At 42.5% G+C, this 144179-nt stretch overlaps 2 protein-coding genes across 6 annotated transcripts; one reads left to right on the forward strand and one right to left on the reverse strand.

Moving 5' to 3' along the window:
- Positions 1–2045: 2045 nt before the first annotated feature.
- COX10 (cytochrome c oxidase assembly factor heme A:farnesyltransferase COX10) lies at positions 2046–114419 on the reverse strand. The gene is made up of 7 exons (XM_070392942.1): positions 114296–114419; positions 109826–109959; positions 107603–107924; positions 82709–82833; positions 34909–34979; positions 12975–13207; positions 2046–3812 (listed from the first exon to the last, which is right to left on the reverse strand). Exons 1-7 carry the CDS (start codon positions 114336–114338, stop codon positions 3409–3411), a joined length of 1332 nt encoding a protein of 443 aa, XP_070249043.1. The 5' UTR covers positions 114339–114419; the 3' UTR covers positions 2046–3408.
- On the forward strand, positions 113979–120721 carry LOC138993675 (uncharacterized). Of its 5 annotated transcripts, XR_011468333.1 has the most exons (3): positions 113979–115259; positions 119543–119794; positions 120286–120721. XR_011468333.1 is itself a non-coding variant. In XM_070392943.1 (2 exons), exons 1-2 carry the CDS (start codon positions 114017–114019, stop codon positions 120402–120404), a joined length of 1014 nt encoding a protein of 337 aa, XP_070249044.1. In that variant the 5' UTR covers positions 113979–114016; the 3' UTR covers positions 120405–120721. The 5 variants fall into 5 exon arrangements, 2 of the variants coding, with proteins under 2 accessions (XP_070249044.1, XP_070249045.1); XR_011468332.1 differs by having other exon boundaries at positions 119543–120721; XR_011468334.1 differs by lacking the exon at positions 119543–119794.
- The last annotated feature ends 23458 nt before the right edge of the window (positions 120722–144179 follow it).

A 144179-nucleotide genomic window follows, 5' to 3' on the forward strand; every position in this document is an offset into this window, starting at 1 on the left:
AGGCCTGGGTGGCCGGATGCTGTCAGATGCCGGTCCTCCGGACGGGCTGTGACGTGCAGGGCGAGGCCCAGCAGCTGTGTGACCAGAATTAGGAACTGGAGTTAGGAAGTGAGGTCCAGGGCTCTTTGACCCAGAACATCTCTTTACATGTTCTATTTGGTTAGAAATTGGGGCCAAAAGACGCCGGGAACTGCAATCTGTCCAGCATGAGGGACGTTATACTTGGATTTCCAACAGAGCAGCCGGTAGACTGCTCCTGCGTAGCTTCTCTCCAGGCACGTTAGTAGATACTCTTATCTGGGAAGTTGCACAGCTGATGGGTTGGCCACAGGCAGCATGGGACACCCAAGCGGATTGCTGGACCGTTTGCCGTCCGTTTGCCTTTCCTTTGGTTGCTTGGGTGGCTGACACCACTGAGCCTAGGGCAGGGTGAGGAGCTTCGTGGTGGCCACACCTGGGCTCTGATTCCAGGGAAGGACCAAGGCTACACCCCCATCTGGTTCCTCACCCCATCAGATGAGGCGCTCTCCTGGCGGTGAGCATAATTAGGGGGTCGAGTGGGCATTGTCAAGCCCTCCTGTCGAGTCCTGCTCAGCTCCATACAGCCTACCACTTGGAGCGTGTTGGGAAGGGGAGGGCAGGGAGGTGGACGGACAGAGACCCTCGCTCCGGCTGAACTCAGGAGTGTCCCGGCACCAGAGTCGGCAAGCAGAACAAGCTTTGCTCTGCGCCTGGCACTGCCACCGGGCACCAGTGCTGAGTCCCAGCTGCTCCTGTAGCAGAGCAAAGGGCCAGGGAGGGTGCTGGGCAGAACGGACCGTGGAGAATGTGCTTCAGAGGGAAACCCCATCCTGCAGGAACCCAGAGCAAAGCGGTTGCCAGTGTCCTCCCCCCCCCCCCCCCCCCCCCCCCACCCAGCGCTGGGGTGGGCCAGCCCGGCAGGCTTGCCACGCTCCCACAGGGCAGCACAGACAGCCCTGTGGGGACGTGTGCTTTTATCCTTCACTGACCCAGTGGCTTCACTGAATGGAAAGGGAGCTGGTAGAGTACTCCCAGCATCAGAGGAATTCAAGGTTAAAATCCATGTTTTAAAGGAGCTAAGGGCCCAGACGTGTCCCTCTTCCTGTTCCTTAGCTGGTTTATTTAGAATAACCAAACTCCAAGCGGAGTCCTGTTCCAAAGCTCAAGCCCTTTTCCTGCAGGCATGGCCCCCACGGAGCCGGGCCTCCAGGCCGCGTCTGCACTCACAGCCCAGAGGCCGGAGGACAGAGCAAGCTGGGGAGGGAGAGGAGGTGCAGACAGCATCCCAGGCTGTGCTCCGACCACCAACCCCCACGCGTTGCACGGGGGAGGGGCTGGCAGGTCTGGGAACTCCAAGGTGAGCAAACTCAGATTTCCCATTTCTAACCTTGAGACTAAGGCCTTACTATGGACCTGTGCCTAGCGATCCCCCGAGAGCAGTGGCGGCCAACGTCTTTGGAAGATGCTCACCCCATGGGAATGCTGATGGGCATGGGGTCCGTGGGAAAGGCGGTCAAAGTAGAGCCTTTAGGCGGGTCTGGGGGATCGAGCAACTGTCCTTGCTGGGGCTGTTGGGGTCCACCCTGGGACACAGAGGACGGGGGTCAGGGACCATGGGAAGCAGCGAGAAGGCGTGAAGGGCCTCACCTTGCAGTGTCCCCGAGAGAAATCGGAGTGTCGGGTCTGAGGGCCGGGAGGCTCGGTCCTCCGATGTTGGGGGACAGCAACCCCGGGAATTTCCTGAGCAGAAGGACAAGCCAGAGTCCCCAAGGAGGGTTTCTTCGGTGATGGATTGGAAAGGAGAAGGGAAGACTCAAATGAGTCTGAGAAGGTGGGGCGGGGCAGCGGGTCACGGCCTTTTGTTACTATTCTTTTGGGTGCACAGGGGGCTCCTTCCCTCCCTGCAGAGAACTGCCCATGTGCCCACCTCTACTCTGCTCGCTCATGAAAATGAGCCAAATGCTATCAATTCTACCAGAAACCGTCCACACTCGGCCCAGGATGACAAATAAAACCAGCACAGCTCCCGTTCTCATAGTCGTTTACTCAGCAGAAAGGAGAACCGAGGCATTTTACACATTTCAGGGCTGCAACAGGTTGCAGACGTTCTTCCCAGTCACCCCTGGGCCACGTCCCCCGCAGAAGATGACCTGGCTGCGGCCAGGAGGGAACATTTCAGATGCACAGAGACAGGGCCAGACGCTGAGTGTAACCGCTTTAGAAATCTCGGAGAACAGGCCTATTGCAACGGCTGTTTCCATGCCACTGGGCCTTGTGGAGGTGGCTCAGTTGTTGAGCATCGACCTATGAACCAGGAGGTCGAGGTTCGATTCCTGGTCAGGGCACATGCTTGGGGTGTGGTTTCGATCCCCAGTGGGGGGCGTGTAGGAGGCAGCCGATCAATGATTCTCTAATCATTGATGTTTCTCTCCCTTCCTCTCTGAAATCAATAAAAATTTAAAAAAATAAGTAAATGCTGTTTAAACTTTCCACATGAATCCTTGCCCTGGAGACTGGGCAATTAAAACACCGTTAAGCTTCAAGACTTTCAGGCAAATGGAACTGGACAGGGGAAGGGGGCGCACGGGAAGGACTGTGAACCCACAGTTGATGAGGTCACACCTGGCTACATGGATGTGTGGGGTAATTTCTGAATTCGGAAGGAGGAAGAAATGTGTTTCTCGCTGAGGGGACAAGAATGTGAGCAGGACAAGCCAGAGTCCTAAGTTCACTCCTTCTGATTCCTTCCCTACGGGCCTGAGCGGGCCCCCAGCAAAGTTGGGGGGGGGGGGGGCTGTGCACACTGGCTGAGGGACAGCGTGGAGCGAGCTGGGGGGTTCGGGTGTTAAGTCTAGCACTCCCCTTCCAGAAGGAAATGCTCTGACCCTCCTGTAAGGAGGCCTTGGATTCCCGGGGTTTTGCAAATGCTGAGGTGCTGATGAGGGGAGGGTGGGGCTGGCAGTCCAGTCTGGGACCCCAGGCAACCGTTTGGGATTCTTCCTCGTGTCAGTGTCGCTGGAGGGACTATGCGGCTCAGTGGGTGGGCAGAGAAGGTGGGGGTGGCGGAAGAGGCGCACTTGCTCATGGAAGTGAGGAAGGACAGAATGGGGTGGAGGTGCAGGAAGAGATATGTAAAGGCCCTCGAAGGGAAATATAGTCTTTCTTTGTATTAACCTACTGAGCCAGCCCAATTCCTATTTGGGAGGATTTTGTATATCATCACTAAAAATTTTGTTGCAGGATCATGAGCACCAAATCGCTTTGCACCTTGTACTGAATCCAGCGACTTCTTTTCTCCTCCTCCGGAATCCTGAACGATTCTTGCCTCACAGCAGAGGGAAAAAGGTGTGCGTCTCCCTGTTGTGTTTCCCACAGGCCAGTGTGATTTCAGCTTTGAGGCTCCCCGCTGTCCCTGTCCGCGCCCCGCCGCTTGCAGGTGAGCATGAGCAGCAGGAGCAAGGGCAGGTGCCAGAGGCTGCAGAAGAACAGCTTCCTGGAGCTCTTCCTGTCCGCGTCCCTGTAGAACCGGAAGCCGAGGTAGGAAATGTACAGGTTGATGGGGAGCGCGATGACGGGGAAGGTCCACGTGGTGACCCCCAGGGCGGGGGCTGCGGCGGACAGCGCGAGCAGCGCCAGGCAGTGGCGCAGGGCGACCCGCCGGCACAGGGCGGGGTGCGTGACCGACATCATGCAGTAGCCCCCGCGGGAGTAGTCCTCCCGGAGGCCCCAGCTCAGCGCATTGAAGTGCGGGAACTGCCAGGAGTAGAGGATTCCGCCCAGAAGAAAGGCTCCTGTGGAGACAGGGAAGCAGAGAGCGTTGGAATTTTACCAGGGCACCACCTCCCACCCGAAGGCCTCCGGCCCCAAAGGGCTCTGCCCGATTCCACCTTCAGGGGGGCCCTAGGCCCTGCCAGCTGGGTTCTCACCTCCGCTCAGCCTGCCCAGCCTGCTCTCCACAATCTCCCTGCCCCAGCTCTCATCTGGGTGGGCAGGGCGCTGGCATTGGGGGGCGGGGTGCCCTGCTGCAGGGCTTAGAGTGACACACTTTGAGGCTCTTGCCCCCCCCCCCCCCCCAAGAGAAGCCCCTACAGCACAAGCAAACGCCTTGGGAGGGGCTGCCCTGGGCGCTCTGTGCTGGGCTCCCGGCTGTGCCCACACGCTGGCCAACAGAGCATCTTTAAAAGAAGGGATGTGCATTGCTTAGTAGACATAATGCCAGTGGGCGCTCAACAGACTGAAGTATTTCTGTGGCCAGTGAGTACCTTTGGGGAACCAGGAGGCACAGAAGGGCAGGTTGGACCGTCCGGGTACAACTGAGTCACACACGGGGGAGAGAAGAAGACTTCTCCTCGAAGTTTGATGGGAAAACAGAATGATCTCTGGGCTTTAAAGGGACCAGTGAAGAGAACGTGTTCTAAGCGGTTCTCAGGGCCGGGCCGCTTGGAGGCTTCTGAGCACGAAGTCCGTGGACTGGCCATCCCAGCGACTGCGCAGCCTCCGGCCAGGAGGTCTGAGCGCAGGACGGTGTGCAGCTACGCAGCCATGCACAGGGGACAGAACGTCAGCGATGACTTAGAAGCCGGGAGGGAAAAGAAGTCAGAGCCCAGGATCTGTTTATCGAAGTGGCCGAGAAAGGGCAACTCCGCCTGGAAACCAGACCCGAAAGGGTTAAAATCAGATCCAGATGGATTTCTCTCCTCCTTCTCGAAAGCCCCCTTCTTAGTGTGCCAACTGCAGGATTCTGCTGTGCTCAATACACACTTCTCAGTTATGCTTCTCCTTAAAATAACAACTTAAAAAATCATTTTCCTAAGAGTAGCTCGCTGCTTTCTATGTGAGAGGAAATGGGTATGGGTTTGGCTCATGTCACAAATGAAAGCGCTTTAGAAATCACAGCGCAGCCTTAATGGACTAATCAGAAAACCACTGCCCCCACAGTTCTCCTCGGCTGCAACTGCCGCTGCTCATCCACAGGACGGAAGACAAATTCCTCTCATCAAGATAAGGAGCTGCAACCAGAAGACTTGAATTAGTCCGGGGCTGTGGGGACCCACCGTCCCTGTGCGGTGAACACAAAGCACTCAGTTACTAATTCAAAGGCCTCCCCTCAGCCTCACGCCCACAGAGTGGTCTAGTTTTATTGGGCCGATCTGCTGTAGCAACAAATATTCATGTGCGCCCACTACACCTTAGGTGCAGTCTGTCCCCAAGGCCTCCGCTGGCGCGGGGAAGGGATTACAGCCCAGAGGCGGTGCTGTGGTGAGCACCCGGCAGGAAGACCAAGGTCAGCCTGGGAGAGGTCAGGGAAGGCTTCCTGGAAGAAGCAATGTGTAAAGCGGACCTGAGGATGGTCTTGGAGGTTCAATGCATTCACACACACGGTGTGTCTTCTGCGACTATTAAATGTATTTTCTCATTTTCCTATCTAACTGCAGAATCTTTGTACCTACTTGCTTTAACGTTATCTGGAAGAAAAGTCTGCTTCCTTCATTTTAATTGGGTATTTGCTGGTCTGTGAATATATGAAATACTGAGAATCTGAAATGGTGGCACGTCTGTGGGGAAGGTTCTCCCAAGGACAGCAGCTTCCTGAGACCACGGTGCCAGAGTCCCAGCCACAGGCCACACCAGAGACGATGCGGGAGTCCGGGCATGCTCACTGCCCTCCACACTGAGAGGACTCAGGAGCATGCCTGCAGGGCTGTGGTCAGCAGCTGGGGGACCCTGACCTCGGGCACCCGGCTCTGACCAGGGGACAAGGCTCAGAGCGTCTTCCTGGTGACTGAACACACACGGTCTTCTGAACTCCGAGCACCTGTCAGTCATGCCCCCACTCTGCCGGGAGAACCTCCGTGGCCACCTCTGCTCCAACATGGAATGCTGCCGGGCGTGCTCCTGGCATTCTGCTGGCAGACAGGCCCAGGCAACCCAGCTGACTCTTTCCTAAGAGGATGGAGCTCTGACTCGTTCTTCCCAGAAGCGTTCCTCTGGCAGCTTCAGCTCTACTCTCTGCTGCCTGGGGGCTTACACTCACCCTTCCTCCCAGGCCACTCACTGTCACTCACTGTCCGAGCATGGCCTTGAAGAGGATAAAGAATGGGGCTCCAGCGAGTCTGGTGCTGGGTTCGGGGGTCTTGCCTTCCATACAGTAGGCTCCCTCTCCTCATGGCCCTCACAGCCTCTGGTCCATGACTGGCTACCGGGTGTGGTCATGTAAATGGGGGTGGGGCAGCTGGGAAGCAGCGCCACACCCAGAGCTTGGTGCTCAGGGATCTGGAAGCCTTTCCTTTGAGGGGAGCACAAAGGGGCCCTGAAAGAGACCTCAGTGTTGCAACAGGTGGGAGGGCAGGCGTGGCAGGTAAAGGGGAGAGGACGTGGGCCGGTTTATCAGCTGCACAGCCACTAGGCAAGGCCCCCCGTCCTCTGCAATGAAACAGTTTGCAGGGCCTGCTCCCTCCGACGGCTTCTGGGAAGCTGCCGAGGCCCAAGAGGGGCCTCGCCTATTGCACACCCTACGCCCAGCGGGCACCCGGTTTCCTTGGAAGGGAAAGACGAGAATAAGGGAGTCACCAAGCTCTGACTCTGAACAAAGTGCTCCTCTCCTTCCCCATCTTACCCCTGGAGGGCAGTTTCGAGCACCTGTGGGTCCAACACACTCAGGTGGTCCCGAGGGACACCCACTAGCCTGTTCCTGAGCCGCGCGGCCACAGCAAAGCCACCGGGCTGCCACCAGGCACCCGCTGCCACTTCCTTCAGGAGGCACTGGCCCTGCGCCCTAAACGCTCCCCCTAAAGGCTCTGTCAACTGACAAGACGAGCACACCTCGGCCCCAAGCCGGCCTCCTTACACCGCCAGCCTCGGCTCCAGCAACGCATTTCCAAACACCCTTTTCCAGCCTCTGTGCTTTCGCCTTTGAGGAGAACAGGGCTCTGAATACTGTTTGCTGTGCTAACACTCCCATGAAAACATCCCTTGTTCCCTCTGTCTTTAAAATATCATTTGTCTTAATTAATCTGAGCTCTAAGGCTAGTTATGAAAAAATTCTCACACAAAATGAACACACTCATTTTTGAGTTTGATTTTAACAGGCAGTATTTTAAAGAAAGTCTTTAAAAGTGCTTGGGTTCAACAGTGCCTGGTAAGCCTGCAAATATTTGCTGGGAGAATGAGTGAATAAATTCTCTCCATTCTATTTTCTTATCCTGGAGGGAAGGAGGTAAATAAAGTGAAATAGGACTGAACATTTTGTAGTTTACCAGCTGAGGCTAAAAACACTCATTCTCTTTTTGTTCTAAAACCATCCATCTGTAAATATCACTTCCTGATAAGCGCCCACGCCTAAGTCCTCATTTGTAACTGAATGTTGTCTGACATAATGTTTACCACACAACATCTGAGTGACAAACCAAAGGCAATTTAGGAATCAGCTCCACAAGACTGTCACCCAGGCCCACGCCACAAACGCCCAAGACTGGGATTTACTCAAATTCAGGAAAATTATAAAATAGAATCTGAGCCTTTTTAAGAAATGGGGCTGATGGAAGGAGAGGTGGGCTTGGCAAGGAGGAGGGATGAGATTTTAATCTGAAGCCACGGGGAACTAGACAGCCTCTCGAGATAAACACTATGAAGAGGCCTGCCACACGTGGTCCAGGCCCTCAGGGAGCTGGGCTGCCTGCTGCCCGCACTTGTCTGCAGAGCCCCCTACCCCCACAGACCCTTTGCTAGGGCCCTGGCAGGCCACTCCCTTCTCTGCTGTCCGCTGAGAGCAGAATCAAACCCAGTACCTCCACCCCTAAGGCACCAGCTGGCCAGACCAGGGACCAGAACAGTCCCCTGCGGTGGCCTTCCTGAGTTTTACTTGGTAAGCATTTTTAATATTTTCTAGTAACAGCAGTTTAAGTTAAAAATATAAAATGCAAAGCAATTAGGCAAGTGGGAGGCCAAGGCCGAGCCTTGGAGGGAAAGGGACGCAGGTAGAATACCAGTCTAATGATGACCTTGACCTATTCTAACAATGACCTTGACCGGCAGGATAGCCACGGAGCGCGCTCCCTGTGCTGGGCCGGCACCTGAAAACGTAGCCCTCTCCAACCTAACTCCACAGACAGCTGTCTGTGCTGCACCTGGGAGGGAAAGCAGTGCTCATAGCTCCTGAGCAGCTATTAAGTAGCAAATACCAAGAGACACTAACATTTATCCACGCTCACCATTCCCACGCCAGCCGTAACTGCCTTGCTCCCCCTGAGTTGGACGCCCCGCCGGGCAGACCCAGGGAGCACAGGCTCTGGACCCACCTGACTGGGGCATCTAAGACAAGGAGAGACCGTCTTTCACTGTCTGACAGGGAAACAACAAGAGCAATGAGGTAGCTGTGGGGAAAAATCAGGGCCCGAAAGACCATCGGGCCCTACTGGTGTTTTATGGAGGCAGCAGGCCCTTCAGTGCTCAGTGCTCTGCAGCTTCACTGGCCCAGCAGCCACCACTTCCTATCTCGACAAACCCCTGGGTGCGCTGTTTTCTATAGCGACTGACCTCGCGTTTATCTCTGCCAACTGGATAGTCAGTTCTGCAAGGAGGACCGTCCACAGGAGGGCTGAGCTGCCTCCTCCCCATCCTGCCGCCATCTGCTGACCCTGGGAGAGGGCTTCTGCAGGCCCAAGGGACCAAGTGGCAAAAGCGACGTTGCTGGGCCTCTGATGCCCTGGCTGAGAGCCAGGGAGGCAGGGCAAAGGAATGGGACGTGCTCAGGGAATCGCTGCCCTTCGTTTATCCTTCCCTCCCACCTGCGCATTCACTGGTGTTCACCAGCTGCTCTTTCAGCGGCCAGGTTGAGGCCTCAGGAGGGTGGGGCAGCCTCGAATACGGGGAGCCCTAACTGGAGAGGGGAGGAGCGGCAGGGGCAGGAGGAGAAGACGCAACTTCAGCGACAGGCTTCAGGGACAGATGCCCAACCCCATGGAGAACCAGCTGCTGCACACGGTGAACTAACCCTCCAGTGGAAACCCGCTGCTTCCTGGGAAAGCCTCCAGGGGGTCTCTACCTCCTTCCGATAACGTATCAGCTCCTCAGGCGGCAGCTCCTCAGATCATGTCCCTGCTTGTTCTGGTTCCATGGCTACATGCTCTGTGTACCTGCTCTTTCCTCTCCTTGGAAAGCACGTCCCCTTTGCAGGTGAGCTCATCATGACTTAATCCAGAACCCGCTGTGCTCCAAGGCCGCCTCAGACCAGCTCGCAGCCCTCTGCAGACCCCTTTCCTGCTACGCCTTCGCTCAATTGTCTGGTTACCCGCCTGCCTCGCCCTGAAGATGAAGTGAGGCATGGTTTCTGTGAGGACTGGATTGTAGTAATATTTGTGTCTCTCAGTGCCCAGCACACAGTAGGTCCTCAACTGATCCCTGCACAATGAAGCTGCATAAGAAGGTGGAGGCCCCAGCAATTCCTAGCCCAGGCTAGTCCACTGAGAGGTGATCACCCAGCCTCCTCACACCCTCCTCTTCCTCACTATCAGGGTAGCTAAACACAGTATTCCTCACAGGCTTCTCCTAAGTGATCCGTCTTGGGAGGCTCAAAGATAACAAGGCTTGGAGATACCACTGAAGAAGGGCTTTTTCAAGCAAACAAGTCCCCTAAGATAGGAACTCAGATGAGAGATGTAACCTCTGTGGCTAATACAAATGACACCACTGGTGCATCTCAAGTAATGCCATCTGCCCATGCCCTCTGCCTAACCCCTGGGTATTTCCAGGTATTCTAACAGCTGGAGCCCTCCGGGTCCTGTCTCAGTGTGGTCTCCGCATGGGGCACCAGCAGCAGCACCACCTGGGGACTTGTTAGAAATGCACATTCCCAGACCCTGGGCCCAAATGGGAAGTCCTGATCCAGGCCCAGGACCCATCTCAGCAAACCCTCCAGGGGTTCCCCGGACACTGAGGTGTGAGGACCACTGTGTTCGACTTTGGCGAGACCACAGTACAGACCCCACAGTGCCTATTATTACAGTGCAAACTCGCCTGAGGAATGGAGCGCAGGTTCACAGGACATCCACCCGTCCTTCCGGGCGGAACTGTCCGGAGGGTGAGCATGCTCCAGGCCTGCGCTGTCACACGGCAGCTGTCAGCCACACGTGGCTGTGGGCGTTTGGAACAGGGACAAAGGGACTGAACGGACTTCTTACGTTTAAATTGAAAAGTAAAGAGCACATGTGGCTAGTGGATGCCATATTAGACAGTGCAGTCCTAGAAGATGGCAAAATGACCTGAAAATCGCATTCCACCTCACTCCTAAAATCCTAGTAACAAAGATCTTTAAATGAGATCCCTCGGGTGCCTACTTCTTCGTATCGCTTCCTCCTGTGTGGTGCCTTTACACAGCTCATGCTCAGTAAATATTGGCAATTGCCTGTGGGTTAACCTAGTTTTGTCATCTGTTAAATAGAAGGCATTTACGCACCGATTCATTCATTCAAGGATCTCCTGCTTATCTCAAGTTTGCTCTATCAATATAGTGCTTTGAAACACTTTTTGAAGCTGTTTGAAGCATGATGTAAAGTAGCATTATTCTTTCTGTGCCAACTTGATAGGCTTTAGGTGCACAGTGTGACCCCTGGTGCATTAGAACTGGGGGCAGTAACCCCCGCAGTGCTGCGGCATCCGCACGCATCATTAAGAATTATAGAAAAAGGGTGACAGACGTCAACCTCACACGCTGCTGAGGAATTGCTCTGTGGTTGCACAGCCCTCTCGTGCATGCCGGGGTCACTTCAGGTAGATGAAGGGTCTCCTTTTTCAAGATAAATATGCATTTTCATCTTGCTACTTGAAACAAGGCATAGCCTGGCTCTTAGCTGTCCCTCATTAATGAGTTTGTATGTAAATGATTAAATCTGGGTCACAGAAAGACCATACCCCAAGTTTTATTTAAAATATGTCTATTCGCAGCTTAGCCAAGTCCAGACCGTCCCTGAACAACAAGGGCTCCTGCGGAAGGTGTGCACTGAAGCGGGAGGGAGGGCTTTTGCAAAGCTCTCTCTTTCTCTGGCCGACTCTGCTGAGGCTCCCACTCTCACAGGAAGCTGCCTGGGAGTGTGACAGGGGCACCGAGCCCTCAGCAAGAACCTGGGTCCAAAACCCCACACAACCGAGCGACCCAGTTCTCCTGACCTGGATTCGACTGCCTCCTGTCTCCAATGATACCTGTCCTGCAGCTGTCATACCTGACCCTGGTGCCACCTGGCCTGGGATTTCCAAGACCGAAAAGGCAGCTGTGGGTGCCTTGCTCCTTCGTGCAGGTGAGAGGAAACTGAGGAGGGCCTGGCATCCCTGGCTGGCCAGGCAGGTGGCTTGGCGCCGGGCATCTAAGTGGCAAGCAGCACTGCCTGGTGTGGATGGGGTGGCACGGGAGGCTGAGAGCCTGCGAGTGGCTGACTTTCTTTTCTGGCCCCACCTGACATGACTGGGAAACCACTTGAAAGGTATGGAGGGCACAGGAGGGGAGCTGGGTTAGGGGGCCGAGGGAGTCTGGACCAAGTCAAGGTTGAGACTCCAGGCAGAACTGAGGAGGAGGAATCTGACCAGGAGTTTGGTGTATGCAGGTTACCCTTTACATTTAAATTGTAACCTGGGGGGAACTCGGATGTCATCTAGTCCATGCGGTCTCCCCTTGCCCGCCTTACCCCAGGCAGACATGACGATGCACCCCACCAGGCCAGGAGCCCCTCACAGGCTTCAAACAGCAGCCAGGCGACAACTGTCGCTCTGTTTGCATCCCAATAAGATCTCATGACCTTTCGTGGTCTGTATGAACCTGCCCACTGGATGAATGAGGAACACAAACATAATTCATTTAATCCTCACAACGCAATGAGAAGGGACCATTATTGGCCCCATGTGGGGGAGATGAGGAGACACCAGCATAAAGGGGTCAAGTACGTTCTGAGGGCCCAGCTGTCAGGTGGAGCTGGGCTCCCCCCGCGCCCCGCTCCAGGCACGGTGCTCTGTGGGGAGGAGACTGGCCGGCTCAGCCCAGACCAAACAAGCGCGTGCCTCTTGGAATGCTGCATCTGTAGATTCATGGAAGCCCGACATCTACAGGATATTAAAACCATCCTAAGAGACAATCATGGCAAAGGTGTAAGCATCTTTGTAAGCTTGCCAAATCCGAGCCTCAGAGCTTTTATAAAGTTTCAGAAATGTGGCTTATGGGGCAACGGTTTATGGTCAATTGCCTTTTGATCTCTCATGTGAAAAATATGTACTTACATATATTGCAGGAAACCTCACCACTTCCTAAGTGTCGGGCAAAAACACTAATTACTTGACTAATTAGACTGTGAAACTTCCCTTACAGATGGTAAAAATGGGCTATTCACCCCACAAATTTAGTTGTGACATACCACCAAAAAAATGTGGAAATGTCTCAATGGTTTTACTGTAGACAGCATGAACAATTTAAGCAAACCATATAAAAATAAATGAGAAACTAATGGAAATAGTCTGTTCTTTCAGAGGGGAAACACCGGGTCTGTGGGAGGAAGGAGCTAGTGCCGCAGGCCTGCCAGCGAGGGGCGGTGGTCCCGGCGAGCAGAGGCCTGCCAGGCACCTCCTGGTAGGACGCCCCCAGTGAGTCCCCGGGCCAACCCGACTCGTGCTCCGTGGGCACTTTCTTTCCACTGCACTTGCTGCCGCAGGCTGAGGCGCTCGCCTCCGGTTTCCTCCCCGCTCTTCCAGTTGAGAGAGAAGTCAGGACAGTCTCCGTGAGCTGTGCGCACACTATTTCAGCCTGCCCCTGCGCGCACTACCCACAGGGCCCAGTGAAATGGACTCTAGCACCAAGTCCTGCCATCTGGGGCAGGAAGCGCCTCTGACCGGTGCCTGCGAATGATGCAGAGAGAGCCTGAGTGCCTGCCCCCGCACCTGCCCACGAGCCCGCTGAGCAGGCGGGACACACTCACCAGCATCTAGGCTGCCAGTAGCTGCTGTCCAGCCCATGACAGGAGGGATGGCACCCACCACGGCTCCGACCCACGTGTTGGCAATGCTGACCCTCTTCAGCGGGGTGTAGCAGCAGGTGTACAGGAAAATGTTGAAGAGCCCCAGGGCTCCTGTGAGGGGGTTCACCCCCCAGGTCAGAAGGGCGACTCCTGGGACAGCACAGCAAGCGGCAAAGGTCACAGCGAGCAGCGGGCTGCAAGAGAGCAGAGCATAGTGGTCACTTTCAGTGTGAACCCAGCAGGGACTGGAGCTGATGGGCAGCACCCACCCATCCGAGGAAGCCAGCTGGGAGCAGGGCTGGCTCCTTCCTGTCTGGGCATCTTCTTCACGAAACTGGAAAATGTAAGGAAAACTGCCAAGTGAAGCTGCAATGGCAATGATGACCGCAAGCCTCATTCTCAACAGTCTACTTTTTCAGAGTACACTTTGTGCAGAATCTTGTAGAAGACTCTGAAGTGAACATAAATTGGATGTACTAGTTTCTGATAATATGCATGTTCATTTATTCTTTAAGAAACCTGAGGTCACTCCACCGCCCCCTCTCCCTACAGAAGTCAGGCCGGGGCCTCTGAGGACACCACCCGGCAGGGTCCACACTGCGCCCACTGGGAGGCGGGAGTCACGGTGTGCAGCTTCTCGGGGGCTCAGGTCTGGCAACAGCTAGTTCCCCAGGAAGACAACCTTTCTCCCCCATGGGAGGCATCACCCTCCATTCCCAGGGCTGCAGGTTCCCACGGCTGGAGGGAAGCCCTGTGCTCCCAACCCTGCCCCTTGAGGAAAAAGACTATGACAAGTCAGGACTGGGAAGGGGGTTGGGAGATGAGGAGAGCGCCAGCTGGAATGCCAGGTGAGTCAGGGAAACAGAACCGAGAGCTGGGAGGGGCTTGGAGAAGTCCAGCTCCCACTGGTGTGCTGAGCGCTGGGCCTGGAGGCAGCTCCCAGCAGATGGGAGTCTGAATGGAGCTGAGAGCCAACCAGGGATGCGCTGCTGTCCAGATGCTTGAGATGGAAGGCCCGTGAGCTACCCCGAGACTCCTCGGCACATGCAGTCGGAGGGAGAACTTTCTCTGTCCCGGCCACCGCTCCTAAATCTTGCCAGCTACTTCCTCAGCCCTCACTCGGCACCCTCAGTCTTTATTCTGTTCCCCACCCCCCAAAACCACTCCCACTCTGGGTGCCATTTCTGAATCCGCCTTCTGGCCCACTGTCTCCACTCCTGCTAGAGAAAGTCCTATAACCGACCAATTCCTCTCCCCTTTCTCAAGTCTCCAGATTCATCCTGGCCCCTAATGCCCTCAGCAGTGGCAAATATCCTCATCTTTACTGCCTGACCCTTCTCCCATTTTGGGGGGGAGGGGACACCATCTCCATTTTTAAAGATAAACTCTATTTTTGCTCTAATTTAATCTCCTCCCAAACCTGTCTTTATCTTCTACCTCCACTATTGGCCTTTTGCATCCTCTGAACAATTACTTTGTTCATATTTCCCCCAAAGTTCTTACTGTCCCTCTTCAAACCCACACACGCTGATGAAGCGACTGCACAGGGCTCATGCCTCCAGCCTGGTTTCCTACCTGCCCACACCCCACCCCACCTCTCCCACCCTCTGCACAGGGCTCATGCCTCCAGCCTGGCTTCCTACCTGCCCGCACCCCTCCTCTCCCATCCCCTGAAACGACTTCTCACTTGGTTTTCAGATATGGTGGGCGACATAATTTCTCAGAGTCAAGTTTAGGACGGTGCCTGTGTTGTTCCACCTCAAGTGTGCCCAGACTGAGATGGCTAAAAAGCAGTGCAAATATTTTAACTGTTGTTATTCTTTCATAATGTGTTTTATAGCTTATAAGGACAGATTTCCCCCTTCCTATGGGATTCTACAAAGCAGGTTTTATTTTGGGTGGGAGAAAAATGTGGATCATAAACACTTTTATTTTTCCTCAGTTGGACCTTGTGTGAAAAAAAAGGTTGTTCCTTCTTTCTCCAAGGTCTGTGGGAGCCAGTTGTATTCAAATTGTGAAAAGCACCCTTAGAAAAGCACACCTGAATCTAATTTATCGTGATGGGCAACTGTATGTGGAAGCTTAATTTCTGACCCTCCTGGACATCACAGGAAATCATGGGGCTTACTTTTGGTGTGTAAACCAGTGTGCTCAGGGATACGAATAAGAAGAGAGGAGGTTGGCGAGGCCTGCGGAGGACATGAGCACACCTCCCAGGGAGCAGGTCACTCCAGCACCAGCCCCTCACAGACCACCGCCCCCTGGCCGGCCCGACCCTGGAACCTCAGGGCTTCCGCACGTTATGGGCAAAGGTGCGCCAGTTCAAACTCTGTGAAGTTTATTTCCATGATGCTTTATTTTTCCTAAAACATGGATTATAAAAGCAATATATGTTCATCTTGGAAACACTGAAACTATAAAAAAATCACAAAGAAGAAATTCTAAATTGGTTATTCAGGGAAACATATTGGTTTCTTTCTTTCTAGCCTTTTCTTAATAACATATCTACCTAAAAAAGAACCGAGAACATACTGAATTGTGGTTTTGTTACTTACTTAATTTCAATATATCTTAATAATTTCCCCATGCCATTAAGAATTCTTTTACATCATCATCATTAGTTACACAGTGGCCTATTCTATGGCTATACCACAATTAATTCCATCTCTAGACTCTGTTTGGATACTTGGTATTTTTCCATTTCTTTACATAGAAAAAATGTTGGGAGGAATACCTTACAGACAGACTGCTATTCACAGAGCCGATCAGGATACATTCTGAGGGTAAGTTTCTAGATGTGCGATTGTTAAGCCAGACTTTAGGCATTTTGCACGTTTTAGGGGTTCGGACTTGCACCACCCATCTATACTCCGGAGTGTACACCGGTTTATACTCCACGGGCGGCATCACAGGGAGCCTGTTCCCAGGACCCGTATCAACACTGAGAATGGCATTAAACACAAAACAAAAAGGAACCAAGTGAAGCCTGTGTATTGAGACAGTCTTGCCCTCATTTTATAGATGAGACATTGAGACTCACTAAGGAATAGCTCAGGAGCAGGACCTGGACTCAGGTCACTCGCTGGGTCCCTCATTTTGTCCAAGCTCCCCCAGTGGGGGGCACTGGTGCAACAGGACTCGCTGGCTCCCTCATTTAGTCCAGAGCTCCCCGAGTTGGGGGGCACTGGTGCAACAGGACTTGCTGATTCACTTATTTTTTGGGTCTGCTGTGAGCTGGGACCTTCACCCAGCTGCCTTTAGCTGGGAGCAGACTCCTGTTGGGTTTGAAAGTTCCTTCAGCACTAGCTGGTTCGGCTCAGTGGATAGAGCATCGGCCTGCAGACTGAAGCGTCCCAGGTTTGATTCTGGTCAAAGGCACATGCCTGGGTTGCAGGCTCGATCCCCAGTAGGGGATGTGCAAGAGGCAGCCGATCAATGATTCTCTCTCATCATTGATGTTTCTCTCTCTCTCCTTCTCCCTTCTTCTCTAAAATCAATAAAAGTATGTTATAAAGAAAATTCCTTCAGTTCACCCCATTGTACCGATAGCCTGACTTTCTACTGCGTTCCCTGAGATAAAAATGATTGGAAAGCACTAAAAAAGCCCGGATAGAATATGGGAGCTGGCAGACAGGTACCAGGCAGCAACAGTCGGGAGTGTCAGCAGAGGACATGGCAGCCTGGGAGACCGATGGACAGAGTGGGCGGAGGGTGCACAGGGAAGGGTTCCAGGAAACTGACCTGCAAACTGAGACCTAGCGGATGGGTGGGTGGGAGATGGGCAACAAGGGCAGAGAGGCGGGGTCCAGGCAGGGAGTCAGCAGGGCAGGGTCCACCCGCCTGGAGTGCAGTGTGGGGTGGGGAGGGGCAGAGAGCAGAGGTCAGGAAGGCCAGGTCAGACACCTAACATTGCCTCTGGGCACAGGCAGAGCCAGCAGTTTTAACGAGGGGAAGAAAAGAGCAGACCTGCTTTTCAGAAGGATCGCTCCACCTGCCAGCACGGCCAGCAATGGACATGCATTGTCCGCCTCACAAGGGAAATCACATCAGACATTTTGAGGAGAATCATGGACACACTGCCATGCAGTGTTTATCAAATGCTAGCTGACAGGAGCAGAATTTGCCTAGCCAGCTCTCTAATCTGCCATCTGATATTCCCAAATATGCTGGTGGCACAGAGCAAGGCAGCAGAGCAGGCGCCCTTCCCCGGAGGCTCTTAGGTAGAATCACAGGTGGTGGCCCTGGTTTGCATTTTTAGATTGATTATTTTTGGCTCTATTTTATCTCTCCCAAGTCTTTTTATGAGGTGGTTTTTAAAAAAATATACATATATTTTTAATTGATTTCAGAGAGGAGGGGAGAGAGGGAGAGAGGGAGAGAGAGAGAGAGAAACATCAGTGATGAGAGAGAATCATTCATTGGCTGCCTCCTGCACACCCCACACTGGGGATTGAGCCTGCAACCCCAGTATGTGCCCTGACTGGGAATTGAACTGTGACCCCCTGGTTCATAGGTCAACACTCAACCACTGAGCCACGTCTGCTGGGCTTTTGAACAATTTTGTCATATTTTACATAACTTTACAAGTTAACTGAAGCTCTGTCTAAAATAAGGTAGAGTACAAGAGTTAGATAAACAAAGGGCTTATCTTGATAAATGGCAGGATTTGTACATAATGAAAATATGTCAGTAATAGAAGCAAATTCTTTATGAAACTGTAAGTGGGAGGAGGACTTGCAGTAATAATGGTTCTGGGACAAAGAGAAATGATATGGATTATTTTTTCAAGTTTGATTTACCATGAAATCTTTGAATAAGGTGGTGATTAAGGTTAAGTTTAACTGTTTTAAAAGAAATCTATTCCTGATACAGAGACGAATGAGAAATGCTCATTTCTTCCCTCAGTCCAATACAACTGACTCACCAAAGTCAGGGACAGAGCGCAAGGGACTGATGGTGATTTCATCAATGACTGATGTGGTATTTTAGCTCAACTACCCAACATGTATTCTTCCTCCCAATCACACTGCTCAGCCCTTGATCAAAAACGTATTTGCTCCTCTATTCCTAAATGGGTAAGGGAAGTATCCCAAACCTGTGGAGAAAGAGAGGAAGACAGACTAGACTGACAGACAGACAGACTTATCCAGTTATTTCTCCATTTATTTATTTTTTTAAATTCTCACATGAGGATTTTTTCCCAATTGCTTTTCAGAGGGTGGAAGGGAGGGAGAGAAACATAGATGTGAAAGACACACATCAACTGGTTGCTTCCAGCACGTGCCCCCACTGGGGGCAGGGGCAACCCGAAACCCAGGTATGTGCCCTTGACCGGGAATCGAACCCCTTTGGTGCTTGGCCTGACGCTCCAACCACTCGGCCACACCGGCTATGGCATTTATTCTTCATTTAAAATTAAAAAAAATTTTTTTCATTAGCCTTTTTGTTCCTTTTACCATTTTAATTCCTTTTGCTCCTTTTACCATGTAAATTCACTTCCCTTTTCAGATGCTACTCAAAGGTCTGATTTCTAGAGCAAGACATGAAGGCAGGCTAAGCAGGCTACCTGTGTTTCCTGGGCTGAGGGGAGAGGACTGAGCACAAACTTCCTGGTAGAACCCATGGTTCTAGCTAAGCGTGGTCCCTGGACCCACAGTGTAGCATCGCCTGGGAACCTGCTAGGAATCCAGGCGATGGTGAGGCTTGCTGAAGTCGGAGACCCACTGCACCCCATTACCAGTGTGATGCTGGTTTCAGCTGCCACTTCTGATGAGCTGAGCCCTCCACTGTCACTCCACTTCAATGCTGACTATGGCTGGCCTGGTAGGTCACCCACTTTCAGTTGTCTTTTGACATATTCCAAGTGGGAAGAACACAGGGCAGCAAACTAGTTCTGTTATCAGCTGAGGGACAACAGGTGTCCCCCCCCCACTTCTTTGCTTCATCTGCCCTAATTTAATGTGGCCATACAGCTCAAAGTGCTGGGGCCATTCAAGGGTGAGATGAAGCAAGTGTGGCAAACCGTTGACAACTGCAGACCCTGGGTGGTGGGATATGGGGTTCATTGTACTATGGTCACCATGTGTCTCCTGGAACACTTTCGTAACAACAACATTCCGAAATGCTTTCATGTTCTTCATTAGCATTGCTATGTTGGGGTTGGCACGCAGTAGCCTAAATAAGCATGCTCAATAGGAAGTAGATTGCTGGGGCCACGTTCTGACTCTGATGTTAGCTGGGTATGTAGAACCGGGCCACTTATCGAACCTCTCTGATTCTCGGGTTCCTCAATTAAAAAGTAAGGGATATATTAGGGCTCTGCTATTTGTCAAGACTGAAACCCAAATCAAACTGGCTTACACAAACAACTCAGTGACAAGACCACAGGGGAGGCGGGGTTCTACCCTATTTAGCTGTTTAATGTTAACAAGTTGGCGTTAGTTTCTTTATTTGTAAAATAGGAACAACTTACTACATAGTTAAAAATCAAATACAATAATGTAAATAAAGCAACGTAGTGTTCATTTGTTCATTCCTTCAAATTTCTCATTGCTTATATACTAGTTAGCCATAATGCTAAGTGTGGGTATACAGCTGATAACAAGATAGACAGCAAGGTTTAGTCTAGAAAGGAAGATAGACATTAAACAAATAAACACAAGTACTACAAACTCTCAAATGATAAACTCATCTATAAGAAAAAGAACAGGTGAAATAATACAGAATTATGTATTTAAATAGGGTGGGCCTATTTAAAGTTGGAAGGAAGTAGGGGCAGACAAACTTGAAATAAATTGTTTCCACTGATTTATTTTTTTAAATTCAAAAAGACTTATGAATAGATGTTAGAATATGAAAAAATATATATACACTCAAGAATGTAATTTCTCAGTTATAAATTATAAATGATGGCTGTGAATTAAAATGGCAAAACTATTTTTATTTTCAATTATAACTTTAAATTAAGAATTTAATTTTATTATATCAAATTACAGAAAAATACACCAGCACGAGAACAGATAGATTGTCACATGCAAACTGTTCTTAAGAACACGGCTGCTCCTGCGTACCTGCAGCAGTTGCTGTGATGGCCTTCATTAAGAACAGAGAAGTTAATGTCTCTGAGTGATTCTCCCTGGAGTTCCACTGGAGGAAATGTATAGAGGAAAGATCAGAAAAGCAGGTGAATGGGGCATGATGACATTGCAAAAATATTCTAATTTTTAATAAAATAGAATAAATGTGTGAATAAAGAAAACAGTTCTATTTGGTGGGGGGTGGGAAATGGCAGAAAAAATATCTAATAATTTTCTTGAAGTAAAAAAACAATTTATATTCATTCACTCACTCATGCAAATAGGTTTATGGCTCATGCTGAGGGTTGAGTGATGACCTATTTCCAACTCATATCCAAAACGGAATTACTTTTTAAATTGCGGTATCTTCCCACCGAGCATCAATGCCCGAGATCCTTCCCCGTCCGCCTTTCCTGCCCAAGGCGACTGCGGGAAAGAAACTAATAGACTATGAGGGAGGAGAAATTTGTCAACACATTTCTATGAATTATTTATTCCTCTTTTAAAACATAATATTTCTTTGCTTACTAAACACCAATCCTTAGTAGCCTGATCAAAGTGGAATTTTCTATAAAAATTAGGAACAAATGAGAATAAACATACAAGTTTTTAAATTTGATTTCTATTTATTGCACTTAATAAATGTAATTTAAATTACCTGACTTTTAAAATAACTTGCTGGGGAAATATGGCCTTTCCGTTTAAGCAACGTGTCAGAGAGGGCTAGGAAATGTTATGTTAAACCAATAAAGCTTTATATTGTAAGCAGCTCTGCAGGTAATTAGTTTACACAAAAATTAATCTCATACTTCTGGCTCATTATTTCAGCACAAATGATTTTTTAATTACAAAATAAAATTTCCTTTCTTCAAAAACAAAAGAAAACCCTAAACCTTAATCAAACCGAGCTAACTGAACTTTAATTTCATGTGTAAATTTGACATTTGAGTTTTGGCTTGAGTTTTTGGGGAAAGTCTCTAAAGATAACTATTCTAAAAACATCTCCCCAGACTCTTACTTAGGAATCTTCTATTTCTGAAGAAGTCTCAAGTGATAGGTACTGCAGGCAGCAGAGGACTGATGGAAATTTGTAATTTAAGGAATGTAGGAAGAAAGAGAGGACATGAAATATATTTTAAAAGAAAATTGATTACAGCAATGCTTGAAAAGCTATCAATTACATAAAAAATGATGGCAACCTGCTTAGAAATTAAATTAAACGTCTAAACATGTTAAAAGGAAATTCAAGAATAAGGAAGTATTTTGGGCATTATTATATTCAGAACATGGGGACTGTGCATTATATTAGAAAAACTTTCTTCAAGGAAAAAAACAAAGCAGGCTGAGCTGATGAGTTTTTTTTTTTAATTACAAGCATCTTATTACTCTAAGAGGGAGATAAAAAAAATAGCTATGATGACACCCCGCTGCTGACCTCCGAGGTCCAGCCTTCTAATTCAGGAGGAAGCGATGGTGACTCTTGACGTCTATGACATCAATTCAGTTTAGATTTTGGGTCAGCAATGCACAAAGACTCTGGGATTCTCAGAGGGGACTCCCATCATTCGATCCACCCATGACAGTCGTCTCCAGCCAGCGGTCCAGTCTCAGGGATTCCTCCCAGCGCCTGGCACTTGCTCAGGACCACCTCCGGAGGCCTCTACTGTCCCAGCTCCGTGACACCTGCCCCAGGGAAGCACATTCGTTTCCATTTCCTGGCTGAGCCAGATGGTTTAATTCTCTAGCTCTCTCCCTTTTAATTTACAAGATTCTATGTAAAAAAGAAAGCAGATCAGTTCACCTACATAAAATGTTGGTACAGTAACTCCATCTCCTGCACCCACTCAGAACTGGGCCTTGGTGTAGGGCAATGTGTGCAAACACAGATATCACAGGGCCCAGGCTGGCGATAGAAAGGAGTAAAAAGTGGGCCTACTGAAAAAAATTAGAGTGCTGAGGACTGTGGGAACTGCTATTCAGGTTTGGCTGGCAGATACCATGGAGGAATGTGCCAAGAAACCCAGAAATCTGGGGTTTTATGTTAAACTTTTCTATTTTTAAATGTTGGCAAATGTAGAACAGCACAGCAGGCCAAACAAAAAGTGCCTCTTCAGGACTTGGCCTGCTGCTGCGCCCTGCAGCCCTGGTCCAGGTGCCAGAGCTCCCTGCGCCCTGCACCAGCCCCTCTGCCCCAGAACTCACGCAGCCTCCCCACCTCACCCCCCAACAGTCCCCTGTCTTTCCTGGGAGCATTTCCTCCTCATCCTCTAAGAATCAGACTAGATATCCAAACAAGACCTCCCAGAATGTTTTCCCTGGGCCATTCTCCTCCCCACCCTCCACACACCACCTCTTTAGCGCCTGTACTGTGCACATCTCTCAGTCCCTGTACCCAACACGGGCCTGGAATGTTGCTGAAACAAACCTTAACCAACCATGCAAATGAAAGCACTGTCTTCAGACTCACCAGCTCACATAACACGGGTCAATGAGAAGAGCATTTGATCATCATGTTACTGAAAAGAGAAGGAACTAAAGTGATAGGACATTAGACCAAATAGCTCTGGATTAGTAAAAGGTGTTTCTGCTACAACTTGTTTCTCAAGTGGTTACAAATGATCAATTTAGTTACTTTGATATGATAGGTAATTCTTTATATTTATTAAAATACCTGACTATTTTATGGTTATAAAAAGGGTCATGAGAATTGAAGAACCTCCATCTCAGTATTACTGTCAACAAATGCTCACAAGTCACGATGCTTCAGAATAATCACACATGCTCTCTCTTCTCTGATCTGAGAGGGAGATGCCGTTCGGTGCTCCTCTCCTTCACCCCCCATGACAACTAGGCCCAGCTGACGTGCACAAAACCTTCTCGTTGACTCTTCATATTGTGGCTCATAGCCTTGAAAGATTTCACTTTAAGGACAAAGTTCTCTATGTCAGCACCACTATGATTTAAGTCGAGATCAAATTTGTTCTTCCTGCCACTTCAAATGACTGGCTACCAGTAAAAACAGAAATTCCTATACTTATAAAATGTTTATGTTCTTATTACATTTGCAACATATCCACACCAGGAGACTAATCACAACAACCTCAGGAGCGGTGCCGAGCAGCAGCCTGGCCCAGCACGTCTGCGAGGCCAGTGTGACTGCCGATGACTAATGTTCACGGCTCCCCTGCAGCCCGCAAAACGTTTACATTTGCTTAAGTGCTTACTGGTAAAACCTTCAGTAAATTTGAAAAATGTCTCCTGCAAATCCCTATAATACTTAGGCTAAACCCTATGCTTTGCGTTAATAATGCCAGCTAAATAATCCATTTCATTTTGAAAACTCAATCTTCGTCACTCATTGAAACTCCAGGTAGTGGGCGACCCCAATTCCAAGTGTTTAAATTTCTCCTCTAAGTAACCTTTCACTCTGCCTTATCGCTCTATCTCCTGCTTACAGCCCACACCCAAAGCTCAGAAGTTATGCATCACTCCCATCTGATCCATTAAGTTGGAAAAACTAATGCTGACATGTATTATTTCCCTGTCAACATCACCAGGCTGAAAAATAGCTAATCAAAGGAGACGTAATCAAAATAAAGATGTTTTAAAATAACAAGGAAGATGGCCCAGCGCAGGCCCCTCCTCGGGAAGCTTTCCCTGGCCAGGCTGTCCTGGCCTGCCGTCTCTTTCTGACCTCCCAGAGAACTCCGTGTTTGTGCCAACTCGTTCATTTCATTCACTACGTGTTTATGGGCTCCTCTGTTCTGTCTGCTAAGCATTTTATGCATCTGGCTAATTTTTTCACTGCGATTATGAGCCTTCTGAGCATTATAAAAACAGAACTGACAGTGCTGGTAACATTATAGGTAATCAATACATTCTTAATGAATTGAATTAGACAAGGGAATTATTAATTCTAAAATATATAGGAGACATTAAGCCTTGACATTCTTAAGAAAGATTAATATTAATTAGGATAGACCAGAAAAAAGGTTATTACTTAAAAAAAATACATGTGTAAAATACATTACAAATTTAAGTCTGAGGGACCTCAATTCAGATAAAGATGACAGACCAAAAACAGAGACACAAAACAGAAAATTTCCACTTTGAAAGAACCAGGACATAGTCCAAATTTCCCACGAACTGCAGGGAAGGCTGAGAGAGGACACATACCTCTGTATGTCCGAGGCAAAAGAGGACTCAGTTAATTTAAGAATTTCTACCTTTGACTGCAAACCACGGAAGAACTGGATGTAAAGTGTGTGTACTGGGGTGGAAGCTGGGTCGTAGCTGGAAATATGGGGATAAATAAGTGAGTCAGGGCCTGAGACCACACCTGGCTGAGGGCGAGCTCCCCTCCGCAGAAGCAGCCCTGGGAGGGGCAGGGGCAGCACCCTGTCCCCACACCCTTTCCACTGCCACAGGGACTGACTGCACCGGGATGAAATGTCTGGCCTGAGCCCGAGCCATCCCATTTTCTCTCACAGGCTTTGGGACGGGACAGAGGACTCAGCTGGAAGACCTTGGAACTATGGCCGAGGCCACCATGTTGATGATGCGTCAGTTCAAGTGAAAGTGGGTCAGAAGAGCCAGACAGAGAGAGAAGAATGAAGGGCAAGTACAGAGAGAAGCAGAGGTGCACAGTGAGCGGGAGGCTAAACTGGAATCAAGGAATGGTGCGCAGGCCATTCCTTCCAGTAGCCTGCCTACGAAGAGAGGAGAATAGGAGAAAGCTAATTAGTAGACGTTTCTCAGGACAGGGGACCACTTGTTTAAATACTGTCTGAAGAAAAGGACCCACTGGGGCTGTGGGGCTGAAGAGGCACCGAGAGACCCCAGGGTGAGGCTGAGCTGCACACCTGCTCCAGGCAAGCTGGGCCCAGGTCTCAGGCACACAGAACGTAAGGCAAAAACGGGCTCCACAGGCCCATGGGCCCCCACAACTTCCAAAACAGGTGTTAGATTCTTGCAGCTATAATCTTAGGGAGAACTAATGGGGACATTCACTTGTACCTACACCTCGTTCTCACCCGTCCCCACGGCCACCCTAAAACTACTAAATCCTTCTTATCCCATTAGCCAAAGCTGCGAGTACCACAGAGCTTCCTGAGGTGGAGCAGTTAGAGGAATCGGGTGCCGGCGTGATACAGGGTGAAAGGAAGGAAGTTACTGGTGAGGATGTAAAAACGGCAGAGAAATGTGAGGTGTCAGACAAACCACATCTGGATTTTGCCCGTGACTAGTCCTACTACCATGCACACGTCCATTCTGCCAGCAGCGGGGCCCTCCGGCTAGGCTGCTGTGGCGCTTACGCTCAGCCGCAGGGTCCTGGCAGTGGTTTGGCTCCAAGTGTACAGGATCAGACCTGGGGTGAGGAGCCAGGCCAGAGGCAGAGCAGCGCCACCCTGAGTCTCTGGGGCCCTTCTCTCCAGACATCCTCAGCTGCAGACGCTGGAGCTAGTGGTGCCGAATGTGCCTGACTGACTCCGAGCTTCTCCCCGTGCACCCGGGGGCTTCCGGAGTGATGTGAGGGGCATGAGCTCCAATCCACCAAGTGGCCCCAAGCCATTAAAGGCTGATAAATAATTCTACCACCCAGGCCCAGAGCTGACGTAAAAAGCAGAAAGCCATGGGGTCAAGTGTTTCCATAGGAATCCCATTTGGTAAATGGAAGCTGCAGAAGGATGTTTCTATTAACCACCTGCAATCATAGTAAAACCCTAGACTAGACAGAGTAACTGATAACTTCGTGTCCCTGCAAAGTCAGGATGAGTTAAAATCTGAAAAAGCAGTATTTCCCCAGGTAATTGATAAGGGAGACCATTTATTTTTTCCTTCCTCCCTCCCTCCCTCCCTCCCTCCCTCCCTCCCTCCCTCCCTCCCTCCCTCCCTCTCCTTCTATTTTCCTTATACTGTGATACTTTATTTTTTTAAATATATTTTTATTGATTTCAGAGAGGAAGGGAGAGGGAGAGAGAGATAGAAACATCAATGATGAGAGAGAATCATTAATTGGCTGCCTCCTGAATGGCCCACACTGGGAATAGAGCCCACAACTGGGACTTGTGCCCTGACCGGGAATCAAACTGTGATCTCCTGGTTCATAGGTAGACGCTCAACCACTGAGCCATGCAAGCCGGGCTACTGTGATACTTTAGACATACAGAATTGGCATTTTATGTAGGCAATAAAGAGATAAAGTACTGCCCTCTGAATTCTCCTTGGGAAAATGAAACAAATTACAATGTAATTTCATAGATTTTATTCTCATTAAATGGCATTTTAGTTGTAAAGATTTTCCCCTTTGAGTCTCAAAAAATTATAGAAAATTTATGTTGCCTAAATATAAAAGGTATGTTTATATTGTAATTGACTATTTCAAAAACAGTCAATGACCTTACTATTCCTTTATTATATACTAGAGGCCCGGTGCACAAAAATTTGTGCACTTGCGGGGGAGGGGGTCCCTCAGCCCGGCCTGTGCCCTCTCGCAGTCTGGGACCCCTCGGGGGATGACCACCTGCTGGCTTAGGCCTGCTCCCCGGGGGATTGGGCCTAAGCTGGCAATCAGACATCCCTCTGGCAGCCTGGCATCCCTCGGGGGATGTCCACTTGCCAGCAGGGAGCAGGCCTAAGCTGCAGTCGGACATCCTTAGCACTGCTGAGGAGGCAGGAGAGGCTCCCACCACCACCGCTGTACTGGCAGCCATCAGCCTGGTTTGTGGCTGAGCAGAGCTCCCCCATGTGGGAGCGCACTGACCACCAGAAGGCAGCTCCTGCATTGAGCGTCTGCTCCCTGGTGGTCAGTGTATGTCATATTGACCAGTCATTCCCAGTCTTTCTGCTGTTAGGGTCAGTTTGCATATTACCTTTTTACTATATAGGATAGAGGCCTGGTGCACGGGTGGGGGCTGGCTGGTTTGCCCTGAAGGGTGTCCCAGATCAGGGTGGGGGTCCCACTTGGGTGCCTGGCCAGCCTGGGTGAGGGGCTGATGGCTGTCTGCAGCTGGTCACACCCCTTTCAGGGTGGGGGTCCCCACTGGTGTGCCTGGCCAGTCTGGGTGAGGGGCTGAGGGCCGTTTTCAGGTTGGCCAGCGACTGAAGCTCCCAGCCTCTCCTTTTCTTCTTTTTTTTTATTCTGGGATTTATTTACCTTCTATAATTAAAACTTTGTTGCCATCACTGGAGCTGAGAGCTGGCTCTTGCTCGCTCCAGCTCTGAGGCCACGGCCTGCTGGAAGGAGGTATCTGGGGTTTGTTTAGCTTCTATAATTGAAACTTTGTTGCTTTCGGAGCTCAGAGCCGGCCTCGGCAGGCGGGGAACCTTGGCTTCCTCCATCACTGGAGCAAGCAAGCCTCTTGCTCGCTTCAGCTGCGTGGCTGCCGGCTGCCATCTTTGTTGGCGGTTAATTTGCATATCACCCTGATTAGCCAATGGGAAGCGTAGTGAAGGTACGGTCAATTACCCTTTTTGTCTTTTATGAGATAGGACTAGAGGCCCGGTGCACGAATTCGTGCACGGGTGGGGTCCCTCTGGGTGGCCTGCAGGGATCAGGCTGAAACCCGCTGCCCAACGCCACCTGCAGCTCCTACCTGCCGCTCCTGCTCATCCCGGCCCACTGTGCCTGCCGCAGGCTCACGCCCAATCAGTCCCGATCGGGAGAGGCTCATGCTGCCACAGCAGCTCTAGCCAGCCATGAGCCCTACGCCTGGCACCCTCCAAAGGGATGTAGCCTGTGGGATCGGGCTGAAACCGGCTCTCTGACATCCCCTAAGGGGTCCCAGATTGCGAGAGGGTACAGGCCAGACTGAGGGACCACACCGGTGCACAACAGGGTTGGGGAGGGACCAAGGGAGGACTCCAGGCGTGTCCAGCCCATCTCGCTCAGTCCCAATTGGCTAGACCCCAACAGCAAGCTAACCTACCGGTCAGAGCATCTGCCGTTCGGTCTATTTGCATATTACCTTTTTATTATATAGGATATTCAATGTCAGTTTCTCCATCATCTGAAACAATATAGACAAATGGCAGCAGCCCCATCTAAGGAGAGGCAGGCAGCCCAAGACTGGCAATCAAACGTGATGGGCCAGATGCACATGCACCTTCTGAAGAGCTGCAGTCCATGGAGTTTGTTTAGGTTGGTCCTAAGGTGGATGTGTATTATATTCAACATTTCCTACAGTCTCCTGATGTCATCCATAAAGGACACATAAGGTTATGTGTATACAATTCCAGAAAGGAAGAAAAAAAAAAACTGCATCCACTAAAGTTTGAGAATCATTGAGTTACGTAAATAGGGGGAACAAAAGGAAAGTCTATATTTAGTGGCTGGGCATTCACAGCTCCTGCTGTTGGCCTGACTCTTAGGAGGAGATGGAGAATTCTAAAGGGTGCATCCCTGCAGGGTTCTCGCCATTTTGCCTGATTAACCTCGAGTACTTCTGCTGTGTTGGTTGTGAGGATTCGACTGGCTTGGGCTGTGTCTCCTCGGGGTCAGTTTCTTGTGTCCCCTTTGCTGTTCTGCCCTATTATGAATTTTGTGATCCCTATATAAAGAGCTGCAGAATTTAAGGAAGGTGGACATACATGCAGATGGTACAGAAATACTCTCTAAGGAACAAATGTTGCAGAGGAAGGAAAAGGCAGAGGCTGGGGGAGGCGGGGGGGGGGGGGGGCAGAGTTCATTTGTGGAGACTGGTGATCCATGGGAAAGGTGTTGGAAAGCAGACACAATTTAACTGAACTTGTAGGCATCAGGAGCCAGCCTCGGTTCTGAACTGATGGACTGCAAGACTTCACCTCTGCCGTGTCCACCTGGTCCAAGCTGTCATGAGCTCCCGCTGGACCTGAGGCAGATCTCTGCTCACTCCTGGGGCCCCACAGTCCCCGGTGCAGAGCACGCGCTCTCTGCCTTGGCAGAGCTCCTGCAGTGTGGTGATCAGAGCAGAGGACACAGACGGGACCAGTGCGCTCAGGGGTGCTCCGACATGGCGCTCAAGGATCAGAGACAAACACCCACCGCCACCTCACCCGAGTATGGAGACAGCTGTCCCTTTAGAGGAAGGAGCACTCGGCATAAAAGGGCAGGTGAAAGGGCAGGTGAGCACACCTGGCGGAGACGAGAGAAAGCATGGCCCTTCCGTGACAACACCAGCAGTTCCACAGAGTCACAACGTAAGGAAGAGGATGAATGAGAAAGGTGAGCAGAGTGGGGATGAGGTGGGAAGGACGGGAAGGATCAGACCCTGAAAGGCCTGCTATGATACGGTGAAGAATTTAAAATAAGTATTTTTCTTAAATATATTAAGGAAACCCCAAAAGTTTTAAGACAGAAATGTGATCGTTTAAGGAACCCCTATCTGCCAGCTGAGTGGGAGGGAGGAGAAGGGTTCGAGAGAAGGAGAGGCCGGCTGCGATGCTGTTGTAACAACCAGCAGAGAACTGCTGATGGTCCGAGACTGCAGCACCGGCCAGGGCGCAGACTGCGGGTGACAGAGGGGCTGAAAAGACACGGCTGTGGGATAATCAGGTGAAGGGAATAAACAGAAAAAACATCCAGAATGACTTACAGGCGCTCGACTTTCTAATGTAAATTAACAAGAATATAAGGAAAAAGTCTGGGGGAGAACATGATGAATTGGGATCTATATCATGGAATCTGAGATGCTGACAGGGGCTTCCCCAAAGAGATTTTCACAGGGTCCGGGCGGTCTGGGCTGGAGGTTCAGCAGACAGAATGTAGTGTCTGGAGGGAGTGAGATGAGAAGGAGGCCGAGGACCAACAGCAAAGGAACAGGAAGAGGAGGAACAGAAAGGAGTCTGGGAAGGCATGGCCAGGGCGGCTCATTCTTCCTCATCCTTTGGTTCAAGTTTTAAGACATCACGCCCTCCCAGCTACCCCTGACGACTCCTCAGTCTGGGTTAAGTTCTGCGTCTGTGTCCCCCGTCACTTGGCATCCCCCTATCCTGGTATTCACCACCTCACCGCTGGTGTCTCGCGCAGGCCTGGCTGGCAGGCGCACTAAAAACACACACTGCTGAGTGGAGGAACCTTTGCAGGCACTCAGGGTCCTCAAGCATGCGCACTGCCGCCTCCTCAGGTAATGCTAAGAGGATGGAGGCCGTCTCCTTTACCTCTGAGGAAGCTTAGCAACTAGCACACTTCTCTACAGGGACAACACCCTCCGTAAGCGCCTGCTGAGGATAGCAGGAATGAAGACTCAGGAACCGTCTACTTGCCACTGCGTGGCTGGGCCCACTCAAGCATGACAATGCAAACATGTAACTTTTCCTCTCCAAGCTCTCTGGTTTGCCAAGTGTTTTGCTTTCTTCCCCCTCTCCCTTGAAAGTAATCTGAATTGCCTGATAAACATGGAAATATTTATTTTAAAGCAAATTTTGAAAACAGATAACAGTTCTGCAAACAACGCTACATTTCTCTGGAGTTTGAAACCCATTCTTCAACAATGAACTTTTATTTACAGGATTTTATTGCTCTTACTGTTATCCCTACAATAATGTTATGTATGAGAGAAACATGGTTGGAATTTTGACCCTTATATGTGAGAAAGTGGTGGTGTGGAAAGATTAATTCAATGGCTTGCCCATGCTTAGAGTCACATAACATTTTTAGTTACCATATGAAGAATATCTGAAGACAGATGTTTTCTAGTACATACATTTTTAAAAGTCCCTAATTAACTTCCTCCAGGCACCAAGTTAAAATTGGATTACACCAAATCTGACTGTCTGATAAGAAGGTGAGCTTCTCTGATACTCATCCTCATTACATTACACGAATGCGATTTCTTCAGTGGGTTTCCTCACCTTCAATGTAAGTTCTCGAAATGTGACATAAGCAATCTCAGGTGTGTTCTTTGCCAGAGAATAAAAGGGAGCTCTAAGCCCAACTTTTCTCAAAACAATCATTCAGAGCCATGACATTTTTGCCAGAAACGTCCAAACAAGTCAGTTGATCTTATTCATCTCTTCCAATTTATAAGAAAACATAAAGATATTTATTGAGTGTCACTTTTAAAAAGCAATTTAAAGACGTCTGCATTGCATTGTCTACCTACAAATTGATTTAGATACATCATACTTTCCATTTATGTATTTCTTCCTCTTTTGTGCAAAATAAGCAATTGGAGTTTGTATGAACAAGCCTTAAAAATAAGAAAGTCTATGATTATAATCATCACCATCAGGTGGCATATAGTTATTATCTAAACTGGACACTGCTGAGAGGGAGGGGGACGCTATCAATAATCCTGCTGGGCCCAGCTGGCGTGGATCAGTGGATGAGTGTCGACCTATGAACCAGGAGGTTACTGTTTGATTCCTGGTCAGGGCACATGCCCAGGTTGTGGACTTGATTCCCGCTGTAGGGTGTGTAGGAGGCAGCCGATCAATGACTCTCTCATCATTGATGTTTCTGTTTGTCTGTCTGTCTGTCTGTTTTCTCTCTCTCTCTCTCTTCTTCTCTGAAATCAATAAAAATATTAAAAAATAATAATAATTCTGCTGGGACAACAGGTGTAAACCAGGACTCTCCTGAGCAAATGCAAATGTATGGCCAATAGATTGAGCACATTTTACAATCACATCATGTGGCACAGCACTCATCCTACATCATCTTTTAGATTCCAGCCGTCACCTGATACACATGTAACACTGCACCTCCTCTTCCTTCCACTGTCTCACTTTGACCTGAGACCAGCTGCTTGAGATGCATTCTTGGGCTGCTATGCTTGGCCAATAGCCTCCTATTCCTCCACTGTTTCAGGGCCATAGATGGTTCTCACTAGGAGCTGTTTGCTCTTTGATATTTTGTCTCTGGCTTGCACCAGGATGGCTTAGAAATCTGCTATTTCATTGGTCTACGGAATTCAGGAGGACATTCTTCTAATATCCTCACCAAGTGTCCCTTATTTTTAAGAAGAGGTAGAAGTTGGGTCTCCCTTGAATGCTGTTTTCTTCTCAGGGACAAGACACTTTTAGAGAAAGTTTTGTGTAGTCATTAGGAACTCAGGGTGAGCAGTCAAATGGACTAGGCCAAATTTTTGTTCTGTCAGTTATTCATAATTCTTGGACCCGCAGTTTTCTCACTTGAATATCTCACTTGAATATTGGGGGAAATTGAACATCATCTATCTTAGGACTAGCAATAGGATGTATGTAGCTGTGATGTTACCAGGAAATGCACAATGAAATGGGCAGTCCAACCTTATTAACTATTAGAGGCCTGGTGCACGAAATTGATGTACGGGTAGGGTCCCTAGGCCTGCCCAGTGATCAGGGCCGATCAGGGTTTTCCGGCTGCTGACCAGGGCCTTCCATCTGGCTGCCAGCCAGGGCCTCCCTTCCCCGGCTGCTGGCTGCCGGCCAGGGCCTCCCTTCATTCCATGCCGCCACCTGGTGGTCAGCGCACATCATAGCAAGCGAGCGAACTCCTGGACAATTTGCATATTAGGTATATATATATATATATATATATATATGCATTTGATAAGCTTTTATTGTGACCTTATTATTTATCCCAAATTCAAAACTTTGTATCCCTTATTGCCTACTTAAGAGAATAATCCCTTATTCTCTATTTAACTATTACAGTGTTATGATCCCTCAAATCCTTTCTGGAGTAAAGAATAAACTAAACAAGCAAACAAAAGCACTGACTTCTGTGTCAGCTCTGGAAGGCGTTCAGTGTGTGCCCACGTGCCACGTCTTTCCAGAAGAGAGGACCGAGAGCTCAGAGAAGGGACGTGCCAAATGGGTCCACATGTGCAAAGGGGCATTTCCCCGGGGCTTCAGGAAATCTCAGACCAACTAGTCCAGGCACATGTTTCTTAAATAAAAATTTTCAAAGTAAATTGCAATCACTTGAAAAAGTTAATGAAATATATTTTCTCCATAAATGTTTATAGATGTCTTTAGAATGAATAGAAACCAAGCTATGTACAAAGTTTGAAATAGTTTGCAATGGCAAAAGACTTTCAAAGATTTCTTTCCCAGACCTACTATACTACTGCCCATCAAAATGACAGGGACTCACATTTTACATGCCAGATTGTAAATGACGTCTGTGAAGTTGTATAGATTCAACAGGCATACCAGCCCAAGTGAAATGGGGCCATAAACACCAAAAAATAAAAATAAAAATAAAAAAATTGAAAACAAACTGGCTATCCTGTGCGCTTAAATGTTCAATAGCCACTGTGAATGTGAGAGCCACCAAAGCTGAGAAATAAATGTTAACAGATAGACTGCAAGACTTTCTAGTGCACCCCTACAGTCATCTACTCTGTGTAGTGACAGTAATTCACTGTTTTATAATACACACTAATATAAAGTCTTCAGTTAGTGTAAGACTTCCGCCCCAGACTCTTAACATCTCCTTGTACATATTTAATAAAATACATCCTACATATGAAAGTAAGTTTGAGTCTGTTTCCCAGGCCTATAGTTTGCTCTATAAAACAGCAATTAAGGTTATCATGCAAACAAAAAGGTGAAGTTTAGGAGACTAACAATTGTACTGTAGCCTCGTCTTTGACCATCCCCAGGCCACATGCTGCCCTAGAAGTGCTGTGCACTCTGCTCTCCTGTGGGCAGGAAAGGACCACTGGGCAAAGTAAGGTGAGCTCTTAGGAGTACGGCTGGCTTTCATCTGATCATGCTATATGCCTATGGACCTCTTGCTGGGTCTATCCCGTAATCCCACTGGTTCTAAAGAAGAGGACAATGTGACTGAGGAAAAGTCACTGAAAAGAATTTCCAAAGAAGTAAGAACCTACTCGTGACTTAACCTGTGGCGAGAGCAGCTTTTGGCATTTGAGATGGGTTACAGAATTTGCATTCTCCCACCTAAAACAACTTGTCTCAAATAAAAGTACTGTGACATTTTCTAACTACAATCACAGCAGGAAGTGTTATTATATTCCGAAAGGGAAATAAAACCTAAGTAGATGAGATTTCTGTTCTTACATATTTTCATCTGGCTTTATTGCTCTTTTCAATAAAATGGTATTTTAAATTCATTTAAGAACTGTATGGCTAAAAACAGTTAATATTAAGAACTATTTTTACAGACTTACTGACTATACCTGCATTTGTTTCCTGTATTGTGTTAGTTAACATGTGTGATTGTTTGATCCCCAATAGATGGGACGCTCCATGAGGGCATTGCCTGGACACAGGAAGAAAGGCCTCACTGACTTAGTATAAACCACTTAGCTCTTTTTATTCTTCTCAGCTTATAATAATCTATTAGATTAAAAATATTTTAAATGCCAGCTTCAAGGCCTCCAGAAAGTAAAGGATTTAATTATTAATCATTAGTGATATTAAAATATTTATATGCCTTTTAGTTCTACGTAATTGAATTCAGTGAAAAGGAGAGTAATGGAGGCAGTAATTTACTTGGTATATAACAGCATTATCGGTTTATGTGAAAACATAAGGCTTCAGACATTACTTTCTTCTGTGACCCCATATGGACGTGTTGGAAATCACTTGTGTTAACGGAATGATTTTACTTACAGCCACTATAAGTGAAAGCAGTTCATGTCTCAAATTTGAACTGAATAAGAAGTCTACTGCATGAGTTACCCCCACAACAAAACTGTAAATCTTAGATCCACTCTAAGTGCTCTATACATTTTGGTTAGAGTTAAGAGTACTATGTATCCAAACCGATATGTCCCTTTGGGGTGTGTTATTTTCAATTCCCGACTCAAGGCAAAGACCGGGGAATGATTTGGGATGAATAAGCAAAGGGATGTTCTGCAATGTGAGACTTGAATTCATGATTTTACCTGATCTGCCCACGAACCAGAGGTCTGTTCTTTGTCCTATTCATGTTTGAATCAAACGGCACCTCAAAAAACTGCAAAGAAGTTGAAAAAAGATAAAAAGTATTAACTATAAAGTGAAACAATTCTCTTCTGCTTTAGTTCTATAAATTTCCCACAGCAAATATCCACAGTGAATTCCACTTAACTTTGATGGGACACATTAACCCTCTTGGTACTGTTTGGAGGAAAAGTTCCCGGAGAGACGCATGTAAACATTATCTGCATTAATTGTCAGGAATACACACAGGTCCTTGTTATCTACTTTAAAACCATGTAAACATACAGTTGCATGCCTCAAAGCCACTGTTTCAGGTTGGGAGAGGTATACTTGCATCTGTTTGACATAAGCATGGTTTTACTACTGCTCTATTTGGAAGTTAAATATGACTGAAAGATGTATCCACGTGCCAAGCCTACACGGGTGAACCATGATGGCCACGTTGTGTCAGGTTAGCTAAGCCGGACTACGCTGCCCAGAATGCCGTTCCTGTTTACCTGTAGCTCAGGGACAGCCACAGGGGATGCTGCATGAGACCTGGCAGGTGGGAAGCAAGTGGCAGCCGTGTTTACACAGGGAAACTGGGGTAAGGTCAGGCACTATTGCAGCTCACACACACGCGTGGGTCTGCTGTGTCGCCTGCAGCACTGAGGCTGCAGCCTCCCCAGCTCTGGCCAGATCTCAGGCTTCCAACAATCCCTGCTCGTCCACGTCTCCCTATCTTGGGCCGAGTCCCCGTGCTGCTCCATGAAGTGCACCAGCTCTTCTGCAGTCCCTGTATCATCCAAGGTGCAGGCTTGGAAGCTTGAGAGACACACGGTTTCATTTGTTCTCACGAGGTTCAGCTCACCCTGGCAGACTGCAGTCGCTCTCGCTTTCCTCTGCTTTCCTGATGATGGCTCTGCTGATGTCAGACCAGCACCAGGTACAGGTCCAACAACATTGCAGAGACCGCCCGCCTCTCAGGACCACATCCCTCACACCACTCCTCGTGGTCCTGACCCTCTCATCAAACCCTAACGGATACAGGCTTCTCCCCATACTTTCAATAAGGCCACTATTTAAACATATTTAACTTCTCAATATGTTCATCTTATATAATGATCTAAATGGCAGGCTTCCTGAGATATGTGAATTTATATTCTTTTTTTAAAAATATGTTTTTATTGACTTCAGAGAGAGAAAGGGAGAGATAGAAATATCAATGATGAGAGAGAATCATTGACTGGCTGCTTCCTGCACACCCCCTGACTGGGGATCGAGCCTGCAACCTGGGCATGTATCCTGACCAGGAATCGAATCATGGCCTCCTGGTTCATAGGTCAATGCTCAACCACTGAGCCATGCCAGTCGGGCTGAATTTATATATTCTTGTTAAAGAGAGCTATGCAAATAGTTACTCAAGAAGTAATTTGTTAAATAAATCATCAGTGCAAAAATATGTATGTTTGAAAATCGCCTTACCTTCATTTAAAAATAATACATAATTTATGTGTTAAAACATTCTTTGCCTGTAAGAATATTTATTCCTTACTGAATTAGTTCAAGTTACATGTAATTAAAATGTTCTGTCTGCTGACACTCCCTCCCTTCCCAATATTTAAACACATTCTATACGTATTTCAAATCATCTTTCCTTCCTGAACATTAACTCAATTTCACAGAACTAATGAGGATTGCAATGAAAAATAACATTATTTAAATGCTGGTAAGATGTTACTTATATAACACAGAACCTCTTGTATTAATAGCTATCTTGGCAATTCTCAAGTCAGTGTGTGTGTGTACATGCAAGTTCCTAGTTCAGGAATTCTAATGAATTATTTCATCTGGATGAAGAAATATATTATTTTTTTCTACATTTCTGGCAAATCAGCCACCCAAAGATGGGAACTAAGGGCTCGACTGTGTCAACTGACCTGCAGGGCGCATCACTTGGCAGCTGCTTCTGACTTCACGAATGCTTACATTTATTCGGACAAGCAACCTCGGGGCAGAAAGACCATGCAACCGAGACTGAGGACTCATTCCAGCGAGGGCTGGGCAGTGCTTCCTGGCACTGAGGGGCCAGAGCTCGCCACGTTACTGCATCTGTCTCTCAGGTGTTCTCTGTAATGCCTTCTAACAGTTAGTTTACTGCTTTGGTTTGGATATTTAAACCACACAGCTCCCAATGTCCTTATCTGACTTTAGCATAAGGTGAGCATTTGCAAAAGAGAGAAAACAGCTGCATCTCTTAATATACATGAAGTTTGGGGCCCACATCTTAGCCAGCATGTTCAGTAAAACAGGGTGTCCAAGGTGAAGTTAAGAGCCTTCTGAAAATTTCCAAATAAGCTCAAGGGAATTTCCTCTCTAACAGCTGCCAAGGGCTATCCTTCCATTTTTGCAAACAGTATTTTAAAAGGTTAATTCTGAAGGCCACTTTTAAGAACACATAAATGCATTAAAGCCCATTAAAGGGTACTCACATAAACAGACTTTTTAAATTGCAAAATAGAAAAGATCTTTTAAACTAGGGCTTAAAAAATTAGAGAATCTTTCTTCAACTAGTGCTCTGTCATCATAATATAATGTGGACACAAGACCATCATACACATAAATTCTTGTGGGTCCCTCCACAACTATAAAACAAACAGGCATGCTGGCTGACAACCTTTACAGTGATAAAATAATGACAACAGTCTCACTCTGAAACAGTTCCCTAAAATACTACAAAGAGTTTAAATGCCACTATTGAAAAAAAAAAATCAGAACATCAACATTTGTAAAAAGCAAGAAATAAGTAAGATCATCCCTGTCTAGGCCTCCATGGCAGAAGAGGGACCCGACACTCATAAAGAAAAGGTTATGCCATATGTTGAGCAGTAAAACTGGCAAATCGAGAGGTTCAAATGCTGCTATTACGTACATCTGGTCCCGATGCAGTGGGGGTAGAGGCTCGAAAATCATTAAGCAATCTGAGAACTCCCAAACAAAGAAACTGTAAAATTCTGAACTATAAAGCAAAGGAAACACACTTAATCCCTCAGGAGCTGCAGTGTGTGTTTCACTGGGCGCCCCTCCCTGTGAGGACACAGCAATCCACCAGGGCTGAGTGACACAGTATCGCTGCTGCCGCCCCCTGTGGCACACAGCCAGCTCGCTCCAGCACTCCAGGCACCTGTTGCTTTAATCAACACATTTCTCTACATGGCAGAGAGAAACAGAGAGGGGAGCAATGAGGAGGCGGCTGGAAGGAACCGGGAAAAAATAAGTCTCATTCATTTTGTCTATCAGAGAATATACACTTAAAATAAAGTTACATGTGTAATACTTTCATCAATAGAGTTTAAAAAAATAAAGTTACACATGCTTTCTGTAGGCCTTTAATATTAAAAGATTAACATATTTCTTCTAAGATTAGTTAATTCTTTTTAATATATTTTATTGATTTTTTACAGAGAGGAAGGGAGAGAGATAGTTAGAAACATCGATGAGAGAGAAACATCGATCAGCTGCCTCCTGCACATCTCCTCTACTGGGGATGTGCCCGCAACCCAGGTACATGCCCTTGACTGGGATCGAACCTGGGACCCTTCAGTCCGCAGGCCAACGCTCTATCCACTGAGCCAAACCGGTTTCGGCAAGATTAGTTAATTTTTGAACTTCAGATACCAACAATCGAAAGGAAAATAAGATTAGATTTATTAAGATACACCAACTTTCTACTATATTGTCTCAGCAAAGTGATTTGCAACCTCCCCTTAATGAACCTGAGTTTCTGTGATGGGGTTACAATTGTGTGTTTCAACTTTAGTTAAATTTTCTCTGTTGCCCATTTCCCCCACAATCCTAATATACTCCCTTCTTGATTCCCTAAAATTATTTTAAGATAACTTTATGACAATCTCCATGTTTAAAGCAAGTAGTCTATTACAAAATGTTCTTTATGAATTTAAGTGGAAAAAAATGGAATGTAAATGAAAACAATGACTATTACATGAAACAACAATGAATACATAATAATAGAAAGAATAATACTTGCATCAAAGGATAAAAATAGCACAGAAATATACTGTATTGGGACATTTTTAAAGAGTCAGAAGGAAACACAGGTGCTAGACAGTAGACGTTAATTGGAGTACTTTTCACAGCTTTTTACAATTGTTTCTGTTCCTATATCCCCAATGCTTTCCTTTCATCTCGCTTACTAAGAACACCTTATTCCTGTGTCTGCTACATTCAGAATATGTATCTAAGCACAGAGTTGGGCCATCCACGAGAGAGGAGGGCCTACAGTTCCTTTGCTTAAAGGTAAGAAACAGCTGAAAATCCTTTTAGTAGGGCAAGACACTGGTCATGCACAATAGATAGGATATCGGGTAATTTCCCAGCAACCTCAGAGGTTTACACTTCTTCCTGAGAATCCAAACCACACCCTGGAGTGTGCTCTGAACACAGCCACTGTGTGCTGAGGGCAGGACGCGCACTCGCCCACCTTCCAGAATGGCCCGTAAAGAACACAGTGGGCAATCCATACACACAATCTTTTCAGTCTTGTTGAGAGCAAACTGGGAGGAAATGGGCCCTTTGCTAGAATATATGTCTTAATTATGTATTTATGATTTTCTATGTTTCCACAAGTTATCCATGTAAAGCAGCAATGTAGTTTCCTGACAGATATGAGTTAAGAGTGTTAATGTCTCAATGAAGTACTTCCAGAAAAAAAAGGCTTTAATTTTACTGACTAAATTTCTTTTGAGCTTCTTTTTAAATACAGGCTAGTGGGAGGAAGGGCAGGTCTTCTCAGGGAGCCCCTCACTCCCTTTCTTACTTTCGTTAGAGGGAAACAGTAAACGCACAGAAGAGCAGAGTAAAGTAAAAGCACAGGAGAGCGAAGGGCTGATATTAGTCATGGGTTTGGTAAAATAACAAATGATGACAAGCTGGTGCCAGACTAAATTCCACACAACACAAAGTCAGATTTTTCATACAAAACATTAAAAAAACTTAGAGTGTATTTCTAATCAGATATTTTACTTCATAAATGTCAAATGGATCACAATTCTCAATTTAACATAATCATCTATTTAAAATATCTCCCAGACCATGTGCTCCTTCTCTTATGTGAGGCAGAAAATTCTAAATTACATGTACCAGCATAAAACACAAAGTAATACGAACCATTTCCACCCCCACAAATCCATAACAAATAAAAAGGTAAACAGACCTTTTATAATTAAATCTGTACTAATATAAAACAATGTTAGATAATAAATGTCTTTATAAGAAAATAATCTGGCCCTAGCCGGTTTGGCTCAGTGGAAAGAGCGTCAGCCTGTGGACTGAAGGGTCCTGGGTTCAATTCCGGTCAAGGGCATGTTACTTGGTTGTAGGCTGGATCCTCGGCCCTTGTCGGGGCATGTGGGAAGGCAACCAATCGCTGTATCTCTTTCACATCGATGTTTCTCTCTCTATCTCTCTTCTACTCTCTCTAAAAATTAATGGAAGAATATCCTCAGGTGAGGATTAAAAAAAAACCAAGAAAACAGTCTGCAATGCTGACTATTACTACATTTATTTTAGCCTATCCACTTCACAGTGACTTTTATTCCCTAATAAGAATAGTCTAAAATATTCCCCATTTTACAAAAGGCAGTCTTTATAGGTACAATGCAAATTAATAAGACCAGTCACATTGGGGAAAGGGATTGGGATTTTTTTCAACTGATTTTTAACAGACAAATAAATTAGCACTTTAATTTATAGTTAGGCTTAGAAATCCTAGACGTTATCTGTGTATAAATTTTTGAAAGAGGAACAGCAATAAAGCAGCATCTAATTTATGTCAATATAATTTTTCAAAATGATAGCTCTAATAATTAAGTATATTTGAGGCATCATTTCCTTCATTTATCATAATGTGATGACTTAAAAATTAATTTGATTAAAAGTATTTTTAAAAAAAATTACCACAACTAGTCAAGATTTTGAAAGCTATGCAACCAAGAAATCAGATATAACACTGCGATTAATGAAGAACAGGCTCACGGAATAATATTAATCACAAACATTACATGATATTTAATAATCTAAATATTTCACTGCCTCATAATCAATGGGATTACCACTAAGAATGTAAAATGTTTAAAATTAAACACAAAAACATAAAGACCATGAAAATAGAATACAGTATTTCAATATCATTTACAAATAAAGAGGGAAAATGTTTTGTTTTGTTTTTAAATTTGTTTTTATTGATTTCAGAGAGGAAGGGAGAGGAAGAAAAAGATAGAAACATCAATGATGAGAGAGAATCATTGATCAGCTGCCTCCTGCACACCTCCTACTGGGAATTGAGCCCGCAACCAGGTATGTGCCCTTGACTAGAATGGAACCTGGGACCCCTCAGTCTGCAGGTTGATGCTCTATCCACTAAGCCAAACTGGTAGGGCAGAAAATGTTCTTATAAAGAACAATAAGGAACTCTAAATTTAATGGGTTTAGTTCATTTCTAATAAATTCCACTTCTGAAACTACATATTAAGGAAATAATCCATAAGTAGAGGAGAAAACGACAAGCGAAAAATAAGAAACATACCTGCTATAGCGCTGCTTTTAAAGAGATAAGAACTGGAAGGAGCACTAGAGGAATGGTTAAGAGGAATGGCTAAAATGTGGTAAAACACCTTGAGGGAATATCAGGCAGTCATTAAAAACAGAAGACTAGCCCTAGCTGGTTTGGCTCAGTGGATAGAGTGTTGGGCCTGTGGACTGAACGGTCCCAGGTTCGATTCTGGTCAAGGGCACATGCCTGGGTTGCGGGCTCCATCCCATTTAGGTGTGTGCAGGAGGCAGTTGATCAATGATTCTCATCATTGATGTTTCTATCTCTCTCTCCCTCTCTCTTCCACTCTGAAATCAATACAAATATATTTAAAAAAATAGAAGACTAAAAATATGGAAAATGCTCCAAACACTAATATTGTAATTTGTTTGTTTCAGAGTAGTGGGTCTATGTTTTTTTTTAATCTTTTCAGAATTTTATTTTATTGTAATAATAATAAGAAAAATAAACAAAAAGTATACATTATACAGATAGATGTGGCTACTACATTCTTTATAAACGATTTGCACCCAGTTTGCAAATATTTTAAAAATTAAATGTTACATCACATTTTCCAAACCACATTAAAACTTTCAGGGTTTCTAAAACACATTAAAAATGTAAGTTTTTCATCACCAATGTTTTTGAAGGTTAGTCTGAGGGAGGGAAGCCCTTTTGAAGATGGCAGGTCAAACAGACTTATAGAAGAAGCTCCTTTTAGAAAAGGTGTCTTCACTTTTAAGAAGAACTCTTTTCAAAATGCTATTTTCCACAGCTTTATTTGTTTATGCAGAGCGGCAGCTCACTAAGCCCAGGTTTCTCAGGATTTTTCTTTTCTGGGACTATTTTTCTAGCATACTCTAATTTGCTCAAGCACTCACAGGCATTCCTCCGGCAAGCGATGTGGCGATCCAATAACTACAAGCTGAGACCATTTGACACTAAGTTTGGAAGCAACAGAAGGATCCTCCTAGGTATAAAGACTCTGATATGCACATCTGCAGCTTTCCGCTTTGAGCTATCATGTCGATGAACAAAATATCTAAGTGTGCAATCATCATGAAATTTTATTTTATTGCCAAAAAATCCCATTTACTTACCCAGGCAAAAGCAATTTAACAAAAATCTTTTAGCTAGGTTACTTCATTTGAAATTTCCTAATGAAAACTTCAGTAATAAAATAAAAAAACACACGTTTATTTTGATCAGCTTTCCACTTGTACATGTTCTTAGCTATAGCTTTAGTAATTAAGAGAATATATTTCCTAGGAGGTAAGCAAAATTTGTTATGAACAGGTAACTGACAGATCCTGGCTAGTGTTGTGAGGATTTGTTAAAATGGGAGTCTCTCGTGACAACCATTCACAACTTTATCAAAGCAGGTAAAAATCTATAGTTAGTCTAGTAACTGAATGAATATAATAGACAAGCAGAATATAGAACACCATGGGACAGTGCCTTTTTTAATACTGGTGAGACTATAGCAATGCAGTGATTTCTTTTTAAAAAATCAGGAACAAGGTCCTTGTGACTGAAGGCTTAGTGACTGAAAGCTTACTATTACCAAGCTGGGCTGTTTTGGGCATAAAGCATTATCTCATTGAGTAATCCTCACCATAGCTCCATTAGGTATGTATCATCATTACCTTCACTTGAAAGATGAGGAAACTGAGACCTGGAAATGTAATTAACCAAAGTTGTAAGGCTTGGATTTGAACCCAGGCTGTTTGATTTCAGAGTCCGTGTGCTTAATCACTGCCCTGTACACCACACAGCTTCAACAAGAGACGATGGCTAGGATGAGAATATGACGAGGCAGAGCGAGATGAAGACCCTGGCTCCAGCTCACAGTCCAGCTCAGGTTATAATACTTATAAAAAGAGGCAGTATGATAAGCTTCACAGAAATGCAAATAATAACTGCCAATAAGTTCAGAGGAAGGACAGGTTATGACTCTCAATACTGATACACCCCAAATTTGGCCCACCAGGCACTTGAGAACTTTTAGCAAAAGTCTACCTTTACTTCTGCAGCTATTTAAGGGTTGGGGGAACCCTTCACAAGAAGAATTGTGAACTTAAAAAACAAGTTTTGCCACCAATGCAGCAATTATCATTAGGAGGGTAATATGAAGGCTAGGTTTCAAATGATTTTATTATTTTCAAAAAGAACCACCGGTATGATTACCTGTGGTGGAAAAACTTATAAATTATTACACCTAATTCCAATGTCCAACAATATGGACTTAATGGCAAAATATTCAAAATTTTAAAAGCTCTTTAAAAGCAAATAATATTTAGTAACCTGGGAAGTTCATGACTTGCTATGAAGATAAAAAAGTCATATTATACTATGTGATGTACAGTACAATGCCTATTTGTGTGTGTGTGTGTGTGTGTGTGTGTGTGTATTGCAAAAGATTGGACAAGAGTTATTCCTCTTAAGGAAATTTTATTCATGTGTGTCCCATTACCACTTTATGAAATGGTTGAAAGAAAGAGAACCAATACTTAGTTTATTTTAAAGTAGCAAGATTGCTAGGTTGTGGAAATGTTAAAGACATGTATTGAATTGGCTCTGCCATTAAGGAACATTTTGGAATTAAAGAGGTCTGAACGAATCACAAAACTGAATCCACATAGAAAAAAACAGGAATACAGGCAATGTGTTCAAGGACATGCCAATTAATCTAGATGTATAAATTAATTGCACTTGACAACTGCAAACATTTTCCCCAATACTGAAGTGAAGATATTTTTGCCCCCCAAAATGTTAGCACTCAGATCCTTCCATCCTTTTGACAGCCAATATAGTAGCCTTTCTAGTCGACATTAGTGCTATTTATTTTTCCTCCATTCACTCATTTGTTATTTTAAATGATTTGTTTAGAACGTCCTTCTAGTCCGTAGATAAACATGAACTGGAATGCCAAACCATACACATTTAACACTATCCTTAAAAGTTTCAGTATTAAAACATTAAATATGTAATAATTCTCACAGGGAGAATTATTTTTACTCTCCTCGTCTTTGTTTAGTGTTTAAAAAAGCGGTATAAATAGTTATTTACTTTCACTTTAGACACACTGATTTCCAAAAGGAGAATCGCTGGTTTAAAAGGTATAAATAGTTTTGGATCTACCAATTAGATATGTATGTATTATATACACTGTTATAATTTGATATATTTTCATTTAACACTCACAAACTTGTGTCATTATCTGGAAATGTGATTTTTATGATATTGTACAGTATTCCATTATATAGATAAAACATAATTTTCTTTAACTGAGTTTGTATGTTGAAATTATACTTCACGTATTTATAATATATAAATACTCCCATATATTTTGATAACTTATATAGAAAAAAATTTCTAGAAATCGTATGCTGGGTTGAAGGGAACATACATTTTTAAGAATTTTACACTACACTTCCAAAATTTCCCTTAAGAAATATTGTTCCAATATACATCCTCACTAACTTTAGGTACAACAACTAAAAAAAAAAAAAAAAAAAAAAAGAGAGAACCTAAAAACTTCTTTACCCATCTAATTGCTCATCATCTTACAAAACTTCATCTAGCCTTCTTATTGATTTAACAGCAAAAAAAACAGAAAACAAAATTCTTAGGATACTCTAAGTAAACTTGAAGTTCAAACAATTTTAAGTGAAAAATATCAACAAACAAGCAAAAAGATTCCAACATAGGATATAGACTAAACCCTACAACTTTATAAAAACCTTTAGGTGAATAAAGTGTTGGTTTTTAAAATAAAGCAATGAGCACACATATGAACAAATTGCAATCACCCATGTCTTTTCCTGTCTCTTTTTGCTGTACTTTCTATCATCGAGAGTCAGGCTGTTCTTGTTCTGCTAATCTCATAAATAAGGTGATTTAAAAAGAAACACCCTAACAGAAAAATGTATTTTGAGGTAAGAGACTGTAAGTTTTGACATGTGCATATCAAGAAAACAAATAAGCAGAGAATCCAAGTAATCAGTGTCTCAACTGTGCTTTATAGTGAGAACGTCCTGAAACTTCAGGATGTCACAGCCAAATCAAATGTAAAAGGTTAAGCTGACTGGAAATAAGCAAAAGCAAATGTAGACTTCTTTGTTAATAGCAAGATAAAAGTCTTTTTTAAAAGGTATATATAATCACCCATCTTTTTCTTAGAAATGCCTATTATTCAGAAGTCAAGCGAATAATAAAAAGCTGCACACAAGTGAACTTTGCAGATTAACGAAGTTATTTTCCACTTTGAATACACATATTTGTAAAATTCAGATCAGTTTTTGATGAAAATGTTTTCAAATTTTTATTTCTCAATTTTCAAAAGAATTTACTGAGCACCATTTCACCTTGTTTTCGATGACTGGGATGGGAAGCCTGCCTTCACATTAGACTGCTCTAACTCCTCAGCTTTTAAAAATAAATCTCCTTTTTATTTCCTTTACTTTGTTCTTTGCCAATGTTTTCTTCCTCTCTACCTTCATCTCTAATTCTCAGCTTATTACTTTTAGTTTTTTGTCATTACTTAAAAAGCTTGATGGAAAGATAAAACCCAACCAACCTAAAGGGAGGCAGCGCTTTTAGGGTGATTCTCGACCTCTCTCCCAAGGTCTTCCCTCTACTATGCCAATGCCTTCGCTTCCCTTGAGTTCCTGGCCATACGTTTGAAAAAGATCTGAATTGGAGGACAGAGGCGTTACTGAATTGCAATGCTAAAATGTAAAAATTCTAAGAGCTTAAGTAATAAGGTTATAAAAATACAGTAATTCCACATTTGTATAAAAATCTGGAAAATAAGAACAATGTCCTTTATACACACTTAGAGAAAATTATAAACACTCTTTTGCTTCTACAGTATAATGCTGGATAGCCTCAATATGTAATAAAATCAGTGGTGTGCTTGCTACATACCAACACATTTTTGTTCCACTGAAATAGTTTCAGTAACTCCAAAGAAATGTTATCATTCCAATTATCAAAATTATCCAAAGCTTTCCACTTAGCATAATCTGTATACTATGTACTCTAATAAAAAAAAAACAAAACAAAATTTGGCAATGGAACGAATACATTAAACTGCATAGAAAAAACAAAAAACAGTCCATATAAGATTTATTAAGATCCAACTATTCAAAAATGAATATCTTCATAGTATGAATCTTTGTGCCCACACAGTAATAGAAGAAATCTCTAAAGTGTGAAACTTTAAATATAATGTACAGGTATGCACCGTTGTCCTTTATTAAGAATAAGAGAGAATATAGTATAGTGCTATACTTTGGCCATGTGGAAAGACTCAAAAAAGACTATAATTCTGTAAGATGTTATCACTGGAGGAAACTGGGTAAAGGATAGGGAACATGGGCTCTCTCTGAATTTTTTCTCAGAACTGCATGTAAACCCACGATGATGTCAAAATAAAGAGTTTAATTAAAAACACACCAAGAACATTTGATTTACCCAGGTCCAGTAAAGGAACTACTACTTTGGAAGGCATACTTTCTGCTATGAAGTTAAATGGCATTGCTGTTTGTTGGTTTTTTTAGATTATTAAGCTTCTTGATTTCAAAATCCTATCCCATAGTGTGCTACAATACACATTTTTTTGGGGGAGCAGGTTTAATCTTCTTTTTACGTGCTTGCTATCCCTTTTTGGAGGTGAAAACATCTGTGTCCCACATTCAAAGCAAAATTAGGCATCTTAACAGTCTTTACTCCGTGCTCTCTGAAACACTATCTGGCAAAGGCAGATGCTTTCATCTTCCGCTATGAGCAACCATTAAGGTAGTTCTAAGACCCAGTTAATTTTTTCCAGAAAACAAACATTTTCTAACATATAAGTTGTTTACTACAGCAAACAGAGAAGGCATCTGTGCGTTTCTCTCTCTTCAGATTCCTTAAGAATATGTTAACAAGCATGGAAGTGCATCATTAATAATATTCCTAAAGGTCATGAGTGTCAGAGACAACTTGATGAAATGTGGAAAACTATATTCTTTAAAGATCTATCTATGATGGATTATGAAGAATCATTGCTTTTTCTTTCCTGCACTAACATTTGTTAAATCTAAAGATATTATGAAATCTACATCACAAAACCTTATCATTACAAGTAACCGAAAAACTATTAATAATATTTATGGGATAAAAAGAAATTCTTTAACACCAAAACAAGGAAGAACCAAAGAGAGTTTGGAAACACTGACTCAAGGAACTGCTATGAGGACCAGGCTCCTCTCGGTAAAAGTCAAGTCATTCAGCACTGATGCTATTATACGTATTTTACCAAAAAAGAAAAAGGATTTCTACATGGTAACATATAGTCTCACTTGTGCCCTAAAACTTCACTAATTAAGATTACAATAGAACTAATAAAAATCTAGAATTAAAAACTAATTTTAAAAAAGAATGTTTCTTAATTTCATTTACTGGTATGATAAAAGTTTCATGAATTTAAACTTTATTAGTCAGTCTTTTTTTTTTTTTTTTTTCCATCAACCATATTGGAATCAGGATGAAATAAATGATCTCCATTCAGGAAACCTTTTCATTGTACACAGTGTCATTCTATAGTTTTAACACTACTTGCTATTTGGTTTGGTACTGCTAGTGACAGCAGGCATTTAAAATGCTTGATAACCAACTGTTTTCACGCATATTTAATCAAGTATTTTATGTCACACACTGAGTATAATTACAAATAATGTTTGTTAATTCCATGAATTATACTACTAGCTCCTATGGGGCACACAAAAACAGATACAATAACCACACTCAAAGATTACTCTTAAGTCTAGGAAACCCTTCAAGGACTTTATTATCCTAATTTAATTGGAAAAATAACAATATTGGATTTCTTCAGAAATATTCCATAATTTGAACCTTTCCCAAATCCAGTTAGTACAAATTAGCGTAATTTAACTTTTGCTACAATAATACAGAGTACAAATTAGTGTAATTTAACTTTAGCTACAATAATACAGATTAATGGATAACCAGAGGCTCCCTCGATGCTTTCTTCAATGTCTGATTTACAAAAGTATTCATTAGCAATTCTCCTGTTTAGATGTAAATATGCATTTCTAAAATACATTCAATTATTAAAAAATACATTCAATAAACTACAAACAGTTACTACTTGTTTTCATAAAAAGTGCAAAAGTACACTTCAGCCCAATCCAATTAAAATACAAAGTCTAATAGCTAAAAGACAAAGTGTCAAAGTTTTACTAAATCATTTCTAAAAAAACAAACAAAAAAACAAACAAAAAACCCCTATTGACTAAATGACTTATTTTCCATAAATTCCAAGGAAATTCTAGGGCATTTTATTAAACCCTTCGCTTTCTTAGTTACTTTGTAAAGAACTTTACAAACACCGTACATCATCTCTATAAATAAGCTACAAAGGTTACATTACAAATTTTTAATTTAAAATTTCAACAAACTCTCCATATTGATTGTTGTACTGTTTCATTTATGAATTAAATAAATCTAAAATGAGCTAAACTTAAAATAAGAACCACTAAAGTTCTAATTACACAATTCTTTAATAATGATTTACTAGATTAAAATTCTACAGTAACAACGCATAATTTTTCTTTAATTCTACCTAAATATTGCTTATGCAATGATATAGTTATCATCATAAACACAAAACATAACTGGATTATTCTCTGGTATAGATGTTTCTTAATACAACAAACATTTATTTTTCTCCTCAAATAATTTAGTAGGTCAAACTATTGTATATGTTTTATGGAAAAGTTAACACTTTATAAAAATATTCTGCAAGAGGCCAATATGTTTGTTAATACTGAAAAATACATACAATTTTATTTTTTAAGATTAGGGGAAAAATGAATAGAAAATATAAAAACACAAATTATTGTGATCACATACTGCTATCCCACCATTCATTAAATTGCTTATAAACCCAAAGTGATAAAAAACAGAGAATCAAGGGAAGAAATATTTAGCAATAAAAGCATCATACCTCATGTTGTAACAATGGATATACCAGTTGTTCAGATGAAATTATTTTAGGTAACAGATTTGACCATCTATGCTTACCCTCCTTCAGAACTTAAAAATAACAAAACTGCAGAACCAGGTTTCACATACATATCCTAGGACAAGTGATCGCACAGCTGTGGAAATCTACGTCTCAAGTATCAAAAATTCCTGATATAATAAAATGGTGTAAACTTAAACCACCCATTTCTAATCTAATTACTTTATCTCCTCACCTCATCTGCAATGATTTCATGATGTTGGATAAGGAATGATGTGGCATTTTGCTATGATTAAATTCTAACAGAATGTACAAGTATTGTGGAAAATGAAACCCAAACAAAAGCAAATTTAAGTATTTTTAACATAATGAAAATGCACATATTATTAAGGAAATGTCTAGTTAGCAGGAAATCATTCCATAAACAACCAGTTGTTCATCATTTTATAATTTAATCCTTAAATTTTGTTAAGTCAGAAAATCCTCTATATCAGTGGTTCTCAACCTCCTGGCCCTTTAAATACAGTTCCTCATGTTGTGACCCAACCATAAAATTATTTTCGTTGCTACTTCATAACTGTAATGTTGCTACTGTTATGAATCGTAATGTAAACATCTGATATGCAGGATGGTCTTAGGCGACCCCTGTGAAAGGGTCGTTCGACCGCCAAAGGGGTCGCGACCCACAGGTTGAGAACCACTGCTCTAAATGAAAGAGAATTTTGTCAAAAAGCTACTGACTTGAGGTTTCAGAATCTCCATGTATGATGAACGGCAGTATGGTGACATCCATATCAACATTCATTATTACACTGAGTTGGTCTCATCATACTCCTATACATTTGCTACTAACACATGGTAACAATATTGGCTGTAGTATAATAATTTATTTAAAGGGAAATATTTTATAATATTTTTGAAGTGCTTTCTAAATTATTGCCATTAGAATACCTGAAATGGCATGTTTTGTCTGTCTTATTTGCTCTATCCAGTATATTTTATGGTACAGTGATCAGCTGATCACATTCAGCTATCTAAAACTACTTCACCCCGCAAAGCCCAGGCCAGAACAAATCCCCTCATGGGGGCCTTACCTTCCACAGTGAAAATAAGTTGAGAATCGGAACTTTCCCTTTCCCACTCCTGGGTTTTTGCTAAGGGGCCCTGGCAGACATGGAGGTAGCTTAACATCCTATCATCCCAGTGTCCTCAAAGAGGAAAAAGTCAGAGGCAGAAGCCCCTTTGTGTATAAGAATCCACCAGGGAACAGAGGAAACAAGCTAAGGCGGGTGTTTTGTGTTTCCTTTAATTGTTTCATTGCGTCTGTAACAGGATTATCATACCTGCCTCCCAAAGTTGTTATAAGGATTAAAGAACCCAGTAGGTAAATCATCTAAATCTGGCACATACTAAGTGCTCAATGAAAGACTGCTTCCTTATTTATTACCATCCTGTAATCACCAACAGTTTTTTAGTTGCAATCAACCTATTATCATGTAACATTTTAAATCTTTCAGCCTCACAGACTTAATAAATTACCCTTAAATAGCATTTCACAAGCTACATGATATTTTCACGTATATTGTTTCACTTGAAAGTGTTTTCTCATAGACATATTTTTGTAAAACCTCAGGTAAAATGAGAGGGGTAGGGTTGTGCTACTTGTTTCTGTGTATATTATCATTTAGTTACTTCTAGATTTTCTCTTGGGCTAAGATTTAACTGCATAAAACTGAAGTCTTTTTTTTGCTAAAATGATTGTTGATGCAATCTTTTAACTACAACATGTAAGTGATACATAGCATGGACGATTCAAAATTTAACAACAAATAAAGCATGGACATGGGACCAATCCAAAGGGGTACTGACACCTTGCCATCACCGCTGTTCGGGAAGTCTAGGGAGTCCTGGGGACAAGGGGGGTGGACTGCCTAGGGGTAGCAGTTATTGACCAACTCATATTTTAACACCCAGTCACTGCTGACTATCAGCCCTGCCCAGAGCTTTTTGTCCCTGTGTTTAAACTGTTCACTGTACAGAAGAGATGTGAGAATGGGTCCTAGGAACTCATTCTTTAAATTTCATACACACAGTCCTCACTTTCTATATCTTCCTTCTTGTACACTGTACATTTTACTTGTAAATATCTCTAAAATGGCTCTGGCTGGATAGTTCAGTTGGTTGGAGCATTGTCGAAAGAGTTGTGGATTCAATTCCCAGTCAGGGCACATACCTAGGTCGTGGTTTGATCCCCGGTCGGTGCATATGTATGGAAGGCAACTGATTGATGTTTCTCTCTCTCCCTTTCTCTCTAAAATCAACAACCTTTGGTGAGGATTAAAAATAAATAAATAAATACCCCTAAAATGGTCTCTTGTGATATGAGTTCTGACTTGTACATCAGCTGACAATTTAGAAATCTGAGCTGTTATAAAGTAGGGTTTCTACCTCATCACATTTAAGTTTTACAGAACTGCTATTTTTGTTTCAACAGTAGTATTAGTGGAATTAAAAACTGTATTGAATCTTCTCCTATATTTACAAGATGAGTAGAAAATAAAACAACACAAGCACTAATACTAGGGATCAGAGCACTGAGAAGGAAGGCCCGTGTCTGGTGTGCACCTTTCAGCATCACTTACGGGGATGAGCCGAGAGATGGTCTACTCCATTGTGAAGGAAATACTCAAAATTTTAAAGCACTGAGAGAAAATTTCTAGAAATGGATCACTAAAGATTGTGTTTAATTAGAAACTAAAACAAATGATAATTTTAAGCTTGATGGGCATATTCATAACCCCTCTAACAATAGGCAAGTCAATCTGTTTACATATTATTTGATATATAAAACAGTTTTCTTACGCTTTAAAAGAGTTTCACTCTTTGTTTGCTGACTATAAAATCAGCAGGTATAGAATAACAGATAAGCCATAGTATCAATACCCATATATGTAAAAGGTTAATATTTTTATCTACATCTTTATATATATATTGCTTTGTAACATTCTCTTTTACTTACTGACATACAGTGAACATCATTTGTGTTAAAAATAGAGACAGACAGACAGACAGACAGATAGACACACATAGGCCTGCTCCAGCACCTGCAATGGCTGCAGAGTACTTCCTTCAATGGACACATCAAAATGTACTTAAACAATCTCGTTTTGGTTTTTCTTAAGCTGCTTTGTGTTTATTCTTCTAAGTTATAGTAACTACTTAAGAAATGCCCTTTGACTTTCTCTTTAATAAACTGTCCTTTTAAGAAGTCTAGACACCAATGACCAGTTGGCCATTCATTTATATTACTTGAATGTATCCAAATTACATATCACAACAAAAATTCAATTACTCATTTAAGAAAAATGTTATTAAGCTTCTACTATGTGCTGCTGGAGACACAATAGAGAAGTAGGCTCCTGACCCTGTGGTGCTACTACATAACGAGGACACAGTCATAGAATAGCCCGACTCAGGGGTTTCCCAGGAGTATTTGGAGAGGCCCAAGGTACTGGCAAGTTCCTGAAGCTCTTACATTACAGGGGCTGCTGGGCTGCTCTGTGAGGAAGAGGAGGAGCAAAGGGAAGGGAGAGATGGGGAACAGGAAGATGGGTAAGAAGTAAAGCACAGAAGAGAGAGAAAACCAGATGAGGATGACAAAGAGGAAGATGCGCATGAGGATGGGTCATGGCAAAGGCAGTGGTGACCACAGGATGACAGCCAGGAAACAAAGGCAATGCCAAAGGAGAAAGTTTTAAAATGAACAGACCTAATTTAATTCTTACACACAAAAATTCTATGGGATAGGTGGTGTAGGCCGTAGTTTCTATATGAAAAAGCGGTGGTTCAATGAGAGTAAGTGGTTAGATACTCAACACACCTAGAAAATGGAGCTAGAATCAATGCTAGGCCTGTTAGACTCCCAATCTGGAATCTTAAACAGACATAATTATATAGATTTCTATCTATTATAGATACTGGATCAGAAGTTCTTCGTAAATTTTAACTGCCTATGAAGCTGCATTTCAGAGGCAGTAATTAGACTTCAAATCTTCCAGTCATTGCACAGATTTTACCTTAAAGTACAGTGGGGCCTTGACTTATGAGTGTCCCGACTAACGAGTTTTTCGAGATACGAGCTGGCTCTCAGCCGATTTTTTGCTTTGAGTTGCGAGCTAAAATTCAGGTTACGAGCCAGCTTCAGATACCCCACCGCTAGTTGGCGCAGCGAACGTCACAGTGAATGCCACAACATCAGCCCAGCATCACGTGTCTCACTTGTTCACTTTTTGATTTGACATACGAGTAATTTGAGTTATGAGGTCCGTCACAGAACGAATTAAACTTGTAAGTCAAGGCCCCACTGTAGTAAAATTACTTAAAACAATCCAGTGCCTTTACTGGTCAAAATATATTACAAATCTGGGAACAATGTTTTCTAGGGAGGGAGGAGTTATTCCGAGGGACGCAAGATACACTCACCACCAGGGTACTTAGTTCTCTAGTGTCATTTAATTGGGGATAAAAAACTCAGCATTTATGTCCCAAGGATTTCATTTCCTTGACTCGTTGCAACTCCAGGCTGGCACTGCAGACTCCAGCTCTTCCACATTCTCCCAGAAGAGGACACGTGGGAAGATGGTGGGGCTCACAGGTATACTAGGCTGCCATTAAGGAGTGTCACAAGCTAATTTATGTGTTTCTTAATATGTGGCTGTAGTGTTTCCCAGACAAGCTGATGCAGAGGCTGAAAAAGGAGAAGCAGGCTTGCAATCTTGATTTTTCAATAAATAAAAAAAACTACCAACCAGATTTGGCCATATTCATCCCGAGTGTCCCGTCTTTTGCTAGCCTCCCTCTGCAAACGCTGACTTTGACAGGCATGCTTTCCAGGTAAAGAGGTCTGGTTTCCTTGAGCACAAAGAGCCTGCAGCTTCACACCTTTTGTCAGAGGGACACATGGATTACAGTGCTTACAGTGCATGATGAAAATCAGGGTGATTATGAGTTTTCTCAAGGGGCCTTCAAGAAACAGTGAAAGCAAGCAAAATTAGAGAAGGATAAAGAGCTGGTTTTCCCATATAACATGAAATAAAAACGGCTCTACTACATAAGCCCTCAGCACAACGTCCTGGTGAAGATGGGAAAGATGTACACACCACCAGAAGTGTGAAGCTGCTCCGGACAGTATGCACATTACTAAAACCAAACGATGGGGCTCAGGTAGGAGAAACTAAACTTGAGTCAATAGTTCTTAGTGGCAAGGGGCTCAACAGCTGAGGAAAGTTTACATTATTTAGACACTGATGTAGAAATATAAAGTGCTATTTCATCAAAGAGAAGAAATTTCATTTCTGCAAACAAAAATTAAAACATAATGTACCTAGCAGTATCTTAAACAGAAAGAAAAAGATTTATTTTCACTAATGCAAAACGGATGTCTAAAGAAAATAAATGTAGAAATAGAGGTTTTAGAAATGTACCTTGAGGTATGCTCTCTTAAAGTGAAACGCTTTGTTTAGGTTCTGTCCTCCGCTGTAACTCAGTGCAGCTGTACAATCACAAATCCACCCATAACGCATTTCACTCCCCATCTCAAAGCTTCCTGCTCCCTCCTCCAATACCCTTTTTATTTAATTACCTAAATATTTGAGGTGGAATCATTTTTACAAGAATTCATGCATGCAAAAAACCATAGCAGCGAACCCCTACTCTATTAGGAGAAATCTGGATAATTTGCACTGTAAGTCACTGAATTTTGATAGTTTATTATGATCAAATGAATATTAAAAAAGTTACTTTCTGTCCAGAAATATAAAATAGACTACAAATAACACAGATGTTATAATCAAGTCATAACTAAGAACTTACATATTTGATAGTTAGCATTTTCGGACAATGCTGGGATAGCCTTTGTTATATACCTATGGCTCCCTTGTAAGGTTCAGAACTAATATTCTTTATCTCATAAGTACATGACAACATAAAACACAACAGGTTACAGCTGAAAATGCAAATGCTCATTTTATCTACCATTGAACTGTAGATAAAAGACATAATTCTATAATCACTGTGAATTAAAATCTATTAGCATAAGGTAGTTTACATTTTTAAAAAAATACAAATTCAGTTCAGTGAAATTTGCTTATTAAATTGTTAGAGAGGTTGCAATAAAAAGTAAAATTAAATGTAAAATGTCTATACTGTAAAAAAGATAAATCAGATTCATATACAGCATCTGCAACAAATTTGAGGTACTGGCCAAGCCTTCAAGGTTCTATGCTGTAATTTAGAAACCACACACACACACACACACACACACACAGATTCAAATTACTATTAAAAATGCAACTTTTGACGAAACTAAAAACACTTCTGAAGGTGGTTCTAACTCTGATGTGGCCATGTTACCAGACTGTTTTGGTACTTGAGGGAAAAATAATCACTTCTCAGTGGCATGTAATTAATAGAAGAACATCTTAGTGTGCAAAAAAATACTACTTTTTATTTTTAAATATAGAACAACAGAGTAATAATATTAATATTTAACAGGGCAAAATATATAAATCCTCAATACAGCATATTCACATACATATGCAGAATGTCCAAAAAGAGTGTATATACACTTTAACAGCTGATAGCTCAATTTTGAAAATGAAATGTATTTTAATAAACACTGCCTTTATAAATTATTCAAAGTATGTGCATACATTTTTGGGGACACCCTATGTAAAATTTTTATTTAACAGAACTCACTAGTGCCATATTATTTTTTGGTTTTGACATACATAAACATTATGAGCAGAATGAATTTATTACATTTGAATTCTTGGAAGTGATCTTAAAACTTCTTATAGGTACAGAAAATGTTTATTTATAAACACTGAGACTTCACATGAGGATGTCTCTTACCTCCACTCCCCTGCCGCCAGCATGTAAATGTATGAGGAAGCTGAGGTAAGAATAATAAAGGACTGAAATATGCTTATTATGGTGCAGCTGTCACCAACCCTGTCAGAATTTCTCAGTGCATAACTTTACTTAGTAGTAGCACCAAGAAAGTAGACACAGGAAAAATATTCTTCCATAAATAATCTATTCAAAACATTAAATTAAAAACAAACAAACATACAACTATAGTGAAGTTGGTTTAGTAAAGAAAGTACATAGCATAAATTTACACACTGCTCCATAATCTGCCTTAAAATTAACTCTCTTTAAAAGAGCTAACGTTAATCCAAATGTTATACCACAATCTTGGTCAAATTAAGCTCTTTTCTTTCAAGATTATATTTCAAAGATTTAACTATGAAGCCTAGGACTTTCAGTTCTCTGCACCAAATCTATGATTCTATTATTCAAAGAAGCATGAATTATAGTTTTTAACAATCTATTTTTTCTAAAGTTAAAAACAACTCAGAGACCAAATCGATATAATTTAGCATATTTCAATAATTCTCACACTGATTGATACTTAAAGTATTTCTCCATAATGCCTAAACACCAATAAAACATTTCATGGAGCAAAAAATAAATAGATTGTAATATTGCAAGAGCTTGAGAGAATTAAATAAAACACCAAGTTAGCAAAAGCACAGCACCAAGTCCTCCCATTACATTATGCTCCACTGCACGTCTCACCAACAGACACCCCAACACCCTTAGATCAATGAGTTCCCAAAGATTATTTTCATCCAAATAAGAAAAACAGAATTGTGACTACTGTCACTATTAAACAAACACAGTTCTATTAGATGGTTTAAAAAATGAATAAACATAAAAGTAAAAAATACCATATTGAAATGTATAAAGTTATAAAGACAACTATATAAAGTCTGAAAATTGCAAAGAGAAAAGAGTTCTAGTTTCAGTTAATTAGCTATGGTAACAGGATGTTTACTGAAGCTGGACTTATTTAAAAAATACATTATATATCTTCAAAACTAAGAAGAGGATTAAAGAAATCAGAAACTTTTAAAAGTGTGTTTGAATGCAGTAATTCAAGAGTTTATACTGAACCTTTTATTCAATGGTTTGCCTAAAAGAATTTAAATTAGTGAGACCCAAATGGTTTAAGTTTAAATGGATATTGATGGAGAAGTAAACATTTGGGTACATTTTAAAATAAAGATGAAATGGTAAAGTGCTTTCAAACTAAACATATTTAAAATAATAAATAGAAAGTAATGAAAGATGTATCCTTATAAGGAATTAGAAAAAAAAATCCCAGCAATGAATCAACACAAGTACCCCTTATTAATCGCAGTGTTTTGTTAGAAGCATTTTTCTAATTGACACTGAATTAGCATTTACTACCCCAGAGAGAATTCTCCATGGCAAACACTTTAATGGAGGTTGTCTGATGGCTTTGGCTCATATTAGAGGTGCAGCAAAATAGATTTAGTGAGCAGGGCTAGCCATGGTGGTACAAATGGCACCGTGGAATAATTCTCCTCCCTCACAGAACGAACTATGCACGAAGCTCCTGCCCTGACTAACATACTAGGTCCTCTAAAACAATACATTAATTATGCATTCACTGTGAGTTCAGACACTGTGCTTAATATGATTAGTGCTGCTGTCTACCCTACTTAAGTCCTGACATGTATTTTAAAGACTGAAAGTGAACTGGATGCCTTCTACTACCCAGAACATTAGCTGTGAAGTCTTCTCAGGGAACATACAATAAAGATGAATGCACACATGCCTCAACTACTAATACTTGTAGGAGTCTGCTTTAGTTCTTAAAACTCATAGGCATTTCCCTTTGTAATCCACTCACAAATTTATTGGCCTCCCCAAAGAGCTGCATTTCATTGTCTGGCTCTGAACACTGGCCTCTGAATATGTTTTAAATTTTACAATGTGGTTTTTGGTATTTAAGTAAAAATTTATTTTTCAATAGCCCACATTTTTTTTTCCTCTCAGTGGCAATGAAGCCCCTTGATACAAGGCTAACTCAGCAAAGAATGAATGTAACACTGCAAAAATGAGAAATAACACCTAAACATCCATTCTAGAGGCCGCAGGACTGTTATATTTTTATTAATAAGACGACAGTGTTGTGCAAGAAGTGCATGCTGTCACTTCCTATCAGCTACAGGAGGCAGCCTCCTATTTTCAGGGCACGCTGAAAACCACAGCCTCCATGAAACGTTTCAACTGGAGGTGACAGGATCAAAACATTCCCGCAGTTACTTTACTGATGTGCATTCATCAGTGACAACCTGTGTAAATACATTTAAAGACGAAGTTCACATTTCAGAAGGGAAAACCCAACCAGCATCTCATAAATCAATTTGTCACCTGCTTTTACTGGCCCTTTTCAATTGGATTTCAACCCAAAGTGAAAGCTGATAATGCAATACAAAAGAAGAATAAGATTTAAATAATTTTACACACAAAAATAACTTCCAAAATTGGAGACTATTTGTTTAAAAAATAACTTGTAAAATGGTTGTGACCCAACATTAAACAAATAATACCCAACGTCTGCCACATTCACATAGCATTAAAGCACCCCGTCACAAGTCCTCCGTACAGTGGGAAGGAAGACGCCACGTCCGATAGAGAAGCTGAAGTGCGGAGCGGGGAGGAGAGGGAGCAGGGTGCGCCGAGGCAGAGGGTTCTCTGCACCGGATCACCAAAGGCAAGAACATGACAGGTCATTTTTCCCTGCTTAATGTAATTCCCACAAGTAATCACCTAACAACAGGGTGTTATGAAATGAAAATACCATCATAATTATCAAGAGGCCCATTAACAAATGACATGTGCAGCGTGAACTGTGAGGACAAATATCCATCAACAAAGGACAGTGGGACTAGCAATAGCAAGATCAAACTCTAACACTGTGAATGGAGTAAGAAAAAACAACTTTGAATTGTTCTGTGGAAATTTTAACTTCTTAATTTTATGTAATGGGAATTAGGAAATAGCCAAATATGGATTAATTTCACTAAAACTCCCTACTACTCTATCTTCGATGAAATGGCAATAAAGTGCATAAACTCTCTAACTACAAATCTCTCTAAAGTGGTTGTTAACCATTCACAAGTGTTGTGCCAAGTTAAAGAGATGAACTGCTTCTTTCCATCACTAGAAAAGAGTTGTACACATCTAACAGAGTGGTCGCCCTGCAATATTTGATGCAACAACTAACCTATTTATAGCCGAGCTGAGCAGAAAACAAGAATCAGGTAGCTGATTTATTCTTTAGAGACCCACTGTCACACTGACAGGAGTGAGAAATGTGAAACTAACCACCATGCAATCGACTGTAACTGTTGTAAACATTTTATCTGCTTTTAAGTAACAAAAGGCAAACCTAGTTTCACAGCTGGATACTACTAATATGGAGCACCAAGAGAAGGGAAAAGTACTTGATACTGAAAGAAAAAAGACTGTGTTTGAACATCATATGGTTTGACTTAAAACGGACTGATTAAAGATGCTTAAACTACTCTTGAACATAAATTGCATGCACCTGTTGTTCTCAGATTGGTAGCCCTTCCACGCCCCTGTGAGCATGAGAAAGCTGCTCGTGGACAGAAAGCCCCTGCTCCTCCATCTCATGTTGCCTAACACGGGAGGAGAGTGGATTTATTAATCAATTTCACAGATTCTTTGGGATACATTATTTACATTAAAATGTAATACTGAATAGGCCACAGAAATAACATTTACATTCTCTATTTAATGCCTTTCATTATAAACTGCCTTTCTAATTTTATGATTTGTATACATTTTCCTTTTTAATCAGACAAATTAGTTTCATGTGTTTCCATCATGCTCTAGGCTACTTTATCCACACTGGGAAGAATCCCGAATTTGTAAAAAAGTTTTAACTTTCACAGCTCATGCATCGATAATGTGCCTATGTAAGTCTATTCCATTCAAGTAGTCTTCAGAAAGCTACTGAGTTAATGCTGGTGAGAAGCAATTCAAGATTCTGGGATCCAGATTCAGTATGATGTACTGTGAATCTGCAGCTTAAAGGAAAATTCTGAAGCAATCACATCCCCAGGTCAAAAGCTGATACAGGAGTTGGCAGAACTCCAGCTTAGGGATAGAAGAAAGTGGAACTTTGAGTTTGAACTTTGGCACTCAAGGCAAGGGAGTTTATCTCTGAGCCTCCGTTTCCCAACCTGTGGTCATATAGTGACCCCTCTTCCATGTGCCTCAAAGAATTGTGGGGAAGATCCGGCCTATGAAACAGCTCCATGAACTGTAAGGTGCTGCTCTAAACATGAAGGCACCACAGCACCATTCTCGCTTCTAGCCCTCTCACGGCATCCAATTGGCACATTCTCTCCGCTGCTCTTTGGTTCTAGTGCTCAATGGCCTTGGCTTCTGCTCTCACCCTTTTTGAAGAGGCAGGTGACATGTAGAGGCCACTCTCCAAAGGCACGAACTGGGAACACCATCTCAGTATTTTGGGTACAGGCGGGACGTACCTGGTTTCTGGCTGATGCATAATTATGAAAGACATGGATGTGGTTTAATGAAATAATGGTGTTTTAGCTAAAGAACGGTTTAGTACCTTGGCTTTCGTGACGCCTGAGAGACAGTGAGATGTATTTGGTGGCAGTGAGGAGGCCAGGCCTGAGATCACAGCACCATTTGCCAACTGGAGGGCATTGTTCAGTCAGTCAAGGGCATTTTCCCCTCAGAGATTCCCAACCATCATGGCCACCAACAGTCAGCCCTGCACCTAGCAAACATCAGAGAGCTGGGTGAGGAGCTGGAGCAGAGAGAGGTAAGGCAAAGCTTCAGTCACCAAGCAGAACACATCACAGGAGCAGGTCAGATCCAGAAATCTACTGCTGGCAAAAGGAAGGTAAAAACCTGGAAGAGGTGCATTGTACGTTGATGTTTGGTCAAAGCAAAGTTAGCAATCAGCCTCAAGACATAAAGAGCTCAGGAGCCAAGGTAAAACTGGCATGACTTCTAGCTGTCATTTGGCCAATAACCTCAGGCACATCGCTTAACTTCTCTGAGCATCCATTTTCTTACCTGTCAGGTGCTAAAAACAATCCCAGGTTTACAGGGTTGCTATGAAGATAAAATCAGGTGATGTATGTAAAGTGCCTGGAGAGCTAAAGCGATGCTATTATTATTATCACTGCCACCATCATCATGATTAAAGTGATTTGCAGAGTAGCCAAGCTACAGACAGAGGAAGCCAAGGCACAGGCCTAGAGGGCTTGCATCTTTCCCGCAGAGCAAAATGGGAAGTTCAAAGTATAACCAGGAGACACAGGAATTTAGGGGTAGAGGGCCACCAGCCAGTGGGCAGATGTAGAATTCTGGTGATGGCCTATAGCAGTGATGGTGAACCTTTTGAGCTCGGCGTGTCAGCATTTTGAAAAACCCTAACTTAACTCTGGTGCCGTGTCACATATAGAAATTTTTTGATATTTGCAACCATAGTAAAATGAAGATTTATATTTTTGATATTTATTTTATATATTTAAATGCCATTTAACAAAGAAAAATCAACCAAAAAAAATGAGTTCGCGTGTCACCTCTGGCACGTGTATCATAGGTTCGCCATCACTGGCCTATAGCATTAATATGGTTCCAGTCAAGGCAGGAACCAACCCAATAAACTCATTATACTAACAGATTAGAGAGAAGATGAGAGCAGATTATTGGGAATGCAGGGTGTGGAATGCAGGGTGTGGATCAGAAGCGGATTGAGAACAGGAGCAGCCTCTAGCAGTTAAATTTCAGCCCTACATTTACACTGATAAAGGTAAGATTCCTACTGGGAGATTAGTTTTCATAATATCTCAAGGATACTCACAATCACACAAATTTTCTCTTACAAGAGACAGACCTCACCCTATCCCATCCTCACCAAATTTGGACAAGTGCAAATAAAAATCATCTCCAGAAAGAACTAAATCCAAATAGGGAAGCAGCAGGTTAGGTTGACTCTCTACTGATATGGCCCACAGTCCTCAGGTCAGCAACTGTTCATGGTGCCCTAATAGCCCTCTTATAGCTTCAAATAAGAATAAGAATTTATAAGAAATGATTTTTAGCCAGACAAGTCTGTTTCACTTATAATACAACCAAATTTTAACATTCTTGAAATTTTCCATGTAGCAAAAGTTAGGGAATTAACTAAAGAAATAAGCGAGAACTAAAGATTTAAGTAAAAAGGCTGGCATTTCTTAAAAGTTTTTTCCCAATTTCATGAAAAAGCACTGCCAATCATTTATTTGCAAATAAAAATAAAGAAAAAATATTTTTTTCTCTCATCATAGTCTTATTTACAATTGTATTAAACTTCTCTTGATTTTCACTATTTGTTTAATTTAACCAAAGAAACTATGATAAACTATAAGAAGCAGGCAACAAAGGATTTGGAAAGAGCACAGTTGAACACCAACATGTTTCACTGGTGGACAGTGACTTCACTTGGAAGATAGAAACTTCACTTCACTTGGCGGACAGAAATTTCACTTCACTTGGCGGACAGAGATTTTTTCACTTTACTTGGTGGATAGAAACTTCACTTGGTGGACAGTGACTTCACTTCACTTGGTGGACAGTGACTTCACTTCACTTGGTGGGCAGAAATTTCACTTCACTTGGACAGTGACTTCACTTCACTTGGCGGAAAAAGATGTCACTTCACTTGGGGGACAGAGACTTCACCTCCCTTGGTGGACAGTGATGGCCAAAGCATGTGAATGTTCTTCAGCTTCTATGAGGAAGAGGACTTGAATCACAAAGCAGTGTCCACCACCAGGCCATCTGTGCATCTGCACACTATAAAGTCATAACTCAAAGTAAATAATTCTCAGAAAAAAAGCACCTTTTCCTTCCTCAGATCCATCTTCTGTTCTGTATTATTACCATCATTTATGAATTCACATTTCCCATAGTTGCTGGGGCTGTAGTAATAATATCCTAACTGGTCAACATGCCTGTAGGCTTTTTCCATGCCAATGGCTCTTAATTTCCCATTGAATGAAATCTAAATTCTTTTGCCTTGCAATTTTGACACTAAACAATATGGCCTTAATTTTATGGCCAACTACTTCCTTTCTGTAATCTGACATTCCAGCCCCTCCACACACCATACACCACACACACACACACACACACACACGCACACATGCTTTCCAGCTCCCTGTTTTGGCTCAGGTTATTTCTTCTGACTAGAACCATCTTCTCATCTTCAAATCATGCACACTCTACCAAGCTAAAATGTGCTCCTTCTAGACTCCGTCCGTGCCCAGCTCCCCGCCTTACCAGCGATAATCTTTCCTCTATCACAGTGATGGCGAACCTATGACACGCGAACTCATTTTTTGGGTTGATTTTTCTTTGTTAAATGGCATTTAAATATATAAAATAAATATCAAAAATATAAATCTTCGTTTTACTATGGTTGCAAATATCAAAAAATTTCTATATGTGACACGGCACCAGAGTTAAGTTAGGGTTTTTCAAAATGCTGATACACCGAGCTCAAAAGGTTCGCCATTACTACTCTATCACATCCTATACCACTTTATTTCTTACTCATTTTCTACCCTCAACTGCAGTTATCTATGTTTATATCTTATACTTCCCACTAGGCTGTGAAAGCAGAAATAATGTTTAGTTTCTCTGTCTCCAAAGTCACTACATGGTACAGGTAGATACTATTATTGTTCTCCATTTTACAGATGAAGAAATCAAAACATATAAAGGTTAAGGATTTTGCCTCATGTCCCACAACTATTATCAGCCAGGATTCAAACCCATGCTCTTAACTATCATGCCTTGTAGCCTATCAGGGCACTGCAACTGTTGGCACTTACGATTATTTTCCTGTTCTCTTTGATTACCAGGTTGCTTAAAGCTTAAGTGGCTAAGTTGTTGCTACTATAGCAGCAGGATAATAGACATACATCTCTAAGCATTAACCTTACTTCTAACTTTTTCAATTATTCTTTTTTGCTTGCCATTGTTCTTAAAAAGTGCCGGGGATAAATAAATAATTTTAAAAATGGACATTTACTTCTTATTTACAGTAAAATTCAGATAATAAAGCTTGAAATCAAAGGTGAGATGAAATACAGCTGGCTGAGGCCGACAAGATATGAGTTGGAAAACATGCATAAATAAATTTAATATTAATTATAGAATTAAAATCAGCACTAGAAATAAAAAAGAACAAAATCCACCCTGATGAAAATTAAGGCAGTCACAGGCAGAATGAGCATGATACATTCACCCAGATTACAGGAGGAAAGAACAAAGATGAAACTGTCAAGAAAGGAAATTGATGGTATGGGAGACAGACAATTGAGAAGGAAAACTAATGCCTGAATGGGAAGACACAGTGTTACAAAGATACAGATCCTCCACGCCATAGTTCCTGTATTTGTAAGGATCTAAGCTTCAAAGGTACAAAGCCATCAGCTGGAGAGGCCAAGCTTGGACAAGCCTAAGGACATTACACTCCAGTGCACTTTCAACTCACCATTTTCATGTGAAGTTTCCTGTACTCACTGCCTCCATCTCATCATCTTCTATTCCTCTTTCCACTCTGGCTTCCCAAGGCCACTGTGCTGCACAACTCCTGGAAGTACCATTCATTTTTATTCCATGTGAATGACACCTCTGGAATTCTGCCTCACCTTGGGTTTGTGGCTTCGCCTCCCAACAGACCACCAAAACAGCCTTTCTAAGGTCAGCAGGGATCTCCTCATCATTATCACCAATAGACTTTCTTAGTCTTCAGCTCACATAAGTTCTTGGCAGCTTTCCACATGACTGGCCACTCCTTGCTTCTTAACTATGCCCTCCTGCTTCCTTGATACCGTGGTTTTCTTTTCTTCTTTTTAGTGTCCACTGAACAGTCACTGTTCTCCTCATGCCATTAAATAGTGTAGCTCCTCAAGGCTGGTCCTTGGCCATTTAATCTCATTTGTGTCCACAACTCCAATTGCCAACTGTATAAAGATGACTCTCAAATTTTCATCTGCATCACATCCCTGTATTCTGACCTCCAGACCCATATACTCACCTGTCTACCTGGCATTTTCTCTTTGCTACACTAAAGACACCTAAAACTCAGTTAAGTCCAAAACTGAACTCATGATCCTTCCACCAAACCTGGTCTTCCTTGGGAAGTTAATGATTATCACCATCTGCCTCATTTTACAAGTCACATTCTGGGAGCTATCCTTGACAACTTCTCTTCCTCTTTCCTCCAATCAGTCCTAAGAACTGTTAACTTTATCTCTTAAATATCTCTCACAACTGTCTCCTCGAGCATCACCCTGGCGTAAGCCAGCTTCACCTTTTGCTGAGCGTATGGCAAAGCCTCTAGATTGTTCTCTGGATCCATTTGGCTCAAATAACAAACCTGACCCAGCTATCCCTCTCTGCTAAAGCATGACCATTGCTTCCAAATGCTCTTTAAGAAAAGACGGAACATAACCTTTACGGACATATACATGGTCTGCTCGCTGCCCTCCTACGCAGCCTCATCTCACTCCACACTCCTCTTTGCTGCTCTGTCCAGTGCCAGTGCTCTCAGATTTTCTAAACCATGTTCCTCCAGCTATGGGCTTGGGCACATACTAGTACTACTTACTCTGTCTAGAACAGTGGTTCTCAACCTTCCTAATGCCATGACCTTTTAATACAGTTCCTCATGTTGTGGTTACCCCCAACCATAAAATTATTTTCGTTGCTAATTCATAACTGTAATTTTGCTACTGTTATGAATCGTAATGTAAATATCTGATATGCAGGATGTATTTTCATTGTTACAAATTGAACATAATTAAAGCATAGTGATTAATCACAAAAACGGTATGTAATTATATATGTGTTTTCCGATGGTCTTAGGTGACCCCTGTGAAAGGGTCGTTCGACCCCCAAAGGGGTCGCGACCCACAGGTTGAGAACCGCTGGTCTAGAATGTTCACTCCCCTCCCCTATTTGCTTAGTGAATTCCCACTCACTTTACAATCTCAGCTCAAGTGCCACTTCCATCCCTTTGCGAACGCAAATAATACCAGGTACCTCTCATTTGTAGCACCGACTACAGCAATACTTTCCAAATAAAATGTGTGATTATGTCTGCCTCCTCTCCTGCCATTAGGCATTAGGTCCAGTAAGAGCAAAGATGTCTGTTTCTTGTCTCCGGTGCCTAGTGACTAGTATATATAATACACATTTAGTTGAAGATACAATAGTTGAACATGAGTTGAACACATAAACCACCTGCTTCAATAAAGGTATCATTACAAACTTCCACAAAATATAGGAAGCGGGACCAGGAAATATCAGCTCGGCGCAGATGAACACTCCATTAGCATGAGGTAGGTGAGGGAGACATGCACCCATGACAGCAAATCACAGGGAAGAGGCCTATAATGTCAAGCCCTGCAGTTTCAAGTAAACACTACACACCCTGCATATGGGCAAATCCTCTGACTGAACATACCTCTCTTAGCTCATTGGTGAATAAACAGTGGGAAATTACAACAGTGAGGCTGCCAAACCTCCCAACATAAAAAGTGCAAAACTGTACCTACAGGCAGTAGAACATATGTTAGAAAAAAATCTAACCAGGGAAAAATAAAAGTAAATTTTGGCAACCATAATAAAATAAGTGAAGGAAGATATGACAACTATGTGAATGGAAAAAAAAATGCCTGAGTACAGGCACATATAAAAAGAAAAATAGGCAAGAAATTGAACTATTTTAAAGAAACTAAAAATCTAAGAGCTGACTAATAAAACCTAGAAAGGAACACTTATATAAAGTACAAGACCTACATTTTAGAAATGACATTTACTAAGAATATAAAGAGTGAGCAATCGGGGAAAGCCTACTGCTTCAATTCCCATCTGTGCTTTTCTGCCGCACACTGTAACATTTCTGATTGGGCTCCCTGCTTAGGCTGACTGGGAAGTGCAATGCTGTCTAGTGTTCTACTGACACCCCCTGCTCTCATGTGCTCATCAGTGGTCTCAGAGTCTAATAATTACTTTTAGATAAGAAGACTAAATAGTGCAAAGATGTCTACTTTGCCCAAATAAATGTACATGCACAATGTTGTTCTAATTAAAATCTCAAAGGGTTGTTTTAAATAACTTCAAAATAATGATTCTCATTTTCATCTAAAACCTAAAACCTCACAAAAAAGAAGTGCACTGAGGGAAGACTTGCCTTCTCAGACATTAAATTATATAATGGAGATATACTACTTAAAAGGGTGTGGTTCTGGAAACAGAATAAATACAGAAATAAATCTAAAGTATAACAGAATGTAGTGATTATAAGAGTGGCATTTCAAAATAATCCTGGGAGAGCAAGCTAACAACCTGGGACTAAATTAAGCCTAAAACCCACCCTGCAATCTATTAAAAAAAAAATCCACATCCTATATAATAAAAGCCTAATATGCTAAGTGTGCGGTCATCTGTTCAACCACTCAAAGTGTAATATGCTAATGATATGCTAAGGTCGCTCAACGGCTCACTATGATGTGCACTGACCACCAGGGGGTAGTCAAGTGGTTGACCAGTTGCTATTATGTGCACTGACCACCAGGGGGCAGACAGTTGACCAGTTGCTATGACGTGCACTGACCACCAGGGGACAGACGCTCCAACTGGTAGATTAGCTTGCTGCTGGTGTCCGGCTGATCAGGACTGAATGAGATGGGCCGGACACGCCATGGAGCCCTCCCGCGGTCCCTCCCCGGCTGGCCAACCTCCCGTGTCCTTCCCCAGCCCCAATTGTGCACCAGTGGGGTACCTCAGCCTGGCCTGCGCCCTCTCACAATCCGGGACCCCTCGGGGGATGTTGGGGAGCCGGTTTCAGCCCGATCCCACAGGCCAAGCCAAGTGACCCCACTGGTGCACAAATTTGTGCACCGGGCCTTCTAGTAGTAAAATAAGGCCTTTGCAATTATCCTTCTCAAGGAAAAAGCTATTTATTATAAAATGACAGATTTGATATTTGATAATGTAAGACCTCCATATAGTCCAATTCAACATAAACATAAATAAAGGGCCACATCAAGGACAGGCTGGAAAAAAATATTTGCAACAAATTATTATATAGCTTATCCTTCCTATATAATAAAAGGCTAATATGCAAATAGACTGAACGGCGGAACAACTGAACTGGTCGCTATGACGTGCGCTGACCACCAGGGGGCGTGCGTGGAACATGGCGGGCATTGGCTGCAGTGGGATGGTGGAGCAGGTGAGCAGGGGCGACAGACCAAGGCAGGGCGCCAGTCACTGTCATTGGGGCACGCCTCTGCCTCTGGTGGTTACTGAAAATTCTTTGCTCCTACCCACCACGGTCCCACCAGGTGCTCACACCTGTTGCCAGCGCCAGCCCTGCTCACACCCACAGCCGGTGCTGGAACCGCTGTTCACAACCACTGCTGGTGCCCGGCACTGGTCCCAATCACTTGGCGCCATCAGCAGCAGCGAGTGGCGGCTGCTGGCCCGGATAGCCCCTGAGGTTTTCTCCACCTCCCCCTGCTCCTGAGGGGCTATCGGGGCAGCAGCCACCGCTAGCACCCACTGCTGGGAGGGGCCGGGCGGGGACGCGGGAAATGGGCCAAGACCCGACCCTGTGCCTACGGCAGCCTCTTGAGGCCCACAGTTCCTTTCAAGGTGCACGAATTTGTGCACTGGGCCCCTAGTATATAATAAAGCTCTTAGATGTCACTTAAAAGGAAAATATTTTCATGCTAAAATGGATAAGAGACATGACAGAATTGTGGCAACTAACAAAGAAAAAAATGGAATGACTAATAAATCCTTATAATCAATGCATTATACACTTAAAAACATTTTCCTTTTCTCAAGACCGAGGATAAATAAGAACAGAAGAATGCGTTTGACAGTGTAAAGAAGCAGAACGTGGGGGTGGGGCGTGATGTCACAGGGCTCTGGGAACCTCAGGAGGATTTAAGCAGGGGAGGGAATATCTCACTCATGTTTCAGGTCACTCTGGGTGCTGTGTTCAGAACAGCCTGGGGAAGGGCAAGGTGGAAGCAGCAACATCAGTTAGGATGTTATCACATAGTCTAGAAAAGAAACAACCATCCTCCAGGCATTCTTCACAGCCTGTGTGTGTGTGTGTGTGAGTATGTGTGTGTGTGCACATGCACTCCTGCACACGCTTAATTTCCGATGACCTGAATGTGGAGTTTGAGAGAAAACCAGCGCCATAAACGGCTTCAAAGTCTCTGGCCTGAGTAACTATCATATCAAATTGAATGACAGCATGTACGAAGGGCAGTCAGAACAGGATTGAGGGAAAAGATCAGAAAGTTCAGTTTTAGACACATTTCTGGTATCTTGCAGAAATCCAAGTGGAGCTGTGGAGGAGGCAGCAAGATATGTGGAGAGCTGGGTTTCTGTACCTCCTATTTCTCCCCTCTGGTAATGAAGCTTCTGATGAGGAAATGTATCGTTAGAATACATTTTCACTAATAGCTATTTGGTTATAAGCACAGAGAACACATAACTCATAACAATACCTCCAAGTCGCTTTGGAATACCAATTAATGAAGAATAATTTTTAAAAGCCTTCAAATAACAGAGAAGATAAAATTAATACATAATTTCATTTAGTACTGAATGAAAATCTTAGTTTGCTTTTATAAATAACTTTTATATTTTCATTAACTTTAGTTTTATTTTACCTGCTACCTTAGTATTACCCAATTTTAATTCAACTTGATTTATTACAATCTCAATGTTAATCCTTTCAAAAATAATTAATAACTTTCCAAGAAAATTCATACACAAAATTATATTCCTCCTACCCTATAAAATGTAATTTCATTTTAAATAATAGCTTTGATCAAGTTAGAATAACGAAGGAACAATGTAGCGCTGTTTATTCAGGCTCTTTTAAGCATGAACTTAAATGTTCTCATTTGCTTACTCATTTTCTCATTTATTCAATAGTCATCCACTGACTGCCTATCAGCCCTATTTGCCAAGTACCAGGGATGCAGATATATAATACATCTCTACAACCAAGAAGGGCCCCCCAGACAAGTGGAACATTCAGGCATGTAAAAACAAAATTGAAGTTCAATGTAAGAAAGGGGCAACTCAGAAATAAATACACAAGGAGTTATGAGAACAATGTAGAATGTGTCAAAATCCAGACAAGGTTAAATTAAACCCTAACATACACGTTTTGAGGAAAACAAGTACAAAACAAATACTGATTAAAGTGACCTTAGTGGGAAAGATTAACTAACTGCAATGAGCCTGAGACTATTTTTGTGCTACCATATACTAACTTCTAATGACCTCGCTTAAGAATATCCATTTTAGGTGTCCTCTCATAACTAACAATTATATATGAGTATGACTGTAGTTCTTTTGCCAAATGACTTAGCTCTAAAGCACCGGTCGCCAACCATTGGTCTGCGAACCACTGGTGATCCGTGAGGTCCAAAAGGTTGGCGACCGCTGGTTTAAGGACACCTTTGGAGTAGCGGCCGCCAACCGGTGGTCCGTGGACCACTGGTGGTCCGTGAGGTCCGAAGGGTTGGCAACGGCTGCTCTAAAGTGTTCATCAACCACCTAAGAGTGGATTTGCTGTTAAATGAGACTGAGCTGGCTGGCTTCAACGCCTTGGCAGCCTCCATAAACAAACCTTTTAACACCTAAGCCTATAGTGTCTTGGTTAAGAAATCAAACCTGAGGACAGTCAACCACAAACAGCCACCGAGGTTTTCCCAAATAAAGCACTGCTTAAGCTTAAGCCAATCAAATACGTTCCCAGCTCTGAGATGGCATCTTCTCTGAAAGCCTTTCCCAGCGCCTCACCTCTCCACTTCCAGTTTGGTGCTGCCCAACTTGAATCATTTTTTGCTCAAATAAACTCTTAAAAATGTTAAGATGCCTCAGTTTATCTTTTAATACTTTTTTAAAGAAGACTGTAATGTTAAAGTCACCTGCTGGCAGCCTGAGATACTTGGAAGTAAAACACCAATGACATATCCAGAAATATTTCTTTGATCAATGAATTATTAAAAATAAATGGATTCTTTACTATCACACCATCCTATACAGACATTTAAAAAGCAAATGAGAACTCAATGTTCAATCACTATTTAGATTTCAACTTGATAGAAATAATAAAATTAAGAATGAAAATAAGCATGACAATAAAAACTAAATTTAAACAATGGGATGAATTGGCTGTCTAATTCAAATGATTTTTTAAAATCATGTAAAATTTTTAAAACTATGCTTACAAAATAATAGAAATTTACAGAATCATATTAATATCTGTGTGGACATTTGTGAAAAAGAAATGGACTAATGAGAGAAGGGGTGATTAAGAAATATGAACAACTATTGAAAACTAAGCCAAAAAATGTACTATTATGGAAAGGCACGAAATGCAAATAAAGTTTAGGAGCTAGTCTTTTAATTTGACAACTGCAAAATGGGAAACTGACCTCAGACAACTGCAAATAAATGAGGGACGATTAAGCCAAAGAATTTCACATGGAATGATATAATGTGCATTGTAGTAACTCCTCACCCGGGAATAGGTAAATGCAGGCTGGAATTTTTATTGTCTTTGAAGGGGCTGATATTCAATGGACTTAAATTTCACAAAGAGTTGTGTGTTACTCTATTACAATTAATGACACTTTCTGAAACATAACGCCTCAGTAGAGAAATAATTGTGAACACATTTGAAATATCCAGGTGTTTCTTGAAGCAATTTACATTTGACCTTTCTTGACTTTACCTTTTGGATGCTAGAACAGTACCATCCCCCCTTTTAAATTTTAAATAATGAGCTCTTCTATAATATAGCTCAAGAAGATACCCATGCCCACAAGCCAGCAGCTTCGCCTAAGAGCAAAGCACCATGCTTGAGTCTATGGAAGTGGCTGAGAGCTTTTGTGCTTCATTCTTCTCAGCATGATGAAAATACGTACAGAAAACTATACCCCTCGTTTTAGTTGTAAAGAATTCTGTTTTCATAGAAAGCATTTTCTTTTCTTCAGAAATATATTTTTTAAAATTTTGGTAAATGATGCTACATTAAAATATTTGCTTTATTTCAAAGGCCAGAACTGAGGTGTTGGTGGTAAGTGGTGGTGGTGGTGGGGTTGGGGGCGGGGGGGGGGGCGCAAGGCAAATTTAACCTACTGACAGGTTTTGTTTGGTATGCACAGAATTAAAAAAAAAAAAAAAGGAGCCAACATTTTCCATTTAACATTCAGGAAATTTCATCTCAAAATCCAAGTATCTAGCTTATACCGAAAACTTGGAGGTTCTAGCAACACGGCCTGCGTTTTTCTAGGCCAATGACAATAGCTGCTCCTCTGGCCAATACACACATGCACCAACTCAGAATCACCACCAGCCCTAAAACAGCAAGTAGAACATGGAAAGAAGGGACCCAAGAGCATTGGCCTCTGAAATGGAAAACGTCACTGAGGGTAACTAAGATGAGTGCCTTGTAAACAGAGAATAGCTTTTTAAAAATGCTATTTCTGAGGCTATGTGTCTATAATCACTTTCCAACACATAACAGGTGCTTGGATCTAGGCAGCCCTGTGGTCTCAGATGAGGACAGTGGAGGGAGAGGAGAAGAAACAGACCATACAGAAACTATAGGGTCAAGGTTAGGATTCTCTTCTCTATCATTAGAGTAATAGAAAGCCATTATTTGTGGTTAGCAACAATCAGTGGTTGCCCGACACCTACAAGGTAGGCCTCATAGCGTTAGCAGGCATGTGGGGCCCCTGCTGACCTCCCCTGCTCACTGCCTCAGCCAGACCTCACAGTGCCCTCCCGGCCTTGTGATGTTTCTGCTGCGCTGCAGTGTTTGCAGGCTCCGAGTGATCTCCTGTGTACAAGAGTTCACATTTCTGTGTCGTTACTCATGATGTTCTCTGTCTGGAAAGTTCCCTCTCACATGCATCTACCTGGTAGATACCCACGTAACTACCTGATACCCCGGTCACTTCTCTGAGAAGTGCCCCAGACTTCCAAAGGTAGAAATGATTGCTCCCCCCATCTTGCACTGCTTACATCCCACACCAATACCAACGTATTTTATTGTACTTTATACATCTGTCTTTCTCTATCATACCTCGAGCTACTTCAGAGTAGGGACCAATCATTACATCACTAAAAAAAGTAATCAATAAATGTGTAAGGATCCTTTCTGAAAGTAACTTTCAAGAAATGGCCCGTGTAGTATCAGCACCTTCTATACTTATGAATATCTTGCTTTCTGGTCCTGGGAACTCAGGATCACTCTCCAAAGGGTACGTGAAAATCAAGAGAATTTCAACAGCCTCCCCCACCTCAATAATTTCAACCTGAATTAAGCAGAATAAACAAAATTCTGTGCAAGAGAGACATAGTTCAGACACATTTTCCTGTCCTTCACTGGCATTGAAGCAGAGTCTTAGAGCCAGAATGTTCACCTAGTACCCATGAAAAGGGTCATTTTTTTATATAGGCAAGCCAGAAGTACTCAGAATGACTGAGTATCTGTTGAAAAATGTACACACTAGTTTTCTTTTTATGGGAAAACACGTTAGATTTTTTAATTAGGGGACTGTCCACATCTCTGTTCAAGGTTAACCGCATGCGTACTTAAACAAGCCTATTTTGCTTGTTTAGTCAGTCACTCACTCAACCTAAGTGAAAATCATGGAGGGAATCCAGGCTCAGAAAACAGTGTCCTTTACCAATACCCTAATTCACAAGCCCCCAAATACTTCTGTACGTATTGGGAATCTGGTCTAAAGATCTCTTTATATTCTTAAAGCCAGATGTTACATTTAATTCACGTTATTTCATATTAGGAAATAACATCAAGGACTTTGAGGGCGGGGTCTTTTATCCACATAGTTTCAGGCAGCTGTTTAAGGCAATGATCCACAGCACTGTGTAATCCTTGTTCAGTACACCTAACGGCAGCAATATAAGCAATGGTACGTTCTAGATCAACCATGCTTATGCTAGAAGCAATACCAGAATAGCCATACTTTTACTAACATATATTAATGAAAACATTAGGATATTACATCAGACTTTTATTTCAGTGATATTTTTCTTTTCTTATAAGCTAGCAGGTAAATATTTTCCAGGACTAAAGAAACCTCAGTTGGAATAAAAGTTAAAACTGCATATTAGTATTTTAAGGTTACAAAGTATATTTTAAGGCATAAGGATACTCTAGGTTACATTACATAAATCTTATTAACTACAAAATTTCTCTTTTGTTGCCCGCTATCTCTCCATGCCATCATTCAAATCCTTAGTTTCTTTGTTCCCTGTGATCGCTGCTTCCAGGAGACATCTGGCATAGGATCTGAGGGAAATGCCAGAGTGAAGTTTTCCTTAAGATTAATCACATAGGTAAGTCACTTCCCTTTCTGCCAAACAATACTTTCTAAACCTTCACAAAGGACTAGGTGGTCATGAAAATGTGAGTTTTAGAATTTGCTTAATCATGTACACATAGATTTCAAGGTCAAATAGCTTGCCTACAGAAGTTTGGAGCTCCATTACTGGGTAAAAATAGCAACAGACAAAGAATAATCAGAAGCTGATCTGGGTTAAAGGAGTGCAGGTATAACAAACTGCCCCACTGTCTCACCAGTCCTAACCCTCCACCCCAGTTCTGGCTCCTACCCAGTGTCTGGGAACTCAGTATGGAAATCAAAATGATCAAATTATCCTGATTTTAAAGCATAAATATCAAGGGATAGGAATTTTTAATGTATTGAACCTTAAAAGCAGTTTGTCACTGGGGCACAAAGGGGGAATATGAGATAAGGAAGCACACAGTCCTCAGGGATCAGCCACAGAGTCAGTTCCCACATCAGTGCCATCAGTCAGCCTAGAGTCACCTCGCCTAGAAAACAGCGAGGGGGTCTGGGGTTAGAGCAGAGAACAAGCGGCTAATGGGATTCAGAAGAACAAACTACTGGGAAAGGCCAAACACACTGAAGATTGACAAAAAAAGATAATCTGGCAAGAAACTCAGCTTGGCTTCTGCTAGACTCTAACTGGAAGTAATTGGAAGAAAATAAGATTCTGAAAGCATGGGGGATGTGTGGCAAAAACAGACCAAACTTTTATATTAATAACAACAATAATAGCTAACATTCACTAAGCACTTAGCATGTAGAGAGTATAAGTGCTTTAAGTCCTCCCAATCTCATTACAGAAACATACACTATGGTACTTCCACCTCCAGTACTTAGCAGCAAGAATGCCAGCAGGTAATTTGGTGGAAGAAAGTCACTAATGGAAATAGCCTTATTCCAGGGTGGTGCCTGGACCAGGACATTTCGGCTGAGAGAAAAAAAGCGGTAAACGAGGAGCCCATGGTCTACAAGTTCTGCTCCCAATTTGACCATTTTCAGATATGTCATCAGTGACATCACTAAGCTTCATCTCACTCTTCCACAAACACTGGAATAATACCACCCCACCCACCAAATTACTATAAGAAGCAAATAAAATAATAACCAGTTAATATGATATGTGATTTATAAAATACTATCTACAAAAATATGTTCAAATTATCATCTCTGCATTTGCTGGCAAAACTTCATCTAGAGTTATTTTAGTTATAAATATCTATGCCAAACCCACTCTGCTTAGATGGATCATTCCGGAGAGTGAATCAAATGTAATTTAGGAACTGTTTGGGGTTATATATTCAGGAAAAGAGACTGCATTTAAAATGCATTTTCCTTTTGACGTTCAGTCATGCTCATGATTTTCCTTTTACAAAGAACATATTTAGTTGGAGAGTCTTTCCCGAATACTATTCAGAGACTCTATGCAACCTGATCCAGTGCAGTAGCTAATCTGAATCATCAAAAGGCCACAGTTACGGATCTCAGAGGCCATTGGAGGAATGCAAGTTGTCCCCCAGTTAAAACATCAAAGTCCAACAAATCGCAACACTCAGAAGAAAAATATATTTCTCATATTGATTTTTCTTACTCAAATGATGTTCAATAAATGGCATCACTGGCATTTGCTAACTTCAGTTCTATTCTCCTAGACTACAACACCACATTTAATAACCACTTTTGTTCAACATGAAAGATGAAAGTCAATTCCTATTGCTCAAGGCAGACTGCAGAGTCAAAACAAAAGAAACATCAGAGAAAGGGAAAATGGAGAAAGATGCATTAGATATTAACCTCATATTCAGGAGAAAACCGAAAAATCTTTATGTTTCTCCTTCAGAGTTTTAAAGTTTTATTTTGCCCAACCCACCCTATAATTCAGAGCTCTTTATCCAAAGCCCTTCCTTTTTACCTTATTTCAGCCATGAAAATTCTCTCAAGTATTGTCAGTATGAAACAAGAAACATGTCTCTTCTTGACCCTGTATTTTATTTCCTTCCGTAAAAATTCTTAATTCAAAGATACACTAGATCCTAAAAATAACATACCTTATCAGCTTTATCTTTCTAATTATAACCTACCTCTCTGATGCGAAATTCTACTTATGTTTTGTGCCTTTCTTGTAATTTTCTCCAAAATAAAGTCTCTGAGAACATCAATGGTTCTTCTTAAAACTAAGTCTAGGTTATAAATTCATTCATCATGTATTTGATCTTTCAAAAGAGCCATTTTTGAAATCCCATGAACCTAGACTTAAACAAATGAGCTAATGTATGTAAAATGCTTAGAACATTACTTGGCATATAGCAAGTACGAAATAAGTGTTAGCTGCAATTGTTGTTATTATTAACACTTCTTGCTACAAAGCACAGGACAGATCCCCACAACAAGGTTATCCAGCCCAAACTGTCAAGAGTTTAGAGGTTGAGAAACCCTATATTAAAAATTAAAGGATCTGGCTGGTTGAACATTTGAAACATCTGCACTTAAGAAACCCTAAAAACTGCAGAAAATGCCCAGCGGGTTTGGCCTGGTGGATAAAGCACTGGCCCACAGATGGAAGGGCCCCAGGGTCAAGGGTCTACCTAGCTTGCAGGCTCAATCCTGGTCCCCAGTCCCAGCGAGGGAGTGTGTAGGAGGCAACCAATTGATGTGTCTCTCCTCCTCCCTTCCACTCTCTCTAAAAATCAATGGAAAAATATCCGTGGGTGAGGATTAAGAAAAACACACAAACAAAAAAACACCCCCAAAACTGCAGAAAATATGTAAGTCCTAATGACAGTTAATAATCCAATCTACATACCTTAAGCTAAGACCTGATGGACAAAAGTGAGTGCCTAATAGCAAAATGGATAAAACTCACCGGTAAACATAAATTAACCAAAAAGCATTAAAAAAAATCCCCCAAACAAAAACTAACTCTACCTCCTAAATAATCAATACAACTTAATTCAAAAGGGCACATCTAATGTTACCTAGAAACCTGGCATAGACTTTCTAACATGCGGTGTTGATGACGACCACTCTCACACACTGTCAAATGGAAGTTTAAGTTGATACGAAACAAACTAAAGGCCTTCTGAGAAGAAATTTAGCTGTACTTAAAATACATATCTTTTTGCCTTAGCTGGTGCAGCTCAGTGGTGGGAGCATAGTCCCGCACACCAGAAGGTGGCAGGTTCGATTCCTGGTCAGGGCACATACCCAGGTTGCGGGTTCGATGCCCAGTCTGGATGCATAAGGGAGGCAACCGATCAATGTTTCCCTTGCACACTGATGTTTCTCTCTCTCTCTCTTCCATCCTCTGTCTAAAATCAATTTTAAATATACATATTTTTTAAATTTTAAGTTTTTATTTTGAAAACTACACATCTTTTAACACACCACATGATTTTGGAAATCTATTGAAAGACATAGTTAAGGACATGTTCAACAACTTAGCTACAGGAATTGCAGTACAGCATTGTTTATGTTGAACAAAAGACTGGAGATCTCTAAAATGTCCAATAAGAAGAAATTGATTAAACAAATCACGGTGTATTTATATATAACTCTTAAAATCATGTTATAACAAATACTAACCTGGAAGGATGTTTCTGATATACTATTTATGGAAAAATATACGAATTACATATAGTATATAATTCATTTCCATGAGAAAAATTATATCGGAAGATGTGTGCCTATGTGTTAAAGAAGTCTATAAATGCACTAGGGTGACACTGGTTAATAAGATAATAGAGGTTTCAAGTGTTAACAAGGGATCGTGTAAGCACTATGAGGGCAGGAATCTGGTTTGCTTTCTGCTATAGCTCTAACACACAACAGTGTCTGGCATAATGGAAAAATAAAACAAAAACTTGTTCGTTTTGCTTATCTCCATTTTCTCACTGTTCTGCAATAAATAAATTATTTGCATAGTACATTTTTTAAATGTTGCCTTAAAAAGAATAATTCAACAGCTAAACTAATTTTTTTACAAATAGAAATGGAAATGCCACCTACTTCACAGGGCCACAGGTTTAAATAATAATTTATGTAAATATTCCTTGTAAACTCGGAAGCACTGCATGAATGTCAGAAATGAGTTATTTTGTTAAGATCATATATTTCAAAGTTAAACCAGTTTCATATACGCTTTGGCTGGTAGCCTTCCTCTCAGCAGTTTCACTTCCGGTACTTTGTGTTACCTTAGAAGCAAAAATTTGCAATAATAGAGAACTGGTTGAGAACTGGCGCATCCATGAAATGGAATAGTATGTCACAATTAAAATGTATCCTGTAGAAATGTATTTATTGACATATACTCTTAACCTCTTTAAAAAATTCATATATGTAACATAAGTAAAATAATCCTCAATACAGTTTATTATAGCATCTATGAAGTCAAATATTCAAAGTAATTATGATAATTTTTATCTTTTTAAATTTCTTCATTCATTCTACTTGAATTTATTCAGCTTTTCACTTTTAGTCATTTGTTTCTCAAGATTCAATCAGTCAAAGCCATCAACAATATTTTATCTTTTAGTGGCTAAATTAAAAACATTTTATGAATGGCTTTCATCCTTTGAAGGCATACCTGCTTTAAAGCCACATTATAGTGTCAAATTAAGCACATGTATATTTTATAAACCATGTAATTCCTTTCTACAGTTTAATGTTAGTGGTTTCATATACATATCTTTATGCACTAGTCACTACTTCATAAATCAGAAGCTGAATCTCATTTTCTCTCCTTAAAACAAATGTAAGAATCGTTTTCCAAGGCTTTATTTTTCCTACTTTCACAGAGAGATCATAGAAATAGGGTACAAAGAAGAGTCACTCAGAACTAAATTAATAACAGCTAAAAAAAAAATATTTAGAAATGTGAACTGGATTGGAATTCCTTTATAAACCTGGCCAGTGGGAATTTTTTCTCCCATGGATCTCTATTAGAAGCTGAAGAACTCTTACACCTACCACCACATATATGCATTCTTGAGTGAACACCAGCTCCCTAAAAAAAGTAGTAAGTGCTTCCATTTCCCCAAAGACTACGTCTTTATCTGGTATTCAAAAGCTCAGCTAAACCCTTGTTGTCTAGTATTACACTAATTAAAGGCACTAATGAAAATGTCCTCACCTTCCTTTAACTTGATTTTATAAGAATGCCTACCAACACTAGAACTAAAACATTTCCAACATGTTATTTACAGAATATCATAATTTGGGAAGCTGATCAATAACATAATAACAACAGAATTGTACAGTTATGGGAATCAGCAAAAATTTTAAACAATTGTGAAGCTTCCAACTGAAATTAGAGCCCAAGAAAAGTGGAAGAAAGCAGTATGCTGAATACAAGAAGATGAAGCCATTATTCATGTACCCAACAAGCACCAATCAAGGTGACAACATGCCCGACAATGGAGAGGGCTGTGGGCGGGGAGTGACATGTGGAGGAGGAAGGGAAAGTGCTCCAAAGGAAGAGCAGGGAGGTGCTAGGTGAGCAGCAGGGCAGGGCTGGACAGCCCACCGAGGTAGGAAACACTCAGCACCAGGAGGAATCCCATCACATAGTCTGAGGCTTTCCTCAGGAACCGTTTAAAATCCACAGGCCCCACCCACTTTCTACTGTGAATAAACTTCCTACAGACTCTGAAATAAAGTGCCACCTAAACTTATAGTATTCTTAAAGTTTCTAAAACCTAGGTCTATATTCAGTTTCTGTAAATTACTGATTAAATGTAAATCACTCCATTTCTTTCCTCCAGATACTGTCTTGCTACAACTGACAGGTTTTTTATTTTTTTTCCATGATAAATTCTTTGACCTGCCTTATTTAGGGCAGTGGCAGGTTGGGGGTGTCGCAGCTTCAACTCAAGGTGGCTCTGTATTATCCTATATAATAAAAGCCTAAAATGCTAAGTGTCCGGTCGTCCATTCAACCAATCAAAGTGTAATATGTTAATGAATGCTAAGGCTGCAAAAACCGCTCACTATGACATGCACTGACTACCAGGGAGCAGACGCTTCGACCGGTATGTTAGCTTGCTGATGGGGTCTGGCAAATCGGCACTGAGCGAGACGGGCCGGACACGCCCTGGAGTCCTCCTGTGGTTCCTCCCTGGCTGGCCAACCTCCTGTGTCCCTCCCTGGCCCCGATCGTGCACTGGTGGGGTACCTCAGCCTGGCCTGTGCCCTCTTGCAATCCGGGACACCTCGGGGGATGTTGGAGAGCAGGTTTTGGCCTGATCCCTCAAGCCAGGCCGAGGGACCCCACTGGTGCATGAATTTGTGCACTGGGCCTCTAGTCTTTTATAAAATCCTGGCATTTCTGCTAACCATTTGATGTTTATTAGTTTGTTGTTGTTACTGTTTTTTTCTTTCCTGAATTCATTTTAAACCTTTTATTTTAAACCTTTCATTTAAATCTGTGTAATTCAAACAGGAGACAGCAGTTAGTACCTCAAGGGTAAATACAGCTCTTCAATTTTACACACAAGCCTGGAAACTAGACTAAGTTCCTGGCCGAATCTTATGGCCTAGATTTATAACTAAACAAAGGTAAAAATTTAAAGTTTTTTCGTAAAAGACCCAAAATAGCCATATAAATCCATTTAGCTTATATTGCTTTTCACTCACATTTTCATTAAAAACATGTTTATTGTGAAACCATTATTATTCTCTTAGCCAAGAAATATGGGAGGGTAGCATAAGGAAGGAGCGACTTGGAAGAGGTGGCATCACAGGCCACAGGCGTCGACAATACTGCTGTGAAGTGGGAGGGCTATTTGAACTCATTATAAGACTGTTTTGACTTTAAAAATAATAACAAAAAAAATAAATCTTACTTGAAATAGATTCATACTTCTCCAAGTAACTGATAAGACTTTATAAAAACACAATGAATGTAGTCATTATAACACTTAAATTCCCATATTTTATGGACTACCAACTTATATATCCACTCAGCCAAGCTGTTTTCCTGCTGCTGACTTGAGTTCCTGTTTTAAAGCTGTGCCAGTTCCTCTTGGGTGTTCTTGTGATGAAAGCAAGCAGCTTTCCCTAAGTTTTAGCCAAGCTCCTTCACATAGTTATCTTATGAAAAAGCCACAACGTTGGGGCACACCACAATGACAGACAGGAGAAAAAAATCTTTTAGAGAATTATTTTGATGTTTAAAATAATGGGGGTGGGGGGGAGAGATGCATTAAACATAAGATGCTAATGAAATAACATGCTAATTGAAAATAATATGCTAATAAATAACATGTTAAATACAATTAGCTAATTAATAAAATGCTAATTTTGATATACACCAGGTTTACTAAATACTGAGTTACTAATGTTTTTTAAAAGTTGGATATGCATTCTTTTTTGTATACTAGTGACTTAAAATGCAAAATCAAAGGAAAGAAAGAGGAGCACACAATGATGAGCTCAGGGAAATGTACCGGAAATGGACAAGAATGGAAAAGTTTGACAGCTTTAAAGTACTTTCTAACACAAGGCATGCTGGTTACTTGAAGCAGATATGCTATTATTTTCTCACCAGAACATAACTGAAAACCATTCACCTCAAAAAAAAAGACACCTTGGGTACATTGTTACAAGTTCATAGTAACTCTTCATGCATATGTGACCTTGGAAGTTTTTTTAAAAATGTGATAATACCACAAGCTGGGAATGAGTCACAGTATCATGATCTACCTGGAAGGCGATAAACCCACCTGATTGATGGAGTTGGCAGCACAGGATGCCAGGCCTGTTCCCACAGAAGTGAGCAGAAAACAGGACAAGTCGAAGGGCCCCGGGGCCAATGCGAATCCCGCTGAAGTGGTGCTGACAACTAGAGCTGAAACAGAAGCAGAGCAGACATCTCGTTACCAACACAGGCCCCACACTGCAAACGGCAGACAAGCCATTTACCAGGGAACCCAACCAAGGCTAACCTTCCACTGAAAAACAAACATTTTTCCCACTATAAACATTATGTGTGCTCATCACAGAAAAATGGTCCTTTTCCTTTAATTCCATTATACATGAGAGAAAAAATAAGGTGGATGTTTTAGATTGAACCACTCTCTTATTCACTCAACACACATTTATTGACTACCTCCTTCACAACCAGTACTATGCTGGGCATTAGGCACTGTGTGGGATGAAGGGATGAACAAGGTCTCATTCCTGCGCTCAGAATTTATTTGACGGGGAGACGACAGACAGACAGTCATAACTGTATAACACAAGGCAGGAAAGAGCAAGGCCCTGGTCTGTGGGTCTTAATTCTACCTGAGCAGAGGGCTTGCCTGTAACAGATGGTGGCCCCAGGGCCCAGAAGATGACAAGAGGATGACTACAACCACCAACAGAAACAAAGAGAAGAGGCAAGATGCAGAAGCAAAGCCATGCAATCTGAGCATCCACGGTGACTGCCCCTTTTCTTAAGCCCTGGTCCTTTTCCCCTGGGGGTTTGCAGAAGCTACAGGGCCAGGAAGTGTCTGAGAGTGGTACTGACACAGGGCTGCAGAAACTGAAAAAATGATCACTGTTAGTGAATTAACTGGAAAAGAAGACTTCAAGAAGATGGCATTTAAACGGGACCTTCAGCGGGATGTAGAAACAGGCGAGTAGTGGGATGGGCAACATTACAGGTGGCTGGATAATTCCAAGAACCAGCACAGGGGCAAGAGACCACTGTCAAGACTCTAAAGCACCTGTGACATCTGCCTAGATTGTCAAACCAAACAGCTAGGAAGCATTTTTGAACCTCTCCTTTCTCTCCCTTCTCTACATCCCACCCATTGCAAAGTACAGTCTGTTCTCCTCCACAACGCATTTCAAACACACTTCTGCTGCCATCCTCTCGTCCCACGGCTCACAGCCGGGGTGGTGCTGCCACAGAGACAGTCAGCAATGCCTGGAGACAGAGTGGTTGTCACAACTGGAGGGGATGGATACTGTTGAACTCCAGTGGGTGGGCGCCAGGGATGCTCATAGACATATTATAGGACAACCCCCCAAAAAGAACTTTCTGGACCCAAATGTCATATGCTGACACTGAGAAACATGTCATCTAGCCCAAGCTATTATCTTGCCTGGAAAACTGGAAGGGGCTCGTTCCTTATTGGTCTCCTCTTTCTTCAACCTTGCTCCAGCACGGATGATATTTTAAAATGTGCACAGATCTGCTGCATAGGAAATCCTTTGACACTACACCTGGAATGAGATGCAAGCTCTCTCCCCAGCCACACAAGTGCACTGGTGCCTCTCTCGCTCACTGACTCGTCTCCCCTCACAGGACCTCCTGTTTTTAAGCCAAGATCCTTCTTGCCTCCAGGTCCGTGCACTTCCGCCTCCTCTGCCTCTCTCACCATCAACTCCTTCTCATCTTCCAGATCTCATCGTAAGTATTACCTCATAGAGAGAACTCTGATCCTCATGTTTGCAGTGGCCCGCCCAGCGACTCCTCCCTCACAGCATCCTCCATTATCACACACAGCACTCATCATGCTGTGGCCCCGCATAGAACATGGGTCCCTGGAAGGCGGGAGCCCCGACCTGGTTCTCTGCCATACTTTCAGGGTTACCACTAGGCCAAGTACCGAGCAGAATTTCCCAGAGGAAGAGGAGGAAGGGTGGCGGCTGTCAGATGGCAGAATATCAAGTTGAGGAGTTGGCATTTCATTTGATGGGCAGTAGAGACAGTCTAATGAAGAAAGTGACCCATAACTGCAAGTTTAGCTGGTAGCAATGGGCACCAGGACTTACAACAGGCACAGTTGTGCAGAGAAACAATGTGAGAGTCTGTGTCATTAACCCACTGTGCATAAATGTAGTAAGAGTGGGAACCAGACAGATGTAAAGGGTATTTTCATGAAACAACTGTTAGGACTTCTTAACTGTGAAAGGTGGAAGATAAAGTAACAGCATAAAAGAATAAAAGGTAAAGGGCTGCACCTGGGTCCATGAAGAAGAAGGACCACAGTGACAGAAATAAGGAAATTGGGGGAAGGTGATCCAGCTGGCTGGGCTCAGGAAAAGGCACTGCCTTTGAGGAACTGTAGGCCATTCAGGTAGAAGCGTGCAGAACATTACACTGGAGCCCAGAAAAGAGATGGAGAAGGTGGGAGGCCCAATGCTCTGAATCCTGCCCCCACAGACCATGGCTGAGCCCCAGAGAACAGCCAGCAAAGATAGTGAAAAGGAGTGTATCAGAAACATCAGAATTTTACCTTTGGGAGTAAAGGAATCCTGACAGACCCAGACAAAGAATATTTGGAGAAAGAATCAGGAGAATGAGGTATCATGGGTGTCAAACATGTGAGGGCCACAGGAGGCAAGACTGGAAGGCACCATCGCGGACATCAACAAGCAAATGTAAATGCCAGAGAAACTGACATCCCTTCTAATGGCCACAAGTTGGCTGGCATGCCCTTCAGTCCAATTTTATCAGCAACATCCAGAAACGTTATAGTCCTGCCATTGGACATTCCTTGTGCTTAACACTTAGGCCAGGCACAGGCTTCTTCTTATTTCTATTTATTTGACTGGGATCAATATAATTTGCAAAAGTGACTTAAATGCACGTGTGGAGATTGTCCACCTAACCCAGAAGTCTCTAGACAGCGTGTATTTGGCAAAGGGGTCCTTCCTTTACCTTGGTGGTCCCACACAGTGTGTGCACCTGAGCCTCCCGGGGAAGCGTTGCCTCTAGAAAAGAGGACAGAGGTACAGGTTTGAGCAGACAGACTGAAGAACAAGGCCCAGGAGAGAGAAACAGGTTTGGATAAAGGTGGGGAGACAAACAGAAGACGAGCAGCTAAAGGCAAACAGGGGGCTTATTGGAAGTCACAGAGGCACACGCAGGAGAAGAGCAGCTGGCTCAGGCTGTACCCCCTTCTCCGCTCTGCCTGGCCCACACGCCACACTACAAGTCAGAACACAACCCTCTCACCTCCGTACAGAACAGCAGCGAAAACCCCGTGGACCCAGGGCAGCAATCCAAGACTAAACACGATTTCAAAGGAAACATTCTGAAGAAACGTTTAGCTCTCTAATTCTCTAACGACTTAGGCCCAAAAAAGAAAGCCACAGTGATTCCAGCTTTGGAAACAGTAGTTGAGGGCATATAAAGGATATCTTATGCAGGTGAGACAGGACAAGAACAGCCTGTCGTGGAACAGCCAGACCTGCACACATTTAGTGACCACCAAGAAAACAGCATTTTTAAAAGAGCAAACAAAAGTCCTTTCAGAATACTCAAACAGCTCCGTTCTCTGATATCACACTGTCCAGCGCAAAGCCTCAGGGACAGGCTGCGTGCCACACTGTGGCATCCTCTGCACCACTCCACAGCCTCCCGGTGGCTGGCGACTCCACACACGCTGCTCTGCGTGTGTGACAAGCCAGGGCTGGAAGAAACGTCCTTAACACCCAGGCCACCCCTCAGCTGTACAGACGAATGCTGCCGCCCAAGAAAGGCTGATGGTGTCAATGGGAGACTTTGAGAGGAAAGAGGCTGCATGGCATTCCCTTTCAAAATGAACTAAGTAAATTGCTTTTATCCACAGAATAAGTCAGTCAAAATAATTCCTGACTATTTTAAGGCCTTGAACCTTACATCAGAAGTAGACTGCTTATAAACACCTTAAAAGCAGTCTACCTTATAGAGCATAGAAAATCCTTTCTCGATATATAATTAACAAAAGCTAGAGTCACCAAAATAAAGAACCTCTAAACATCCAAATAAAGAATACCTCTAAATATCCAAATTACATTTTGTATAGTGTTTTATAAACAAATAAGAAAAATCAATTAACACCTAGTGGACAAGAAAGTACCATAATCATTAAGCTGTCAAAATAAAAATGCTGTAAGAAGAAAATTCACTTTAAAATAAAAAAGAATATGTAGTTACATGAAAGCGAAACTCTTCATTCATTTTTTCTTTACATTCACCTTAGGGCTTAAATGAGTGATGAATAATATACAAAGCACATCAAATTTTAACTAATGGGTTCAACCAATAACTTGAGAGATAGAAAGTGGTTTACAAAAAACTGACAAAGGCAAAAGGTAAGACATGATCATAAATTTAAAAAACAGAAATAACTGCCTAATTTTAAAATGTACAAATTGTGAATGGTAATGTACATTACAAAATTATAAGGATGATTATTACAGCCAAGGAAAGTGGAATTTTGTAGAACATTTCCAAAAAAGATCAAAAGCTAACAAAGAATGTATTATACTTACTGCATCAAAGCAATTAAGTTAAAGAAAGAGAAGGGCGGAGGATTGATAAATTGTGCAAGGAGAACTGACCAAAGCAATACTCTCATACGGCACTGCCACAACTGTAATTAAGCTCCTCATTGATTTCCTGGGATTCATTACAGGGAATCATTTTACAACACCCGGATCTCATTAAAAGTGAATGTAATACATTCTTTCATTAATAACATTTGAAATTATATTTTATTTGGTAATCTCATATTCTGTCCCTTCACAAGTAAACATAAAATCAATGCTGCCCACGAAGCATGACCCATCTGACGGAGGCCCGAGGATGACGCTGGAGGCCCAAGGAGGAGGAGCCTTCCCAGCCCCGTGGAGCCTGCCTCATCCCGTCCTCGCTCCTGGCAGGTGTCCAGCCAGGGAACCACAAGCACCCCCATGCAAAGATTCACGAACAGCCTGTGTGTGGGGTGCTTAGCGAAAGGCAGTACTGACTATTAGGCCGAAGTTTTTCACAACTCAACCTCTCCAGTCAATCTCTTCTGACCCATCCCATCATCAACAGGATTCAACAGAAACGGTCTCTTGTCTGCCTGCTTTCTCCAAGGAGTTCTTACACATGCTCTCCGTAATTAAAACAAAATTATTTTGAAATAGTCACAATTAGGCAAGTCCGTCCGGCCTGGAAGAAAGCCAGCGTCCCTGGTGTGAACTATGGGTGGCCTCGGAGCAGAGCAGGCCACAGTTGACGCTGGAAGGGAAACAGGCCTCAGTCCAAGAGAGGCGCAGAAATGAATTCTGTCAACAACCAGAGGGCCTGGAAGAGGACGCCGGACCCCAGGACAACCACAGCCCTGAACAAGCACAGACTCCAGGCTGGTGAGACCCTCAGCAGAGAATCCAGCCGTCCGTGCCTGGACTTCTGAAATAGTCACTTTGTGTTGTTTTAAACTGCTAAGCTTGCGGTAACTTGTTTTGCAGCAAGAGAACACTAATACCTACTGTAACAAGGGAGGCATTTAGGAAAGGAGAGTCTACCAACAACAGAGGACAGGCTGACTGGAGTGGAGGGAGGCCACTGCAGGGCAGGGCGGGAGTGCTGAGGGCCTGGAAAGAGGGCAACAGTGCAACAGAGGGTAGATCTGTGCTTGGAAGGTGGCTGCACTTTACAGAATGAATATATGTGACCACAGCAAAGGAGCTAAACATAATTCAGTACCTACTAGTCTAATCTCGGTCCTAAGAATCCCTCCCACAGCATTCCCAATGACTGCCATCTCCAAATCTGGTGACGGGAACCGACTTCTCCCTGGGCACCTCTTCTGCAGAGAGGAGCGCTAGCTGCTGGGCAGCTCCCCCTCAAACCAAGTCGAATCAACTTCCTGGGAATCCCTGCCTACGGCTGTAACTTCCGTGGGCTGGAGCAACAGCTTCCTCGTAGTACCACCCTTCCATCATGCAGATGAAACAGCCCCACGTCCATGCTTTTCCAAGCTGTGTCCCCGATGACCACCCACCCCTGACTTCCACACCCCTGTGCACGCGGTGACACCTTTCAGAGACATGCTAGTTTTTCACTATAACAAAAGCACTTGGCACAGTGCCTGGCAGATAATAAGGCTTATTAAGTGGCATTCTTGGTAACTATTAAAATGTGGTTCCTAGAATTCTACATGACATATTTCTCTGGCTACTAAGCTTAGATATAAAAGCAGTGTATAAAGGAAGTTTGAGAAACTAACAAGACATTTCATAAAAGCGCCACACACCTGTCTTATCATCTAGGTTACTTCTTAGTCACCCTAGGGCAGTGATGGCAAACCTTTTGAGCTCCACGTGTCAGCATTTTGAAAAACCCGAACTTAACTCTGGTGCCGTGTCATATATAGAAATTTTTTGATATTTGCAACCATAGTAAAACAAAGATTTACATTTTTAATATTTATTTTATATATTTAAATGCCATTTAACAAAGAAAAATCAACCCAAAAAATGAGTTCGTGTGTCACCTCTGACACATGTGTCATAGGTTCACCATCACTGCCCGAGGGTGTGAATGAAAAATAGTTCTTAATAAGATGGACTATAAATGACAATGATAAAAACAAAACACACATTTGTGAAGCATTTTACAATGCCTGTGTTTTTACATTCATGTAAATCTCAAAAACACTGCGGCTTCAAAACAGTGTGGAGACTTCAGGGTATGAGAAGAAAATGTGAAAACTTTCACTTATATTTCACTTTTTAATTCTTTCTTTAAAAGCACTTTATTTGGCATATCTTAAAATGAATATAATTCATTGGTGTACCAGTACATGAATTTTATTTAAAAATAACTGTACATTTTATCTTATGTAAGACACATAATAATGCAAATATTACATATATATATACATATATACATATACATATTTATATATATATATGTGCACTTGAAAGTTTTTACTGATAAAGAACATGGCTAACAACCTTTGGAGAACGTGCTCTAAAATAAACAGCAAGGCAAGCAATGGCAGGTCTTAACATTTGATTTTCTACAGGAGACAAACGTGCAGACCCGCCGCGGCAGTGAGTGCAATGGAGGAGCTAAGAGTACACAGTCTGCGTGCAGTCCTGGGCTCTCTGCTTTACAGATATTCTTGAACAGGTACTCCAAAGACTCATTTTCAGAAGAAAATTCAATGCAATGAAGGGAAAATACAGAAAGGCGCACACATTCACATAATCACCACCCAGGCCGCTGAAGTGTTAACTCTGTGTGCCTACACAGGACCCACGGGACTGGTGCCTGCACCGCAGGCTCCGTGGGACTGCAGTGTCACCCTCCCTGAGGAGAGCTGGGTGAGTGGAAGGAGCCTCACTGCACCTGCCACCCTTCTGCAGCAGAGGCCTTGGTCACCACCAACAAGCTCCGCGGACCAGAGGGCAGGTGCGTCAGCCTCCCAGTTCCAACATCGCAGTGCACTCTCCGGGAAGCAGGCAGCCATCTGGAAGGGTCTGCTTTCTCCAGTGTGCAAGAGGCTTTTCTGAAGAAGCAGCTTGTCAAGAATAAGTTGTTGGTGTTTTTTTTTAAATACTCCACACTTTGAGCATTATTTGTCTCTGAGCCTAAACATAATGGAGGCACTTTATTTCCTTTCTGAGATCACCAATTAAAAAGAACCTTAAGGATTATATTTTAAAAACTGGTCATCTACATCCTGCTTCTATAAAACTCTGTCTTTTCATGCCTCACTATTTTTTAGCACTGGCCTCAAAAAGAATTAAGTGAAAAACAAAACTCCAATAAATCAATTGGGTAATTATCAACTCTGATAAAAGATTTGGCAGAAAGATTAAAACCACTGGTTAAATGGGTTTGAGGTTCTCTATAGATTTTAAATTATCCTTGTGATCTATTAATATCTCATTATCCTCGATAGTGGATACTATGTAACATTGTATTCCAAATCCTACAAACCCAAGATGTATTCTCTTTAAGGCTCTTTTGTGCACAAAGCAGACAGAGAACAGGCAGTTAATAAATTTGTATGTGGTTTGGTTTATGTGTGTGTCCCAGCTATGGAATAAGTTTTTTTGGTTGATCTTAAAGTTCAAAATTATATGTTAATTAAGAGGCAGGAATTAAGTCTCTTCTGATTTTCACATGAGCACGCATTATTACTTCCTAGCTGTACTTGAGATTTCCTCCTCTCTCTCCATTTCTATTAACACCTTAAGCTTCAAATGGTTCAATTTCTAATTTGAGTTTTTTAGGCTTCGTGGCTTAGCAGTGCTCTGTGAACCTCCTGACACAGTCATCTTACCAGCACCCATATCAAAGAAGGTGGTAATTCTTATGCCTATTGTTAAGTTCAGATGAAAAGTCGATTGATGAGAGACACGGTATTTTTTCCTCAGCCACATTAAAGAATATCAATCAGAGGTAACTGATTACAAACCATAACCACTTCTGGTTAAAAGATAAGACGTTATAGAGATTTTAACAACACAGCTGCAAAACTAAGAACTTATGGTGCCTTCCTGTTTTCCTCTTTCTTCTTCTTATATAGTTAATGACCAAAGCTAGTCTGAAAAATCCTGGGACCAAATTAAAACTCATCACTTCAAATGCACTGAGTAACACTGTTACCAAGGGAAACGTTTCAGTATGATCAAGGCAGTCAACCAGGAAGCATTTGGTTTGCATTTATAGTCAGCATTCAGAAAAGGGAGATAAAATAGCTATCAGACCTGTTGAAGTAAACACGTAAATAAAAGTTATTTAGGAAGGTTAATTATGCAGCACTGAGGGAGGTCCTCAGATGGTCCTTTCAATGTTTTTCCATTACTTTTAAGCTTTGCTACTTTGTCATCCTATTTTTAGGGTTTTTTTTTTCTTTTCTCAATAAAGAAACATTTCTTCTCAATATACTTCATAATTAGCTAAGAAACTTTTCCATAAAACTGATGCCTACCAAAATTTTTTTTAAAAATGTATTTTTATTGATTTCAGAGAGGAATGAAGAGGGAGAGAGAGAGATAGAAACATCAATGATGACAGAGAATCATTGATTGGCTGCCTCCTGCACGCCCCGCACTGGGGATCAAGCCCACAACCCGGGCATGTGCCCTCGACTGGAATCGAACCTGGAACTCTTCAGTTCCCAGGCCGACGCTCTCTCCACTGAGCCAACCAGTTAGGGCCTACCAAACTTTCAAGAGGAAACACCTCTTTTGAAAAATGCATTTGGCAAAAAGGAACTGTCAGTTAGGCAGTTTTCACTAAAATAATGAGGCCTTTTCTCAGTTCTATATCAAAACTGTGTCACTATCCAGAGAACAGATATTTTATGATATACACTTAAAATAACAAATTAATATTAAGCATATATTTAAATTATTATTCTGATTTTGACAGTATTTAGTATTTACCTACATTTGATTATTTTACACAAGACATATAACAGGTCAGTAAAATGAACCTCTCACTTGTTCTTATTTGGACATAACTACATACATATGTTAATGTATCATTATTTTCTTTTTCACTGAATACTTTCACTTATTCTTGGTAACTAAATAGTCATGCAATAATATTGGCTATGTTATTATTCTAGGATCCAAGATAATTTTTTGGCAAGAGAAATCTTTTAAGGACTTTTAAGATGATGAATAACGGGAAGAATTCCCTGAATGGTGTCAAAGTCCCTTTAAGAGAAACTGACAATCAATAATCATCATTTGTCAACCCTAATAGACAATTCATTTATAACGTTTACGCTCACTAAGTCTCCTGGCTGAGGACCAGATCATTTTGAATAAAACAAAGTCAAATCTTTGAGGATTCCTCTGAGCTTCCAGGGGTATAACTTTCACAAATTCAAATAACTTATAGAGAAACATGATAGGGCCATTTCGGTTCCAACTGAGTACAAAACAAGGCATCGGATAAAAACTTCAGGACACAACAACAACAGGTGAAAGCAGCACCTTAAAAAGCAGACAGAGGAACCACAGCACAGCAGCCTGAAGTCACCTGGAAGAAACTTCTCAGTCACCATAGCATCCAATGATAGAAACAGCAAAATACAGCAGGTTTTGAATAAGGTCATTTCATTCAATGCCCTTTCCTTAAAATGATGGTCAGAAAAAAAAAATCAGCTCAAGCAGGAACACTGTCTGTGTGGAGTCTGCACATTCTTCCATGTATGCAGGGTCTTCTCTAGGGAATCCAGTTTCCTCCCACATGCCAAAGATGTGTGGGAGTGAACTGATGTGTCTAACCTGCTCCAGTCTGAGTGTGTGTGTGTGTGTGTGTGTGTGTGTGTCAAAGATGGCATAAGTGAATTGAAGTGTCTATACTGCCCCAGTCTGTTTGTGTGTGTGTGTTTTGAGTGGCCCTGCAAGGGAAAGGAATCCGTTCCAAGGTGGGCTCCTGCTTTGTGCCCTGAGCTTTATGCTCCGACCACTGACCCTGTACTGGAGTAAGCAAGTTGAAAAATAATTATTTTCTTTTAAAGTTAAAGAATTAATTTTATTTTAATTAATATTTATTAATATAGCTAGTATATATGCTTACATGTATGTATAGCTCACATTTATTTCAAAGTTTAATATTAGAAGTGTTTTGGGTTTTCATTTAGAAGTTTGGTGATTTCTATGACCAGAATTTAATTTTTATTTATATCAATTAGCCTACAGTAAAATTGGCTTTGTTACGTTGTTTTGCTTAATGTTACAGTTTCCAGGAGGTGAGAGAAGAGCGGGTAGGGGAAAGGGTGTTGAATGAGCTTTTCAGATAAGAAGAGTTTCTCAAAGTATGTTCTGGGACCATTCCTAACAGGCCTTTCTAGGCCCACCCCAGACCTAAAGCAAAGTAGTTTGTGGAGATGGGGACCAGAAATTTGCATTACAACAAGCATGCCAAGTATCTCAGATGGCAAGTGAAGTTTTATAGTCATTAAAGATAGTGACGTTCTGTGCTGACGGTGGGGATTGGGGTGAAGAAGAAAACCGGAAGCAAGACGCCAAAGCCCTGGTGACTGCCGGAGCGCATCAAAGTCGGAGAGGACGGCTGCGTGGCATCACCTGCTCGTTTCCTTGCTCAGCTGTAGCTTCACCAGCACCTAAACTTTCCAGTGCAGATGCATGATTGGGCTAGTTGGCTCTCCTCTGCTGTATAATCCAGTACTAACAGTTCCCAACACAAACTAGGAGTCTCAAAATGTGTGTCTGATGACTAAGATGGTAGGGAAAATGACTAACAGAGCAGTGCACGTCTACAACCACTCCTGGAAGTCAATGTGGGGCTGGGAAATTAGTCTTAAATACACTGCACCTGAAGTGCACATGTGCGGCTGTGGCCGAGCAGACTGAGGGGTGGTGGTCTATTTCCTGGGGAAACCGGCTGGTGGAGAGGTGGGCAGGCTCACCTCCCTTTCCTAGAAGGGAGTGCACTGCATAATGAGGTAGCCTCATGGCTGCCAGGACACAGAAATGTTGACTCGGCTGGACTTTAGATGCTCTGGCTTTTAAAATGACAGAGGTAAGAATTATGCCCTATCTTACAACCTCCCTTGGAGCTAGAGGTGGCCATGTTGTACAGTATTGGCCAGTGAAATAGAAGTTCCTATCAAGAGCTTTCCTTCCCAAATAAAAAGGCAAGTTCTTGTGAAGAGGTTTCCGATGTTTCACACTGTCCCCTTCTTCATCCTTTCTGCCTGGAGTACAGCACGATGACGGGGCAGTGGCAGCCATCCTATGGTCTTGAGCACAGAAGCCACAAGCTAATAATTACAGAACAGAGAGAAGGAACCAGGTATGTTGACGACATCCTTTAGCACCAGCTCTTCAGTCCTATTTCAGACTCCTTGATGTAAGAGAAAAACAAACCCTTAATCTGTGTACATCACTGTTCTTCAAATTTCAGTCACGTACAGCTGAGCCCATTTTCAACTCACAGCTTTTTTTCTCTCTTTTTTAAAGGTGTCAATATTTTTTTAGATCATCATCCTCCTGAAATTTATCTTTGCGTTCCTTTACATCTCTATCGTAGCATTTTACACTTACAATCAATTCAATTAACATCAAATGGAACTTAAAAACAATTAGATCATTAGAAAACAGAACAGCCTAGATCCGTGGTTGGCAAACCGCGGCTCATGAGCCACATGCGGCTCTTTGGCCCCTTGAGTGTGGCTTTTCCACAAAATACCACGTGCGGGCGCATGGCATTGAAACTTTGTGGCCCATGTGCAGAAGTCGGTATTTTGTGGAAGAGCCGGTATTTTGTGGAAGAGCCACACTCAAGGGGCCAAAGAGCCGCATGTGGCTTGTGAGCCGCGGTTTGCCGAGCCACAGTTTGCTGACCACTGGGCCCTAGAAAAATGTATTTTTCATCTAACTCAGAACACTGGCTCAAGCATCTTCACAGCCCTCTCCCACCAGAAACCAAGGGGAATGAAGGAATGAAAATAAAAATCAGAGAAAAACCTGTATCAGCATAAATTAAGTAGAGAGTTGATACTAAAACCCCCAAGTAATGCCTGTCAAATATGGTGCAGATGACATCAAATTGTAGATGGTTGCTGAGAGCTGACTTATTACTTTCATTACTTAAATAGCCAAAAAAGTAGACTGCCTAAGTATCACCTAACAAGGAAATGGATAAACACGAGAAATAAAGGCTATGTGACAGCACCCGCCCCTCCTTCCTGCTGTGAGAGGTGAGGGTCAGGAGCAGAGGCTGGGTGGACCATGGGTGTGAGGGCCCGCTGTATGAAAAGTCCCCTCACTGTGGAAGCTACAGCACAGCTCGGGGGAGGGAAAAGCAGTCACCCCAGAAAGAGAGCAGGTCCTAGCCCTGACATAACTCACTGAGACAACCCTTCCCCTGAAGCAAGCCACCCACTGACTATGCTGGCACGACAGGGTATCTTTCCAGCTCGGCAGGAAGTAGCACAGAGGAAAGGCTAGGCAGAGACACATTATATTCTGAGAGCATAGACAGACTACACTAAAAATGAGATGTGGAAAGTAGAACACTGGCATGTGTGGTTTCAAAAACCTTGAAAATACCTTGTAGAGAAAACGCTGCCCTGCTGGTAGCTGCAGCTTCATCTCCTTCAGGCCATAGGAATGTTACATCAGTAACATAAACTGATAGCTTCCATCTTCAAGTTAAACCATTAGGTGATGAAGAAAAATCGCACCACGCATTCATTCAATGAGCAGCTACTATATGCCAGGCACTGCATCAAGTATAGACAGAACAGTGCAAACAGACCAATCGCCCTGCCCTCATAGAGCTTATACTCTTCTGGGGGACTTACTACTGTCTGGAACTGTCTTCTCTTCACCCGAGAATGGACAAAGATAAAGAGAGGTAAAACAGGTCAATCTAAGACTTATAAGAAAGATTCTATAACATTAAAAAAAAAAAGGAACATGGAAGAAAAAGGGATTGAATATATTTATAACAAAGATGCACCACAGAACTAGACTCTGAGCTCCTCATTAAGAGTAAGACCCATGTGGCAGAGACTCACAGTTACCCCATTCTGCCCGTTCTACTCACTGCACTCACCCCGTTCTACCCAGTTGGAAGGGTACAGTTGGTACACAGCAGGGACTCAATGAATAGCAGGTGAGTGAGTAGAATAAGTAGAAAAAAGACACCCCTATCTAATGTACAGAAGCAATCACTGCCATAGTAGAATGTTAAAAGTCATGAGAATAAAAAGTATATGGCGTAAAACAAAATCAGTGCTGTACATAACACATCTCAGAGGATCCTTCAGAGTGAAGCAAAAATTATAGTGAGAAAAGCAGATGGAAAGAGTCTAACAGAGAGGTAATCACACTGGAAAATTAAATAATTGGTACAAATATGAAAAGGGAAATAACCTGACCATTATTTGATTGGCTATCCAAAAAACTCATAAAAGAGTCAACTGAAAAAAACAATTTTTCAAATACCCCAAATTAATTGATCAATAAATAATCAAATAATCTATTTGAAAAAACTATAAAATTTAAGAGGCATAAAAGAACTCTTGAATAAATGAGGATGATGAATATGGTAAAGATCTCAATCCTCCCCACGCAAGTTAATATATAAATATGTTGAAATTCCAATTAAAAAACTAATATAATTTTAGGCAGTTGAAGGTGATTAAGATTTGTCCAGGGATAGAGCCTCACAAATTATTAAAAATGTGTGTGACATTCACCACTGGTAAACAACTTATTAAAAACTGGATATATGTCCACCTTACACCATTTTCTATAAACAAAATTTTTAAATGTAAAATATAAAATTATAAAAATATGAGAGGCCCAATGCATGAAATTCATGCAAGGGGCGAGGCCCTTGCAGCCCTGGCTGCCTTGGCCCTCACAGCCCCAGGTGCCTCGGCCCTCACAGCCCCGGCTTCGTCCAGATGGTCCTGCTGTTTGGTCTAATTAGCATATCAGCTCTTTATTATATAGGATAAGATTAAAATTTCAATAATATTTATATCTCCCTTCTGTGTGGGAGAGCCCAATAATTATGCACAAACGAGAAACCACAAGGAAAAAAACATTGATAGATTTTGTTACATAAACATTTGCACATAAAATAATCATAAATAAAAAAAGAAACAAACAACATATAAGGGATAAGACATCTACAATAGGTATATAGAATGGGTTCAAATCTTGACTATAGAAAGAACTCGTACAGATAATGAATAAAGACAAATGCTGAAGACAGGAAAGGATAGAAGGTAAACAGAAGGCCATTTGCAAAAGAAATACAAGTCACCAACTAACATGTGGAAAATATAACACCTTACCACCAATTTAAACACAGACTTAAAACCTTAAATGCCACTTTTCACCCATCAGATTGGTAGTTATTTAGAAAAATACATAATTATCTATCATTTATTGGTGAAGGATGATGAGTTGGTGGTCACTCCGGTAACAGCATACACAGGTAAAACCTCTCTCCAGGGAGATCTGTCAGTGAAAATCAGTTTTCAGAGTATGCATACCCTTTGAGCCAAGAAGGCCACTCAGATGCACTTATCCTAGGAAAATCACCATAACTTTAACTTCAAAGATAGTTAAGTCAAAGAGAGAGAAACATGGATGTGAGAACTACATCAATTAGTTGTCTTCCATATGGGGATTGAACCTGCAACCTGGGTATGTGCCCTGACGGAGTCAAACCCTCAACCTTCCTGTGCACTGGAGGACTTTCCAAGTGAGCCACCCAGCCAGGGCCAAAAGGAGGTAGTTTTTTATGGATTTTATTTTATTGTTTGAGAGAGAGAGGAAGGGAGAGGAACATCAATGTGAGAGAGAAACAGTGTCTGGTTGGTTGCCTCCCGTACACACTCAGATCAAGGATCTAACCCACAACCTGGGCCTGTGCCCTGACCTTTCTGTGCACACAACAATGCCCAACCAACTGAGCCACACTGGCCAGGGCAAAAAAGGAGGTAGTTTTAATTACATTGATGAGAAAGCATGCCTATTTAAGGAAGAAAGCAAACAACTGAACAAAATGTATATTATGACCCCATTTTTACAGCACAAACCCAACAGAACTATATATGCATTAATAGAATATAATTAATATGATATGAAATATACTGGTATAATTAACCTTCCTTGAACCTTTAATATGTGCTAGGTTTGGCACTAAATTATTTACCTGCGTTACCTCTACAACCTTCACAACAATCCTAGAGGTAGCCTCTGTTTACAGATGAAGCAGCCGAGGCTTAGATATTTGAAAATGTGTGACATCCTCACAAAGTAATAAGTGGTAGACCTGAGATTCCAGCCCTGCCAGTCTAACTCCAGTGGCGCTGCCATTAATACGAACGTTACAACTCAGACTGTGGGCAGAAAAAGCTGAAAAACTGTATTCAAAGATTGGTAACTGCACAGCCTGGAGGGGACCTTTTGTATGTTTGTTCTGTCTTAAGAAAACACGACCTTAAAAATTTTTTTAAAGTCACCAAAAGAAGGTAAACATATGAACACAGGATACTTTAAAAAATACACAAAATATTTACATTTTGAGCTTACATTTATTTAAAAAGCAAAACTATATGAATGAGTTGTACAGAAAAAATTTTAGAATACACCAAAATGATGAAAATGGTTATTATTTTGAGAGGATCGAACTGTTCTCACTTTTGCTTATCTGTACTTCTTATTTTTTCTGAGGTAAACACGTAATATAATAAAAACTCTACTTTCACATTTAATAAGGTAATTATTTCAAAATATAAATTAAATTTCAAGAATTCTACTCAATATTTTTATGAAAATGTGGAAAATCTCTTGTACAGTATCTGATAGCTGCAATCTACTCAAAACTATGAAGCAATCTAAAGTAAGATTGTATCCTCTACTCCTGTTTCTTTTTTCCTTTAATAAAAAGCAACACTCTGGGCCCTCGGGGGTAAATATCTATACACTGATAGACTTGACATCAGTTCCATCAACCGCATAACCTATTGGTTCCAGTAAGCAATCTATTTTATTGTTCTGGTCTCAGAAAATGTGTTGTAGCTTTTCTGTACAGATGTTATTTAGGAAAAAAATTCTGCTTTTTATTGACCTATATTAAGTATAAATTCCGTTTGGTCACCAAAGCCTCTTATGATCCTCATCCAACATTTCTTTACCCCAGTGTGGTCCTTGCAACAAAGTCCAAAAACACATTGTAAATAGCTCAGTTGGCAAGAGAAAATCAAGGGGGACATATTATTTCTTTATAAACTCAATCTTACTTCCTTTCATAGAAGAAAAGTCTTTAAATGACATTAGCACCAGCACACATCTGGCCCAGATCCTGGCATCAATGCCAAGGCAGCAGGCTACTGCTATCCTACTGTCCTGTAAATGGCCACTATATGGCCCTCCACCTTTTCTAGTTAATTTTTCCCAGTTTATCACAGCTATCAACAAAAGAGGCCAAGAAAGAAAGACTAGTTCTATAAAAGAGATCGCTAATTCCCAGATATTTCTGCCTCGGCTATCATTAGCAATAAATGAATTGCCCTGAAGAGTACAAAAGAAATCAACTGATAAAGAAAATAATCCCACTGACTCCAAGATGTGTAAATTCAAGTAATAAACTAAATAGGGAGGGAAAAGGTCAAATAAAAGGGTAGAGGTCATCCGAAGGGTGCTGCCTCGGTAAATGGAATGAGCAGAAGGAAATGACTTTAATTCAATTAGCTCATCTAGAAACCTGGGGCATGGAATATATAAAATGGTGCTGGAGGAATTTATTGCCTGGGACTTCTGTATCTGTAGCAACAGGGGCGGCTGCCGCTCCCTTTCTCCGGTGCATCCTGCTTTTGCACAGCTCTGTGTGGTCCAGGTCCTGCCCAGCTGCTTTTCCTGCTGCCCGCTGGGGAGGACTGCTCTGGCTCTCACTGGGCGAGTTCTCTGCATCCAGCCAGACCAGTGGGCCTGGGGCCGGCACTCTGCCTGCACAACGCTTACTTCACTTTCTCAAAGGGTGGTCCAGGACCACCTAGCATCAGGTCTTCCGGCATGCTTGTCAAAAATGCAGATCTCTGGGTCCTGTCCCGGCCTACAGGATCTGAATCCCTGGGGACAGTGGCCAGAGAGCACTGTCTGAACCCACGTGCTATGCAGGCTCCTTTGCATGCATACTTACATATGGGAAACAGTAAGCCAACGGGCACCACTCGGCATGGTATGTTCTATTAAAGAAGTAATGCAGTCACTGCTCTAGATTTTAGACACCATGTTTTAAATATCAAACTCTACATCTGCCTACTTGGATATACAACAATATGAGGCATACAGAAGAAAAACCAATACAACAGCTAGCCTGAAGGTAAGATGTGGCCACAAAAAAACAACAACATCCTAATTATCACACTTTCCTCTGTTCCTAAAGAAATAAGCACTGAGAATTAACTTTAAAAAGTGATTTTACATTAATTATTTAAAGTAGCTCTTTTAAGACTCTAAAAAGAGGAAACATGGATAATTATTTCCTGATTTGGCAGTCAATCGGCACTGACTTCCTAACTGCCAAATAAAACACCTCTTCCTAGCAGGCACCTCAGACTCTAGCATCTGGAAGTGTGCATCACTTCCTTTATGAAAGGTCTCTTCTAATTTCTGTGACAAAGCACTTCTGTTTTCCTTTCTCTGGTCATATTATTCCCTTGCAGTCTCCTAATACACTCTACCTAATTTTTAGAAGGGATGCACCCCAAGGTCCTGTCCCTGGCCTTCTGCTTTGCTCCCTCTACACACTGACCTTTGGCAACCTTGATCACCACCATGGCTTGCAGCCACTCCATGCTGAAGACCCCTCCTTCTTCTGGCCCAGAGTTCTCCTGAGCTCCTGTCCTTCACAGCCAACTGCCCCTGCCCACTGAACCTCTTTACTGGATATGCCAGCGACAACTCAAATTCTATGTGTGCAAAACTCCGCTCATCATTATCCCCCAACCAGTTTCTTTCTTCAGAGTTCACATTCTTAAGGCTCAACACCACCACTCATCCAGTCTTCCATATCAGAAGGCTGGATGTTTTTCTAGAGTAGGGGCAGCAAACTCAAATGCCTGTGAGGGCACCCAGGCATTTTTTAACTTAAGGAACAAGTACACAGCTCTTAACACAGTCATTTCTATGTAGTTTGCAAAGGTTAACTTATTTAATACTCAGAACAACCCTCTGAAATAGGTATTATTATTATCCCTACTTTACAAATAGGTAAACTGAGGCATAGAGAGATTATGGAAACTGTTCAAGGCCTCTCAGTTAGTAAGAGCCAGGAATGAATGCAGGCACTTTGCCAGAGAACTGGGTAGAGTACAGAACAGTTAAGGAGCACAGGGCTCAAAGAACTGGAGAAGGCTTGCTTCCCCTAATGGTAGTCAAGGTCTTTGCAACTCCAGGTCCCAAACCTCCTCAGCACTCCACCACATCTACCGTCTGTTAATTCTATTTCCTTCATATTTTTCTACATCTTTCTCTCCCCTTTTCTCCTTCCCCACCACAGCCTTAGTTCAGCCCAAGTCATTTCTCAATTGGTTACCAATGATTTATTTACCATCATTCTTGAGTCTTAATAGTCAATGCTCTTTAGCTGGGGCCAGAAAACTTTTTCTATAAAGAGCCAGAGGGAAAATACTCAGGCTTTCCAGGCCATAAATTTTCTCTATAATTACTCAATTCTGCCAACATAGCATGATAACAGCATAGAACAAATTGGCATGGCTGTGTTCCAATAAAACTTTCTTCACAAAAACAGACAACACTTTCTCAATAGTACTGCCACTGCAGTCTTCTTAATCCATCCTACTCCTCATACTGAAAGACATTCCACATGGTCCCCACACCTTAGAGAATATAATAAAAATATTAAAGTATTTAAAAAAAGAACCACCCACAGTGAATGCTTTTATAACCATAGGGCAGTAAAAATATTTCTAAGCACAAAAAAAACCCCAAAAAACAAAAAAAAGAACTAACAAATTTGAAAAATCTCAGCAGGGCAAAATAAAACAGTGAAATATCACAAGTAAAATAAAGGAAAAAGAAAATATTTAAAAAAATTAATGCATATGATGGATAAAATGCTAAAGAGAGCTCTAAAAACATCATTAAGAAATGACCAAGGGTATGAGGTAAATAAAAGGAAACATAGAAATGGTCAATAGAGAAAAAGATGCTAAATCCCACCAAAACTGAGAAAATAAAAACGAACACACAAAAATCTTTTCAGTTTTCAAATAGGCAACACTGGTAAAGACAACTAATTCACAAGCATGGAGTACAGAAGGAGTCAGATTCCCACATGCCGTTGGAGGGAATGTAAATTAAACTATCTTTTTTAGGCACAAACCGGTTAGTCTATCAAAATTACAATATTTAAAGCTAGCAATTACATTTCTAAACACTTATCCTACACAAGGACTCACATAAGTATACAAAGATTTACATACATAAAAGTTAATAACAGAATTGCTTTTATTTATTTAATATATTTTATTGATTTCAGAGAGGAAGGAAGAGGGAGAGAGAGAAATAACAATGAGAGAGAATTACTGATCGGCCACCTTCTGCACACCCCACAAAGGGGATCAAGCCTGGGACCTGGGCATGTGCTCTGACCGGGAATCGAACCATGACCTCTTGGTTCATAGGTCAACACTCAACCACTGAGACACCCCGTTCAGGCGAGGCTTTTTATTTTAATAGAAATAGGGTCATTATACACACATGCATACACAGTTCTACAACTTGTCATTTTCTCTTAACAGTGTAGCTTTCACTGACAGTATTTACTTCACTGCATACCATTCCATTATATGGAACTGCCATTATTTACTTAACTAATCCTCTACAGGTAAACGTTTAGGGTGTTTCCAGTTTTTTTGCTATTAAAAGCAATTCTGGACTGGCTGGTGTGGTTCAGTGGTTGAACGTTGACCTATGAACCAGGAGGTCATGGTTTGCTTGCCGGTTTGATTCCTGGTTGAGACATATAACTGGGTTGCAGGCTCGATCCCTAGTGGGGGTGCATGTAGAAGGCGGCCAATCAATTCTCTCTCATCACTGATGTTTCTATCTTTCCCTCTCCCTTCCTCTCTGAAACCAATAAAAATATATGTATATATAAAACTTTATCTATATCTTTATATCTGCATATATATGGCTACATTTTAAGTAGGAGTTTCATCTAGGAGGAATGAAAAAGGTACTTTTCCAGTTTAAGATACTCTGTTTCTGTATTATTTGAATTTCTTTTTCTTACAATAAATTTATATTAATTCAGTAGTATTTAAAATCTGCTTAAAAGATAAATAAATAAGACAAAATACGTACAAAGTGACTGTGTTCCTCCAAAATGCCCCCCAGGTCTTTCCCTTGCTGGGGTGGAAAACCTGTGCCAGTGACAGCATGGCCTGCTTCATTATTCACCCAGGAAGTGCCTCTCCAGCACTCCAGTCACACTGCACTACTCAGCACACTTCAGCTCTGAATATGCCAGATGCCTCTGCTTGCAAACTGGCCTTTTCTGCCCAGTAAACACTCATTCACTTCAATTCCCTCCACAGGCAAAAGAACACTCCCTTCTCTGGGTCCCCCCTCTGCCTCATGCACACATCCCTTATAATTTCTATAACACTAATTTCCCTAATGATGCATATAGCAATGATAATAGTATTGATTATAGCTAATTAAGTGCATACTAGTGCTGGGTAGGCACTTAATGCAGGTGTTTTACCTGCATTATCTCATTTAATCCTCACAATGAGGCTATGAAGTAAGTGCCACTATCTCTACTTTACAGGTAAAGAAACTAAGACACTCTAAGGTTAAGAAATTGCTCAAGATCACACAGGTATTAAGAAAGAATTCTGGGTTTGAACACAGATGTATCGGACCACAGCTGTTCTATTTTTATATATGTACATGCGTACAAAATCTACCCATTAGACTGAACTTATTGTTATCTCTGTATCTCCAGTAACCAGCACCAAGGAATATGTGGTAAACACCAATAAATACTGAAGGCAGGCAGTCTCTGAGTATGGAAAAGGGTCTTAAAACTCTTAATTGTCATCATCTAGTCCCACCCACTACACAATGCAGGAATCAACTTCCCTCAAAGATGATCTGTTTCCATTTAGATAGTTCCAATGACAGGGAACATTGCCTAACAAGGCAGCCCATTTCGCACCTAAATAGTTCTCCTAAGAACTCTCTTTCACACTAAGAGAATCTGCCACCCTGTTAGCATGTGCAATCTCCTAGTTTTGTCTTCTGGACTATAAGTTAGCAGCATTGTTCCTTTAAATCAATGGAACTACAGATGTCTAAAAATGGCTATTATGTCTTTCTCCTTTCCCTCACTTTATCCCTCCTCCCTTCTCTTTTTCTAAGCAGAACAATCTCATCCTCCAAGTGACAAGGTTTCCACATCCCCTCTTCCTTGTGGCTGCCCTCCTCTGGGAGACTTCAGTCTGTCAGTTCCCTCTCAAAAGTGAGTCCTGCCCAGCTGGTGTGGCTCAGTGGTTGAGTGTCAACCTATGAGCCAGGAGGTCACAGTTCAATTGCAGGTCAGGGCACACGCCCAGGTTGGGGGCTCCATCCCCGGTGGGGGGTGTGCAGGAGGCAGTCATCAATGATTCTCTCTCATCATTGACATTTCTATTTCTCTCTCCCTCTCCCTTCCTCTCTGAAATCAATAAAAATATATTATAAAAAAAAAAAAAGCAAGTCCCTACCAAGTGAGGAGCACTGTACCCAGAGAGCTAGAAGTGCTCAACAAATACATGGCATGATTTCTGCCCTGAAATTCTTGGAAAATACAACCTATATTGAATAATCAAGTGTTTACCTGTAATTATTTGAAAACTAACCTCTGAAGGTCTCCCATGTGCCAGTCATGTTGCTGGGTACTTTACATGCATTATATGATTAAATTCTTAAGTGCTTTATTATTATTTCTATTTTGTAGATGAGGGAATTGTCTCAGCAAGGTCAAGGCTAGTAAATGTCACAGCCAGGATCTGAACTCAAGTCTGCTTGACTTCCCAGCCATATTCTGAGTGTTGAGGAGGGAGACTTGGGCTGAGAGCAGCAAAAGACTTAGTGGAGAAGCCTTGAAAGGATGTGACTGGTCTCCATGGAGGAAGGAGTATGGTGGGGTGGAAAACAAATATTTCTGTGGAAGAGTCTAACCATTTCCGATTATAATGTCCCTTTAAAGTCAGGCTGAGTCGAGGCATGAGGCAATACAGAGGAACTGCAGACTCTTGGGCAGGTCAGGAACACTGAAAGCAATGCCTTAGGAAATTCCTCTGGCAGCCCTGGGTGGGATATAGTGCAGTGGAAGGAGAATGAGGCAGAAAGAACAGTTAGGAGCTGGAGCAATAATAGTTCTATGTCTGGACTCAAACGAGGATGGTAGCTTCAGAAATGGGGATGAGAAACCATAGAGGCACAACAGAGGGGCCTACTGGTGCAGCTGGAGGTTAGACTGAAGGGGAGAATGGAAAGCAAAGAATGTGCTAAGATTTCTCCTCGAGGAGAGGCGAAGAATATTGGCTTTGCTGACAGAAATGGGACATGACAGACTGAATCTGCAGAGTGCACACCGAGAAACTCCTGCTCATGGCAGAGCTCACTTCTGGCGCCCAGACGGAGAGGCCTTGTTTTCTGGGTGACATCCTAGAATCACACCTTATCTATAGTCCTTCTCACATGTCAACATGACACTCAAACCAGCACTGAGACATAATTTCAAAGATACCACCTGAAATCAGTCTCACCGCTGTAGAGCTGCACGGTGTATGTTTTACTATGATTCTCTGTCAAGTTCCCTATGTCCAAGTGCCATCTTCCCTAAAAGGTTTTCTGTAAGTGAACTTGGTCACTGAAGAACTAGATGTGTCTGATTTGTCTCCTTTTCCCCTGGATTTCAGGCTCAACTCTCTTGAAAAACAAATAAATAAACAGAAACCACTCCTTCTTTGTCTCTATTCTCTACTCTCAAAGCCTCTCTGCCTCATCTGTTCACTTGCCGATTTTGTTTTTTTTTTTTTTTTTTTTTTTTTTTTTACCCTATATTTATTTATTTATTTATTTATTTATTTATTTATTTATTTTTTTTTATAATTTTTATTTCTTAAAGTATTACAAAGAGTATTACATATGTCTCCTTTTTCCCCCCCATGACATTCCCCCGGCCCCTACCCCCCGCCCCCCCCCCCGCCCCGTGTCTTGTGTCCATTGGTTAATCTTATATGCATGCATATAAGTCCTTCAGTTGGTCTCTTAATCCCCCCCCCAACCCTCCCCAGGCTCCCCATTGTAGTTTAACATTCTGTTCCATGTTGCTCTGCTTCTGTATCTACACCTGTTCATCAGTCCATACTGGTCCCCTTTATTTGTCCCAACCTCACTGGAGTAGTCTCAACCTCGCCAGGGCCGTCTGAGCCTCACCAGGGCCGTTTCAACCTCACCGGGATCGTCCCTACCTCACGGGGGCCGTTTCAACCTCACCGGGGTCGTCCCTACCACACCAGCACTTGCCGATTTTGACTCAACAATATTATTTACCACTTTCTGTCCGCAGAGTACCAAATACAACTTTACTGCTTACCCATTTCTTCTCCTTATTCTCATCCAGAAGAAACGGAGAGACCAAGTCTTCCATCTGCAGGATGACCCAGGACATATAGTCCGAACAGCATGAACCCAGAATAAGCTACTTCTAAGTTTAGCTATGAGATGGGATGATAATAACAAAGCTTCTCCTGACTCATAGCGTGGTTGTAGCAACCAAATGACATTATTATGGGTTAACACCTAAATGCATGCAATTGTTTTGGTGCAGTTTGCTACAATTAGGCAAAAAATCTGGTTCTAAACCGCCTTTCAGAAAAGCACTCAAAACCCCTTCATACCTGGGAAAATCCCAGAGGTCCTACAAGAGGCAAACATCAGTGAGTGGGAGTCCCAGTGGCCACTGTGGTTCCACTGCACACCACGCACAGCAGTGCCGTCTGTCCTGCTGTGGAACTCAGACAGACAGACTCATTACCGCACTGCACTTTAAAGGACAGCAGATGCAAAAAACAAAAGTCAGAAATAAGCAGGATAAGTATTCTACTTTAATTGTAAGTAAATGAGGATATTCTAGTACATGTCTAATACAATACTATTTACAATTCTGAGTAAATAGAATTCAGAAAATTTGACTTCAGATCTCAATTAGAGAGAATCTGCAGTTTCAAAATATTCCTGTTGGAGTCGTAAATAAAATCAGCTTTTTGTTTAATTAAAAATAAAGTTTCAAGGAAGACTCTAACCATACCAGAAAGACAAAGTACCTGTGAGTTTGATTTTTGACAGTCGAGCCAAAATTCCTGGCAAATCGTCCACACGCAGCTTCATCTCTTTCCACTGCTTTTCATCTTTTGTCTCTTTTCCCACATCTACTGAGCCTTCAATTATTGAGGCAGATTCTAGTTCTATCAATTCGGTTTCATTAGGCTTTCTGGGCAAAGATAGGGTAGAGGGTACAAAAGGCTTCATCTCATATACTTCCGCTTTGGCTTGACTCGAAGACGATTTCTCAAGGAAAGGAGAGGCCACTGGCTCTGACTTTGGCTTTATTTGCTGGCGGAGGCTTCTGTTCAGCTGTGTGACATACTAAATTTAAAAAGTACATGTCAGTATACAAAGCCAAAATGCTCTTAAATGGTTGTTTAGTTATACCTTCTATCGGTCCGACTTTTATGGTACTTAAAAGATTTTCCTCTAACTTTATGAAACACAGGCACATGCACTAATATTAAAGTGCTTGTTCCATGGAAGTCACTACCAGTGGTTCCCAACCTTCTGGCCCTTTAAATACAGTTCCTCATGTTGTGACCCAACCATAAAATTATTTTCGTTGCTACTTCAAAACTGTAATGTTGCTACTGTTATGAATCGTAATTTAAATATCTGATATGCAGGATGGTCTTAGGCGACCCCTGTGAAAGGGTCGTTTGACCCCCAAAGGGGTCGCGACCCACAGGTTGAGAACCGCTGCACTAGACTAAGACATAAGGAGAAGACAATTAATTCCTCTGCAATAGTTGTCAAATTTCTAGAAATTCCTAGGAATTTAAGTTCCTTGAAAGAAGATATTTTTATTTCTTGTTCATCTCTTCCAGAATGTCCCCTAATGTAGTACCAGAAACTGGTGGTTTAACATTCAAGTACAATGAAAAAGTTTTCTATAATCAAGAGCCCAAAAACCTGTTGAGTGCCATGTTCCCAGGCAAACAATGCAGCGGGGCTCAGCGGACGTGCACATCCCAGGCCTATGTGACTTACAGTAGTGTGTATGAGGAAAGAACATGGGCTTTAGAGCTACACACTCTCCATTACTTACTTGCAAAAAGTAATTACTACTAGCATTCATGAGGCACTTCATAGTTCAATAGAATGCATATTGTTATAGTTTATATAATATACATATCTCATGTAAGCTTTGCAACAGTTGTTAAAGAAGATGGGTCATTATTAGTATCTCTCTCTTTAATTTGCAGATGAGGAAATCAAGGCTGAGAAATAAACTGACAGAGCCTAGATTCAACAACCAGTTAGTTACAGGTGGCCCTGGACATGGAACCACTAACCTGATAACTAGTTAAGAGACTTTTCCATTACACATACTAGTCTTAGGAATTACAAACTCATGAATGAATCCAAAGTTCTGTTTACATAAAAATGGCATAATATATATTTGAGTTTCTCTTCTAAATATCCATTATCCTTAAACCCCCAACTTAAAAAGTCTGAACATTACTGGAAATTTAAATCTCTTACCAGAATAGTAAGTTTTTATAAGACTTTAAATTTTAAGTTAAAAAAAAGATGAGAGAAATTTAAAAGAGGATTTTAGATTATGAATTTGCTGTTATTTCATGCTTGCAAGAATTTGTTAGCTAAGATTTCTCCATTCTATGATACTTGCTACTAGAGAAAATGTCAAATGCCCTCATCGGTAATTCAGAGCAAATTACTATGTTGCCCATAATATCTTGAACCCGACCTAGACACAGGCCTACAAGAGGACTGAGATATATTGTCAATGCCCACTACAAAATGCTGAGCAAACCACTAAAAACTCAATTTGTTCGGTTCAGACATGCATCTGAATGCACTGCTAATGTAAAAAAACAGGAGGGCCACCATTAGAGCAATTATTTCTGTATTACTGTTGTATTCACAGAATTTTAAAGAATTTATAAAGTATTATAACAGTGCAGCTTTCTCTAATTTTAACCTAGTAAAACCATGCCAGAAATTTTCAATATTTCTCCAAATTTAATCAGTAAGTTCAAGATCATACTTTTAAGCTCAAACACCAAAATTATCCTGGTTTCAGTTAAGAATAATCAAAGCAAGGGATTTAGTTCTGAATAAACTGAAGAGGACATTACAAGTCCTTTTTAAACAGTACTTCTTAGTACTCCTCTTGTAACTCGAATTTCTGAAATTCCCGCAAATTGAAAAGGAAAGGCTGAAGCCACAGAGCAAGGATGGTCTTCTGAACATACCATGCGCTTGAGGAAGGTGAAGTGCTGAAATGTAACCCACTGCTTGCTGGCGTTCCTAAAAAGATGCATAAACTTGTGAGGGGATGCCTGCACAGCTCTTCTTTCTAGATACCAGACACATCCTCCTACCCCTCCTGTAATAGAGCAGAAGGGAGAACAATGTTAAAGCGATTAATGCCTCTCACCAGGGATGACTGCGCCTACCCAGGAGCAATGCCTGAACCATAGTAAGCAATGCCTATGAGATGGGTTATAAGTTTGAAATGATCTAGTCCGGATTTGTAAATAAACACAACTTATGAGCCTTACTGATAAATCTGCAAAATTCTTCACAGGATAGGGCAGGGGTGAGCAAACTTTTTGACTCGAGGGCCACAATGGGTTCTTAAACTGGACCGGAGGGCCGGAACAAAAGCATGGATGGAGTGTTTGTGTGAACTAATATAAATTCAAAGTAAACATCATTACATTAAAGGGTACGGTCTTTTTTTTTTTTTTTTTTTTTTTAGTTTTATTCATTTCAAACGGGCCGTAGTTTGCCCACGGCTGGGCTTGGGAAATCTTTCAGCTCAGGTTCATTATGCTTTTGTTATATTAAATGCCAAAATGACCACACTATAGATATTTTTAAGAAGAAAATATAAAACCATTAGTTCAATCACTTCTTTAAAAGTATAAAATGAGAAGCATAATTTTTCTCAATAAGTAACTGTAAACTGGAAGATATATTTCAGGTTACTATTTTGGCCATGTCGGGTAAGCCAAGTAAGGGGTGAGGAAACAGTTCTCAATAAAGTATGAGTTTATCAATCTTGTTGGGAAGAAACTATTTTTGTAGTATAGGCCTTTGGCTTTTAATCATTCTTTTAAACCTTCTTTCAAATATCAACAAATCCAACGCTCCTGTACAAGGTCTCTCCTAGGCAGGCCTTCCACAGTGTAATGGCCCAGACTCTTCCTTTCTGAGTCCCTCCTCCCGTGGCGTCCATGACACCAAAGGCTCCTGGCTTTCTCTGCCTCAGCTCATCACTTCTCAGTTTCCTATCATGTCTCCTCTTGCTGTGCCTGACACATTAATCCCTGAGCAATTGCAATTACGGACAAAATTTAAATCTTCAACACATCTCTAGAGTCATTATGCCTATTTCCAACTGCTCTCTTAGTATCATGGATGGGTTGCAATAGGCCTCTAAGAACACTTTATCCTCACCCATATCTCTACTCTGTCCCCATTGAAGAGAAAACCATTCTCTCAGGAACAGCTTGAATTCTTCCTTCATCATTTAATAACCATCAAGTCCAGTCAACTATGAAAGATATGTCAAATCTGTCTACTTCTTCCCATTCCTATTTTCCATTCCATTCTCTTATCTTACATTTGCACTATTGTAATAGTTGTAGGATTCAAGACAGTCATCTCTACTTCAGTAATTTCCTTCCCTGTCCAACTTAAGTTCCATAAAGCAAACGGTTTTCTTCCTGAAGCCCAACATACATAATTACCCACCCAAACATGTAAATATACCTCACTGCAGCCACGCTGTCTCATCATCGCACTCCACACTGGTTCACCTTTATGTCCTTCGCCTGCTTACAGCTTCCTGCCTCACCTGTCAAATTTTCAGTCTCTTCCAACTATTCTATTACTTCACACTTTTCTATACTTTTTAAATACAAATTGTTTCCACTATGTTTTTTTAATTCCTTGAGACTCACTTTTGCTATAACACAGCAGAGTGCTTTCCATAAAACAATGAAACAATAGTTGATGACTGTATCAGCCCATAGCTTACTTGGACTGGGGGAAGCACTAGCACTGCCCTTTGGAATACATGGCAATTATCTTAGACTGTTGATAAGTCACTTCTTCACTGAAATCAGATTCTCAAACCTGTTAGTTATAAAATGCTTATTTTCCACATAGGTGAATGTGTGTTTACCTGTACATATATACATAAAGGGATAGCAGTGTTTTTTAGGGGAAAATTTCTTAAAATCAATCCTTTAATATTTGTTTTATTTATAATTTAATGGTGTATATTTTCCCTTCTTATCCTTAATATTGTTCTTTAAGGTAATAGGACCTCAATATTAAATAATTGTGTCTAGAAGACATTAAGGTTTTATTGTATGGGCCTTAAACTTCAAAATCAGTTTTTAGTTCCTCAGGTCCAGTGAGAACTGCATGTTGCTGGGAGGGAAAGACTCACCTGGAAAACTATCTCTCATGAATAGGTAGATGAAGTGAGATTTTACAGAATGGCAGTAAGAAAAAACAAAACAAAAACACTCACTAGGAAACTGTACTTTTAAATGTTGAAAATACTTCATTTAGTCAAAACATGTTATATTTGCATGAATCGGTGCCTAGAATGTCAAAGACATTTCAGCCCTCTGTAAACAAACTTAGGTTAAAAGATACACAGGATACAATAGATACATTACCATAGATACATTAAAAATCTGCAAATATGCGGCCACATCCACTATTCACCATCAACAATGAGTCATGATTGTAGGGGTTTTAAATTAGGTGAGTAGACAGGTAACTGAAGGTCTTGAATTTTCTTTTAATGACTATAAAATACTTCAATTTTTAAAAGCAAAATCAGACACGACCAGTAGCTACCTAATATAGTCCCAGATGACCTCCCTGCCAGCCCTTTCACCATGCTGCCTCCATATCGAGCTCTCGTGGTGGATCTTCCAAGTGGATCAGAGTAGGTCACACAGATCTTTTTAGCCATTATATGCACAGCTTCAAGAAGCTAAGCTGTCTGTTAATTCCTTCTTCCCCACACTAAAAGACTGATCCAGCTACAAGCCATGTGGACCACATGTATATGAAGCCCACTTCCTAGACCTGGGGGATTCTGAGCTGCCCAGTGGAACTGTCCTATGGAAAACTGAAAGTACAGAACTGAAAGGCAGAAAACCAGTTAGTGTGAGGAATCCAAACTGGACCCTCCATACAGAGGTGATAATTCAAGCAACAAGAAAGCTGAGTTCTCTGAGAATGAGTGTCTATAGTCAGGATCAAAGAACACTGTCAAAGATGGTAGAAGATAGCAAGTAATTCAAAAAGAATCACAGACTTTAAAAAACAAAACACCTTTCATTATGGGAAACCTCAGTCACATACAAAAACAGAATACAATAAGCCCCCTTTACTTTTCCCTCAGCTTCAACAATTACCAAACCAAGGCCAAGCTTGTTTCATTTATACTCCCTCCTACTTCCCACCCTCTTCCCCACTTTTGAACCAAAAGGGACCTTTGAAACCATCTAATGAAATTGCTTCATTTTATAGATGAGTAACTACAATTCCAGAAAAGTCAGATGGTTTGCTCTGAGATCACACAGACCAGAAAAGACCCATAAAATAACAATGCCAGGAGGAAAAATGCATGTCAGAGTCACAGTGATCGATACTGCCAGGCGCTGCAGAGAGCTGGTGAGGCATGGGGCCTGAAAAAGTTTCTGGGATTTGTAAGAAAAAGGAGTCCTGGGATTCTATCATCCCCATTATGGACCAGCGGCAACACGTTACTCACCTAGCCATTAGTTATCACTAAACTACTGGGGGGAAAATAATTCTCAACTCCTCTCTAATACCTCCACCGGGGCAAATTTCATTCATTCACAAGGAATTACTGAGAGCCAACAATGCACACCAGGTACTGTTCTGGGCACTGGGGCCAAAGAGGGGAACCAGAGAACGGCCCCTCCCTTCCCAGTGTTTACATTCTAGCTGGGAGGAGCATGTGATGAACCGGTACCGAAGTCAACAATGGGAGCCTGTGCTGGCCACCCTGGGAGGACAGGGCCCAGTGAGAAGAGGGGCAGGAGCTCTGCTGCAGACGGGACAGGCGCCTCTGAACAGGCGACATCTGAGCTAAAACCTCGCCAAGGGCCAAGAAGACGCACTCCACCGTCAACATGAGGCTGTTACAGGCTTTTCCAGCGGGAGGGTTGCAACAGGGGCCACGCGGAATGGCACGAAGCTACGAGTCAAGCTGCGGCCCGCTGCCTGCAGCTGTCATCGCCGTTTTCATTATCGTCGCAGCACCGCGACCCTCCACATCGCAGGAAGGCTGCGAGCGGGGCACAGCGCTCCCCCGTCCGGACTGCCGGCGGCCAAGCACGGAGGCTCGGGGCGCCAGGGGGCCCGGGGAGCGCGAAGGTTCCGCTATGTCCTCTCTCCAGCCTCCACGCGGTGCAAACCAACAGGAGCAGAGACAGCGGCCCTCGGGGCGGGACGGGGCGCGGGGCGCCACCTGCACCGCAGAGCCAGCCCAGACCCCAGCTCCGCGGCCCCTCCGCTTCGGGCTCCTCCAAAGGTCACACCCCCACCGACCTCAGCCGACCTCGCCAAGGGCTCCCAAGGTTGCAGCCAGCCCCAACCAGGTAGAGTACGTGCCAAAAACAGGGGAATTTTCCCCAAAGCCGTGCCCGAGGGCGGTGCAGTACCTGTCAGGAGGCGTGCGGAGAGAGTGTGCGGGGAGGTGGCCATCACACACGAGCCTGGCCGCTCTCCGGGGGCCCCGTGTCCTCTCTCCTCACCGGCTGCTGGGCGCCGCCATCTTCCTTCCCCGCCCCGTACACGAAAGGGGCTTCCGGTGCGTCACTTCCGGAGTGGGACGCGGAAGTAAAGGGCTGCACTTGGATACGCGGGGACCGGGACCTGCGCGAGACTGCTGGACGGAAAGTGGAGGCCGGAGGGACTTTCGGGAAACGCGAGGCGCTCGGGAGGCTGCGGGCTCCGGAAGGGACCGCAGCGGGCGGCGGGCCCGCGCCTCCGCCCCGGGGCTGGCAGGTGTCCTCGGGCCGCGGCGGGAGAGCGCGGCGACGGGCCGGGCCGGGCTGCGGAATGCCCGCGGGCGGTTCAGAGGTACTTTGGGATTCATGTTGGTGCCCGAATCGCCAAGAGGAAGTGGTTCTCGGACGAAGCTTCCACCCTCCAGTCAGATCGCAGTTCCCGCTGTACTGTGTTCGCTGTCAGGTGGGAGGACCGACGTCCTGCAGGTTGCGTGCTCCTGGCACACCCCCGGGACGGCAGCGGTCAGAGCCTCTTCAAATGAAGCGGGTGCGCCCAGAGGTTCAGATTTGGGGCTCCGGAGTGAGATCTGCACTGGAGTCCTGGCTCCACCCCCTGACCTTGACCTGCCCGGGCTAATTGCACGAGTCCTCTGGACCTAATAACTGTCCAACGGGGATAATGATACTCTGTGTGTTGTGGATGGTTGAGAGAATGAAATCGTGTCTCGCCAGGGGCTGCCAGGGGCCTGCACATATAAGACCTAATAAATGGTCACTTGTGTAGTGATTGCGAGGCAGATCTCAGCAGCCCTCCCCCCCTCTGTTCTCCTGTGTGAGTTCCACAGCTAAAGTACACGGAAGAAAAAAGATGCAGCCTTTGAAAAAGAGCAAACAGGTAACTGGGATTGTAAGGGCAACTTCTGCCTTCAAGGCTGGAGTGATAGCACTTTGGCTCACCGTGGCCAACAAAATGAAAGGTTGCCCTGATTCCGCAGGAGCTTGCGGAGGACCAGCAGGGGGAGGGCCTGCCAGGTGGGGAGTGTGGTGGGACCGAGACCGCGGTCTCGGGGAGCTGGGGCAGGCAAGGCCTCAGGGATTTAAACTTCCTACTCAGTTGGAGGAACAGATATTTTCTTACATGCAAGGAAGGGAGAAGGCACTCCATGGGGAGAAAGAAAGCATTAAGTACTATGTTAAAAGTTGTGAAACTCCTAATTTTCCATGTGTTTTTATGAACATGTGATGTTTATATCTGCTGCAGACATTATCCTCTTTGTGAACAGCATGTTAAGGCTCAAAGAGGTTTAAGTGATCCGTCCAAAATTACCCAGCTGCCGAGTCCCATGCCTGTGACAGCGTTACTTCCACCACGCCATGCAGCCCTATGCACCCAAGCATCCTGAAGGGTCACAGCTTCTGTGATTTATAAAGCGCAGGATTTCAGTCATGGCTGCCTGTCACAATCACATACAGGGCTTTAAAAATTACAGATGTCTGAGCCACCTCCGGACCTATTAAATCAGAAGGGGTGTGGAATGGAGGGAAGGGACTTGTACTTTTCTCTTTAAAGCACCACAAGTATTTGGGCACATAACTGAGAATTATTGGAGTTCAGATTTTTTTTTTTAATTAACTTGATAACACAGTTATGTCTAAAATGTTGATGAACATGAATATTTTATTGCATGTACTCAGAAATCATGAATTCCCAAATTCTCTAGTCTTAAGATAGACAAGGGGTTTAATAGACATTGTTCCTCCTGGGCCAACATAGTTTTCCTTCATTTAAAATCCTTTCTAAACACAGGGCCATGGTCTGATTAAATACACAAATGAATGCATGGGTTATTATTTATTGAGAGGAACCAGAGTAAATGTTTTTTGGGAGAAATGCCTAAAAGACGAGTGCATTCTGGCTTGATTGGTCAGAAAATGCATTCATCTGTGTAATATTTGTAGTTAGCCTGAGTCAATAATACCAAAGCACACTCCTGAAAAGTAATCCCTGAAGATACTTCTGGAAAGGAGAGGGTTCATGGTCACGTACATTGCTATGACCGCACATATCTGCAGGGAGACTGCAGAAACGAGGAGTGCAGTGATTCCTGGGGCCAGACACTGGCCATCACTGTGGACCTAGACATGTTGCTGTTCTGAGGACCGTGAAAACTTGGGAAATGCTAGTCTTATGCGCACACACACACAAACACACATGAACTAACAATTTTGGAAATTGGACTATATTTGTAAGGACAATTTTTATTCTAAGGTGAATCAGATTTCCTGGTTTCAAACGATCTTGCTTCATTCGACTAACTTTTCCTGGACAAGTTCCCTTAGAAAATTCCTTAAATAAGCTCTGCCTCATAATAGGGCTTGATATCCATAAGCTCAGACTTCTCAGTTCATAAAGATTTAGAAAGTGAGGCCCAGACAGGTAGGTAATTTCCTCTAAGTGATAAAACTGACATCCACGCCAGCATTTTTCCATCTCATTGTCTTTATTGTTCCTCATTCTACCCGTAACGTTTTCACTAATGAAATGATGTAGGGTCTCACAATTACACATCTTTATTTAACTTTGGATTTTTGGATATGTACATTTCAAGTAAAATATATTGTGTAGATTATGTTTTTAACGATCTGTTAAAAATACTTTGTTAGGCCCTGCCTGGTTTGGCTCAGTGGATAGAGCGTCGGCCTATGGACTGAAGGGTCCCGGGTTTGATTCTGGTCAGGGGCACATGCCTGGGTTGCAGGCTTGATCCCCAGTAGGGGGTGTGCAGGAGACAGCCGATCAATGATTCTCTCTCATCATTGATGTTTCTCTCTCTCTCTCCCTTTCCCTTCCTCGCTGAAATCAATAAAAATATATTTTAAAAAATACTTTGTTAGTATTGCTATGAAAAGAGATACATTATAAAGAATTAAAAACATTTTTAGCTGACAGCATAATTTTAATTATCTCATAATTATTGAAAGTTGAGTTGTAGCATTCAATTTTATGTTAATGTGGTCATTAACTACAATTATCACTTGCTTATGTATTTTATTTTATTTTTTGGCTAATCCCGCCTCCCCCCCACCCCCAGGATAATTTTTTTCATTTACTTTTTTTTAGCGAGAGTGGAAGGGACGGGGGGAGAGAGAGAAACATTAATGTGAAAGAGACACATTGATTGGTTGCCTCCCACACACACCCTGACCGGGCCCTGGGATGGAGCCTACAACCCAAGTCTGTGCCCTTGACCAGAATGGAACTCAGGACCCTTCTGTCCGTGGGCCGACACTCTATCCACTGAGCCCAACCAGCTAGGTCTGCTTATGTATTTTTAAAGTTTGATTCTAAATAATCATTATAAAGCTTTGTATCTTTTAAAAATTGATGTTATCAAACTTTACCTAGATAATGGCTCCTCTTATTTTTCTTGAATGTTTCAGCGCTTATTTAAAAACCAAGCTGTTCTTGAATTCAGCTTTCTTCTGTAGTGAATTTGTTGCAAAATTTCTTCTTGAGAGTCTTTCTACGTGTACTGAATTTTATACCATATGACAGGACTTCTGAGTAGATGCTAACTCTTTCAAAGTCAAGACTAAAACTTCATTCCCAGCCTCCCTTGCAGCTTGGTGTGACTGTGTGACTAATTCTGATCAATGGGATGTAAGCAGAAGTGATGTGTTTAACTTCTAAGTTTCCTTAACAGTAGGGAGCAAGTCTTTCCTTGTTTGATATGGAGCTGCCTTACTAGCCCTGGGCTGATTACATGGGGGAAAAATAAAACTCACTTGTTAACACACTGTTACTTTAGGTTTTCCGAACTAATATGCCTGACTCATGGTCAGCTCAAAAAATGATAGCTCTTACCATTAAATGACTCCCTGTATGCTTCAAAAAGCAAAAATAAAATGTTAGTAGTTTCTAAGAAATACTTTGAGAGGGAAAATTTGAGGTTGTGTTATTCAAAAATGTGTTGTAATAAAACAGCTTGATGAAGCTTATGGAACTCAGAATCTAGAAAAAGAAAAGCTTTTCTTTTAAAAAAAATAAGGATTTGTATGATTTGTATGTTCTTTCTATGCTATTTAGGAATGAGGGCACATGAATTTTCCCCTCAATTTGTTAGACACAAGATTTGTGATGTGGAGATTGTTGCTAAAGATCATCCGGCTTCCCTCACTCTGGTGGTCACCACACTCGTTTCTCACCAGTAGCTTTTGCTGCAGAGTAGACTCTGCGTAACATTCTTTAGGATGAGGGTACCCCATCCTCAAAAAAGAGAGCTAATTTTGATAAAGTACAAGGCATGTTACGAAAAGTCAAGCTTTTGGAGAGAGGACAAAGGGATTAAAATATTGGGTTTTGATTTCACATCTCTTTGGATTTAGTCTCTTGAGATTCCTGGCCTTTAGATTTTCCTCCCTTGAAATATATTCCTGACCCCTACCCATCATTTTTTTTTTAATCCTCACCCGAGGATATGTTTGTATTGATTTTAGAGAGAGATATTGATCTGTTGCCTCCTGTATGGGCCTGGACTAAGGATTAAACCCGCAACCTTTCGGTGTACAGGACGATGCTCCAACCAACTTAGCCACCCAGCCAGGGCCCCACCATGACTTTTAATGGTTCTTTCCCTGGTGCCATGCTTTTGGGAGTGGGTGGTGATAGTTAGGCCTGGGTATGCTTCTTGCTTGAGAGAAGTCCTCTGCTTTGAAAGGGGGCCCTGAAAAAATGTGATGCTCAGGCTCCTAGTCAGACGGGATCTGCCCTTCTGGTCCTTTAGAGGCGTGGCAAGGTGTCTTCTGCTACACTAGGCAGGTTAGGAGAAGGGAAGCCAGAGTGTTTATTTCATAAGGACTGTGCCTTTGGCTGTCTCTCTTCATGACAACTCTACTGAGTCAAGTCCAATCAGAAGACAGAAATCACACCAATTACCTGAACAGAGAATTTAACATAAAGATTAGCACATAAGAAGTTGATACCTAAATAACTGGAAGGGTAAAAAGAAAACTGGTGTCACAGATGTACAACTACAGGAAGCAGCTACCACTTCTACAGCCGGGGGAACGAAAACGAGATCAAGAGCATTACAGTTGAGAAACAGAGGAGCAGGGCAGGTGCTGCTGGTGCTGGGGTCTTTGAGGGAGACCTGGCCAAGCTGGTTCTCTCTGTTTTAGAAAAACCGCCCCCTGGGCTCAGCTACGGCTACTGGAGTGAAGAAGCATTGGGCTGAGCTACACAGGAACTGCAAGCAGACAGGAAGCAGACAGGAGGAGGAAGCTCCTACTCCATGGCCCAGTCTTGCATCATTGCTGCCTTTATCTGCAGAGCCGAACAGTGAGCTTTGAGGAGTGTGGTGTGCAGACCAGAAGCTCTGAAGCTACCCTTCTATTAGATGCAGTAGAAGGGTGGCTTCAGAGCCAGAGCAGGTAACCCCATTGAGTTCTTATTTAAATCGATGTTTCACTCTAAGTGTACAGATTAAAGTGTACCAATCAGCCTCCTCTGAGTTTGAATAGTTTAAATCGGTGCCTGGGATCTCGTAACAATTCTAAGGTGACCGATAACAACAGGATAGGATCCTCGTCCACGATCACTCCAATGAGACATTGCACCTAGGCTGTAACCTACCGCTAGGTTTCCATCCCAAGGCTCACTTCTTGACTTGGGGTACCAAAAGGGAGAAGTGCCGTCCAGGGATGCTGAAGTCAGCCAGTCCCAGGAGCTGAATCATTGCTCTACGTCAGAGTAATCTGGTGCACGTGTGCCTCATTCTGTCCCCGAGTTCTTTTACAGCTTGGGGTGGCCACATTGTTCAATTTTGCCTAGAGAGCTAGGAGGAGAAACCTGCTGGCAAGGCTTCTGGGGGTAATTTGTTTACTGCATAAACAGCGGGCATGCTTTCCCCCTTTATTCTCAGGAAGCAGGGCTGAAAGTGTAATTTCAGACACTGAGGCAGCCACCTTGAACTCTGAAGTGACAAGCATGAGGTCAGCAAGCACGCTGAGATGGCACCGTGGAAAACGAAGCCGGTCCTGATGAAATGGCTGGGCCACTGCCCAGGTCTGGGACATCCACCTGCAGGCTTACTGCTACCAGCATATAGTTACGCTCAGGCTACCGTTTACTTTCCTGTTCACTGCTTCCTGGCCATCCCTCCCTCCAGGACAGGATTGCTGAGAGCCTGGCCTCAAGCTCGCTGAGGCAGAGGACATGAAGACACAACTGCAGTCATGTCAGACAGCTAGGAGGCATGTCCTGTCTCACAAAAGTAAAGGAAACCTGAATATGGTGCCTGTTTCCAATATGATAGGATACACAGTGATTTAAATAACACAAAAATAAAAGAAGCGATTTTGTGCAGATTCATTGCCTGTCTTGTTCCTTTGTTCTTTGCTGTGCCCAACTCCTTGATGATGTCAAAATGTCCCGCTTTCCCACATCCCTTTCCTGGTTCCCTCCTCAGCATCTTAGAGCCTCGTGAAGAATATGGTGAAATGTTCCAAGGGGAGCAGGTAGCAGGTCCTACTGGGCACTAGGTGGAGGAAATCATAACCCATAAATATCCTTAAATACACAGTTTATATTTAGCTACCAGGAACTCTTAAAAATGGGTCTTACATATTCTGGTAAATGACCCATCAATATTACCAAAATAGAGAATTCCAAAATACAAGAAGACTTACTAAAGGCAAATTAATAAGGGAATTCCAGGAAAGTGACTGTCCAAACCATAAGCTCCTGGGAAAGCATGGGCAGCACATCTTTTTTAATGTTCGGGACTAGCTCTCCTCTATGGCTGCTCTTTCTCTCTGCATTTGTATATTTAAGATGAGCAGAACGTGAAGATGTTGATTTCTTATAAATGTCGATGCATATTTGCAAATATACCATTTGTTTAGCACCTACGGTGTAGGAAATGCTTTATCATAATATCTCATTCACTTCTCACAACAACCCTGAGGCAAGCTATTCCCATTTTCAGATGAAGAACTCGAGGCCTTAAAAGGTTAAATAATGTTTGCATCGGTAGAAAGTGAGTGCTGCAGCTAGAATGGAATCCTGTCTGATTCCAGAGCATGTGTTCTCAATCCTAACACTGGATGGTCTCCCATATTTTATGTATTATAGAGTCCTCATTATCTGGCATTTTTTCATAGGAGTCTAGAGTTTCACATTTCATCAAACTAGTAAAGTTATTGAAGTTCAGCCTCAAAAAATTACTTGATTTTACCTTTTCTGACTTGGGTTCAATTTCCTTTGACCTCAGTTTCCTTATTTGTAGAACAGGAGTACCAATATCAATGTAATAGAACAGGTCTATGACTTAAATTATGTTTTACTTTCAATACTTAATGAGAGTTCATTTCTGGACACCTCCACATAATACTCATTCCAGAGATCTACCCAAGCCTTCTGAATCAAAGTCTTTGGGGGGTGGGCTTGGAATGTAGTTAAGAAACAATATTATTTTATAAAAATCACATAAGCTTTGCATAAAAATGTCAAGAGTACAGAAAAAGAAAGAAAGCATTTCCAGGAGAGAAGGCTACTCAAGGAAGGTGATGGTGGTGGAGACAATATTGATGACAACCATTCTCTTTATTAGATGTTCCCTACCTGCCAGAATTTACAGATCTCATCTCATTTAATCACATTTAACCTTTCAGCCTTATAACTGACACATTCTTCACATTTTTAGGTAAACTAATTGAAGCTCAAGGTCTTTGAGAAAACTGTATTAGTTTCCTAGGGCCACCATAACAAAATACCAGAAACCAGGTGGCTTAAAACAGCAGATGTGTATTGCCTCCCATTAAGGAATAGGCAGCGCCATGCTCCCTCAGAAGCCCCTGAGGGGGCAGTGGGGGACCTTCCTTGATTCTTCCCGCTTCCTGTAGCCTCCTGGGCTCATGGCAGCAAACTTGAACCTCTGTGCCTGTCTTCACATGGCTTCTTCTGGTCTCTGTCTTCACAAGGCATTGTGTGTGTGTGTGTATGTGTGTGTGTGTGTGTGTGTGTGTCCACACTTCCCTGTCATAAGGACAGGAGTTCTATTGGGTTAGGGCTCACCCCAAGGACCTCATCTTAATTTTATTACATCTGCAAAGATCCTGTTTCTAACTAAGGTCACATTCATGTGTACTGTGTACTGGGGTAAAGATGTCAACATATCTTTTTTTTTTCCCTTTGTGGGGGAGGGGGCGAAATTCATCCCATAACACTACCCAAGGATACAATGGCTAGTAAAGTGTGGAATTAGATTTGAATTTAGGCGATGCTAGAATCTGGCCCCCTGGTCACCAGACACCACACATCCTATCTCAGTGGACTGCACTTGGGGAAATTGTATCGCAATGCCTTGAGAAAGGGGAAGGTATAATACATAAAAAATAATCTTGAAACAATCCATTAGAAAATTATTTACAAGAGCACAAAGCTTTGGGTTGGTCTCAGATATTTCCTCTGCAACAGTTAGATGCCAAATTACTCCACAGGGTTTTGAGGGGAAAGTTATGAGCTAAGAACTTTATACCCAGCAATTTGTCTTTCAGTGGGCCAGGCAGGCATCCTCAGAAACGCAAGGGCTCAGAAAATATTCCACTTGTTGAAAATCTATTTGAAGATACATTCCAGTGGTTCACAGGGTTTGGGATTATATAGACCAGAAAAAAATTCAAGAATAATTTAGAAACCAACATAGGAGTGCCAACTTTTAACTTTATAAAGGGGTTTGAAACAAATCACACTACCATGTGTAGTGTACATATAATCACTTCAGAAAAGATAATGTTAATGCCAAAAATATTAAAAGGACATAATCTGATAGCTGTTTAAATTGAATAGTTTAGTTTTCAAAAAAAAAAATATTCGTGTTTAATATATTTCACCCCAGAAGAGTGAAAAACTTTTTCCATAGATAAGATCTCATCCGTGAACCGGTGTTTGGAAACCAGGAACCGACAGAGACACAAGGACGACATCAACTGGAAGTGACTGTTTGCATTCGTGATTTATGCAACCGAGGGAAAAATATTATTTGAAACTGACTGTAATCATTTCCATTTTCTGGGGAAAGTTTCAGTGGGAAAATAAATCTCTGCAGTGCTACTCCCTGCCACATGCCGAGGTTGGAGGAGGGGAGAGAGAAGATAACTTGTTCCCTCAACCGACATCTGGGTTTCCATTCAGTCTTTTTCAAGTTCTCCTGAAAATATCCGTGAAAGGACCACTCGTTTAAAAGAATGTTTGCACATGTCATTAATTCTCCCTCTCAAATTCTCTCTGAGAAGAACGCCTGCATTTGAAACCGGGGGGTAGCACCCATTTGGCTGTAATTTCTAACAATCTCTGCAAATTAGAGTTTAGGTGAGGCCAAATTGAGAAAAAACCCATCCACCCATGATTCATGGCATATAAAGGATGAGACTCTTGTATGGAGAAAGAGAGGGGCCCGTAAGTCAGCAAAATTCAATCAATACTCCCCTCCTCGAACTTGGAGCGAGAGGGGCTGGGCGCCAGGACAAACAGAACCTGGGAGTGAGTGTCTCAGGTACAGACACAGCGGCTGCTTGAAGTGTTCAATCACATTCAGACTTGGAAGGCGTTCCCAGGCTCAGGGCAGCTGCGAAGCTGGCTCCTGACTGAGGAAGTGGGTTCCAGTGGGGAAGCACTCCCTTGGAGCAGTGCCCCGAGCCCGGGCTGAGTGTGAGCTGGAACTACAGCCAGAAATAGAAGCTGCGAGGCACAGCCATGAAGTTCCCAGCTCCTATCTATTCTCTTCCTCGCCTATCGCTAGAAAGTAATAATATGGCAAGTCAAACTGTGATTTCCCCTGTCACAGGAACATCAAAGATATCAACATTTAGACATGAACTGAATAAGAAATTTGCAACCTTTACTGAGGGACTCTACCATGGTGACAAACCCTCAAATCTACATGACATGACACACAACCTTTACCTCTTGTTCACTTCAAGCTTGATGCGGGCTGTGTGATGCTCAACAAGGCCATCCTCCCAGCAACAGCTGGCAGATCCAGGCAGCTTCCCTCCTGTGACTCTACATCCCAATAGGTGGCCTCTGTGGTCACTACCTTAGAGGGAGAGGGAGTGTGAAGGACTCACCTTACTCTTAATTCCCTGATCACAAATGGCAAATGTCTGTTGTATTTCCAGCCCATCAGTCAGAACCAATCAAATGGCACCCATATAACTGCAATGTAAGGGCATCTCTGAACTGTAGGTGAGCAGTGAAATATACAAGTACTACTCTACCACAGGAACATAAAAGACGAAGAAGAAGAAAATGAAAGATATTAGGAGAGATATGTAATGATGTTAATTCTCTCTAATTTAATCTATGGCTATAACATAATCCCAGTCACTGTACCTAATAAAATGATTCCAAAATTTTTCAGGAATAATAAATGAACAAGAATAGCCAAGAAAAGTTAAAAAATAAAACGGAATAAGGTAGGTCTCTCTGCTAAGGTGTTAAATTGTGCTGTGAAGCTCCAATAGCTAAAATAACTTGGTGGTACTTGCCCAAGAGTAGATAGTAAGATCACTGAAACAGGATAAAAGTCCAACAACAGACCAAAGAAAATATAAGTATTTGGCCCATATAGCTAAGGGTGGCATGCAAAATCAGTATGGAAAAGAGTGCTTACATTAAAACAGCTAGGGCCACTGAATCTCACTTGGGAGAAAAAATGTCATGTCTATACCTCACAATTTCCCAAAATTTATTTCAGGTGGATTAAAATTTTTAAATGCATTAGTAAAAGAAAATATAAGCTTGGGAAGGATAAAACCTAAGCATGTCTTAAATAATAGAATCCAGAAAAATAAAGATACATACATTTTTAACCTAAAAATTTAGAACTTTTTTGTGTCCAAAACAACTAATAAAGTTAAAAGACAACTAATCAAGTTAAAAGACAATGAACCAAGTTAGAAGACAATAAAAAATGAGTAAGGAATTGTATCACATATGACAGACAAGGGAGTACCATTCTTAAAATGCAAAATAAATAATAAATGTACAAAATTACAGGGACAGAATGAAAGTGCTATTAGGGTGCAGAATGAGGAGGGTGTAAATTTTGTATACGCTCTCCGGAAGGCAGTTTGTATTAAAAGCCTCATAAAGTTCGTATTTGTGCATTCTACTTCAAAGATTTTATTCTAAGGAAATATTAATAGATTTGTAAAAATAATTATCTATTAGCTCATTAGAGCAAAATTTGAAAACAACCTCCTAAATGTCCAGTAACAATTCTTGGTAAATACAAAGTGATAGGTCTTGACTGAATAAATTGCTTTAAGTTCACATTGTAAACATTTTGTAAAGGTAAGGTGGTTTATAGGTATTAAAATGTTCATAGACTATACTTGAATAAACAAAACCAGTTACCTATAGTATGCTCCTATTTTAATTTTGAAGAGTATTACATACATTAAAAATTCTACAATCAATGATCCAAGATGGTGGCGAATCTGGAGATGGAAAATTGGTACAATATCTTCAAAACAATGAATGTGATAGATCACATAAACAAAATGAAGGATAATATCAATACATTCATAAAACCAGACAGCCATTTGGATAAAAACTCTCAGCAAAGTGGAAATAGAGGGAGCATACCTCAGCGTACTAAAGGCCATATATGACAAACCCACAGCAAACATCATACTCAATGGGCAAAAACTACAAGCATTTCCCTTAAGATCTGGAACAAGACAAGGATATTAACTTTTACTACTCTTTTTCAACATAGTGCTGGAAGACCTAGCCACAGTGATCAGACAAGAAGAGATAAAAGGCACCTAGACTGAAAAGGAAGAAGTAAACTATTATTATTTGCAGATGACATAATACTGTATGTAGAGAACCCTAAAGATTCCACCAAAAAGCTACTAGAACTGATAAATGAATTCAGTAAAGTAGCAGGAGACAAAATAAATATCCAGAAATTGATTGCATTTTTATACACCAATTATGAACTATCAGAAAGGGAAACTAAGGAAACTATCCCATTTACCATTGCATCAACAACAACAACAACAACAAACAAAAACAACACAGCACCTAGGAATAAATATAACCAAGAATCTAAAAGACCTATACTCAGAAAGTGATAAGAAACTAAAGAAATAAATTGAAAAAGATACAAATAAGTGGAAGCAGATACTGTGTTCATGGATAGGAAGAATTACAATAATTAAAATGTCCATTCTACCCAATGCAATTTATAGATTTAATGCAATTCCTATCAAGGTACTGCTGGCGTATTTCATAGAAATAGAACAAATAAATATTCCAAAAATTTATATGGAATCTCAAAAGATACCAAATAGCCACAGCAATCTTGAGAGAGAAGAACAAAGTTGGAGGAATCACACTACCTAATATCAAACTGTACTACAAGGCCATAGTAATAAAAAAAAATCATGGAACTGGCATAAAAAGAGACATATAGATCAATATAACAGTTAGAGAGCCTAAAAGTAAACCCATGCCTTTATGGTCAATTAATATTTGAGAAAGGAGGCAAGAACATACAATGGTGTAAAGATACACCATTTATTTATTCAATAAATAGTGTTGAAAAAATTGGACAGATATGTACAAAAAATAAAAAATAAAACTAGGCCACCTTTTTACACCATTAACAAGAATGAGCTCAAATAGATTAAAGACTTAACTGTTAGACTGAAAACCTTACAAGTCCTAGAAGAAAATCTAGGCAGTAAAATCTTGACTATCTCTCTTTGCAATATTTTTCCTGATTTATCTTCTCATGCAAGGAAAACAAAAGAAAAAAATAAACACATGGACTACATCAAACTAAAAAGCTTTTGCACAGCAAAGGAAACTATCAACAAAATGAAAAGACAACCCACTGAATGGGAGAACATATTTGTCAATAATATATGGGATCAGGGGTTAATATACAAAATTTATAAAGAACTCAAAAACTAAACACTAAAAACAAACAAACAATCCAATTAAAACATTGACAGACAACTTGAATAGACTGACTAGACATTTCTCTGAAGAGGACATACAGATGGTCAATGGACACATGAAAAGGTGCTCTTAATTACCAGAGAAATGCAAATTAAAACCACAATAAGATATCACCCCTATGTTCATTGCAGCATTATTTACAATAGCCAATATTTGGAAGCAGCCCAAATGTCCATCAGTAGATGAGTAGATAATAAAGGAATGCTACATTTACATAATGGAATACTCCTCAGAGTAAAAAAGAAGGATATCTTACTTCTTGAGACAGCATGGATGGACCTGGAGGGTATTATGCTAAGGGAAATAAACCAGTCAGAGAAAGACAAGTACCATATGATTTTACTTACATATGGAATCTCATGAACACAATAAACTAACAAACAAAATGGAAACAGACTCATAGATACACAAAACAGACTGACAGCTGTCAGAGGGGAGGGGTTTGTGAAGCTGGGTGAAAAAGGTAAAGGGATTAAGCAAACAAAACAAAACAAAAAGCAAAAATAAACATCATAGACACAGACAACAGTATGGTGATGACCAGAGGGAAGGGGGACTGGGGAAGCTGGAAGAGTATAAAAGGAATAAATTGTGATTGAAGGAGACTTGACTTGGGGTGGTGAGCACACAATACAATATATAGATGATTTCGTATAGAATTGTACACCTGAAACATATAATTTTATCAACCAATAAATTCAATAAAAATAAAAATTCTACAGTCATATTAAAAATTAACAGCGGTTGCCTCTGGTTGGTAGAATTAAGGCAATTTTTAATCTTCTTTTTGATTGTCTGCATTTTAAAAATACTATACAAGAAGCATGTCTTAATTAAGAAATGGTGAAGGTGGGGGAGAGAAAACCGTGGGCCGCCCGGAGTGCCCATGCCAAGATCTGAAGCATGGGCCAGCAAAGGAGAAGGTCTGTTTTGGCCTTGCAGCTGCTGAAAACACACGTATTTCAGAGCTGGCTGCGTACTTTGTGGTCGCTTTGTATTCCAAGGGCTGAGTTTGCAAACAAGCTTAGCAAAGTACAGCGTGTGCCCCTTCAGGTGGTTTTGGGAGCTCATCAGGTATGAGTAACACTAGCCCATTGATCTTTACATGAGTTGCATGGAGCGCTGAGGTGTTGACAGAACCTGAGCTGAGAACAATGTTTATTTATATCTGCACACAATAATTCATGTCTCTCTAAATCGAGAACTTTCTCCTAATTTGCTCACCGTGTGCAAACATTTGCAGTTCTCTCCACTGGTGACGCCTGGTTTGGTTTGGCTGGACTTGTGCAAACAAAAAGGAACATAAGACAGTGAATGGAGCTGAATGTTCTGATTCATACATGGAAAGGGAACATTTGCTTATGCTGATATATGTTGGAAATGCTAAGATCTCTCCACTTCTATTTTGCACCATTACAACTAATTAATATCTGCTTTGTTTATGCTAGAAGTTTTCAATTGTGTGACTGTGTATGAGTGTGTGTGTGTGTGTGTGTGTGTGTGTGTGTCCAGTTGGTGTTAGAGGGAAACTTTATAATGTCCTAGTGAGGTGCTGAGCCATTCATAGCTACTGAATGCCCTATGGGATGTAAAAATCCCTATACAGTGGGGCCTTGACTTACGAGTTTAATTCGTTCCAAGACCGAGCTCGTTAAGGAGCTCGTTAACTCAAATTACTCAGTCAACTCAATGCAAAAAATCGGCCAAGAGACAGCTGGTATCTCAAAAAACTCGTTAGTCGAGACACTTGTAAGTCAAGGCCCCACTGTACACCTCTTTTTATTATGGACATTCTCAAATATATAAAAAGCGCCCTAACCGGTTTGGCTCAGTGGATAGAGCGTCAGCCTGCGGACTGAAGGGTCCCGGGTTCAATTCCGGTCAAGGGCATGTGCCTTGGTTGTGGGCATATCCTCAGCGGGAGGTGTGCAGGAGGCAGCTGATCGATGTTTCTCTCTCATTGATGTTTCTGGCTCTCTATCCCTCTCCCTTCCTCTCTGTAAAAAAAAAAAAAAAAAAAAAAAAAAATCAATAAAATATATTAAAAAAAAAAAGCAGAGAGATTTATATGATGCCCCTCCCCAAATATGGGTAGGTATAAATTTTATTTTCTTTATAATACCAACCACCTTCCCACACTATTAGACACTACTAATTCTGCAGATGTGGAGTTCAAGTTGAAAGTCTTAGGCTCTAATATGTAATTGTGAATTGTAGGATGAGCCAGACAGAGCAAAAGGCTAGAGAGCCAGATAGACCTGACCTTTCTCAGGCTCAACCCACACAATTTGCTGGTTGATTGATCTTATGCCACTTAACCTTTGTGGCCCTCATCTGTAAAATGGAATAATAAGAGGTAATTTATAGGAAAACTAAATTATACTCATCATACACTTTAAGCACCAAGCACCATTCTTTGTGTCCAGCATTCTTTGTTATTCTACTTACTTAATTGTTATTTTATGACTATTTCTGCTTCTCAATCTAGAGCATAAAATCTAAAACATAGAAAGTCCTCTGTGATGTTAAAACTTCCAAGTAGGATGACAAGTCATTGTTACCCATTTACCGAGGTCATTAGTCAGGAATGAGTAAAATAAACAGCTGCCCATTATAGTTAGTGTGAGCTGTTCCCTTCCCAGTTTAAAGGGTGAATACATACCAACATTGTCCAAAATTTCACCAACATTGGCCTGAGCAAATTTTTGGGAAGATGCCCCCATTAGCGAGCCATTTGTTTTGGGTTAAATTCTATAGATGTAAATAAGGAGATGGTTGAGCTCCTATCAGTCTCACAGCCTAAGTTATCATCCTTCTACCAAGGAAGTGGAAACCAGAGCAGGTATGTTTGATGGCAGCTGGGGTGTCAGAGAAGATATGAGGCCTGAGGAGCTACTTCTCAGGGTGGTTTGACCTACAGAGTGGAATGAGGTGGCCTGAGGGGTGAGGGTGGGGGTGGGGGGGAGAGTATGAGAGCATGGTTCACCTGAATGGTGTGAGCTGCGTAGGAAGAAAAGTCACTGAACGTGGAACTGAGGACTCCATGGATAAATGTCAACACGTGTTCCCATCTGATTTGGGGTCTGTGTCAATTCAGCAAAGGCTTCCAGCTCAGAATCAAGAGTAATATATTTTGGACGAGGTCTATGAATTTCTTAATCGCTCTTCCCCATTACTTTCTGACCTGAGGCAAGTCACTCTGCTCTAATCAGGTTCTCCTTGTTGCCTTGGTTTGGAGACGTGGTCTGTCTGTGGTACTGAGAGGGTGTGTGAATGGGCAGCGGTGCTGCGGCACCTGCAGAAGCTGCTGCTCGGGTCTCCACCAGGGAACCTGCTGCTCCTCTGCGAGGAGGGCACTTTGACAGCCTCCAATGCCAGCACCTTCAGCATCCTCAGCTTTTGAGATGATACCCTATTCTTTCTAGAAAAGGCCCAACCAGTGGCTGAGCATGACACCAAACTAGGGCTTGGCATGTCCACCCACTGTGGGCCTCTCCCAGGGCTCCTCGCTGAATGAGCCTAAACCTTCTCCAATCTCATTGCGATCTGGGGCAGGCGCTCCTTGAGAATCCTGCTTCCTTCTTCCCTCTCAGGTGTGGGCTCTGCATGAAGGTGTGAAAGCTTTCTCTGCTCAGTTCCGTTTCCTTCCCCTTCTAGTGCTCACAGGCATCCCACCCTTCCCAACAGCCTGCTGTCGCCCTGACTCGGTCCCAGAGGACCTACCGGGCACACGTGGCATTGACACCTGCTTGTGGAAACACTCCAGAAATTACAAGGAACTACAACGAACAAGATGGCAGCATACTTCAATCATAGATGATGCTTAAATTGCAAAAGTTTATGCCATGCACAAAAATAGGCATATTAAAAAAACACACAACCAAACAACACTTGGCATTTTGATACTATTATGTCATCCTGGAATAAACACTTCAGAATTTTGTACAAGCCATTTTTATCTTCCTCATGCTTTATGTGACCAATTAGACAATGATCGTGTCCCTTCCAGCCTTCTTTCTGGAATGAAGACTATGATTCTTTCATTCTGCTTATCTCTATCAACTCCTTGAATTTTAACTTTTCTCTCTCAATTTTGCTTTTCTTTTAAAAAATTCATATTTTTATTGATTTCATAGAAGGAAAAGGGAGAGAGAGAGAGATAGAAACATCAGTGATGAGAGAGAATCATTGATTGGCCGCCTCCTGCAAACCACACACTAGGGATCCAGCCCGAAACCTGGGCACATGCTCTGACCAGGAATCGAACCGTGACCTCCTCCTGATTCATAGGTTGATGCTCAACCACTGATCCATGCTGGTTGGGCATCAAATTTGCTTTTCTTGAAGGTTTTCAAAGAGTTTTTAAAAACTGATACTTTATATATTATCAAGAAAAGAAAAGTCGCTGTGTATGTTTTATCTGACCTACACATCATTCATTATGCAGTTCAGTTATTAGTCAGCATTTGTTTATAGGGCCCAATACCAGTTAGCGATTATGTTTGATTGCTATTAATAGCATCCCCCCAAAGAGCAGTTTAAATGGGAGAAAGTTAAAGAAATCCAGAATGTGATGGCTTCGTAAGAGATCCACCAGACTAAACTACACATCCCAGGATGCTCTCCTGTGTCTCAGTCAGAGTGGGTCACACGGAGGCTCTCTGGGAGATTGGGGGGTTGGAAGGTTCACAGCAGCCATTCTGTAGCTCACGTGTGTGATCACTTACCTGCTGAGCCACCTCATCAGTGGGAGGCAGCACCTGGGCCCACACTGCTCCCCCTTTTCTTGGATATGCCTCAGGGGCTCCTATGCTGGGCTGGGTGTATGTACTCAGCTCTGGATGTAGGCCCTCAGCTTCAGTCTAAAGGATATCATACCACTTAATGTCAGAGTCAGTAAGACCTGACAGACTGGGGTTCGGTCTGTCCCCCAGGCCTCTAGCTTGTGCTTCTCCTCCATCTGACACCCATCCTCCCTTCTCAAATGTCCGCAGCTTCCAGCACCAGGTGCAAAAACAACGGGCTTCCTTATACATGCTGCTTCATCAGCTCCCGCAATTGTGTAAGGTCTGTCCCTTTAACAGGGCACACATACACACACACTCACACACATGCTCACACCCACTCACACACACCTGCTCACACACATCCACTCATACTCACACACACACTCACACCCAATCACACACATGTCACACATGCTCACACCCACTCACACACACCTGCTCACACATACACTCACACTCTCACACACACACACTCACACATGCTCACACACACATGTTCACAATGCTCACACACACACACAGACACACATTCACAAACACACACTCATACACACTCAACATGCTCACTCACACATATTTACGTACACACACTCATGCATACTCATGCACACTCATGCATACACACAGCACAATCACACACATACTCATTCACACATACACACATGCACACACTTCCACCCACTCAGGCACACACTCACTCACACACTCAACACATGGGGCCTTACTGATACACAGAAATAGACAATACAACTTTAGAACGCAGTCCCATCCAGTCATTAGGGACCCAGCCCCTTGCCGTTCAGCTCAGCCGCCCTATTACAGAGCTCCCCATCACGGCCAGCAGGTGTGGCCATCACACTCCAGTCCTCGGGTCCTGTTCCCAGCAGAAATGGGGGGAGGCCAGAAAGCCACAAGAGGACGCTTCCCCAGAAGCCCCATCCACTCTGCCCTGGCATCCATCCCGTCTACCCACCTTCAGGAAAGGTGGAGAAATGGAGTGAAGTTCATTACTCCCCAGGATTCTGTTACCGAGAAAAGGAGAAATGAAGTCGGGGAGGTAGTGAAGCCCTAAACGTGAGGACATGAGTCCTGAAGTCTGAGTTACACGCGTGCCTTGAAAGAACATGGAATTGAATATAGAACAGCGGGCATCACGTGGTTCCTATAAGTGAGCAATTGAAGGTAAATGTCGAAGAATCACGTGGGAGGCGAGAAATAACTTGTGCTGAGTTTGTGTCAGGGGGGTGATATCCGTTTCCCGGGAAGGTTTTCTGGAAGCGGTTGTTTCCACTCCAGTCCCAAGAAGGCGAAGGATGGAGCATACTGGAAAGAATGTAAGGAATTACAAGAGTACGGCGGAGAGAGGGGTGGGAGAACTAAAAGAGCAAAAATAAAACTGCACCACGTCTGACTTGAAGTAGGTTGCAAATTGGTGCTAATGACAGTGACTAATGACCACCGTTTGACTTTACGTTTAGGGTTCAGAGTGTATGTCAATCTGTGTGCACAGGAGATGTGCGTTTGGGGGAGAGAAAACTAAGTAATGTGTCCTTGCTTTTTACCTGTAAACCAGAAAGATGGTTTCTGTTTGTATAGCAGAGGCGTTTAAACACAGAACACATTAAAAATGCCCATTAGAAATACATTCTATCTTCATTCGGTAACAAACTTTCTAAAACTTCTCAGGACTTTTCCATGACTGTGCCCTTCAAACAAGGGCAAACCCGGTAATAAATGCTGAGAGCTGAAGAGACTTTAGAGAAGGAGCCAAGTAGGAAAATTACTGTATTAAAAACATTTTTTATTCATCTCTTCCAACCATTGCTTCATGGAGAAGATAGCCAGAGAGCTTTATTTTCTGTGCCTGTATTTATTTACTGGGTTGATGCTTTCAAAAAGGGACTAAATGTCCTATTTTTTTTAAACACCCTTTTCATACAATTTCAAATACCTCTGCATTTAGACCCAAAACTAACATGTCCCCTAAAAATGAGAAGACAAGCGCGCTGAACTTAGCTAACTTAAGGTGTTCTGAACATTGAAAGAAGAATCAGTGCTTAATACAATTTATTGTTTTATCAATAAATGATGAAATATTTAAACTATTAGAAAACTATGGTCAGAATGTAAGCATTCAGGATATCTTGGTTATCTAGTATCAGGAAAGTTTTACTTTTCTCAAGAACTTCTTTCAGGTTGTTTCTGAGAATTATGCCATTGAAAAGGAGAAACAAACAAAAACCATTTCTAATGATGGTTTCATTTGCAGAGTTAAAAAGTAGCCACTGAGTCCTGATTAGAAGCATGACATGAAATGTTTAGTTAGAAACCCTGTCTCAAATTGTCTTAAACACAGAAACATTCTAGTATAACCTGGGCAGCAGAAGAAATTGCAGCAGGTCTGCCTCTCTGGGCACAACGACAGGGAGGCGAGACACATTTCTTTATGATTTTACTAGAGGCCCAGTGCACAAATTCATGCACGGGTGAGTTCCCTCAGGGTAGCCTGCGGGGATCAGGCCCCAGCTCATGACCCCAGGCTCGAAGCCCCGCAGCCCCGCCTGGCACCCTACCATGGCCTGGTGCCACCCTCTCACCTGTTCCACCATCCCACCTGCAGGGTGATTGATTAGGGCCAGGCCACCCCCCCCCCCACCCCGCCCGGCTCCCTCAGCACCTGGGAGCCGGGTTGTAGTCTTGCCCCCCTCTCCCGTCCTGCTTCCACCCTTGGTTGCTGTCTGCCGGAGGATTAGTGGGGCGATCAGGCCCTCACTTGCACCCGCCTTGGCCTGGTGCCGTCCGCTCACCTGCTCCACCATCCTGACATGGTCCTACTCTCATCAGGGCCCATCGGGGCCAGCAGTGCCTCCACTGCTACCCACTGCCAGCACCGCTTCGCTGATGCCCGCCATGTTCTGGGCTTCCCCTGGTGGTCAGTGCATGCCATAGTGAGTGGTCGAACTCCTGGTCGAACTCCCGGTTGAACAATTCGCATATTAGGCTTTTATTATATAGGATTTCATTTTTCCCAGGAACAGCCTATTTTCTAATCCAAGCTTCTATCTATTCTATTATGATAGAGAAAACGTAGTCAATTTAGTCAGTTGCTGGCCCACAGCCCCTTTTGCTGTCCCCTGACCTCCTAAATGCTGTTAAGCATATTTGGCAAGAAGGTGGGCATTTAGCCCAGCTGGTATGTCTCAGTGGTTGAGCATCGACCTCTGAACCAGGAGGTCAGAGGACATGCCCAGCTTGTGGGCTCAATCCCCAGTGTGGGGTGTGCAGGAGGCAGCCAAGGCAGCCAATCAATGATTCTCTCTCATCATTGATGTTTCTATCTCTCCCTCTTACTTCTTCTCTGACATTATATATATATATATCTACACTAATAAAAGAGAAACATGGTAATTAGCGTACGACCACTACCCTTCCCATTGGCTAATCAGCATATCCTTATGCAAATTAACTGTCAGCCAAGATTGTGGCTGGCAGCCAGGCAGCTGGAAGCAAACATGAGGCTTGCTTGCTCCAGTGACTGCAGACTCCAACGTTCCCCACCTGACTTGCTGGCCTCTGAGCTGCAACTCTAAGAAACTTTGTAACAAATATAGAAGCTAAACGAAACCCCAGAAACCAGCTTTCAGCCAGCCGGGATCTCAGAGCTGGAGTTAGACATTGTTTACATTATAGAACGCAATCAGCAGCGGAAGCCTCAGAGCTAGAGCCAGAGCTAAAGCTGGCCCAGAATAAAAAAGAAAAAAAAAAGAAAAAAAGGAGCGGTTGGGAGCTTCAGTCAACAACCGCCAGCCTGAAAGCAGCCCTCAGCCCCTCACCCAGACTGGCCAGGCACCCCAGTGGGGACCCCCACCCTGAAGGGTGTGTGACCAGCTGCAAACAGCCATCATCCCCTCATCCAGGCTGGCCAGGCACCCCAGTGGGGACCTCTACCCTGATCTAGAACACCTTTCAGGGGAAACAAGCTGGCCTCCAGGCCTCTATCCTATATAGTAAAAGGGTAATATGCTTCCCAGCACCGGGATCAGCGGAGCCTCAAAGGCCTCCTGGCACTGGATCAGTGTGACAGGGGGCAGCGCCCAAACCCCTTGATCGCCCTGCAGCTCTGTGTGTGACAGGGTGCGGTGCCCCAACCCCCCCCCCCCCCCCCCACAGGCCCTGCTCTGTGTGTGACAGAGTAGAGCCATAACCTCCCCATTGACCCTGCCCTGAGTGTGACAGTGGTGGCGCCCCAACCCCCTGATTGGCCCTGCTCTGTGGGTGATAGAGGGCGGTGCCCCAACCCCCTGATCTGCCCTGCTCTGTGTGTGACAGGGGGTGGTGTCGCAACCTCCCCATCGACCCTGCCTTGAGTGTGACAGGGGGCGGTGCCCCAACCCCCCAATCGGCTGCACCCTGAATGTGACTGAGGGTGGCATCACAACCTCCCAATCGGCCCTGCTCTGTGCATGACAGGGGGCAGCGCCCCAACTCCCCAATCAGCCCTGCTCTGAGCCCGACCAGGGGCTGCACCTAGGGATTGGGCCTGCCCTCTGCCACCCAGGAGCAGGCCTAAGCCAGCAGGTCGTTATCTCCTGAGGGGTCCCAGACTGCGAGAGGGCACAGGCCGGGCTGAGGGACCCCCCTTTCCCCCCAAGTGCACAAATTTTACTAGAGGCCCAATGCATGAAATTCGTGCAAGGGGCTTGGCCCTCACAGCTTCGGCTTCATCAGGAAGGTTGTCCAGAAGGACATCTGAAGGTCGTTTGGCTGTCTGGTCCAATTAACATATTACGCTTTTATTTTATATATATATTTGTCAGGAGGGGTGGGGAGGCCAGGGAGCAGCATGGGTTATGACTTTTCCCTCCACCCAGCTTCTTCTGTCCTTGCCCTCTCCTTCCTCCAGTTTCTTGGCTGTGAAGTTCACAGCTGCGGTGTCCCCCTGTCCTGTTAGCCCCACCCGGTGCAGCAGTTTCTCTGCGTGGGCACAGGAACCGCATGAGGTGAGGCCCCCCGTCTAAATGTCCCACAGCAGTTTCATCTCCAGGGTCTTCCTGTCTCCCCAGGAATCTACGTGGAGAATGCAGCCCACATCACACAAACCCACATGCCCTCCTTACCTCCTCTGGGGCAGGAGACAGGGCCCCCTTCACAACCCTTCCTCCCCCTCCCCCAGTTCTCTGCGAGCACAGGTGTTGACCTTGTGCAGATGATAAGATCATAAAGGGGCCCTCCCTCTGATGGCCGAGTAGAAAACAGTGTGCCCTGAGCTTGGGAAGAGCCAGGCAGGGTCACCGCTCGGCGAGTGGAACCTTTGGGCAGAGAAACACGGGTCCTTCTCTTGCTGGAAGGGTGGGAGGTGGAGGTGGAGGTGGCACTGGCGTTGCTCACCTGAGAGCTCACTGCTTCTCTGATCACAAGGAAGAAAATTTTCCAAAAGCTATGTTTTTGGAATGTGGACATTTGAAGCTCAATACCCAGAAAGAGATTCCTTTTTCCTTCTCTTTTCTTTTTCTTTTTTCTAGTAACATCACTTCTCTGAGGGAAGTAGCCCAGAGCCACCTGGCTGCCGCTGCAATATGTGTGTCCCAGGGGTGGCTGGAGAAGGGGTGACCGCTGATCCTCATCTTTCCAGGCATTTGGAATTCTAATCTGGAGAAGAAAAAGGACAAAATAGAAACTTTTATCTTCTCCCTTCATCTGGGACTGAAAAGTTTGAAAGGGAATGTAAACAATTCTGACAGAACCCATCTCAGCTTTCAATGCAAGGCAAACACACTCCCTGCGCTGGGAGGAGCAAATAGAAAACTCAGCACACACACAGCAGTTCAAAAATCAGCACACACACAGCAGCTCAAACATCAGCACACACACAGCAGTTCAAAATTAGGGAACCAGGTTACACAGCCAGCACAGAAGTTTCCTGGGGTAATGGGTGCCTGTGAGAAACGAGGTGCACAGGGAAACCGAAGCCATTCCAACAGGTTTTCGGGGAGTAGTTCGTAAAATTGCAATACATTTCAGCCATTTTTTGTCCATTTTATTGTAATTCATAATCTTGCTCTTGAGTCCAGTGAGAGAGGAATTAGTACCCGACTGTGATTACATTCAGATTTTGAAGGGAAGAGGCAAATCTGCCAAAAGTTTATTCCTGTCACAGACTTAATAGCATATGAATTTTAAATAAATCTGCTCAGCACTGGATTAGGTAAAGAAATGTGTAGCTATCCTGAGATTATTTTTTCAAAGATTAAGAAAATAAAGTTTTCAAAACATATACTCCCCGTTAATCATCACCATCTACTTGCTATGTCATCTGTCCATAACTGGTGAGTTATCAGGCATGTTTTCATATGAGTGATGAATGCACGTCCTTAGCTGCAGTGATCCCATAAAATTTATGGCCAGCTCGAAATTCTGGAAGCATACCTAAGTATTTGTGTCAGTGCTTCCCGTTCTTTAAGTGCATACGAGCCACCTGGGAAACTTGTTAAATGCAGATCCTGATCCAGCAGGTCTGGGTGGGGCCCAAATTCCTGCCTTCCTAGCAGACGCCCAGGTGATGCCCAGACCCCTGGTCCAGGGACCACACTTGAGGCAGCAGGGTTGCAGATGGCCACAAGATCAAAGGCGCTCCGCTGGAGACTCCAAGGAGCCCCAGGGCGGCCTCCTTCCTCTCATCCCCACCCTGTTTCCAGCGGGCGGCGCCTCCCACAGGGCCAGGATGCAGTTGCAGGCGATTACTTCCTGAGGACTCAGTTTGGGCTGTGATTGGATGGGGAATCTGTTGGGCTGGGCTGTGTACCTGGCAGGATCAAGATGTCCTCAGTTTGCTGACTGCTTAGTACATCTGGGCCATCCCAGGGGTCCTCAAACTTTTTAAACAGGGGGCCAGTTCACTCTCCCTCAGACTGTTGGAGGGCCGGACTATAGTTTAAAAAAAAAACTATGAACAAATTCCTATGCACACTGCACATATCTTATTTTGAAGTAAAAAAGCAAAATGGGAACAAATACAATATTTGTATTTGCATGTGGCCCGCGGGCCGTAGTTTGAGGACCCCTGAGTGTTCGGTCCACCTGGGCAGGTGAAGGTTTTGGCCTTTGTATTTTCCCTACCCCATGCCAGAGCCCCAGCAAAGGTCATTTGGGTGACCCTCCAAGTCAGGACGGCAGCCAGGGGTATGCTCTGCAGGTAGGTCGGATTTCTAAAGCCCTCGAATGATCTTTCTAGGTTGGCCACTTGCCCTGCAACGGGAGCCATCCTCATCCTGTTAAAAGGGGGTTGGGCCTCTGTTCGTCCTCATTTCTAACCCCCATTGCCACCTGGAGATTCCCCACATGGAGAGTGCCCTCCAGGGAGCCTGGAGAAAGAGCTCCTGCCTGGCTCACAGGACTCCCCTTCACTCCCCATGGAACCAGCTGACAGATGAAGCAACTTCCCTCTCCTACCTCCTATCTCCGGGCTTTCTCACGGAGGGAAAGTTCAGAAAAGCACAGAACTTTCCTGCCCCAAACGCTGAGTATCAGTTTCCTCATGGAGATGATAGTTCTAACTCATAGGGTTGTTATGAGGGTTAAATAACATCATGTGTGAAATGAGTAGAAAAATGAAGGTGACAATTATTTATTTTAGCTAATAATAACTCTGAAGAGATGCATGATAAAAACAAGGCTCAGTCAAAACGTGGGGAAACATAACTTTTATGTAGAGAGTAACCATACAATTTATTGTCCAAACTGGAACACTTTTGAACATTAAAAATTCTACATTTAGTTATTAATAACTATGGCAGGACAATAGGTATGCACACTCTCCCAATAGCTTGTATGCTCACCTAATTTACATGTAAATGTTTAAGTTAAAAAAATATCTGGTTCATATTCTTGAAAGGAGTTTTTAGTGGTAAAACAGGCAGGTTTAGGGAGTTTTAGGAATTAGTCCAGGGGTCCTCAAACTACGGCCCGCGGGCCACATGCAAATACAAATATTGTATTTGTTCCTGTTTTGTTTTTTTACTTCAAAATAAGATATGTGCAGTGTGCATAGGAATTTGTTCATAGTTGTTTTTTTTTTTTAAACTATAGTCCGGCTCTCCAACGGTCTGAGGGACAGTGAGCTGGCCCCCTGTTTAAAAAGTTTGAGGACCCTTGAATTAGGGGGTCCATGGAGGAGGAAGGCATAGTTGGTTGGGGCCTTGGAGCTGCCAAAGGCATACATTCACAGAGAGAGAAAAAAGGTGCCACAGGATAAGGGGAGAGGGAGACATCCGTTCACAGAAGATAGGGACAGGGCATGGGAAGGAAGAGGAAACACTCTTTCACAGGGGATAGAGAGATGCTGACAAATGGGAGAAAGAGGAAAAGAGATTTTCACAGGAGACAGAGAATTCTACCACTGAAGGGGGAGAGCGGGAGGAGGACACCATGTGGGATTTGAGCTTTGAAGTTGATATTCTACCAATTGGAAGGTAGAATCAAGAAACAAAGAACTGCAGCCTTTATAAACCTTAGAAAAAGGGGGTAGTGGGTCACCCCCTTGGGACTCCCTCACTACGTGGGAGTCTGTACTTGTTTCCAATAAATTTCCACTCTTTTCATCTACCACCTTTTGTCCGTGGTTTCATTCCTTGAATCCATCTGGACAAGAACCTGGGAAAGAAACCACCCTCGCATCCTGTTCAGGAAAAAACACCCGACTCATTCGCAAAGAAAATTGGAGAGATTGTTGTTCCGTCATCAAAAACAATCTGAAGTAAGGAAAGAATCAGATAAAAAGCCAATAGTGAATTAGTAATGATCAATAAAAGCCAACACAAGTGGAACAGAAGACTGGAGGGTACAAATATTAAATCAGTGACTTGAGAAAAAGCTCATAGACACTATAAATTCTAAAAATATATATTTAGACAGTAATAAGAAATAGTGCCGATTCACCTGAGCATCCACATAAAAAAAAAGAAAAGAAAAGAAAAGGAAAAGATAAGATAGACACAGCCTTTACACCTTTCACAAAAATCAACTCAAAATAGATCACAGCCCTAAACATAAAATACAGAACTATAAAACTCTTGGCAGATAACAGGAAAAATATAGGTGACCTTGGGTTTGGGTATGATTTCTTAGATAAAACACCATTGAAAAACTTTTGTTCTGCAAAAAAAAAAAAAAAAAAAGACACTGTTAAGAGAACAAAAGGACAAGCCACAGACTGGAAGAAAATCTTTGCGAAACATAGATAAATAACTGATATCCAAAATATATATGGAACTCATACAACTCAAAAATGAGATAAAAGACCTGTTAAAAATGGACAAAAGTTCTGAACAGACACCTCCGTAATGAAGTTGTGTGGATGGCAAATAAGCATAGGAAACGATGCTCACCATCGTATGTCACCAGGAAAATGTCAGCGGAAACAAGGCGTTACCACCACCTAACCGTTACAACGGCGAACGTAAAAACCACCCACAACATCAAGCGCTGGTGAGAATGTGGAGCTCCAAGAATTCTAATCATTGCTGTTGGGAATGCAAAATGGGACAACCACTTTGGAAGACAGTTTGACAGTTTCACACAAAACTAACTATAGCATAGGCAAAAGCAGGTATACAGTTGTTTGTATGGATAATGACACAATTAATAACTCATAATAAAGAATTCAAGAATAAGAAACTATTGCACAAAAGAAATGTTGAAGCATAATGAAAGTACAACTGAAGTTGTGATTGTTATTATGGTCAAGAAGGAATAAAAACAAAAAAATGAAATATTGAAAGAAATTACATAATATATCATGTAATATTTACAAATATTGGTTATGTTAGAGGCCATGCAATTTTTATAAATTCCAAATCATAAGAATTATAGAGACAAAAATGCAAAAAACTTAAAATTTTAATGCAAGTATAAACATACAAAAATAAAACTTCTTGGCAATTTAAAACTTTCTGAGTAACCCGGGGCAAGGACACAATCCAAGCAGCAATTTTGGAGCACTTAGAAAATAATGTCAATTTAAAAATGACACATCACAATGAATAAGATGTGGACTAAGCTGCACTCACAGACAACTTCATCACCTTAAGTATAATGAGAATAACTAGTCTAAGATTTTAACTCAGCTTATATTTTCAGATGCTTTCAGGCTTGGCTGTGGACTTGGCTGTGACCAATGAATGCGAGCAGCCTTTCACCTCTTATTTGCTGCTGGCCTTTCTCATGGATGCTAGGACAGGACGTGTGCGACTCTTCTTCTTACTGCTCCTGCAGTATCTGGAAGGGATCACAGCGCCTCTGGAACCTGGGAGAACCACTTAGATCAGTGGTCGGCAAACCATGGCTCGTGAGCCACATGTAGCTCTTTGGCCCCTTGAGTGTGGCTCTTCCACAAAATACCACATGCGGCGCACGCACAGTGCGATTGAAACTTCGTGGCCCATGTGCAGAAGTCGGTTTTCGGCCTGGGCGAGTTTATTTTGAAGAAGTGGCGTTAGAAGAAGTGGGGGGTGCCAGTAGGGGACAGGAGACGCGGCGCAGGTGGGCCGCGGGATACAGTGCGGGGGAAGTGCGCAGGATTCATGCACGAGTTGAGGATGGGAGAGTTGGAAGGGGTCGACCTCAGCGAACGTACCTCAATCAGATTGAGGACGTTTTTAGCAAAGGCCAGCTTAGGAGTACCCTAATTAAGTTAATAACAATGTACCTACCTATATAGTTTAAGTTTAAAAAATTTGGCTCTCAAGAGAAATTTCAATCGTTGTACTGTTGATATCTGGCTCTGTTGACTAGTGAGTTTGCCGACCACTGACCTAGATGGTGGTGTTCAAGTTGCTAACTGGCCAAAGTGCCCTGGGGGCTCTGACGTCACCGGGTGGGATGCCTGTGGATACGCTGTGACTGTCAGTGTGACACTGTATGCATCAGGTTGCCCTGAGGACAGCATGGCAACACTCACTGAAATGCACACAGAAGTGACACGCTTCAGGCAGTTTAAAGGAGAAAGGTATGTTTTTCTCTTCCTTCTTTTCTCTTAAAAAGCTGCTGTTAGGTCTAGAGGGTAAGAATAAATTATGTATGTGTAGACACACATCTATATGAATTGTCTAGCTGAGGCAGGGCCTTCGGCCACCACTTGGTTAAAAAATACATTTTGGTATTTGCGTGCTCTACCGCCTGCACAGTTTCAGGTGACTGTGGAGTGAATGTTCTGAAGACGTGTGCCCAAGTCACAAAATTCAATTGTGTGTGTAAAAATGTGCACTTTTCCCTTGTGAAACTGGAAATTATTATAAGTTACAAATATTTCTGCCAAAAAGAAATACTACTTGGACAGACTACTCGGAACTGGGATTTCATGTGGGATTTGCAGGTTTGCTGTCCTGGTTATCCCCAGAGCATCTTTATGGAAGGGGCCTTGTGAGGGTAGGGACAGGGGATAGTGAGGGTGGGGCTGGTGACGGGACTAAATAACATCAGTAAGCTTTCAATGTTCATTCCTTAGAACTGGTTAAAAAGCACATCAGACTCTCCCAGTCTCTAAGCTCTGCAGGCCAGCCCCGTCTCTCTTGTGTGTCACATTGAGTGCTGAGGCCACAGGGGGCATGGGGCAGGACTCACTGTCAGTCAGTCTCCAAGAACCAACCTTTCATGGCTGTAATGCTGACACGTCAGAAGAGGATCTGAGCCTGTCTGTTAAAAGAGAATGTAGGAGTATGGACTTCTTTAGGAATACAAATATTTGTTAGGTGCACCAATTACTAGTTTTAAAAGAGTTGGGGGCATGTTTCCTTTTATGTAGAGAAATGCCTTATAAAGAGTCATGGAAACATCACATCAGTAGGAATATCCTATAAAGGGGAGTATTGAACACTTTTGTCATTTTGAGAGAAAATAATATACTACTACATGTGATTTTTTTAAAAATAGAAATTGTTTCCAGAGTGTCCTCACGATCTTTCATCTTCTGTACTCACAAAAGAGTTATCAAGTATTT

Source organism: Myotis yumanensis, unplaced genomic scaffold (genome assembly GCF_028538775.1).
Source record: "Myotis yumanensis isolate MYYU_CA2020_CCGP unplaced genomic scaffold, mMyoYum1.0.hap1 SCAF_16, whole genome shotgun sequence".
Taxonomy (NCBI): Eukaryota; Metazoa; Chordata; class Mammalia; order Chiroptera; family Vespertilionidae; genus Myotis; species Myotis yumanensis.

Bases quoted from the DNA above. Each gene is read 5' to 3' on its own strand.
- LOC138993675 (XM_070392943.1), top strand. From the start codon at position 114,017: ATGTCCTCTCTCCAGCCTCCACGCGGTGCAAACCAACAGGAGCAGAGA. The intron at 114,912-120,285 runs GTGCGCCCAGAG...CTTTATTCTCAG, and splicing joins AGCCTCTTCAAATGAAGCGG to GAAGCAGGGCTGAAAGTGTA.
- COX10 (XM_070392942.1), bottom strand. From the start codon at position 114,338: ATGGCCACCTCCCCGCACACTCTCTCCGCACGCCTCCTGACAG. The intron at 13,208-34,908 runs GTAAAATCATGA...GCTCTCTTGCAG, and splicing joins CTGGTTCGTGGGCAGATCAG to CCCGCTGCTCGCTGTGACCT. The intron at 3,813-12,974 runs GTGAGTGTGTCC...CTGTCTCCACAG, and splicing joins TACTGGCAGCCTAGATGCTG to GAGCCTTTCTTCTGGGCGGA.